The sequence below is a fragment of the Thalia democratica genome, chromosome 6 (genome assembly GCF_965202585.1).
Source record: "Thalia democratica chromosome 6, ktThaDemo2.hap1.1, whole genome shotgun sequence".
Classification (NCBI taxonomy): Eukaryota; Metazoa; Chordata; class Thaliacea; order Salpida; family Salpidae; genus Thalia; species Thalia democratica.
This window is the reverse complement of record NC_139170.1, coordinates 33837812-33981990: the sequence shown is the minus strand read 5'-3', so window position 1 is coordinate 33981990 and position 144179 is coordinate 33837812. Positions and strand designations below refer to the sequence as shown.

Here is a 144179-nt window from a genome sequence, read left to right as displayed (position 1 = left end):
TTGTAAGTTTTTATTTTAGTTAAATAAATAGTTAATACAAATCTAAATAGTTAGAAAGTTAAATAGTTGAATCAAACTCTTAATTATAAAACTTTAAAGAAAAAATATCTAGATTTTGGCTTGAATAGCATGTTACCAGAAACTTACTTGCAATGTTTGCTTAAAAACAGTTATCATATGTTATATGAATATAGTTGATGATATGTTATCAGATAATATCAAAATTGTTTAATATATATCTAAAGTTTAGATTAAACACTATAAGCAAAAAAAAGTCTTATTTAGGATAAAATGTTTAAATTCATAGAAAATACATACTTTTTTTTCAATGTCAAGTTTATTATTTTTGACACAATTACTTATGTGTTACTTCATTTATTTAGAGTAGTTTTGCTGATTAACAGATTCTTGGGCACAAATTAAAGTTCTAAACAAAAAAAACAAAAGCGATGATATAAAAACAAAACTAAGAACCAATCATAGGCAATATAAACTATAAATATAATTAACAATTGAAAATTAAGTTCTGATACAAAAAACAATAGAACTTACTAAAAAAGATCAAGTTAAAAAAACTATCATTCCTCTCAAAATTTTTGAAATGTCATTTTATAATAAGGAAAAATATAATAATTGAATGAGAACTTGAACTATCTTTCTTAAAAAAATAGTACATGTATTATTTATTACAAAATCTGTATCTTTAATTTATAAAGACTATGTATATCATTGAAAAAAGCTACATAAGAAAATGAAGTATAAACCTGTAACTTTTTGAAACTTTTTATATAACTTCTCATCATGTTTGCTCATCAAATTGTATCTTCACTATAAAACATGATAAATTTTTGTAGATTAACAACTGCAGGTTTTTCGGTTGCAAATGACTGACGGGTTTCAGTAAGAATAAAGTCTTTTGGTCTCAGTCTACCAAAAGCTTTTGCTCTGATGATCGAAGTGGTTTTGATAACACTTTAACATCAAAGTTTTATATATAAATCTAAAACAATATTTTGTTCTATCCAAGCTTCAATATGAAAGCTTAAGTTTGCATAAAAAGTATACAAAACTTGCACACATATAAAAATTTTATTTCTACAGATTAAAAAGATATATAAGTTGTACATATAAAGTATCTACTTATTTAAAGAATTATAAAAAAGCATACATAAAACTGTATATGAAACATATAAAAAAGTATAAACAAAAAAAAACTGAAAATAAATTATAAAATTTTTTAAAAGATATTACTTCAGTATTAAAATATTCTGTAAAACTTTGCTTGCAAACTTGATACTAGTAAATTCAAAAAATGACTCAAACTATCTTGACATTCTATGTTAAATAGCAATAACCTTTCACTACTACTTCACAAATAAAAAATTTCAAAATGTTGATCATAAAAAATATCAACAAAAGTAAGAAAATCCATCTAACATAAAAAAATTACCCAAAGAAAAACTTATTCTGTATAAAAAAAAGTGAGACAAGTATATCAATTTCTAAAGATTATAAAAATAAGCTAAAAGAATACTAATTAGTCGCTAAAAAATAGATTTTGAATATGAAAAAATTTTGCAATAACCCAATCTAATATAGTTACATAAAGTCTAAACTTAATATTCAGTACTGAAATACTCTTTTTATATGAAAATGATAAAGATAAAACAGTGACCTCAGATTTTGAAATAGTCTCACATTTTAAAAGAAGTTTTCAAAAAGTATTTAAAAAAGATAAAAACCACAAAAGTTTTAAAGTAGCTCAAAAAAAATTGTAGTAAAATGGAAAACTTTTTTATAACTTATGAAGACATTGAAAATTCAATTGACCTCCTAAAAAATAAAATCATTAGAACCGTAGAAAATATCCTGCCATGTTTTATTAAGTATGCAACTCAATCAATAATTTTTCCACTTTCATTAACTTTCAATTGCTTTATAGAATTGGCTGAAGTACCAAAATAATGGAAAATGTCTTTTGTCATTCCAGGTGGTATTGTGTGAGAGGATGGAACATTAACGCGTAAAATTAAATATATTTAATTTAAGTACTTTAAATATTAGTAAATGTAACAATTTTCCATTAAAAACAATAGAAATAAAAATATATACATTTTGTATCATCTAAATTAGAAAAGATTTATTATTTTTTTGTATTTACTAATCATATAAAACTAATAATAACATTAATTATTTTTATTTCCCTACGCCTTCCCCAAACAGACTATTAATTTACTTTTATTATATTTGTACAATCATTTTCTTATTTGGTTATACTTTCTTATGGATGTGCACTTGTTATTTCTTTTTTGTATGTACTAAATTATCGCCTATTATATTTAGCAAATAAGTTTAAACTTACTAAGGAGTTGTTTATAATTTCAATTTTTTTAACTTTTTTTGTAGTGGAATATAAATTTAAGGGCATAGGGGGGTAAACACCTTTTCCCCAATTTGATCTTATTTTATATAGATTTTACTAAGCTACAAGATGCTTTTTACAGATTAAAAAAATTAAAATAAATTTTGAGATATAGCGGGTCAAAGTCGGAGGCAACAATAGGTTCCTTATGGGAGCCGCAAACTAAAACGGCAAATAACTTTTTACTTGTGGATTAATTGACAAGCTTAAGCAATTTAAGTAGTGAATAAAACCAATAAAAAATATATTAGATAACTTAAACTATTTTAGTAGAAATAAGTATAAAACCTAAAAAAAATATTTTATAGGCTCAAAGGCAAACAAAATGAAAAATAAACAACGAAGACAATCAAATAGGCAACTAGAGGAAAATGGTTAGTAATTTATTATTTTTTAGCTCAAAAGTATTCTACCATTTAAGAACTTATTTAGACTATTTTAAATTAAAAAGATACCACCAACAAAACCAACTTTTGAAACATTATACCCAGATTTTTTTAGAGAAAATTTTGAGAATGTTAATATATATTTATCATAATTTAATCGGAACTAGTCTAAAAAGTTATTTTTATAATTTACAAAAGTTTTATGATGAATTTATACATACTACTGAACTTTCAATCAAAAAATGTGTTACTTTAATAAAAAAAAACAAAATTATATCCTTTAAAAAAAAAGTTGTTACAGAAAAACTAAAACTCTATAAACAATGTATCTCAAATAAGCAGATGATAAAAAAAAAATATATATCAGATGAGTGTCATAAAGCTGTGAAATTGTTCTGTATAGAACATGATTTTTTTTTGCCATATGCATTAAATTTTTACTGTTTTGTAAAATCAAAGCTAAAGTAAGCACCTTCTTTCACTTTATTACTCCATGAAAACAATTTTCCAGTAGAATCTGAATTTGGTAACTTCTTTTTTTTGATAAATTTTTCCAAAAAGTATTTGATTATAAAAACAAAAACTTTAAACTTGTTAATAAAAGCTGTCTAGAAATTCAAATTTAATTATGAACAATGATGAAGTAATTAAATCTATCATTTGAAAGACAAATTAATTGGAACACCTAAAAACATTCCTTCATATTTTATAAAATGTACTATTTATTCTCAATTTTTTTTCCAATTTCACAAAATTCTAATTATTCTCTAGCTTTATCTTTTATACCTAACAAATTGAAAATCTCATAAGTTGTACCTGTACACAACAAAGTTAGAAAATACAACCCTTCAAATAGTAGACCAATTTCTTTGACAGGTAGCTTTTGCAGAATCTTTGAACATAAAGTACTTTTTAAAATCATTGATTTTCAAATAATCATATTTCACCTGAACAATTTAGTTTTCTTTCTAACCAAAATCCTGTTTTCTATTATCGGGTTGTTTACACTGATAGTTGGTGTCTTTTTTGAACAATAAGTCTGCCAAAGTAATTTATATAGATATCCAAAAAAATTTTGACTCTGTCTCTCATTTTAAAATAATTAAAACTTGGTTCAGGGTTTCCCTTTTTTTCATAAGGCCCCCTTTGAAAAAATTAAAAACACATTGTCCCCTTCATTAGATTTCTCAATGACTACTCTAAGACCTAACTTTTTCCTCTCATCAATTCCAGAATTAATTCTAGTATAAGTTTAAAATGTTAGCCTTATGGCCCCTTTACTAGTCACGCCCCTTTGCAGCTTGTAGCCCTCTAACTTTCTGAGTTAACTCTCTAGGAGGCCATATGACTCACTTAAAGAAAACCTAGTCTAGTTAGTTGGTTCAAAGAGTTTCTTCATGACAGAGCTTAAAAAAATTAATTAAATTTCAGGTTCTTTACCTATCTTTTGTGGAGCGCTTCAAGGAGGGGTTATTGGTCTAATCTGACTAATTAATTATACAAATGATTTAGCTTTAGAAGTTTATGTTAGCAAAAATATTAACCTCTTAGCAGATGAAACAAACAAATTTTAGCAATTCTAACATAGCTTTACAAAGTTCTTTAAATAAAATTTACCATTGGCTAAAAGAAAAAATAAATTTCCTAGTATATTTTATATTCTAAATATTCAAAAAAACACTCTGATCTCTACTTTTGATTTTAAAACTAATAATATGAACTCGTCATCAACTATTTTTTAAACCTTGGAATTTTTATTCCAGAAAATTTAAAACAAAACCGCCATAACAATTACCTTTGTTGATTTATATCAACTCTATCATTTCAACTTTTAAATATCATGAATCTATGGATATGGACATCCCTAAAAGGTTGTATCTCATATACTTTTGTTTTAAGCTGGAATAAAACACAACAATCTGGTCTCCATACTTAAAAAATATATTGTTCATATAGATAAATATAGAAACATTAATATGTGGATAATGTACCATATAAGCATCCAACGCGTTCATTATTTCTAGGCTGAGATCTTTATACAGATTAGGAAATACTTGGAGATCTTTTTAGAGGCAACCTCAACAAAGTATAAAAACAGTAGTGTTACCTTGTGAGTAAAGCAAGAAAGTATCTCAAGTTCAGTCACTATAAATTTTGAATCAAGCAGTAGTTTGACAACTCACACATGCTGCTTGCTTAGATGTGTTTCATTTATGAGCATGCGAATAAACAGAAGGTTTTGAAAAATAGATGCAGCAGAATACTCAAGTTTGGTGAATCGGTGTTTGTGATAAATTGCAAGGTAATTAAGGGCATAGGGGGGATAAAAACATTTTTCCCAATTTGATCTTATTTATATAGCTTTTATTAAGCTACAAGATGCTTTTTACAGATTAAAAAAATCCAAAGTAATTTTTTAAATGTAGTTGGACATAGTTGGAGGTAGCAATAGGATCTTTATGGGAGGCGCAAACTAAAACGGCATATAACTGGAAATCACTAAAAACATATCATCTCGTGCTATTTTTGAGATAACTACCTCAAATTTTCAGGAAATGCTTTTTATAATATTTATAAAATTATGTCAAAATTTAAAAAAATCCAAAATTAATTACTTTATAATAAAAAAAATAAAATAAATACTGTTTTTTTTTTGTTTTTTTAATATAATTTTTTTATTTTTAAATTTTATTAAAATTATGTCCTTTAGAATTTTTTAAATATATTAAGGAACATTTCATGAAAATTTGAGGTAGTTATCTCAAAATACGTAGAAGAAAATAGATTTTAGTAAAATAGTCTATTTTTGCTATTTTAGTTTGCGCCTTCCCATAAGGATCCTATTGCTGCCTCTGACTTTGACCATTTTAGTTTGCGCCTTCCCATAAGGATCCTATTGCTGCCTCTGACTTTGACCGGCTATATCTCAGAAATAATTTTGGATTTTTATAATCTGTAAAAAGCATCTTGTAGCTTAGTAAAAACTATGTAAAATAAGATAAAATTTTGAAAAAAAGTGTTAGAGAAAATACTAAAATAAATTTACAGTAAGCTCTCGCTTATTTTCGCACATTGTGTCCACCAAAAAAGTGCATAAAGATACAAGAGATTGTAAAGATACAAGAGGTACCAAATATACTTACTATAATGGCTGTTTTTTGATACTGCTTTTAGTTGAAAGCAGACTGGGGTTTTTCCAAGTTTTAACAATTTGTTTACTTTATTTATGAATATGTAAACAAAAGACAAAACTATACAGATATTAAAAAAAAAGGATTTAAATTTATTTAAAATAATTTTACTAATTAAATTAATTAATTTTAATAATAAGTAGATTTTATCTTTATTTATATATGACTTGTTTGATACTTAACGTTTATATTCTATTCTACTTAGCAATTTCAATTTATAATTAAGCATTTGCTTACAATTAAGAAATGGTGTGGTGTCTTTATTAAAATTTGTTTCTATAGCCTTTTACAAAATTATGCATTTGGTGCTGTAATGGATTTCTTCTTTTTAACAAAAATCTATAAAATATAAGAAAAATGTTTAATTAAAGTTGTTTATAATACTACAACTTTTTTTAAATTTTCCTTTGCCCACATAAGAATAAACTTGTCTTGCATTGTATCAAAGATACATTAATAGATTTTTTGAGTAGAATTTCATGCCATAAGATCTTGAGGAATTGAATTTTTTTTTTATATAAAGGTATAAAAGGAGGAGTGTTAAGACACTTAAGCTATAAAAGTCAAAGCAACAGAGTTTAGTAGGTTCCTTATGGAAAGCACAAACTAAAAATTCAAAAATACTTATTTCACTTAAAAATATAAAATAAACCTAATTTGTGCAATATTAAAAAAATTAAAATTAAATTTTTAATTTTTTAGAATTCTAAAATGTGTAACTAAACAAGAGTGCGTAACGTCACAAGGCGTAAAAATGCAAGAGGTTACTGTATATTAAAAAAAAAACTTTACACACAAAATTTGCATATTTTGTGTGATTATTACGCCATTATACATCAAAAGCAGTTGTAATGTCTTTAAATGTATGTTTATAAGTATAAGCTTTCATTTAAGATATAAATTGTAAGTCTAGGACATGTACAAGTGACTTTATTACTGTTTAAGTCAAAAATCATGAAAACTTATGATTTTTGAGGTTGAAAGCTAAATTTTTTTATTAATGAAGTCAAATTACATCCAATTCATATGTCAATATAAGTCTAGCAAACAACATCCAAGTACTCCCTACCCCTAATTTTGACAAAAACTATTTAAAACTAGTATTTTGGAATTTTTTGCATTGTAGAAGGAAAAAAACTGGTTTGACTTAAACTTACTAACTTCTGAAATACTTGAAGCAGAGAAAAACAAAACCAATTTTGAAATGTAGAAATCAAATTCTATCTGGTTAGAAAATGGTTAGCAGTTTTTCAAAAAATAAATGATTTAAAAATAGGTATTAAATTTAAGGCCATAGGGGGGAGGGGAGGGGTAAAACACTTTTTTTTATAAAAATTAACTTTGGCTTTTAAATGAAAGCTTTAAGTACAAACTATAAGCTAGTTTTCAAAGAATTTAAAAATATAATTTAACTTTTGAGATATTTTATATTTTGTAAATTGTTTCCAATACAAACGTATGGACCGCAAAATTTTTGAGGCCAATTTTTGTTGGAAGTTTTAAAATTCATTAAAAATCTATCTTCTACTTCATTTTTCAAGTAATCTTCGTCAAATTTTCAGGAAATGATCCTTATATTAAAAGAAAAAATGTCACTTATGATTTTTTACAATTAAAAAAATAAATATTTTAGTACAAAAATTAACAAAAAATTTTTTTTTTCAAAACTTTTTTTCAAGTCCAAAGTAATGTTTTTTCGTTATTGTATAAAGATTAGAATGTGAAAGTTTGAAGAAGGTGGCTTGATAAATGTAGAAGGAGATAGATTTTAAATAATATAGTCTTTTTTTGAGGTTTTAGTTTTCCCTTCCCATAGGAAACCTATTATGCAGCATGACTTTGACTGGTCATATCTCAAAAAAAATTCTATTTTTTTAAAACGATAAAAAGCATCTTGGAGCTTAGAAAAAACTCTATAAAATAAGATCAACTTGTAAAAAACATGGCTCACCCCCCTATGGCCTTAATGTCACTTAAGACATTAAAACTATACTATATAGATCAGGGTTTCCTATCATTATTTATAAACTTCCTTTTTCAGAATATTGGAAAATGATAGTCTTTGTTTATTACAAACACAAAAATATCTAGTGTAAGTTTTGAATTTATTGAAAAATGCATCTAAGTAACCTTTATAACCCCTTTACTCTTGAGATTCACTCCTTTGGCCACTTTGCGGCTTATTTCCTCTTGACTTGCTAAGATGGCGTTTACCACTAAAAATAAAAAATATCTTTTTCTTCATTTTTTAACCAGTAACTGAAATACCAATAACAAAAATTAAAAACACTTAATGCAGGGATTTTTTTTAAGTAAAAATGTTATTAAAATAAACTACCAATTTTTTTGTGTTGTTAATCCAAAATTTTCATATTTTAAAATCTCAACATTCAAAGTCTTTTTAACTATAAAAGAAATATTTACGGAAAGTTTGAGGAGAATCTTGCTCAAAAAGAGAAGGAGAAGATAAGTTTTTAGTAATTTTTTAAGGATACAAGAAAATTGACCTTGAAAATTTAGTGATTCATATATCAGTATCAGAAACTTTTTACAAAAACTACAATATCTGAAAAGACAATATATGTTTTAATAGTCAAAAACTAGCTTTTAATTTGTACTTTCACTGGCTTTCATATAAAACACTGGCTTTCATATAAAAGCCAATGTTATTTTTTGTAAAAAAAATAATGTTGGACCACCCTTTGCCCTTAAACTTGCTAAACAAAATAGATCAAGCTAAAAGAAAATCATAAAAAACATCATCAGAAATTCCTTAAACTAAGAAAAATACTTTTTAAAACTAAAGTTATCAAACTTAAATTAAAAGACATTTAACAAGTTTTTTTTCTTCTTTCTAATGTGCAAAATAGTTTTTAAAGATTTTTAAAACTGAGAAATATAGGATTCAGTTGTATTAAGGACATAGGGGGGGGGGGGGGGGGGGGGTAAACACCCTTTTTTGGTTTTTGTCTTATTTTATATAGTTTTTACTAAGCTACAAGATGGTTTTTAAGATTTTTAAAATTCAAAATAATTTTTGAGATATAGCCGGTCAAAGTCGGAGGCAACAATAGGAACCTTATGGGAGGCGCAAACTAAAACGGCAAAAATAGACTATTTCACTAAAAATCTATCTTCTCCTGAGTTTTTTGAGATAACTACCTCAAATTTTCAGGAAATGTTCCTTGATATATTTAGAAAATTCTGTCGGAAGGAATTTTAAAAAAATTAAAAAATAAAAATTTTATATAAAAAATAAACAAAAAAAACAATTATTTTTTAGTTTTTTTGTTATAAAATATTTATTTTTTAATTTTTTTTAATTCTGTTTCGACAGAATTTTCTGAATATTGCAAGGAACATTTCCTGAAAATTTGAGGTAGTTATCTCAAAAAACGTAGGAGAAGATATATTTTTAGTGATTTCTAGTTATTTGCCGTTTTAGTTTGCGCCTTCCATAAGGTTCCTATTGTTTCCTCTAAGTTTGACCGGCTATATCTCAAAAAATATTTTGAATTTTTAAAATCTGTAAAAATCATCTTGTAGCTTAGTAAAAACTATATAAAATAAGATAAAAAACCAAAAAAGGGTGTTTACCCCCCCTATGCCCTTAAATATTTAAACATTTCATAGGGGTATGGAGTACAGCACATTTTTCTGGTCATATTGTAAAATTCATAAGAGTACATTTTATTTGGAAGTGTTTTTGCTTCATTACGAAGAATCTAAAAAAATTATAAAAAACCCAAAAAACTAAGTATGCCACGCAAAAAAAATAAAATTCAAAGCCAAAAATCACTTACTTTTTGATTTTTTGACTTAAACAGTTATAAAATCACTTATACATGTCCTAGATTTATAATTCATGTCTTAAATGAAAGTTTATACTTACTGACATATATTTAAAGACATATTAACTCCTTTTGAATTATTATGACGTCATAATCACCCTAAATTTGCAAAATTTGTCTGTAAAATGTAGGTGTAGGGATTACAGCCAATTTTTTTGGTCATGTTGTAAAACTCAAAAAAGTACATATGATTTGGATGTGTTTTTGCTTAGTTATAAAGAATCTAATTAAGAAATATTTTAATTTTGTAAGAAAAAAGTCACTGCCAAAAAACTGATTTCAACCCTAAAAATCACATACTTTTTGATTTTTTGACTTAAACAGTAATAAAAGTACTTATACATCTCCTATACTTATAATTTATATCTTAAATGAAAGCTTATAATTAAAGGCATAAATTAAAGACATTTTAACTGCTTTTGTTGTATTATGATGGCATTGATACACTAAAAATGCAAACTTATTTGTAAAATTGTTTTTTTTTTTTATACAAAAAGCAATTTATTCTGTTGTTTTACTTTTTTTTTTTTTGGTTTAGAATATAAAATGTGTTGAGTCAGCTAGGCAGAAATATATTACTGATGTAATGTCATTTCAATTGCATGTTGATACATATACAAAATACATTTAAAATCACTTTCCGCTATTAGAAATTATGATTATTAAGAGCACTTGTCTAAAAGTAAAAGATCTAGACTTATATATCTAAAAACACATGTAAAGTTATTAAAATTAATTTTGTTATTTAAATAAAAGACTTGTTATTTAATTAAACAATAAATGTTTATCTGTAATTTTTTTTTAGCTTATAGTATGTTGTTGTTTTCAAATTACTATTAGTTAAAGTTTATAAAGTATTGTACATCTAAATAAAGTATAACTTGATTTGTTAGTTTGTTTAAATGTTTTAATTCTCTAATTTCTAAGCTTTTTATTAAATCATTTTTAGTTTTAAACTCATTGCAGTTAAATGTTATAGTATGTACTTATATAAAATGTAATTTTTGGGGTTGAAATCAGTTTTTTGAGCAGTGACTTTATTTTTTGCAAAATTTAAATATTTCTTTATTAGATTCTTTTTAACTAAGCAAAAACCCATCCAAATCATATGTACTTATTTAAATTTTACAATATGACCAAAAAAATGTGCTGTACACCCTACCCTACAATTTACAGACAAATTTTGTACATTTAGGATGATTATGACATCATAATACATCAAAGTTAGTTAATATGTCTTTAAAAACATGTCAATAAGTATAAGCTTTCATTTAAGACATAAATTATAAATCTAAGACATGTATAAGTAATTTTATTACTGTTTAAGTGAAAATATCAAAAGTATGTGATTTTTGTGGGTGAAATTAGTTTTAAGGGCAGCACACTTTTCTTTTTGAGTTTTTTTTAATTTTTTCTGATTCTTTTTAATGAATCAAAATACATCTGAATCAAATGTATTCATAATTCAAGCAAACATCACCCTAGTACTCCCTACCCCTACATTTCACAAGTGATAGTAGATATTAAACAGTTTGAAATAAATAATGAAAAAAAATAAACTAAAAAGCAATACTAAAAATAAATTAGAACTTTTTGAAGTAATTTTAGAAAAAAATTTGATAATTGATAGCTTTAATTAAAAAATCAGGTTTGGCAATAAAATAATTGTTGTTAAAAAGTTATGCATGTTAACGTAATACTTCATTTTAAACATTTTAAACATAAGTTGTAAAAAAAATTGATTTGATTTTTTCTAAAAAACAATATTAGAAACAACAATCCTTTTTTTTAGGTTTACTTTATTAAATTTCTTGATAATACTTCATAAGTAAGAACACAAAAGTATTCTTAAATAACTTATATCTACTTTAATATAAACCTTACAAATAGTTTTTAATTTTCATCATAAGTCTTGAATCAAGATAATAAGACTCTTGATTGAAATAAAGTTTTTGCTTTATTTATTATGCTAGAATATACTACAGAATATATGTACTCCAGTAGGATTGAAATATTTTATTTAATTGAGTTAAATTCTTCTACCGGGGATTTTTTATTACATAAAACAGTACTTTTTACAAAGTCTGCTTTTAGTAGTGGAATAATTTTAACAAAGTAACTAAGTTGTAATCCAATTATTTTAATAGATTAATTTCAATGAATGAAAAAAACACTTCTACTACAACGTTTTTGAGTAAAAAAACAACTTTTGTGTGCATTTTTTATTTGTATAGTATTAAAGTAAACTAACCGGTAAAAAAGTACGTTATAAATTACCAAAAGTTTGCTAACTCTCTTAACTCGAACAGTAAAACTCTGTTGGGCAATAAAAAGTGTTTTAGATTTTTTATATGTATATACACTAGTACTGTACAATTAAGCAAAACATTTATATTGACAATTAGTTTCAAATAGTTCTCAGTTAAGGACTAAACCTTAACGGATCCAGGGATCCGATTTTCTAAATTTTAATTTAAGAAAAAGACCCGCATCTAAAAGAATAAATATTTTGCTAATTATCTTAACCTTCTTTTAAATAGATCAGTTTTTAGAATTATTCCTTTTTAAATTTAAAAAGTTTTGTATTTGTTGTTAAAAAAAAATATCCATATAATTTTTTTATTACGATTAGTGATCTGTCGCACTTACAAACTACCATCCATCTGTTTCGCGAATCCGATCAAATTTTAACCGAATAATAATTTGAATAAAAATCTTGATCTTGATTTGAATAAAAAGTATAAAGTAGATCACCGTTTGCAAAATCTACGTTTTCAAAGTTTATTTTGTTATGATTTTATTAGGTTTATTGTACTCCATTATAAAAACATAAATAGAAATTGTATACTGCCACATACATATTTCATTATAATAGCTTACGTACGTGAAACAAATTTGTTAGGTTTTTAGTTGTGTTAATTTTTATGAATGAAGTTATTATACTACAAGCTAAATTTGAAAATTACATAAAAGCATTTATAGACTTGTTTTATAAATTGTACACTGTACAGTTCTAATTAATGTAAAAGTATGTACATTTGACTAAAACAATTTTAGTTAAAATCAAAAAAAATATAGGTGAAAAATATATTTGTTGGGATATATTGGATGACTTTAAATACTTTATCCCGGAAAAACTTGGTACCAAAAGTGCTGCTTCAGAAATTTGCAAGAATACATCGTCAATAATAGCAACATTTAGTGCTGAACTCTCTACCTACTTATTTTCAAGTTTTTTTAATTCTCTGAAGTGCGATGAAACAGAATTCGTTTTTTTAAACGTAAAAAATTCTAAAAACCACGGCAAAGAAAATATTTGCTTATTTGAAATGCATGAAAACATCACAAAACCGTTGACAAGTTTTGAAGAAAAGTTCCATAAGTACCATGTAATGTGTAAAAGAAGAATGAGTCAAAACGGAAATACTAATTCAGACAGTAAAACAAGCAAATTATTTTACAAAATTGTACTGGGTTGTTTTGTGTGCTTCAGCATTCTTCTAGTTATTGTTTTTGGAGTGAAGCATATAAAAGTTAGTACAATATATGTTAACTAATATTAAATTGTACTTTCGTGATCAAGTATTCAATGTTATTGTAAGTAAATGGGAAAAACTTTATGAAAATAACAAAAATAAAAAATTTCCAAGATTTTTCTCTCATTTTTAATGATTTGTTTATGCACAATATTATTGAAAATATAATTTTTTTATTTACAGGATAAACTAGTGAGAGTTTTGAGTAATCAAAACAACTTAGAAGAAGATCAAACAGGTGTCGTCGAGAACATTATAGTTGGACACGATCAGGTATACATAACAGAAAGAATCCAACCTGAACTAAACCCAAGTCACCAACCTGAACCGAATCCAAGTCAGCAACCTGAACCGAATCCAAGTCAGCAACCTGAACCGAATCCAAGTCAGCAACTTGAACCGAATCCAAGTCACCAACCTGAACTGAATTCAAGTCAGCAACCTGAACCGAATCGAAGTCAGCAACTCGAACCGAATTCAAGTCACCAACCTGAACCGAATCCAAGTCAGCAACTTGAATCGAATCCAAGTCAGCAGCCTGAACTGAATTCAAGTCACCAACCTGAACCGAATCCAAGTCAGCAGCCTGAACCGAATCCAAGTCACCAACCTGAACCGAATCCAAGTCAGCAACCTGAACCGAATCCAAGTCACCAACCTGAACTGAATTCAAGTCACCAACCTGAACTGAATTTAAGTCAGCAACCGGAACCGAATCCAAGTCACCAACCTGAACTGAATTCAAGTCAGCAGCTTGAACCGAATCCAAGTCAGCAACCTGAACTGAATCCAAGTCACCAACCTGAACTGAATTCAAGTCAGCAGCTTGAACCGAATCCAAGTCAGCAACCTGAACTGAATCCAAGTCACCAACCTGAACTGAATTCAAGTCAGCAGCTTGAACCGAATCCAAGTCAGCAACCTGAACTGAATCCAAGTCACCAACCTGAACTGAATTCAAGTCAGCAACTTGAATCGAATCCAAGTCAGCAGCCTGAACTGAATTCAAGTCACCAACCTGAACCGAATCCAAGTCAGCAGCCTGAACCGAATCCAAGTCACCAACCTGAACCGAATCCAAGTCAGCAACCTGAACTGAATCCAAGTCACCAACCTGAACCGAATCCAAGCAACCAACTACAACCTGTTTTAAGAAACGACCATACTCTAGTCCGAAAAGACAACTGTGTTAAACGTTTGTTTGAAAACAGCCATGGCTTGGAAGATTTCGTCCTCCTCGATAAAATCGGAAGTGTAAGTTATTTTTATTTTATAGATAATTTTAAAATTAAAAAATTACTACTATTTTTTGTTAGTTTTCATTTAAGACAAAAATATGTGACACATATATTGTTTTTTATTTGTTTAAATTGTTTAATCACTTTATTCAGTTTTATAATGTTATAGTCAACCAGATTAAAGAATTAAATTTAATCAATAAAAACAGATATTCTTATTATTACATGTTTCGTTAAACAAAAAAACGTGCTGGGAAGTTTTGTGGAATAAAGATAAAAAATTAAAAATCAGAATTAGTACGTTTATACTGCAAGAATGTTATTTATTTTCATGGTTGTGTTTAAAAAATAATTCTAAGTTTTCTTCTTCTAAGAAAAATTTGCTCTTACTTAAGTACGTTGTTACATAAAAGTTTTAAAATTTCTTAACATTAAAAACCCAATATAACAGCACCTTAAAAGCTATTTACAGAACTAAATAGTACTTAAACCCATATGATGTATTGTACTTTATAATGGTTGTTTCAGTAGCAAAAAGTCATAGGTTCAGAATAAAATTACTTTGAAAAACGATAACTGACTGTAAAAGGTTTTATACAAATGCAAAATTTCTGGTATCTTAATTTATTACGAATAAAAAAAAACTTTAAGGTATGCTCATACAAAATTGTAAACCTTTTTATTTAATAACAAGATTTTTTTTAATTTTAGGGAACGTTTGGAGTAATCTTAAACTTACAGAATTTATTAGACGAAAAGTTCTGTGCTATGAAGATACTGATTCCCCGTAGAGGGTTAGTCAATGAATTATTCAAATTTTAAAGTATGAGAAACTTAAATCATTATTTATTAAAAATTGCAAAATACTTGTTAGTATCATTAACCACTGCATTTATTTCTCGTTTAATATGTAAAAAAGTATGAATTTATTCCTAATGTACTACACTACTTGCAAACAATAAATTGTTCTAAAATACTAAACCAAGAAACCTATATAGTTTTATTTAACTTAAAATGATTAGTTTTTAAGATAAGAAAACTTCTATATATTAATAAATAAGTCTTTTCCTTATGATCAAAATTCATGAATAGTTTTTGTTTCAACGTCAACATTTCGAAACTAAAGGGCTAGTTATTAAAATGATTATGAAAAGCTTTTGTATTGCAATAAAAGAAAAAAAACTTTCAATAATTTTATTCACACATAAACAAAATTGTAGTTTTTTTTATTGCAAAACTTAGAGTTGTTGAAAATATTTAATTTATAATTAGTTTTTTAAAGTTCTTAAAATCATTTTTGTCTAAACAATCAACATAAAGATTGAATGCGACTTAAATGTCAAATATAAAATGTTAATATAGTACTAAAACAAACTATACAACTTATGTCTTGTTTTTTTTTAACTCCCTTTATTTATTTTACTTTTAGTTATACATAAAGTTAAATTTAGTGATAAGTTAAATCTTATTTAGCGTTTCTACTTAAACTTTTTGCTAAGAAAGGGTCTTTTAGTTTCAATGTAATTGCTTATAATTTAAAATAACTAAAGATTTAAGCCACTTTGTATATAGTACAAAACGCAAGAGAAAATAAAAACAGTATATGTAAGTAAAACAACTAATTTTAAATATTAATATCTTACTGCATTTAAGTTATAGAATTTTTATTAGACAAAATTTACGTGTTGTATTAAGCCATATAAAAGATACTAGACTGTTGAGAATAAATTTTGCTTTTAGATTAGTACCAGTTTTTTAAATTTTGTTTTGGAATAATAAGCAAGTATGTGTAATTTAGTGTGTCGAAAAATGTTTTTTTTTACTACAGTAATAATTTAAATAGTTAGCAAAAGATTAAGTTACGTCTAAATTAATCTATTGGTAAGTATTATATGTTTTTTTTAGTTTGTGTACTTAATTTTATTTATCTAGAAGTTTTAACAAACCTTAAAATTGCTCCTACATAAAAGTGTAGAATAAGAACTGTAAATCAGTTTTTATAGAACATATAAGCATTAACTTATTTTAAAAATTCAAAATTTAAGAGTTTCTATTATTTTTAATCAATTGACTTCAAGTTTATGTTATTTCCTCAAAATTATGACGAATGAAAAAAAAAGAACATCATTTTAATTAAAATTGCTTTTCTCAAAATTTCAAATATTGCTACTTAACATAATATTATATATTGTTATTGCAAGAACAATAATATTTTTAAACAATTGAAGTTCGTTTTATTTAAAAGCTTAAGCTACATAAAAGTATGTTTTAAAAATGAAAAAAATTAATTAGTTTTCAAGATGTAGTCTTACAGACTACAATAATTTTTTTTTTCGGTATACCTTCTCGGAAATCAAAGAAAATTCTGAACACCTATCTCCTTCATCTCTTAATCATTTAACTTTAAGTTATAAGGAAATGTATCTTACTTTAAAAGTACTCATCAACTAACAAATTTTAATTTATTCTTTTACTTAATTTTTTTAAAGTTCCTATTAACTACTTTTTTTAAAGTTGAAATTATAATTTTGTTAAGTATTATAAACTGTACTAATGAAGTTTCAGAAAATTTGCTTAAAATCTGTAGGAGAAATGCTTTTAATACATTTTTCCTTACTTGACTTTTTTACTTGGTCTTTTTTTAAGAATCTATTGAGTTTTTCAACGTTGTAGCCATTTATTTAAAAAAATAATTTAAATTGAAAACAATAAAAAAAACACAAACCAACTACTAGCTTAGTTTTTTTTAAAGTATTATACACTTGTAAAAAGTTGGCTAACACCCCTATGGCATTAACGCACTGTCTGATGCAGAAAGGGGCCAAGTGGCTTCCTTGGGGGCCATGAGCAGCAAAGGGGCCACGAGCAGTATAGGGGCCAATAGGAAGCAATGAGGTCATAAATTAAAACTTAGCTATATATTCTAGATTTGATGATGAAGAGCAAAAAAAAAGGTCTTAGGTAGTTTTTGAGTAATCTTGTTGGAGTGGACATAGCTTTTTTAATTTCTTTAAAGGGGGCCTTTTGAAAAAAAATCTAAGAAAACCTGGTCTAATGTCTTTTTAATGTAAAAAAAAAATTCAGCATGGTATTATTTTTTATGTTTTAATGTCAAAAGACAGTTTTGGTATTTTTCTAAAAAGTCAGAAACTATAAGAACTATTCTATTGGAAGTTTAAAATTTTTCTTCAGACTAAACTAAACACAAAATTCTCCTCATATTAAATTTCACGGCAAAGTTTTCCCCACAAAGCGATTTATTTTATTTTTTTATCATTACAAAAGTAAACCCAAAGTTTTTAATTTGAACAGAAATTTTTTTTTTAACAAACAATATTTACATTTAACTCTCTAAAAAAATTCTATAGCATTGTAAACTGTACAGTTAACACTAACAATTTCATTACATAACTTATTAAATTTTATAAAATTTCCGACAAGTTATTATTTTTTAAACAGTTATTTGTTTGTAATTCGTATAATTTTTTTTTGAAAACGCATAACCAGTTCATGTCAAACTTGTAAAATTTTGAAATCTAGTTATATTAAATTTATAATCTTTTGTCGAAGATATTCAGTGCAAAATTTTTTACACATTTAGAATTTGATAGTAATGTTCCTCATTAAATTGATATCTAACCATAGAAATTTGTTTGACAATGTGTAAAGAAAATAATTAGCTTCTCACTCATATATTTATTTAAAAATGAAAACTCAGATTAAAGATATCGTTTTTTTAATTAAAAAAAAAGTAACGGTAAAGATAGTTAGATCTTTTTAACAACACAAATGCTAAAACTATTTAATTTGCTGCCTCTGCAGTTTATTTTTTTTAAATCCTTGCTCATCTAATCAACATTGGAAGTTAGTTGAGATATCTTCGATGCTTACTTCTTGTTTTTAAACAGCAAAAACACAACCAAACAAACTAGGGCAACAATGCATGTTCCTCCAACTACGATCAAATTTGAATTACTACTTATTGCATCACTAGTAATACCATCTGATCTTAAGTTCTTTTTAGGCTTGAAGCAAATGTACTTTTTTCGAGTGTTCTGTCTACAACCACGCTTAGGATAAATTTTCAGCTTGTCCGTATGGGCCGTGGTTAAAAAGGCTCCGGGACAGTTAGGTGGAGTAGTACTAATTTTTTTTTCATCGTACAAGTGTCCATGAAGCTTATAGCTGAACTCTACTCCATTGCTAAAGACACGAGATGAGTTGTCTTTAGCAATGTTTAGGCCAATGTACTTAGAGTTAAAGTCGAAACGATGATAATCACACGAATTTAAAGCATTGACAACTGCATCGAATTCGGACTTTTCTGTAAATGGGGCCAAAATGGCTCCTAACAGAGTACATTTCTCTTCTGCTGCACATTGTCCAGCAGCTTTGTCAGCAGGATGAATATAAGTCCCTTTTTCAGTTTCCACAATTAGCTTTTCCTTACTACAACTAATCATATTAAAAAATTCTATTAAAAAACACATTGAAAATAAAAGTTTTATAAAACTTGCACACGACATATCAGTTAGATACTTACAAAACAATAACGTTTAAGCGAGCTAAAAATAATTTCAATAAATATGCATTAATATACCAACGACCTTAGTTTTTTTTTTAAATGAAAAAATATATATGTATAAACACTTAAGTACATATAGTTTTTTATTGTTATAAGAATAATTTCTAAGAGATTAGATATTTGCTTATTAAAACATGTTCTTTTATGATAATTATTATTAAAACTTGGACTAGTCTAATTTAACTTAGTCAAAATCTATATTATAATTAAGTAAGTAACAAGTGCTCAAAAAAGTGTTCATTAACTAAAACTAATAACACTGGGAACGGGTCTAAACTGCACGATGCCAAATTTGCACGAAACCAAATTTGCACCAGGGCACAAAACTGCACGAGAGAAAAAAATTGCACAAAGACAATTTTGCTTGAGTTAAATTTTTGCACGAGAGTAGAAAAATACAAAAAAAAAATTAATTAAAAAAAAAGCTACTGACCGAGGGTAAGGGTAACAGTGATAGTAAAGATTAAAAATATTAAAAGAATAAAATTAAATAATAATGAAATTAAATAACTTACCGACCGAGGGTAAGGGCTAGGGGTAACAGTGAAAGTAAGAAAAAAAAATATATAAAAAAAAGATTTAAAAAAATAATTAAAAAAAAAATTAACCCGTGCAAAATTGTATCTCGGCAAGTTTGTCTGCTCGTGCAAAAGTATCTTTGTGCAATTTTATCCCCTCGTGCAATTTAGACAGCTACTCAATAACACTATCTCAAAAATTACTAATGTAAATTTTGGTTGTTTTTAAAGCGAGTTAATTCTCAAAACTTTAGTCTTTTAAATTTAAACAGTGCAGCCATTTAAAATTAAAAAAAAAATTTCTAATGTTTTTTTTTCACAGTCAAACAATTGAAGAAATGAAAACAGAACCACGGATACTTTCCCTTTTGAACCACAAAAATATTGTGGTTCATAAGGATTCCAAGACAATCACAAACAACGCTAACTTTCAGTAAGTTTGTTTCAATCTTATACACAACACTAAACAACTAGTTTATAAGTAATATGTGTAATTAGAAAAAATAAACCTGTGAATAATTCTTAAAGATTTATTTTAAAAGCTAACAGAGCACTTTAAATTTTTGTAGATACAAAGTTTAAGTTAAAATAGTGAAACAAGTAAATTAGATTTATTTGTTACTTTCGTTTAAAAATGTACGAAAGGCTTAACTTAATTTAAGAACTATTTAACAGAGATTTATTGGAAGAATTTAACTCTGGTGCATACAGTAGTGACCAAATTAAAATTCCGAGAAGTCTACCTGGCACTAATGATGAATGTAAGTAGTTTTTGTTACTATTGGCTTTTTAGACCAACTTACTTTGTTTTTAATTTTCTTACATTTAGTTTGACGTAAAAGAATCACATTAAATTAAAATTAATTTATAAGAGTTAATTGCAGTGAGCTGATATTTTTTAACAATATGTACTAAACTTATCAAAAACAAGAACAGGTTTAAAACATGAAACAGTTTACCAATCAATATGGTTTAACATTTTTAATATATTCACTCAACTGTAAAACTTTTACAGACACGAAATTAGTGGGGATTCAGATGAAGTTGTATCAATTTGATATGGTCAGGTATATTAAAATCAAGTGTCCATCAACCTCAACAAGATTGCTTCTTGCAATTCATGTTTGTGAAGATTTTTTTAAATATGTAAAATTAAATGTTTTAACCTTTCATTTGCTTAAAAAGTTATTGTTATTACAAAAATCTCTGTATATAAAGTTAATAAGAATAAAAAATTAAATATGTTTTTTTGATAAATTTTTGCAATAAAATGAATGAACATTAGATTTATTTTATTAAGGCATGTGTAAAAAAAAAAAGTACTGTAGTTTAAAATTTAAAGAAGATTGAAAGGTTTTTTTTAGTTTAGGGTTTCTCAAAGTGGACCATTACATAAATTTAGGGGGTTATAATCAGCAAAGAAGCAAAAGGGTGGTAAATTGATTAGTAAAGAGGCCACAGGGGGAACGTTAGGCCATTTTTGAAACTTATACTAGATATTCAAAACTTGATGGTTAACAGCAAAAACAAAAATATTATTTAAGGGTAGTTTTTCTAGAAGTCTTGTCATAGGCTATAGTTTTTTTTATTTCTTTAAAAAAGGTCTTATGAAAAAAGTTTGGGTAACCTTGCTTTAAATACTAAAAACCCATTAAAGTTAGTCACAAAAATTCTTATAAATCTATATCAATTTTACTAATACATCTGATATTAGTTTGAATTTAAAATTTGTACTTGGTTTTATATAAAATTAACACTCAAAATTTTTGGTAATGGGCCTGGTGAATAAAAAGACATTTGAGTCATCGAAATACACATCAACTGTTTACTTTATCTATTTTGTTTTTGAAATAATCTTTTAAATAACTTAGCTTCAAAATTAACAAGATAAGAACAAATTTAAAATTTATTACAATTGGTATGCCTGTTGTTGTATATTAGCAAAGAATTTTTTTAAACTACTTTTTAGTTTTAAGTTTAAAAGATTTTCTTCAATTTAGGAGTACCATGCAGTTTCAAAAACTATCTAAGAAGTGTTCAAGCATTTTACAACACAATTTTCTTGAGTAGCTTAAAATTTACTAGTTGGTTTAATTGTTAAGGGGTTACATCTTAAAAGAAAAAAACTTTCACTAAAACATATAACTAAAAGATAAAATCACTAAAATAGCTGTTAAAGCAAAAATGAACCAAACAAAGAATGAAAAAACATAGAGAAAATACTATAAAACATATATTACCATCTGATGTAGGAATCCTAGGTCCTTGTTGAAAATAACAAGAATTGAACCTAGTGGTCAACTCATATACAAAAAAAAATGTTCTTATGCGTTAATACTTTTTTACTATAACTAAAAAAACAAAATTATATGTTTTAGCATGTCAAGTTTAAAAGTATTTGTAAAGGTTTTAAATCAAGAACCCCACAAGTAGTTTTTTGACAGTCAAACATTCTTGAGATAGAAGCATAAAAAGTATTGAAAATCATCATGATCACAAAATATTAGCATGATAAATTTACTAGCTTGAGTAACTATTTTTTGCATATCTGATATTTTAAGTAATTTAAATCTTCTTGTCTAGAACGTTTTGATATTAAAATGTTACTCATTTTATTATATATACTTAAGAAAAACTCAAAAAACTAGTTTACATATGTTTTAAACTTATAATATTGTATGAATCGATGACCAAAATCTCAAATTATAATTAAAGATTTTACACCATTTTGTTTTTGATCATTTCCTTTTTTTTCGCTTGTATTCAAAAAAATTATAACATCTGTCTTTAAGAAAAAAAAAGAATTATATAAGTTATACTTTTAATTTAATACAAAAAGGCTTAAACTTTATCAAAAGTAGTTTAATTCAAACTGTTACCTATTAATAAGCATAATCGTTAAGATCAAAACTATATTAAAACAAATTTTGCACTTTAGATTTACTAAAAACTAAAAGTACGTTGAGTTCACAAATAAAGCGATCCTTCTTATTTTTTCAGATGTTCCGAGGTCTCTCCTACATCCATCAGGAATGGCTGATCATCCACAGAGATGTGAAGCCAAAGAACCTGTTGGTGGAGGAAGACCCGAAGACCGGAACCCCAAATCTCTGCTTGGCAGACTTTGGGCTTTCCGTGATTCAGGATGGTCCGAAGCAGAACGTTGACATCATCTTGGAACGAGCGAAGAAGATAATAGAGAGACAACCACATACTTCTCCCGAAGACCGGGCAAAGAAGGCGGATGAAATCGCCCACACCCTCATCAACAACTTACAGCAGAGGACAAGGAGAAGAATGGGCACCCTGGCCTACATGGCCCCAGAGATCGTGAGTTTTGATTTTTGACTAGTTTTAAAAACTTTTAACAAATGAATTCTTAGGATTATATTTAACTTATGCCTTTGCAAAAAATATCCTTAGATAGTTTAAATGGAAATTAAAACTGAACACTGTAATTAAAACCATCAAAAACCCTCTGCTATTTATGTTTAAACCACTGCATATTTTATCAGAAGAATGAAAACAGCAACTTTATATACAACGAGAAAGTGGACCTGTATTCTGCAGGTCTCACTCTCAAGTATATCTTCCTTGGAAAGGAGGATGAAACGGCTGATCAGCAAGTAGAAACAAAAATTGATGGAGAGGATGAACCACTTCCGTTCCCCAAAGACAAAGATGGATATCTGCTGGTGGTAAGTAACACTTAATTGAGTATTTGTACTGATAGACAAATCAACAGAATGACTTAAAAAGTTTTGTTGAAAAGCATTTAGAGAATGATAAAAATTTCGTAAACAATAGCAATTTTATATTTAGAAAGACCTTATCATTGAGCTCACCAGTGTACATCCGCACTTACGCCCACCAGCTGAAGCGTGTGAACTAAGAATCGAAGAAATAAAAAGACGGTTTGACAAGGTGGTCAGAATAAAAGCGTTGAAGAAGAATTTGATAAAAAAGAAAGTGTTAAGGAAAAACATAAGGAGAAGAAAAGTAAGAAGAAGAAGGCGAAATCTAAGGGGCGATCTAAGGAGGAGGAAGTTGCTGAAGAAGAAAGGTTGGAGTAAACTTTGATTATAAAAATTTATTATTATGACTATTTTGAATTTAAACTATTGGTAAAAATGAGTTAAAACTACTTAAAATATATTGAAAACTTTCTTCTGTATAAAAGACTTGTTTTGTTAATTGACAAAGTACAAAATGGAAAAATTTACTAATTACTTTTATTTACTTTTACTTTTTTTTACTTTTTTAATTTACTTTTTATTACATACTTTTTAGACTTCACAGTTATTCTAGACTTGCTAAGTAAATTGTTTCAAAGTTTTTAACTTTAATAAAGAAAGTTATAAAATATAGCGTTTATGACTTATTTCACTCACTGTGTACATACTACTTCACTTTTGTTATAACACTTTTTATTGCATTTTTTTAACATTGTTTTTTTGAACTTGTACTAATCTAAAATTAATAAAAAAGCTAACCATAAAGTCTTTTAGTTTATATTTTAGTTTAGATATTACTTTTAGTAAATAATTTAGTTTTTGTGTTTTACGATACAACAGCTTAGAAAAATAAATTACAATAAAGTTATATAATAGATACTTAGATTAAATTTCTTCCAGTTACTACTATATTAAGTACTGTTAAAAATATTGTAAAAATTTTAAAGTTTAGTAGTCTTTAGTAGTAGTAAAGTAGTCTTTATTTAAACAATTACATTTATCTTATGATATTTTTTTAAACAAGTATCAATAACAATTAATTAATCAATAGAACTTGAACTTTTAAACAACACTAAAACACTCTAACTAATATTCGATAAAAATGATTAGACTAAGTCAAAAGTTTTTATAAAAACATAAATAGTTCTGAAACTAAATGTGAAACTAAAATTGTAAAAAAATGTTGTGCCGACTCAAACAGCAGAGTAGGTTTCTCTTTAACTCACTTGTTGAACTAACTTGTACCTAACAGAAAAATGGCGCTTTATAAAAAATATTAAAAACTTTGCAACGTGTTTAAAGCTTATACACGTACAAAGCTTAAACAGTGATTTTTGTTACTTTACTTTTATCCAGTAAAGAATTAACAAATCATATGTAAATTTGTTTTTTACTAAATTTATTTACATAACTAGTTTTATTTAAGATTATAATGCATAATAAATTGCTGACACTATCTTTAAAGCCAGCCATTGTCTTTATTATTCCAGTCTAGCAAAAACAACTGCATACATACTTTTCAGTATAACATAAAGTTACTTGATTTAAATCTATTAATTAATCTACTACACAATCCTGCTAAAAACAGACTTATGGGATTATAAACTAAAACTTAGAAACAGTAAACATTAATTTGTGCAATAGGTTTCGTAACTTTGAACATTCTCATCATCTAAATAAAACCACGTGTTTGTTAAGAAAAGAAAAATGTGAACGCTGACAACTATGGTAAATACTGGTTTGGAAAAATACATTTTAGTCATCGAGCTAAATACAATTTGCTTATAAACTCTGTCTTAAGCTATTTAAACTTAAGTAGTGGTTTAACTTAAAAGTTATTAAAGATTTTTTAAAGAAAATGAGCAAGTGATAGATACAAGTAGAAAAAAAATTGTATATCATCTTTTAAATTATACTGCCAATAATAACCATTGTCTAATAGATTATTTGTGTAGCATTTTTAGTACAAATTGTATTGCAGTATTCAATTTTTATTATTATATATAATTTTACGAACAAAAATACTCTTAAAGTAACTTTGGTCAAAGGAACTGGATGTACTTAAAAACCTCTCAGTCATCAAGCGCACACCAACCTTAAATAAAAATTATATCTAGCTAAAGAAGAAAAAAAAATTAACGAGCAAAATCAAAATTCTGGAACCATAAATTCTGTGAAAAAGTAGACTGTTAAACTTAACAATTGTAAGCATTAAAAAAAACATCTATAAAAACAAAAAATATATAAATAATTGTAGAGTAAATTTTTAACTAAAAGTTGTATTTTAAAACTCACAATTTTAAAACGGAAAAAGTTCAATTTAGACACCAAAGTCTAGGACTATTTATAAAAGTATGTATTTTTACTGTTATACGAGTTTTAAAAAATGTGGTAAAACAATGCTTTAAATTAAAATTTAAAACAAGTAAAACTTTTTAATTTAAAAATTATTATCTAAGTATAATACAAATACAAAACCATATTCATATTAGTTTTACATATAGTTACTAACAAACAGGACACATGCCACTAAAAGACGATAAACTAAAAAGTTCAACAACATACCAACCTAAAAAGAAAAACATAAAAAACAGAGGCTAATGTAGTATATTAAACCTAGTTAAAATCGCTCAATTAAAATGTTAAAATGCTAAAAAGAATGGAAACTAATTCTAAGAGACAATAAACTAACTTGACTGACCAATAAAGTATAGAACTTTGAGCTGTACGACACGCATTTATAACAGTCGATTCAATCAAATGTTTGATTGGAGCCGTGGTGCCAATCAATTATATCTCAAAAGCAGTGACTTTTATCGAAAAATTCAAAGTAGTAAAATGAGATATTTCATAAAATTAATTGAACAACCGCTTTCAACTTATTTTTTTTAAACCGGTAGGTGTTTAAACAAGGGTTTAATGTTTTTAATAAAGAACTAACAATAAAAACAGAAATAAAATCAAAATAACTGAGAGTTTTAAGACGGAGACTTTTGCTCTAACTTGATTTTAAGTGGACTAACATTTTTATAAAAACAGTTATAAAAATTTAGTTTCAAAAATTAGTATCTTGACATTTACAAGCTTTGAGAAAATTAAAACAGTAAAATTTACTATTTTTTCAGAACTTAACAATTTTACTGTTTAAAAGTTTGAAACATAAGCACAAAATATTTTTTACTTTCGTTTAAAAACTATTAACTAATTTAAAGTTTGTACTAAACTATTTACATTTAACATCAAGGAAACAAGAGTAAGTTTTTTAAATTTAGTCTATTTTTTCGTAAAAGTACAAGGCTACCATTTGTATTATACCGTTTTAAAAAATCTAAAATAACTTAAGTGATATAAACGGTCAAAGGTAGAGAGTTTAACAGGTTTTTTTAAAGCAGGCGCTAACTAAAAAGGCACAATTAGACTATTTTACTATAAAACAATACTCCGTCTCAAGTTTCTAAACAATTTTTTGGTAACTTTTTTTGTCTTTTCTTAAATAACTTTTTCAATAAAACTGACAATTTTTTTTTTTTTAATTTTGGTATATTATTTCTGTCAAAATCCGCTTCCCACAAGTTATATACTATATTAAAAAGATCCTTTCCTGAAAGTTTAAAGTAAATTTCTTAAAATTTAAAGGAGGAAACGGTTAATTTTTTTTTTTAACCGAGAAATTTTGTTTTAAATATTTTTGTTTTATATGATTGTATTGCTTAGTTTTTCGGAACTGGTTATATCTAAGAAAATATTGGAAACTTTTGTTCTATAAAAAGTATCTTATAGTATATATTCTAAGTTTTTAAATCAGAGTCAATCTTAATTTTTGTTATAAAATGTTTGATCCGCCTAGGGCTTTGGTAATTAAGTTTTATGAAGCATACATAAATATGTACACTATTTATACATTGTTTTTTTTTTCATAAGAAAAAATACCAACTATTACTAAAAATGTATTTCACTTTTTAACATTTAAGGCATAGTATTTCAAAACTTAACCAAAGTTTATCTTTAAGTACAAAATCTGAATTTTAAAGTCGTTTTTCAACACTTTTCTTACTGAAAGTTTAAACAGTTTTGTACTTTTAGCAGATTTAGTATGTCTATTTTATGACTAATTATTAATCATGTAATATTGCTTATAAGTTTTAGCTTAACTTTTGTGCATTTTAACTTATGTTTAATACTATTATCTATTTAAGAAATTAGCTGTTGAACTATCCTATTAAACAATATAGAAAAACAGTTGTAATAAATAAAGGTGTTCTACTAAAAATAATAAAATGTTTGAATCACATAATAGCTAAATGCTTGTAAACTAAACAACAAATATACTTAAAAGGAAATTGGTTACAAAACCATAATATAAATTACCCATTCAACTTTTTAAATAGAAACCTTTTATAAACAAATAAATTAAGAAACGAGTTAAGGTGATTGAGAAGTTAGTTTTTTTTAAAGTACTTCAGGTTTTTCTAAGCAATACTGGAGATTTGTTTAGAAACACCTGGTTCAACTTTTTTGTTTTTTATCACTAAAAATACAACTAAACAAATTGATGCTATATGTAACAACCCTCCAAAAATAAGGAATTTTGAATTATTGTACACTACTGCACCAGTGATACCTTCTGATTTGGTCACTTTGTTTGGCTTAAAACAAATATACTTGGTAGGTATATCTAAACATTTCCAATCATCAGTAATTTGAAGCTTTTCTGGATACGCAAGGCTTAAAAATGCTCCAGGGCAGCTTTCATACCATAACTCATTTTCTTGATACAAGTCTCCATGAAGCCCATAATCGAACTCAATACCATTGGTAAACACTCGAGTTGAATTATCAGCGGTAATTTTTAGCCCAACAAACCTTAGATCCCAGTTATCATTTTGATAACTGCAAGACTTGATAGCATCCATTACCGCATCGAACTCAGATTTATCGGTGAAGGGTGCAAGGATTCCTCCAAGCTCTGTGCACTTCTTTTCCGCTGCACACCTCCCAGGAGCTTCGTCATCAGTAGGAAGAATATAAGTTCCTTCTTCAGTTTTAACAATGAGCTTCTCTTTAGTACATGTACTCATTTTCATTAGTTTTTCTGAAAAGAAAACGATAAAACAAGTTTAATGCCTAATAAGCACTTATCGTTCTAAAAAAAAACAATTGCAATGTTTACCGCAAAGTGGATTTTCAAATTGTAGATCTGTGATAAAATAAAAATGGTAAAAACTACAAATAAATTAAAACTTGTTTAAATTAAGTTTTTTGTTGATAAAATCAAAATTAAAAAAAAATATTTAAAAGGTATTAATGTTAAAAAACATCCTTTAAAAAATAAATAAATTATAATCTATAAACACAAACAATTGTACCTCTAACCTATACAAGCAGTTAACAGTTTTCAGTAACTTTTAGTCGTGTTAAAACGACGTGTATAAATATAGCTATGAATTTAAAAGTACATGATCATAGTCATACGAGCGTCATTCCATTTACGGTACAACTTTTACGGTTTTTACTAAAGTTCTTTAGCTTTGACGCTCATCCACATCCTTATCTTTACTTCCACAATAATGTTTTATACATCATCTTTTAGCTTAGAGTATCTAGTTTGTGAACTATTATTTTATTTTTATATTGGGTTGGTATAAATGGTGCTGTAGCCCATAGAAAAAGTGGTACATTATGGCTTTTTTTTCAGTTTTTTTGGAAAATCTAACGATAAACAAATAGTTTTGACTTGATATTTTTTTTATGCATATAAAATAATATTCTGCTCATTCTCTATGTACGATTTTTTATAAAACAAATTATTTTTTAAGAAAATAGGTGATTTATTGTTTTCATTATATTATGGTTTATCTCAATAAATATTCAACTAAAAGTAAAATGAATAAAAGATTCACACAGTACTAATTATTCTGCATTGTTACCATGCACAGTTTTTATTTTAACGAATTACTTTTTGAAATATTAAGCATTGAAATTTTCCTTTTTTTTAATAACTGTAAGCTACTTAGTCTTTGAAGTAGCCGCGAAGTTATTCGAGCAGAACGTTTTCTGAACTTTTTTAAATCTTAGCCAAAAAAAGTCTTAGCAAATTAAGATATTGATTTATAATTAACATAAATAAAAAATTGCAGTCCACATGTTTCTACAGAAACCTTTTTACTCAAACTACTATATTTTAAAAATTCATACAACATTACAACAACTCAACAAAAATATATAAGTTTATAAATATCAAAGTGGACCCACCCTATATCTCATCTTTTGTAAAAAAAGTAACCTTTACCCTTGTTAATCCATGAACTAGTGTTTTATTTTAAGTTGTCAACAGAGCTAACATGGTTGTTCTTGATGATTTTCCTAACTATTTCAGTTTCTATTGTACTGTGGTTGTAACTAATTGATTTATTGTAAAAAGTTATTTAGCTAATTCAAAAAAACTTTTTTCAACATCATACAGTTACAACGACACAATCAACTATATTTTATATATATTATTTATATTTTTTTTTATACAAAAAATATTTCTTACACCAAAAAAAATTTCCAAAATTAAATAAAATCGAAAATGTTCCTATGAATTCTGTTGAGTAATATGGGCACCCATTTGTGCCTATAACTATTTTTCTACAGGCTACAGGATCTTTCAATCGAACTTAAAACAAAAACAGATAATTGTTTTTAATTTTAACATTTTTAATTGATTGTTTTTAACATAAATACATTAAACTAAAATATGCTGTACAAACTTTTAGTTAAAAAACTATGTTGTCAACTAATCATATTTAGGTCACATGTAAGCAGTTTGAAAAACAATGGTCAAAACATAAAGTTTCTACATCTGCAAATCAAAAACAAAAAATATATGTTTTTTTATCTACAACAAACAAAAGTTGTGATATAATGAGATTAACAACAAGTAAAAAGAGCACAAATAATTGTTTTTTGAATGGTTAAATTTTGGTACTTAGTATCAACAAAAAAAATAATAACTATTTTTTTTTTAATCAGAATTGCTTTTTTTACAATAGTACTGACTTACTTTTGGTTATAAAATACTGTTGATTGTGTGTTTGTAACTGTATGACTGTTGAAAAAAGTTATTTTGAATTAGCTAAACAACTTTTCACAACAAATCAAATAGTTACAACCACAGTACAATGGAAACTTACATACTTCTTAAAATGGGTACTTTAAGTTGGTGCGTATCTTATACGGACACAAATTTCTTAAGGTGCGTACCTTATGTGGGTGCTTACCTTACACAGACACATACTTACTGAGCACATATTTAAATTATGGTTTAGATCACATACATACTTAATCACTTCCTACATGGGCTTAAATTAAAAGTTATAAAATGCTTTTATTTTAAAAGAGCCAGGTTTTTAGTTTCGCAAAATTTATTCATTAGAATGAAAAATCTTACTACTTGGTTAGGCTTTAGAAATAAATTGCATTTTATACATTTAAAAAGAGTTTTAAATAAATTTTAAAAGAAGAAAAACATCAGAAAATAATGCTAGCTGTCTCAACAATTGATGTTGTTTAACAAATTCTAAGCTTCATCATTTGTTCCTTCTTTACCCTCTTTAAATTTAACTAACCAACAAAAATTAAAAAAAAAACCTTTTGGTGGACGCATACCAGAGTACCAGACACTTACTTAATTAAAGTTGCCACAATAAAAACCACTAAATGTGGGAAAATCATGTGGCTAAAACAAAGTGTCTACTAGCGCTGAACAAAAAAAAAATAATTCAACAGTGTGAACACACAATTTCAACAGTGCTAAAGTGTCGCTTTGTGTTTAAGTGACACTTTGTGCTAATATGTCAATTCGTGCTAAAATGTCACATAAAAAGTCAGTCTGTGCTAATATGTCACTCCGTGCTAAAGTGTCACTCTTTGCTAAAGTTTCACTTTGTGTTTATGTGTCATTCCGTACTAAAGTTACGCCCGTTCTTTTCTGACCCGTTCCCACAGCACCATTCATACTGACATAATATAAAATAAATTATTTAAGATACTATTTGCTAATATGTTGATAAAAAATTGCATCAAATTATATATTAAATTAGTTTAATAATCTGTAGCGCCACCTAAGAAAATTAGTTTCAAACAAATCATTTGCGTTTGTTTTGTACTTCAAAGACTAAGTAGCTTACAGTTATTTAAAAAAGGAAAATTTCAATGCTTAATATTTCAAAAAGTAATTCGTTAAAATAAAAACTGTGCATGGTAACAATGCAGAATAATTAGTACTGTGTGAATCTTTTATTCATTTTACTTTTAGTTGAATATTTATTGAGATAAACCATAATATAATGAAAACAATAAATCACCTATTTTCTTAAAAAATAATTTGTTTTATAAAAAATCGTACTTAGAGAATGAGCAGAATATTATTTTATATGCATAAAAAAAATATCAAGTCAAAACTATTTGTTTATCGTTAGATTTTCCAAAAAAAACTGAAAAAAGGCCATAATGTACACTTTTTCTATGGGCTACAGCACCATTTATACCAACCCAATATAAAAATAAAATAATAGTTCACAAACTAGATACTCTAAGCTAAAAGATGATGTATAAAACATTATTGTGGAAGTAAAGATAAGGATGTGGATGAGCGTCAAAGCTAAAGAACTTTAGTAAAAACCGTAAAAGTTGTACCGTAAATGGAATGACGCTCGTCATAGTCATATCTATAGAGTTTTATTAACGTAATGATTTATAAAACTCTTGTTTGAGCATGATATTTTAGCTTAACCTTGTGAATGTATACATACTTTATTACTATTAGGAATTATCTACATACAGTCTATTTCTGCTTTATTCCAGCAATGACTAAGTTGTTTAGCTTCTTAACATTTTTAATAGTTTTAAGCATAAACTTTTCCAAAACTTAATATTTGATTAGAAAAACAACTTTTTCGGAAACAATAACTTTCAATTTTTATTTTCTATTAAGTTAACTTGCTTGTTTTGTAATAAAAAGCAATGTAAAATTTTTTAGATTAATAACTAAACTTAGAACAATATTTTAACAGTGTAACTATGGAGCAATTGAGGATGGAATCAATTATACTTTCCCTTTTAGACCACAAAAATATTGTGGTTTATAAGGATTCCAAGACAATCATAAACAACGATAAATTCCAGTGAGATTTTTTTTTAATGTAAAAAAACTAAATTAGAGACAATATTTTAGAAGTCTATATGAGTTAGTAAAACAAAAAGCTATACTAATTTTTTTGGACACATTTTTAAAACTTATCAGTGCTAAACTAGTTTTCAACTTAATTAAGAATTAAAGTTTAAGGGACTAAGCAATATAAGGTAAAATACTTTCATCTTAAATTAAAAAATAAATATAAAAGGCATTACTATCTAACTGTTGAAGTTCTACTATAATAATAACCTATATTTATTTTATAGAAATTTGATAGAAGATATAAACTCCAGTGTAGACCTTAGCGACCAAATTAAAATTCCAAAAAGTAAGCATACTACTGGTGGCAAAGGTAAGTAGTTTTTTTTATATTAGAATATTAAAACTTTTAATTTAGTCTAAAGGTTGTTACTGTGTTAAAAAAATCAGTTAACTAAAAAAGCAATTTTTTTATAGTTATAATAATTTGTTGCAGTGGTTTTGCATGTTTTTTAAGTACTAGTACATATCAAAACTAAAAGCAGGTTTAAAATTTGAAATATTTGATTTATCAATATGGTGTAGTTTTTATAGTTTAACATTCCAGCCTTAAATCTTAAATAGATGGAACACTAATAGCAATTATGATGAAGTTATATGGATTCAACCTAATAAACTACATTAGAGGAAGACGACCATCTACGTCGTACAGGCTACTTCTTGCAATTCAAGTTAGTGAACAGTTTTTTTACTTAAAAAATTTGAATGTTAAATATTTCAATTTCAATTATGATTATACTTTTAGTTATAAATTGTTAATAAAGTATTTATCAGAAATATTTCAAAAAGTGCTTAACTTCTCCTTATAAAGTTTTGCAATGTTGTTATTATAATTCTCATAATTCTTTTATTTATTTTATGAAAAATATTTCATTTTGAACTAAAATGCTAACAGTTCTTTATAATTAAAAAGTACTTTTAAATTATTTTACAAAGAATTATACATTTAGACTTTTTAAATTAAAAAAAAAAACTTTAAAGAAAAATATAAACTAAACTTGTAATTTTTTATATTAAAACAAATGAAATATTTTTTTACCATGTAAAATTTATTTTTCAATAAAAATAAGTTTTAAAACTATTTTTGTTACAACTTATTTCAACTGGTAATCTTTTAGTTTTTTTTACTAGCACAGTACAGTAGGACTTTTTAAATTTAAAGTATAACATATCCTTCAACTAAATTCAAATATACCACCCAAATTCAAAAGCTGTTTAAGAAATTTATCCATAATTTTTAAAGCAATGTGTTTTTGGGTTACACAAAAGTTTAAATTATTATAAAACATTCTAAGGGGCAATATCTTAAAAGTAACCTTTACTTAGAAATAAAAAGTATATGTTGATTAGGGTTTTCCAAAGAATTTAGGAAATTAAAGAAGTTTAGGAAGCCGTAAGCAGCAAAGGGGCCAAAGGAAAAGGGCATGAGCAGTAAAGGGGCCATAATGGTCTATGAAGTCATAATTTGAAACTAACACTAGATGTTCTAGAGTTTATAATGTATAGCAAAAAAAAAGTCTAGGGCGATTTTAATGATTTTTGAAACCTATATTAGATATTTACGAAGTTATGGAAGGTATTTAGAAAGTTTAAGGGGCCATAAGCTGCAAAACGGGGAGCCACAAGGCCATCATTTAAAATTTCCACTAGATATTCTAGAGTTGATGATGAACAGCAAAAACAGTTTTGAGAAACCCTGATGTAGATACATCTATAAAGGTTATGGTGATAAAAAATTTGATATTAATGTTAACTTAAAGACCAATTTCCTAAACACTAAAATAGCAATATTAAAATAAAAGTTTAAAAAAAAAAAGCTGGAGAAATACAAAATTTTAATTTAATATTCTATACTAATATTGTTATCTTAATATTAAGTTTGAAATAAATACTAATTTAAAGAATAATTTCCTAAATACTAAAATAGCAATACTGAACAAAATTTAAACATGACAAACACAAAACTTAAAAAAATAGTAAGTCGCCTGATGGTGTAGGGGTCACTTTCTAATTTCTTCCTTGCAAGATTAAAACTTTAAGGTAAACTCATGTTAAAAAAAAATAAAAATCTTATGTTTTAATATATTTTTTTGCTACACCTTAACTACCAAAACAAAATTTGACGGTTTAACATACTAAAATTATAAGTGTTTATTAAGGTTTTAAGACAACTCACAAGTAAACTTTTAAAAGTTAAGCATACTTGACATAGAAGCATAAAAACCTTTTTTAATATCAGGGATGACAAACTATCAGAAAGTATACTTTAAGGTCAATCTAAGTTGAAAAAAGATAAGCCAGAAAAAAAAATTCTTTTTTTTAACTCATACCCTTATCCATAATCTTTTCTAACCTTACTAAAACATTTTAAAAACCAGTCAAAAAATAATGTTTAATTGACTAAAACTAGGACTTTTTTGATGACTCAGCTTTATTTTCAGCTCAAACTGATCTTTAAGTATACTAGTCTAAAATATTGACATAATAAATTGTCTCACTTTGATATGTACTTTTGCACTCCTGCTAACTGTAAATAGTTTTTTTTCTAGTACATTAAAACAAGAATAAACACAACAAAGTTATGTTCTTAAACTTTTGAAAATCTGTACTTCAGGCTCACTAAAAACTAAAAGTGCAATTAGTTCACAAAGAAAACGATCCTTGTTATTTTTTCAGATGTTCCGAGGTCTCTCCTACATCCATCAGGAATGGCTGATCATCCACAGAGATGTGAAGCCGGAGAACCTGTTGGTGGAGGAAGACCCGAAGACCGGAAGCCCAAATCTCTGCCTTGCAGACTTTGGTTACTTAAGAGTTACCCCTAGCTCTCACCCTTGGTCAATAAATTTTTTTTAATTTATTTATTTTTATTTTTACTACCACTGTTACCCCTAACCCTTACCTCATTTCTTCAACTTTTATTAAAATTTGTCTGTTTTTTACCAGAAGTACAAAGGGACAAACTTTATTTATAATGAGAAAGTGGACCTGTACTCTGCAGGTCTCACCCTCAAATATCTCTTCCTTGGAGGAAAGAAGGATGAAACAGCTAATTAGCAAGGAGAAACAAAAACTGATGGAGAGGATGAACCACTTACGTTCCCCAAAGACAAAGATGGATATCTGCTGGTGGTAAGTTTACCTCACACTTACTTAAACTTTTGTAATGGTAGACAAATCAATAGACTTACTTTTAATACTTTTTCGAAAAGCGTTTAGAGAATGATAATAAATTCTGAACAATAGCTTTTTATTTCTAGAAAGATCTTATCATTGAGCTCACCAACGAACAACCGCACCTTCGCCCGTCAGCTGAAGCGTGTGAACGAAGAATCGAAGAAATAAAAAGGCGGTTTGACGAGGCGGTCAGAATCAAAGCGTTGAAGATGAAACTGATGAAGATGAAACTGTTGAGGAAAATAATAAGAAGAAGAAAAATAAGAAGAAGGAGGATACTGATGAGAGGCAGTCTAAGGAGGAAGAAGTTGGTGAGGAGGAAAGGTTGGAGTAAACTTTGATTATAAAAACTTTTTATTATGACTATCTTGAATTTAAACTATTGGTAAAATTGAGTTAGAAATACTTAAAATACATTAAAAAAAATTTTCTGTATAGTTGGCTTGTTTTATTATTTGATACAGTACAAAAAAATCTTTAATTACATACATTTTTGATTACACGGTTTTTTAGACTTGCTAGCTAAGTTTTTTGAAAGTTCTAAATTTTTATAAAAAAAGTTATGAAACTTGATTTGATTTACTTTTTTCACTTACTGTGTACATATAAATGCACTTTTGTTATAACAACTTTTATTGCAATTTTTTTTTTAACACTGTCCATTTAAACTTTTACTGCTGAAAAAATTATAAAAAAGCCAACCTTAAAGTCGTGTTTTTAGTTTTGAAAACATATTTCATTTAAGATATTACTTTTAGTAAATAATTTAGTATTTGTGTTTTACGATACAAAAGCTTAGAAAAATATAATACAATATAGTTACTTAAAAGGTATTAAAAAAAATCTGTTCCTCATGCTTAAATATTAGATACTGTCAAAAATACTGTCAAAAAATCAAATACTTTGCTTTAGTTGTTTTTATTTCAAAAATTACACTTATTTTTTTGAAATTATTTCGAATAATTATCTTTTAAAATAATAAATCAATAGAATTTGAGTTTTAAACAATAACAAAACACTGTAACTACTTTTTGATAAAAATGATTAACCTAAGTCAAAAGTTTTTTATAAAAACAAAAAAAGGTCTAAAGCTGGAAATGAAACTATCAAAGTAAAAAGTGTTTTGCCAATTTTAACAGTAGAGTAATTTTCTTTTTAACTCACTTGTTGAACTAACTTTTACCAAATTGAAAATGTCAATTAACAAATAATGTTTAAGTTTCTGCAACGTGTTTTTAGTTTATAAACGTATGAAGCTTATACAGTGATTTTTGTAATTTTACTGTGTTTCACTCGCTGTGTACATATAACAGTACTTTTGTTATAACACTTTTTATTGCATTTTTTTTAATAATGTCCATTTGAACTTGTACTACTGATATAATAAAAAAAAGCTAACCTTTAAGTCTTGTTTTTAGTTTTGAAAACATATTTCATTTCAGATATTACTTTTAGTAAATTATTTAGTTTTTGTGTTTTACAATACGAAAATTTAGAAAAATATAACACAATATAGTTACATAATAGATGTTTAAATTAAATCAGTTCAGATGCTTAAATATTAAATACTGTATAAAATACTGTCAAAAAATAAAATACTTTGCTGTGTATTTTTTAAATCAAAAATTATACTTATCTATTGAAATTATATCGAATCTTTATCATTAACAAATAATAAATCAATAGAGTTTGAATTTCAAACAATAACAAAACACTGTAACTACTTTTTGATAAAAATGATTAGACTAAGTTAAAAGTTTTTACATAGTTGTGAAACTAAATATAAAACCATGATAGTAAAAAATGTTGTGCCCGTTTAAACAACAGAGTAATTGTCTCTTTAACTTACTTGTTGAACTAACTCGTTCTAAATAGAAAATGGCGGTATATGAATAATGTTTAAAACTTTGCAACGTTTTTTAGCGTAGACACGTATAAAGCTTAAACAGTGATTTTTGTTATTCTACTGTTGATTCCAGTGAACAATAGTTTACTAATTTTATGTAAATTTGTTTTTTTACTGAGTTTATCACATAACTAGTTTTAATTAAGATTATAATACAAGGTACATTGCTGACACTATCTATAAAGCCAGCCATTGTCTTTATTAATGCATGCTAGCAAAAACAACTGTTTATATACTTTGAAGTATAACATAAAGTTACTTTATTTAATTCTATAAGTTAATCTATCATACAGTCCAGCTACAAACAAACTTGTGTGATTAGAAACTAAAACCCATTGTCTACTTTGCTTAGTAACGGTAAATATTAACTTGTGTAATTGTTTGTAAAGCTTTTAATATTCTCATTTTCTAAACAAAACCACCTATTTGTTAAAGAAAAAAGTTGTGAACCTTCACAAGTATGTTATAGACTGGTTTGGACAAAGACCGTTTGTCACTATCTACATACAATTTGCTTATAAACTCTGTCTTGAGCTATTTCATTTTTAAGTAGTAACTTAACTTAAGACTTAGTATAGTTTTTTTATTATAGAAACTGAACAAGTAATAAATAGAAGATTTAAAAACTGTAAGCACTCTTTCTTACTATACTACCAAAAATAACCATTGTCTAAGAGATTTTTTGTGTAGCATTTTTAGTATCAATTTTATTACAGTATTCAAGTGTTGTTGTTATATTTAATTAAACAAAGAAAAACATGCTCAAAGTATCTTTGGTCAAAGGACCTGGGTGCACTAAAATACCTCTCGTTTATTGAGCGCACATCTAATTATAATAAAAATTATAACTAGCTAAAAAAGAAAAAAAAAATTAAGTATAAAATCTATATTCTGAAACGAAAAATTGTATGAAAAACTAGTCTGTTAAACTTCACAATTTTAAACATAATTCTAAACCAAAAAGTATTCATAAAAAAAATAGTATAGTAGCAAGTTGTTTATAAAAAAATAATAATTTGATTTTAAAAAGTTCAAAAATATATTCTATTTAAAATCATTGCTCAAAAACTTAAAAAGTTTTAAGTATAAATTCCAGCATTTAGCAAACTTATCACCACAACAAAATTTTGATTAACTAATACTATTAGTTTTGCGGTTAAAGTGGCTTGTTCAAAACTTTTAAACATCATATTAGTATGATTAATGAGAAAAATTGATGAAAATAGTAAAACTGACCTATCGAGCTTGTATTTCAATAAAAATGTTCGCCCTTTTAAATAAACGTGGGTTATAAACTGCAACTAGTTAAACTGAACATCTCAATATATATGATACATTAAAGAAAGTTTTATAATTAACTTTTGTTAGTATTATAAATTTATTAGTTTTCGCCATAAGTATAATCATATACAAATTAATAAAACACTATGTTTTCAAACACATTTGTTTCACTTTTATTTTAGTTTGTTTATTTTATCAATATCTAAATCATTATGATTTGAAACTACGGTTTGAAATTCTAATTGTGGTAGCTTAATATTAAAGCATTAGCTTTATAAAATGTATATTTTGCTTTTTTGTCTACTTTTCGTGATAGATTATATATATAATTTATTAGGAAAATGCAATTTCAAGATTCCAGAACATATCTTTCATAAAAACAAAAAGAGATTGCCTTTAATCTTCAGCTGGTTTAATAATAAATTTCGAACGGTAGTTTCAAATCATAATCATTTTGATGTATGTTTTAAGATATTGTTAAAATTAACAAACTGAAGAGCTGTTTACTTGTGTTAATGTGAAAAATTACTTGTGTTAATACTAAGAGACTTGAAAATATTTTACAAACTTCAAATGTTTCAAATTTTAAAAGTACCGCGAAAAGTGCATCCCTACGAACTAAATCAAATGCATTGACGTCTAACAGTATTGATACAAAATAACACATTTAGTTAGAATATTTTTTCTTGCAGGCGTCGTACAGAGAAAATCATATAATTGATAAAATATGTAGACCTCAAGTCTTGTTGCGACTATGAATACAATCTTTCAGCTAGTTTTTGCAGTTTAGAAATAATTAGAGTAAACCTAACTTGAGCAAAAGTGTATCATTGACATAAAATTCTAAGATTAACATCAAGTTTGAGCAAAATATAATTGAACCTTGAGTGATTTTTTAACAGTTGCAGTATCTACTATAAGACAAAAAAATTTATTGTTTTTACTTGTATTTTTCTTGCATAACTAATGGTTTCAGTGTACATATCAGTAGTCGTAGTACAGGCGTTTTAATTAAGCTTCCAAGTATAAGATTCTATTTTTACTTATATGTCAGATCACTCTTTTCAGTTTACTCGTCGTTACTTTATTAGCGAGCAAAATAATATTTTACATTATTTTAGTTCGCATGTTTAACTAATTCTAAATGAAGTTTATGATGTAAAAACTTTTAAAAATAATGATTAAAAGAAAAAGTGTTGTATAGAAAGAGATATAAATCTTGAAAAATACTGAAAACCTCGAATTACTTATATTCGCAATAGATGTTTTGCAAATTAAACTAATCTATGTTATAGAAGAAAAAATAGGTCAACAACTTTAAGAGGAAAAAACTCTATTTTGCAGATCAGTATAAGAAGTTTGCTTCACAAGAAAAAAAAAAATAATTGTGATTGTTAGCAAAAACGTGTATTTTGTAACTCATAATTTTAAAACAGAAAAAAATCTAATTTGGATATTAAAGTCTAAAACTGTTTAAAAAAGTATGTATTTAAGAAGTTTATTAAGTATATTTTTACCGATATACAAATTTAAAAAAAACGTTATAAAATGATGCTTATAATTTTCTTTAGAAAGATCAAAAACATAAAAAAATAAAGATTTATTTTAGTTTTTAAAACTTAGAAAAATATTTACTTACTAAAATATAAATAGACTTTATAGTTCGTCTAATTCAAATAAATAAAAGTAAATAGTTTAAAAACTATAAAAGTGAGCTTTGCATAAGAGCTTGCAAAAATCTAAGATATTGTAACTTTTATTCCTAAGCTATTAAAACTGAAAGACTGTTTTTTAGCATAAAACAAAACCATTAGAGATGCTTCCAGTAAGTGTTATGTATTATTATGGTCAACGTCGTTTTTTGGTAATAAAAGCAAAAGTTTTCTTGCTTATATTTAAAATTTGTTTTTATGGCTTCGAATTAAAAAAGTAGTTATGAAATAAAAGAATTAGTAAACAAATAAGTTTGTTAGAGCAAAAATATTTATATGAATAGCGTTTCCTTCTCTAAATAATACAAAACCTATTTTTCATATATAATCAAAACTTACTGTTGATTTCAAAGTTTTGTTTAAACCAGTAAGTAATAATTCAAAACATTAAGAAATAGTTCGTCAAAAGAAAGCAGTTGTAACTAATGAAACAAGTAACAGTTGTTTGATGATAAGAATGTTAGAATTATCTTGTAAAATTTGACTGACAAAGTGGTATTAAATACTTTTTTTCGAGTAATATAGTTCTAAAACCCTCTAATATTTGTTTTTAACAGTTTATTCTCAAAAGGTTAAGACTCAATGATAGGCAAGTTTAGTGCCGAATGTTATTTAAAGTTAGAAATATTAAAAAATTGATAACTTTAAGTGTTAAAAGTATAGTTAAATGCAAGGTAGTGACAATATATTGTCAAATTAATTTTATATAAAAAGTTCTTTTGTGCAGTTCTCGATAAGTTTCGAAAAAAAAGTTAGAAAGAATAAACTGAAGTAACGAACAAAAAACGAAATTTTAAGCAGTCCAATCTGTAAAATTAACTTTTGTTTTAGCTAGAGGAAAAGAAAGGTTGTAATTGGAGGAATAATTGCAACCGATTTAGTAGATTCTTACCAGCTCAGAATGAAAGATTTATGTCCAGTATAATCAGGTTTGTTTTGAAATATGTCAATTATTTAATTTAGATATGCTAGAAATTCTTAAACTAAAGATAAAAGAAATATTATAAAGTTAAAACGTTTGTCTGTTAAAATTTCATAGAAACTAAATTGTAAAGATCAGTATCAACTTCCTGTTTTATAACCAAAAAGATAAATTTCGTTTTGATACCAGTTAAGGCTAATGAAACAGGTGGAAATTGTTCAATGATAAGAACGGTCAAACAAAAATGTCAAAGAAACTAAAATTAACGTTACCGTTGTAACAGTTGTTGGCTATTTTCTTAGATTATTATTTTTTAGGGTCCTGGACAATGACGTTAAACTGTATCCAAGTGGTGTACGACTCGATAACCGAAATGTTCTTTCGTACACTAGATCCTAGGACTAAATATTTTGAGCGTTTTCTTTTGTTAAATTAACAATACTTAAATAAAACGTTTAACGGAATTTAAGCATCAAAAGAAAACTTGTGCTTTTATTTAGAAGATTTTTTACTTCTTTAGTTTTATGTTGAAAGAGTAAGATAACAAAGTTTGTTAAAGAAAAGTTAAAAGCAAAATGGATAAATAAAACGAAAAAATAAAGAAACGATTTAGGGCAGCTTTTTGTATCAATTGCTCAGCCTAAAGATAATTAAGCAATCAACATTTACTGTTAATAAGTAGTGGTGGTGAGCAAACAAACATAAAAAAAAGGTGTTTCAATCAACCCGCCGTTATTTTTTTGTTAAGCTGTTAATAGAGAAGTAATTGTGGAATAAATTTATAAAGATCAGTGTCAACTCTCTTTATTTTAACCAAAAACCGTTTAAATTTGTTCTAATCGAATGCTATTTCAAACTTTGAAATAAATAAAAAATGCTTTAAGGGTAAAAGTGTGCAAAACTGATCAAAAGTTCAAAAACGAAAGATCAGAGTATATTTTTTATTCATTTTAAAGTCACTATAAAATAACTTCTAAGTATTTTATATACGCTAACTTTTTATATCTCAGTTAAACTTAGATTTAAACAATCTATTAAAGTAAATTAAAGTGATTACCACAGTTATACCAATTGTTGGCTTTTTTAAGACTTTGAATGCTTGAAAGTCTTTTGCTTATCAGAAGATAATCTTCGCTTTGATTTTAAGGTTTGAAGTATAGCTTGTACTCATCTGCTTCTTAATGTAAAGTGAAGGATAAAATAAATAAGAAATAATAATAAACTAAAAGTAAACAAGTAAAGTGAAAAGAGTAAAAATCTATGTTAACATAAAGATAAACACAAGAACATGTTTTTGCATCACCTATAAGTTGAACTTAATAATAACTTCATTGAGCGTTTGTATGCAAATTAAGTAAAACTTTGTAAAACTATTATGACGTACTAAATAAAGCGACTGGCAATTTGTATACTAATTTTACTTTTGTGAAACTTTATTTTACTAACTAAATAGACTTTGATATTTTATTTACTTTTAAGTTGTAAAGAAATAAGCAAGTTACATAAACAATTAGCAAAAGAACAAAAGAGATCACTTTATGTTTAAATAAGACTTCGTAAAGTTTAATATATAAAAAAGTTTTATATAAAAATACGAACTGTTAAAGAAAATATTTTACCGACAAAGTTATAATAAACTATTACTTCCAATGAATAAAGTTAATACGTTTTTTAATTACTTTTCTGCTTTTAAGATATTTTCACAATGAATTATCACAATGACAGTATATATTTTTTTTTTGAGACAGTAAAATGACTAATAAAAAAGCGATAAAGTAATTTAGATATAAAAACTAATTTGTGTGTTTATATAAATTTATTATCTTTTGAAAAAGAGGTTATGAAAGAAGCTTTAAATGTATGCTTTGAAGTACCGTGAACTTTGTCTATCTAAATTTTTTAACAATTTTTTTAGAAAAAGTTTATGCCAAAAATGTTCACAACAAAGCAAACATTTGAACTCGCAAATTTCTAAAATAAGTATTAGTATTTTATAATATGCGTTTTTTTTTAATTAATAAAATTTGAATCGTCATTATGGTTTTTTTTATAGTAAGGTTACTTTTTCGGCTTAAAATTCAAAATTACTAAATTTACTACAATTGACATTGCATCCCTAAATTCTTGTTGCAACACAACTTTTAAACGAATACTAATTTTCGAAATGAGCTTATCTTAAAATTATGATGTTATTCTAAGACAGTCTTTTACTATAATTTGTTTAAAATAAAACTTGTTTAAAGTAAAAAAGAAGTAGTTTATGGTTAAATGCAGTCAAAATAAACAACTAGTTGTATAAAGTTTCAATACTTAAACTTTTTGTGTTGAAGATTAGTAGTCTTTCATTACAAAAGGTTAGTTTTAAAATTTTCAAAAAAAGATGAAGTAAAAACTATATTAATCAAATTTTGCAGTATTTCAAATTCACGCAGCTTTTATTTAGATTTTATAAACATTAAAAAGTGTTAAAAATATTACTTTATTAATCGAACTTTGTAATAAGATAACTAAGACAAATTAAAGTTTCCAAACTTGGAGTACTTACATTAAGTTAGCATTCAAGTTCAGTTGTTTTTAAAGTTTAATGGGTAGAACTGTACTTTGTGATAAACAAAACTTAGAAGACTTTTGTTTTTAAATTTACTAGCGTATACACTTATTGTATGGTTATCGGTTATATTATATAAGACAAGCAAGAACTATTATATGTTAACTTATAACATCGGTTGAGTGTTCGTTTGTAAAATGCTACAAAAAAATTACTATATGTATTTTTAAAACTTTGTGAAAATGACTAATACCTTCAAGTTATGAAAAGAAAATTAGTATTTACAAGCTTTTCCTTTAAACAGATTTACTTATGATAATTTCTAGAAAGAAAGTATTTTGTAAATCAAAGTACTTTGAGTTTTTTGTTGTTGTTTAACATTTGACTTAATTCAAATTTTGTCAGCCTTATATATTTTGTTAATACTAAAACAAAAAGTTTACTTCAGTAGATTAAACTTTATCACCTTAGTTCTTTGAAAATAAGAAAAAAACGCTTAAGTTATACAAAAAAAAAAGTTTATCTTCAAAAATTAAAACATAAGTATAATTTTATTTGCATTTAAGTTTTCAAAGGTGCGGTATTATATAAATCTTCTTCAAATTAGTGCATTGTTTTTAGGTAGTAATTAATAATAACTAAAACTTCTATACAAGATATGTATTAAAGTTAGTGTAAATTAGGGTTGGACAACGTTTTTAGTTGACGAGCCGAATTTACAATAAATACCTAAATCATAAATATTTAAAATACTTTCTTTATATATTTGATTTTTAGAAAACAAATAAGGAGATCTCAACTACTAGTTTGCATGATAAAGTCTTAAAATATTTATTTTATTTTATTTTTAAACTATTTTGTGATGTAGAGCTTTTCAAACGGTCCATAGATAAAAAAGTATCGCAGTCTATAAACAGAGTTTTTTTATAACATATTTTTACAACAAAACTATCAATTAACTTACAAATAACAGATAATAGTAATCAAATCGTCACTTAAATTACAACACTTTCATCGGATTCATTATTTTTTTTTTGAATCTGAAACATTTTTCAGTTCATGAGTCGTCAACCTTTTGTAAATAAAATTTTCTTTTATATCACTGAGTTAAAAATACAAAGCTAGTTTTTGTTTACTATAAAAATCAAAGCATGAATAATTTATATTGAAATAAAGTTTTCATTTAAGTAGTGTTAAAATCTGCCATAAAACAACCCATTAAAAATGTAATCTGAAAAAGAAAAACACAAGTAGCATTTAAAAAATTTAAACTAATAATAAAAAGTAGGTTACCTTAAATAAAACCATTAACTATCGATTTTTTTCAAGTAAGTTAATGTAAAAATTTTTTAAGTAACCTCTCATTATCTAAAATATATCAAAACATTGTTATAATTTATATTTTAGTTTTCAAAAAGTTCCCTTCTAACCGTTATTATGATATTTCTTATTAAGTGTAAACCTTATATTTATTTTTTTTAATTAGTCAGAAAATACAGTCAAGTATAATATCATGTGTGAGTTTTATGATTCAAAAACATTTTCAGTAAACGTTTTATTTTCGGGGAAAGCACATGTTTCAATATCTTAGATATTAGTTTCCCTGATAAGCACTTATACATTTTATACAAAAAAATTAACACGTTACAAATAATGAAGTCAAATTCTAATACTTTATGATAATTGAAAATTGATACCAGCTGATAGAAATACTGATATTACATATTAAGGCGACTTTTTTTGGATGGGGATTTGACGGAGTTGCGTCACATTTAAAAAAAGAAAAAACATAAAAAAGTTTGTTTATTATTTTTTCAGTTATGTTCTCATAAAATAAAGGTCGCAATGTAATTGGTCGGCAATTTACTGATAACATTGTTTTACAAAATAAAAAAAAGAATTTATAAACTGATAGTAATTTAACTTAACTTGTAATATAATTGTTATTTATTAAGTATTAGTTTGTTATGTACATCGACCTTAGAGAATATTTCAAACATTTTCCTTAAAAGTTCTTTTTTTTTGACTTCTGCAAGTTATTTTCAAGCTAATAATTCATAGCTTTTGCTTGCATACCGCATTCGGTCCGCGGCTCGTACATTGCCCATGCCTAGTATAAAGCTTTATTTAAGATTACGACAAGTTTGCTCAAAACATCGGCGTATTTTTTTAGTAAAAATAAACTCAATGCAAAGGTTCGACAAGCACATAAACCTGGTTTACGCCTTTCAAATCTCCCTATAACAGTGTAAAGTTTAAGTATCAAACTACAAGCTACAGTTGTTATGAAAACTAATAATATCAACTATATTTAATGTTCAGTTAAATTGCATTAAAATGTAAAGCTACACATAAAAGGAAAAAAAAAATGTTTTGTATTTAAAATAAGCAGAGTAACATTAAATAATTTAACGTTTAAGCGAAAGATACTAATTATGAATAAAAGTCAATTCAAGCCGTCAAATATTTTAGTTATATTAGTCGTTAATTTAAAACAGACTACTCAGATAACTTGTACTAATAAAATACTTTAGGATAACTTTTAATATTTAATTAAGTTTTTTTTTTGAATGTTTATTTTTGTTATTATTTTAGTTTCTAAGCTACATCTGCTTGTAAATACTATTTTAAGCTATATCATTTCGATTAGTGCTATAACTAAAAAAAATTAAGATTAATTATGACTCTATGTATGTATATTGATTTAACTTTTTCCATATGGTTGAAAATTTAGTTAATTTTGAAGAATTTAGTACATCTAGTTAAACTCAGTGTTGCCATACACTTGGTCTACTCTGGATAACTCACAATAGTTAGAAATTAAATTAAAACACGAGCTAACTGAGGCCAGCTCAGGGCAGTTTAAACTTTTTTTAAACTCGGACTATTTATTTTCTTTTTGCAATATTTAAACAAAATAGGTTTTTTTCTTACTCTCAGGCCTTTTTTAAAATTTATATCTTTTTTCTTAAAGTTTTATTTTTAAATAAATCCTTCTGATAGTATTATAGTACTTCTAGGTTTTTTAGATCGTTTAGTAATAAATTCTGTCAGTTTTTTGCTCTTAAGTATTTTGTTTTGACTGTTTCATGGGCACGTGCTGATTCACTGTAGTTTGAAATAAGTCAGTATAGTTTTTGGTCATTCAGGCAGGGTTTTTGTTTGAAAGGTTGTTACCATGTTAAAAATAATATTTTTTGGGAATCAATAAAAGCAAGAAAACTAGTAGTTTAAAACCTTTATTTTTTACTCTTAGTACAATGGTTAAAAAGTTTTACAAATGCTTGTGACTAAGTCTGTATTGAAGAGATTAGTATACCATGTTGAGCATAGGTTTGCCATACACTGCGCAGGGTATTAAAAACAACACAAAACAGATCATCATTGATAAAAAAGTTGGCTAACTCAGCCAGACTTAAAAGTGTTTGAAAAAAGCAGGCTGACTCAGCCTTGTTTTGATTTTTTTTTCGCAAAATTCAGGCTAGTTTGAATAGTTTTCCAAAACTTCAAGCTAGTTTTTAAAGTTTAAGTCATAAAAAACTAATACTTCTATTGAGTCCTTTTGTTAAAATTTGGTCTTTTTTTTGGTAACAAAGCTTAGTTAATATTTATATTTTTCAAGATAAAATAAGTAATATATATTTACAAGATAAAATATGGGCATTTGTTGGCTTTTCAAATAACGCAAGCATTTATACGATAGAAAAATACGACTCAACTGAAAATAGTGGACAACCGTTGAGACCAAGCTTCAAACAAATCGACATGGTCTCAAAGCCGTAGTTCACAGTAGAAAGTTCTTTGTTATTGTTGGTTTGCGTCATAACAAAGAAATGCCTTCAGTTGAAGTTTACTAAAGTAAAACAAACCAGTTTAGCTTTTTGAATCAAATGTATCTAGCACGTTTATATTTTTGGATGCAGTGAATAAATAATAAGATTTGTGTCCTTAGGGATTTTTGAAAAAATATCATCGAACTGACTCCATAGAAGCTTATGACATAGAAAATTATGTTTGGTCAGAAGTTAAAATTGTACCTTTTCCTCTAACTCAATTCAAACGTACAAGTTATAAATAGTTCTTCAACACTTTCCCATCAAGCTCATTACAATTCGAATTTACAGTTAGAATAACAAAACTATAAGTAATAAATAACATCGTTTCACTTTATGTATGTAAAAACTTTTTTGAAATTTACAAAATTAGATTTTTTAATTTTATTTAATTTAACATTTCTTTAAAGAACATTTTTGAATTGATACGGTGATGGTTCTAATACTACATTGTAAACCTTTTTAAAGTTTTGAAATATATATTAATTGATATACTTAAAAAATACAACTAATTTTCTTCTAAATTTTGCAACAACTAGATTTAAGTTTTAATCAACCATAATATATTTGAAAAATTATAAATAAATAAATACTTTTTCATAAAAAGTTTGCTATTTTATCTTAAGTGAGACTTTGTTTTGAGATGCATTTATTGTTTTCTTTAAAAAATTAAACAAAACAGGAGTTCTGAGTTGTTTTAATGACAACTTTAAAGTCTAACTTTAATTAGCTGTTCCAGTATATAAAAATTGATTTGTTGTATAGCCTGATACAGGGGTCGGCAAACTGCGGCCCGCAGGCCAAATACGAGCCTCAAAGCCAAAATCTGCGGACTGCGTGGCTGTTTTCAGCTCAAAATATACCTTTTTTAAATAAATAATAAGAAAATTTATGTTGTAATTGCTTAAAATTAGGCTCTTAGTTTAACAACTACTCATTACCAGTACTCTAATACTGCTTATTTTATCGAATTTTAGGTTTACAGTAGTGCTTTTATGTTGCTTACTACAAATATTTTGATAAAACTGCGACCCGCAAAGAAGATTTTTATACAGAGCCACCCGCGAATGAGTTTTTCTAAGAAAATTTGCGACTTATAAAACGCTGCCAACCACTGGCCTAATAGATAAAAAAAATACCAATTAAACTGTTTTACTAACTTATATTTGATAAAAGTTTTATTAGCATAAATTTTTTAATACTTAAGTAATAAGTTACACATTTAATACTTAATGACTAATAGTTTGAAATTCATAAATACTAACGTAATAATTTCATTCAAATTTTTTAAAGGCTGATAAAGTTTTTCTTGGAGTAACTTGGTTTTTATTGTACCTGACTTTAAGTTAAGTATGAAACTTTAAATATAAAAATCAATACAACTATGATTAGAATTTATTTATTATTAGTATAACTTAAAGTTCAATATTTATAGAGTATTAAGTATATAACGGGAACGGGTCTAAATTGCACAAACATAAAATTGCACGAGGTTACTAAATTGCACGAAAGCACAAAATTGCACGAAGCCAATTTTACACAAATCCAAATTTGCACGAGGGCACAAAAATGCGCGAGGGAACATAATTCCACGAAGATAATTTTGCACCAAGGGTCAATTTTGTACAAGTTACATTTTTGCACGAGAGTAAAAAAATACAGAAAAAAAAAAAAAATAAACAAAAAAAAACTATAAAAAAAATTAATAAAAAAAAAAAAAGTTACTGACCAAGGGTAAGGATTAGGGGTAAAAGTGTTAGTAAAAAAAAAAATTAAAAAATACCATACAAAATTACAAAAAAATAATTAAAAAAAAAAAGCTACCGACTGAGGGTAAGGGTAAGGGGTAACAGTGATAGTAGAAAAAAAAAATTAAAAAAAATAAAAAAAAAAATTTTTTTTTAGATAAAATTAAAAAAAAAATTAAATAACTTACCGACCGAGGGTAGGGGTTAGGGGTTACAGTGATAGAAAAAAAAAAATTAACCCGTGCAAATTTGTCTCTGTGCAAAATTATCTACTCGTGCAAAAGAGTCTTCGTGCAAAAGTGACCCTTCGTGCAAAATTATCTTCGCGCAATTTTATCTTCGTGCAATTTAGACAGCTACCCGTATAAAACACATCATTAAAGTTTTTAAAAATGTTCGCTAGATTCTAAAACCTTTTAAAGTTGATTTTATTATATATTTTTTCTTTTCTTAACGTTTCATTCAAGAAAAATGTTTATTTTGCAAAAAACTTGTAAGTACATTTCACTATAATTCGATTTTGACACTTGCCGGAATCCAAACGTGTCGTGCTCACATAATTTAGAAAAAACAAATTAAATACTAACTACAATCTAATATATTAAAAAAAGAAGAAGTTTTATCAATAAATAAAACTTTTAAATAATTTTGCTAAACAAAAATTATACTGTAACATTTTGACTTTGATTAATTCGTTCTCTTAAGTCTATTCAAGATTTCTTTGTTTTAGCTGTATGCTGCGATCATCAGTAAGTTTTATTTTTACACCGATAATTATATGTTTAACATTAAAGGTTGCACTTATAAAATTCATCCTTTGGAAACCAACGTTAAATTACTAACTAACCTTATACTAAATCATTTCAACTGCTCATTCTGCGAAGTCTGCTCAAATTTGAAACCTGCGCACGCTTAGGTATCTGCACATAAATCTTCTCAGAAATTTTTTGTTTATTTTTTATTACAACATTTAGTTTTAGACAAAGACAATGTTGGAGGAAGGTGATAATTTTTTAATTTGCATACTAAAAATTTTTAATTTCAAAAATTCGCATGTTTTTACCACATGGTATATATTTATATTTTTGCTTTCATTTCCTTAAGTATTTTACAGAAATACAATCAAAATTTCATAAAACAGTTATGATTTTTTGAAAAACATTAGAATTTACACTTTACCGATTTTTATTCAAGTAGAACAGGTTAATTTAAAATTTTTGGTCGCTGTTGTACAAATATTGATAATTTTGTAAAAAAACTTCTGAGTTTCATCTAATCATTAAAGTTTTTAAATTAAGCAAAACTGGCTTCAAACCATTTCAAAAAGAGTTGTTCAGACGTGCGTTTTTGTTGTAATCATTAATGTTTACAACAGAAAAATAACTGAAACGCTTTCACAAATGAAGTGAGAAAAGTGTATCAAACTAGTTTATGACAACGTTGGTTTAATTTTATATTAAGTAGTTAAAAATTTAGTGGAAATACAGCAGTTGCGTAAAACCGTTGCGTTTTTAAACTTCAGCTTCAAACTTAAGTATCATTGTCTTAGATTTGTAATTTACTGCTTGTACAATAAAGTGCATCTTATGCCCGACCTTGGAGTTTTGCGGTATTTTTTTTTTCAGCGTGGCAAATTATGTAAATCAACAGCAAAAAAAAGCTTCATAACTTTTAGCAAAATCGAGCTGATTACATTTAACAGTTTCGTACTTACCGATTTTTTTTTATATGTTTAATAAAGGGGATTATTTTCAATATTTCATAAATTATTTTTTTTGTAAAACGTCAACCAAGTTTTAAGTTTCTTTTAACAGTTTTTTCATTGAAGTCATATTTTAAAAATATGTGACAATGAAAGAACAATAAAATAGGTACTATTCAGTATTTGCTGACAATTTAGTACTAAAAAAAACAAGAATACAGTTATATGAAATTAGCTCAAAAAGCTTTGTAAAAGACTTAATTATATATCAAAATCAGCTGGGTTAAAACACGAAAATCTAAATATTAAAAAAAAATTACTGAAACAATTGCAGTCATATGATGGTTTTCGATTACATATATATATAGATTAGGGTGAATCTAAAAGACCTACGATTTGGATTGGGAAGCAAGCCAGTGAAAAAAGTGACTGTGAGGATAATTATACTTCAAACTTAAAAAAAATCACTAGCAACTTATTTGGTCTCAATATTATTAATAGAAACATGTAATTGTTCAGTAACTTTAGCTTATTATATATGCTTGATAGTTCATCTATTTAAGACATAACTCGTAAAAAAAATAAGATTTTCTAAATAAAACTTAAAACTACATATCATATAAATGTAAATAAGCATTTAACTTTTTTTATTCAATTGTAAGAGTTTTGCTCTATTTCTCACGAAGTTAATAAAATTTAAATAACTTTTAGCTAAGCCAGTAAATTGGTACTGCTTCTAGTAGGCTTGTTTTAAAAGTTACTAGAGTTTATTTAATTAAAAAATATCTTAACAAAAGGTCTACTCTAGACTACAAAATATTCAACCCTAAAAAAAATTAATTTTTTTGTTTAATGAAGTAAAAAAAGACATAAAAATATAAGTGTTTTTTGAATAATAATTTCTAAATTGTAAAATCAAATTCTTAGTGCTTTTGTTTTTTTTCTTTAAATTTCTAATAAGAATGGTTATTAAAGATTATATTTATAGCAAATATCTTGTGTTTAAGATACCTTTGACTAAACTTTTAAGCGATAAATCTTTTCTTATTTATCTGTTTTTCAATAAACTAAAATTAAACTAGGTAAAAGAACTATAAAAGATTACGAAATTCGTAAGAAATTAAAACAAACTGAAAATAAAAATTAAAAAGTGACTAAACTGATAGTTAAAACTAGTTTAACTTTAAGAACTACTCTAAATAAAACTAAAAATAATATTCTAGACGACCAAAAAAACATATGAAGTATATTTATCATACCTAAAGTCAGTTGTTATGAAGCTTTAGTTAAACAATTACATGGCAGCACAACCTAGACTTATGTAGCGATTTAAAATTGCCCAAATTAGTCTCAAACACAATTTGTAAGCTTGGCAAACATAAAGCCAATGCATTCAGTTTGCAAATAGCTAACCAATTGAGCTTAGAATCCAAAGCTTTGTTGCAGTTTAATGATTCAAAAGAAGGTTTTCTGTCGAATATCAGGTTTGTTGTTTTTACTTTGGATTAAATGATTATTTGAAAAAAAGTTTATTTTGAAGCTGTTTTTGAAATACTAAAAAAGTTTTTCAAAAATAATTAGTTATATGAATTGTTTATTATTTTTTTTATGGTTAAAAATAATATTAGTCAAACCCTACCTATGATAATAATAAATGTTTCATTGGCAAAAAATTTAGTTACTTAAAGTAATTTAGTAAAAAAGATATATTTTTAATCCTAAATACTTATCTAACTTGTTATTTAATTATGTTTTAAATTATAATTATTAAATTATTATAATTAATTAATAGTTGATTAAAATTAAAAAAATAAATTACTACACTGAGGACTGTTAGAGTGCAGTACTAAATATGAACCTTATTTTTGACAAAGTTAAATATTTATATAAAAATAAAAGTAAGTAAACCCATACACACAATTAAAGACCTATTCATGATTGTTTCTTAATTTTAAGTTGATTCATTTAATGATTAGATTTACAGTAAAAAATATTATTGCTCAAAATTAATTTTTTCAAAGTAAATGCATGTATAGTAATAAAAGATTGAGTACATACTATTATACTACACTTTTATAAATTTACATATTAATTTTAATTTGATCCATTTTGTAGATTTGATATCACACCCAAAAAGTTAAATTATACAAAAGAATGATAGAAAAATATTTATTAAAAAAAAAAAAAATTATTGAATTTGTTTAACCCTCACCCATATATTTTTTAAACTGCAGTCCAACTGTCTCCAGATAGGAAGTTTAATTAAGGTTCTACTTAAGCTTATAAAATGGTTATACTTGTTTTTGATTTAATTTTACACAAAAAAAGTTATTAAGAAAAAAATCACTGTTTTAAGATAAGTTGACAAGTTATAAATTTATTTATCTCAAATTTTGTTAACAGTTTAAAACAATTTTTTTTTCACATTTAAGAAGTTGATTGATAATTTAACAGGTAATAAGGTTAAATCAATATTGAGATAAAAAGTATCTAGTTAATGTTTTTAAGACAGTAGAGTTTATTTAAAACTCACTGAAAAAAAATTTTGTTAAAAATAAAAGATCAAAGTAAAATAAAAACCTCAGATATAAAATATAAATACTTATTATGACTTATGTACATTTAAAAAATGTTAGCATATAATATATTCACTGTAGACATTATGTTGTTTTATTCAAAATAGATTCAAATAGCTCATGACTTTACCAATAAGCCAAGCAACATAAACTCAAGAAATTAACATATGTTAATTTTTTTTAAAACTAAATATGTAATACAAATATTGAATATACTCATATAGTGTAAAGAAATAACTTGAAACCATCTTTTTCTTCAAAATGTAGTATTTTGACTCTTATTTTAAAGTTTAAAATATACAATGTAAAATTATTAAACATTGAAATAAGTCAGTTTTTTCAAAGTTTCTAAATACAAACTTTTATTGGGGTGACTTCTTTGAGCCAACTTTATTGAAATTTAAAAATAAAATTACTCTCCAGACTATTTTTGCTGAAATACATATCATTTAAGATAATTTTTCTTACATGATTGTAAAAAATCATGGTGTGGCATGTAAAAAATAAATAAAACTTAAGCATTTTATTTGCAGAAAAAGTCATTAACATTTTATTAATTTTTTAATTCGTTATTTACTATAATAAAAAATAATATTACACAATTGTTGATTGATAAAGAGTAAGGTAAAAAAGTTTGAAAAAGATTACTAAAGAGTAAGGTAAAAAAGTTTGAAAAAGATTACTTGAAATTACTATTAATTGTGGAAGAAGTTTTTAAGTTAAGTAGTGTTTTTCATAACTTTTATAAGTAACTTTCATGAGGTCCTTATTGAAACCCCCAACTTTAACCCTTTAATACACTAGTAGCTGGTAAAAGAGTCTGCAACTTAATTAGATTGTAAATTTTTTGTATTATTCCTCTATGGCCTCAAAAGTTGTAACTTTTGTAATTTGTTATCACTGTTATTAAAAATAATTTGGCTTATTTTTAGAATTTTAAGTTAAAAATTTAATCTAATAAGTAGTGCTTTATAATATAGTTATTTAAATTGCTTTACATTCAACAAACATTATCAACAAACAATTAGAAAGTACTTATCATAATCAATTAAAATTCACCCAACTTTGTGTTGATTTTAGTTTCATATTGTTTGATTTATTACCTCTTTAAACATAGTATAAATATTAAGCATTTAAATTTTTATGGGTCAAAAATATTTTTTTTGAAGACTAACAAAAATAAAATTTGTTTGATAAATAACATAAATTACAAAATATATTGTTGTTAACCAGAAAAAGTTCCATAGAAATATAGTTATAAAAATAGGTAACAATAATTCTTGTTTTTTACAAAAAAACATTGATTGTTTATTTTTCAGTTGAAGAAAACTAAAGCTAACATAAATATTTAACAAGTATAAACTTTGAAAAACTAATATTTGTCTAATAAAATTTTAATAACATAAGTTTTTAGCTGATATGCTGAAACTTTTATTTTTACTTCTACTTATTGCATACCTTTTGGTAGGTTGATAGCTTTTGATTGTAGAACAATTTAAACATTCAAACAAGATGCCAGCATTGTCCCAAGTAAAAATAAAGTTTCTTGATGGAAAAACAAAAGATTACAATGTACATGTGAGTAAATATTTTCTTTGTACAATTTTTAATGATTGTCAATAGTTTTGCTACATATAAATTTTAAAAGGTCTGTTTAGTATTTATCAAAAAGTTGAATAAATAAATAGAAAAAAAAAATCTGGTTGCTTACAATTCATATATTTTTTTCTTTGTCAATTACCTTAAATTTAATTCATTTGCTTTTAATTATAAGCAATCAAAATGGATTGCTTTCTATGTTTAAAACACAAAAAAGGTCATAATAACTCTATCTATTTTATTGTTTATCTAATGTTTTGAAATATTTTTCTTACTAGGTTATATTTCAAGTTTAACCATGTGTTAATCAACTAAGCTGCTATAAACGAATATTTTGAAAAAATCATTTCTGTTCATGTCGCTAAATTAATAAATAAAAAACTTTGTTAGCTAAAGTTTTTGTATGCTAATAACTGAAATATTTCAAGTACTTTTCTGCACAATTTTCTTTTCAGTCATACAATTTATCTATTAAAACAAATGAGTATTTTAACAATGCAAGTTTATTTCTTAACTGTACTTTTTAAAAAGATCACGTTTTTTAAACATTTTATTGTGCAGTGGAAGTCATTGGCCAGCATGTTAATTCAAAATGTCAACAAAGACTTGGACCTGCAACAATCAGACTTCTTTGGACTTCAGTTCAGTGACAGAGAAGACAACTCAGTCTTTCTTGATCCCACTAAAAGAATTGATGAACAAATAAAATGTTGGTTTATTAAATACTTTTATAATCATGATATAAATTTTCAATGTTATTGACAATAACAAAAAAAAGTTTTTAAGATTGTACTTTTAAACTAAAAAACAAAAAGTTTAGGTTGTTTTCATTGTTGTTAACTAAATTAAAACAAGCTTTTATAAAAATTTATCATAATATAAGAATAAGATTAGTTCGAAGCCAAGTTATAAGAACTATTTTAAGTGTTTTAAAATGAAATCAAGCATTTTATAATACAGTAATAAATCAAAAACTTTATGTTCCACAAGTTTAAATGAACTCAAGTTTTTACAACTATTTTCAATAATCAAGTAATTAATTTTTACAGCAAAGTAGTAGCAAACTATATAAATATTTATATTGCACTATTCATAGTAAATTTATTGGATTAGTGTAAGTATACTTGTTTAAAAGGTATAAAATTATCTGAACAAGCTGCTTTTATTCAAAACTAACTTAACTTTGTCAAAACTTTTTTAACACTAAAATACACTATTCCTTTACAGCAAGCAAGTCAGTAGCAAGGGAGCTGTGTCACGTGGTGAGGTTCTACCCGCACAATGTTGACGATTTGGAGGAATACACAACGTACTTGTTAGCGTTGCAGATGAGATTGGACGTGCACAATGGTCAGTACCACAAGTGCATGGAAAAGAATGTGCTGGTGTACATGCTCGCCACCATACTGCAGTGTTAGTTGCTTATTTTATTTGTATAAATACTCCTCAATAAAATAATAGTTGTTTATTATTATTATTATTTTAGAATTTTATACGGTCTTGTTTGGTTTTAAAACTTCTTGATATTTATACTTCTAAAATAACTATGATTATTTCATCTATTAGTATGTTGTTCACTTTTTTTTTAAATTTTCATATATTTGCTGACTTTTTAATCGATAATTGAACTATTTCTTGTTTACCCTGAAACAACAAATCACTGATCCACATGTTAGCTACTTGTTGGTTGAATATTTGTAACAAGCTAAAATATCAAAAGTACAAATCAAGCTTGTTTTAAAGATTGTATTAAAAGTATCAATATAAAATAATCAAGTTAAATTTTTTTAAAATAAATTTATTAAATTTTTAATGCTTTTTCACAAACATAAACAAACTAGACCTTAAGTAAAAAAATTGAGACACGAACAAAAACTACCGCTTTTTTTGATTTGTTGTAAAAAGATGTTTCATCTCTGTTTTGAAATAGCTGCAATGCAAATTATTTTCAAGCATAATTGCATATGTAAAGCTAATTGGTAGATATATATAGAAACATTTTATTCGGTAAAAAGATAAAATAAATGTAGTAGTACTAATTACTTTTGTAGATGATTAAACCTATTTTAATACTTTAGATTGTAAATGTTTTGCTGACTCAAAAAATTGTCATTATTTTCTACTAAGAATAATTGTGTTCTGTATAATAAACTTTTAATAAATATTTCTCTTATTTCTTAGTTTTTTTCGTAACTCTTTTGTATTTTTCATTAGTCCTTTGCTACCTGCAGCAGTTTTTTATCAAAGTTGTATAATATTTCTTTACATGATTAAATTTTTGATTTTTATTATTTAAGGTTTATATGCATACAAATGAGAGTTATTGTTTGCTTACAACAATTTACTCAAGTAAAAATAAAGTATAAGTTAGTTCTTAAAATTTTTCCAACATGAAAAAAAAGAGTTATTTTCTGTTTTAATGCAACTACATGGTACACTACTTTTAAAAATATTTATTAATAACTGTAGTTCCAAAAAACAGTTGTACATTATGAAAAAAACATAAAAATTGCAGCAATCAAATCGTATATTGTAAAAACATGAATGAAGACAAAATCTAACTTAGCCTGCTTACATAGTTTGCATATTCTATCTTAATGCACATATGATTGAACATTTTAAATTCATAACGCCTAGAATATAAAAACTAAATTCAATTAATACTTAACACCTAATTAGACGTGAATAATTTATAAGGGAAGCAATTTTGATGCAAAGTGATTTGCAGTTAAAATTAATTAAGTCGGAACAAATATATGAAACACACCCTCTCAATTTGTGGTAAGTTATTACCAAAATATTTCAACTATTTTTCAGTGGGCTACGGTTTTATGTAATATAATTTGCCGCTATTTAATAAGCATATAAATATTGCTGTGATTTCGTAATGATTTCTGATTCATTGTTAAGATAGTTGTATATTGTTTTTTGAGTTTAATTGTTGATATTTTTTTTTCATTTCACATATATAATAAAAGTATATTAAAAGTAATTTTAAGTATAAAGTTATCTATAGTTTGCCTAAAAAGGTGCTCACTATGAGAAACATTGACATATACTATTGTAAAAGTTAAAAGCAAATAAAAAACAAAGATTTTTGTTCAAGTATAAAAAAGAATGTATGTTTTAGAAAGTACTTATTTTTTAACAGACAAAGTTTATTTAGTTCAAATTTTTAAATCTTTAAAACTAAAATACAAAAATAAGTTTTACTTATTTTTCAAATGTTTACTATTTTCGATTTTTTTTAATATAACTGATTAAGATGCATTGATTACGTGTGTAACAACCAAATTTATTTTAAAGTTACAAAAAAGTTGATTAGTAGTCAATTAACATACTTTGTTATGCAAGCTTAAGCTTTTTGCATTAAAGTTTCAATAAAAATATTTAATTGAATTAAGCTGCTTGTTTCTTTGACTACAACCAGTATTAAAACTTGGAATTAAAAAAATATTTTAATGTGGAACGCAATGTTAATACCAGCGTTATCTAACAAAGCCGCTTAATCCATTTAATACAAAGACATAAAGTTAAACAATGAAGTATTAATCAGTCGTACTAAACTCAAACAAAACAGTGAATGCAAATTTTGAAGACTGCAACCGGTTTTAATTTGATTAATTAAGAAGGAAATATATTAAAGTAGATGAAAAGTGAGGTCAAGAACTTTCACATAAGAAACAATTGGTGTTGCTTTGTAGTTTGTTCTTGGTTTTACCTTTATGTATTGGAAGTAGTTCAAATAAACTGCGTACACACATGAGTCAATATAAAATTCAAAGTAATATTATAATATATAGTTTTTTATTTTTAAAATAATTTTAAATTGTAAAAAGGGTAAGTGAAACAAGAAATAACTTAAGACAGACATTAAAATAAAACATAACAGCTATACAAGTATTTTTACACAAGTGTAAAAAATATAAATGAGGTAATGTATAAATATCAATTATATATCCGTTTCATAAATTGCACATCAAACGAAATTCAATTGATTTAAAGGAATGCTTAAGAAGTTTCATATTTGAAAATTTGCTTTATATCAACAACAAACATTATTTGACAGTTAAATTTACAATTATACCTGAGCTTTAATTGACACAATCATGTGTAATTATAACTTTATAACAGTTTCATAACATTTTGATGAGTTTGAAGTAAGTTGAAATAATTTATTAAGTAATCGAATATTTTCTCTTTATATGTCAATCATCTAAAAGCAATAAAATTCTGTTTTGAAATTAGCCTATTAAAGAACAAAAAAAATACAGAAAGAAATTGAAAACAAATTTTTTGTTTACGTGTTTAATAATTTTGTTTTAATATCAAAAAAGTATAATTACAATTAATTAATTGATTTAGAAATTAATTGATTTTGATATAATTAACTACATCCAAAGAAAATTCATTTATAGCTAATCAATATATGCATACAAAAATAAAGTTTTTGGTTCTTTTTGACTTGGTCATTAAGTCATTCATTATTATAATAGTATATAATACTAAAGAATAATATGCATTACGTGAGCTTTTACTATGAAATAAGTAAAACAAACTTTGGTAATCTTACATAATCATATTGAAACTTTACATACACAGCAAGTTGTATAGTGCCGTCAATTTTGATAAACATTTTGAAATGTTGCCCGCAGGCCACTTTTGTAAGTTGCACTTGACAATTCCAACTTTCTAACATGTCACAATAATAACGTTAAGTAGATCTTGCATGTATTTAGCATCGTTTTAACGTTTCACCTGTTTAAATTGCTGTATATATGTGACTGAAGATCTACGTTAATTTTTTATGAACCTTCGTGTATGTGCAGGTATTATCCTTGTCAATGTCATGATAAACTTTAAGCAGATATTGTAAGTTAAAAATACATCGTATTAATATTGTTAATGAACTAGAAGTTTAAGATTCTTAATAAAAAATGCTGTTAAATTTATTACGTTTTTTTTTTCATAACTTTTTATTATAAATCAAATCTTGTAAACACATATTCTGTTATTTCATGTAGTGTTTTTATCTATGTTCTTCTTATATAACAAGCATTTTTATGTATTTCATGTGTTACTTATGTCATAAAAGTATATCATGTTGTATAAGTACAGCTTACAAACAATTTTCTTGTGTATTCCATTTTCCTTTATGATTTTAAGGCTTGAACAAGTATACCCTGAGTTATATACTGATAATAATATTTTCAGCTTATAATTAAAAAATACTACGAGCTTATACACTTACATTTTTTGTTATAATAGATTACCTTAAATTTACTATCTAGCTAAGATTGAAAAGTAACTAGCTTATTTTGAGTATTTTTTATTAAATTATTTTTTGTATAAATTAAATAAAGGTTTTTATGTTAATATTCTTGCGGTTTTAATGTCAGCTAAGCTTTTTTACAATTATTGAAAGTTTTAAATATTTTTTTTTGTTATTACTTTTATCTTCAAATTTACCAACTAATTTCATGGTATTAATATGTTATTGTAAGTTTTTATGAATATTGTTTACAAAACAGTAACTAAAATGTGAGAAAACTTAATATCTTTTGAAATTTTTATTAAATAAATCAAATTTTGAATATTGTTTAAAACAGCTTAACTAATTTGTGGTTATAAAAACGTTATAAACCCTTTTAAACTTATCACTAACCAAATTAACTTCGAGAAAAACTTATTTCTTGGAAGTATGACTATTTTAAAATACCTTTTGTTCTGTTCTTATTAGCTAAAACCCAGTAAATTAGTTTAATGTTTTATTTAATTTTTTTATTTTTAAGTACTTGATAATTTTTTTTTTAAATTTTCACTATATATATCAGTTTTTTACAAAACCTAAGTATACTCTATGAACAATTTTATGTGAAAGAATCTTAAAGCAGAGTATATATACACTTTTAGATAATTTTGCAGACAAGTTTGTCACATAAACAACTGCTGAATAACTAAAGATCTTACAAATATTCAGATATGTGTTCTATATTTACATTTTGTTTATCTACAACTGTCTAACTTCTGTGCTGCAAAATTATATTTCTGTAGGGAATTAATTACTATATTTGTACTGATGTACATTGACAAATTAAACTGTCATTGATATGAAAATACTCCGTGTCTGCATCTTGTAACTTTTTCTTGTTCATTTAATGTTTCATTTTCGTTATGTCAGGTTATTTTTGCAACAAATAAAAATGCTTGTGTATTTTTTCGATGCAAACGAAGTATTCTCGTCTTGCGTTCGTCATTATCAAATTATATTCTGTTGCGGACAAAGTTATTATCCAATCCATATTTCTGCGAAATATCAAAAAGAGAAAAGTTTGGTCGTACCTATTTTATACTTATACTTTTTATTTGTCAATATACACATTTTATATGAGCTGTGATATAACCGACGTATGACATTATAAAATTATACTTTCGCAGCGTGAATTTAAATCTACGTCGAAAACTTTTGTCGCTTTTCTTATACTATATTATCGTTGGACGCTTCAAGAGTTTTAAACCCGAGTAAACCCGAATAAAGTTATTATGACGTCATAAGCCATTGTTGCAAATTTGGCACGTCGCGGCTGGGAATTGATTTGGAAACTTGGCTTTTTGGTTTATGGAAAAATACTTGCAGCTTATGAGGTGTTATTTAAAACTGTTAATGTAAAATTTAAACAAAGTATTTCCGAAGCTTTCAATAAAAAAGTGGTAATGAATTTTTGTTTTTGAAAGCTTGATTAGTTTAGTATCTATTTGGATTGAATATACCAATTTAAAATCTAACTCAACTCTATTTTTAGATACTTTGAAGCTGTTTCTTAAGACTTATAAAGTTAGATTTGAAAATAACACTATCTAAGACTAATAGTCTATAAAATTGATGCACATTAAAAATATATTAGTTGTAGTTCAAAAGTTTTTTAGGTTATCAAACTGTTTAAATTAATTGAAATTTATAAAAATGCTCTATTTTTAAAATTTTATCAAGAAGAGCTATCAAGTAAAATTGGCAGAAAAATGCAATTCACATGTGACTTCAGTTTGCAACGAATTTGAACTTAACATGCCTTCGAATTGCTTTGTTCTGCAAATTAAGTCTCCTCGTTTGCCTTAATAAACCACGCCAAGTTTCAATAAAGCTTTTTGATTTATGATTGTTAACCTGTAAAAAACTTGTCCTGATTTTGAATCTAGTTCTTTTTTAAATGTGTAATAGAATATACTTAAACCACATAATACTAAAACATTTACATGTATTCTTTTTGTAAGTATCAATTCCGTAGTATTTTAAACAATAGAAATATGAAAGCCTATCTATAAAGATAAGTACTCTTTTTTTTTAATTTAAAACAAGCTATAAACAAGTTTTATGAATCAAAGAACTTTTAGAAATTAGTAGATTTTCAGAATAAAAAGATGACTACTTAATTAGTTTAATTGATTAGGTAAGTTTATTATATGTTGTTCATTTAGAAACTTTTTTTTGTTAACTATAAATCTTAACATTAGCTTATAAAATTCTGAATTGAAGTAAGCAGTAAAATGCTAACCTGTTTTTGCATCTGAAATCTAAAGTTTAAGTGATTTCTAATGAGTTCTTCAACATATGTAGAGGTTTCAGTAGATCTACAAATGCCTTAAAAAAATGCTAAAGTGAAGATAACATTTAAATTCTTACAAAAAGCGACATTTATATGTAAGCAACATTCTTAGTAGACCATTATATTTGTATGTCATATGCTCATCTAAATTGAAGCAAAAGGTGTTGTTATGTTCTACCAAGATATTTCTAACTTTTCAAGTACTAAAAGTGCTGTTTAAATATGGACTTTGATATTATAAACTCTTTTTTTTAACCAGTCGTGCTTATTTAGTCTTACTTTTTTGTTTGGTTAGAAAGTTTACTACATTGTATTTTTTGTTTATATGTATGTATATATATAAAATATAAATTAAATTATTTTTACATATGACTACAATGTAAAATAAAAACGTAATCTTTATAATTACACTAACTGCTGTTATCTCTTATCCAGCTTTATTTTGACACGGTGAATTACCTAAGTGTTCTAAAATTGACAAGTACTTGATTCAGTTTAATACCTTACCTGAGTATGAAATACTAAAATAAAAAATTTTCACAGCTGTGTACGGGGACCACGAGTTACCAGAAGGCGCGAACGCAAACTACATATCGAACTTACAAATACTACCCACCAGCTTGAATGGGCAGGAAAAAAACGAAATACTTCAGCTCGTCAGACAGAAACACGTTGAACTCAGGTTTGATTGATCATTAAAAAGTTAAATTATAGATTTATTTAATCTAGCAGTATATTTATGTTTTGTTTTTTAACTATCAAAATATGCATTTGACCATAAAAGGAGTCTAAGTAGAATAGAAAGCGAACTTTAACCTGAAATTAATTTAACATGCAGTACAGTTTAAACTTCATGGTGATTTAATAATTATTTCTTATGACGCACTTCATCTAAAGTTTATTGGATTGGAAATAATTTATTTTTTATGGTGGTAAAAAAAAAACTGTCAAATAAAGATTTCCGAGCTAAGAAGTAAACACAAGTTTGTCAGAGTATGTCAAAATCATATACACAAAGTACTTGTCGTATAGTGTCTATTAATTAGGTTTTAAAAATGGTCTAATAATGTACTCAGTGCTTAAGAAATAAAGCAGGTACTATTACAATTATATATAATATACTTTGATTTCTGTAACAAAAAAAACAAAATTATATATTTCTGCTACTTCATATATGCTTATAAATTTATTATGTTTAACAAATACAGTTTTTACATAATTTAAATATTACTTAATTGTTGAATTGGATAGTAAAAAAAACAACTGTTTTTAATGAAAGTTTTCGAATCAATATAAGTAAATACAGTTTATAGTTCAGATAAAAAAGTAAAAATAACACATTTTGTTAATTTCAAAAACATCAAAAGAGTTTAGATAGCAATAGGCATATGAGCAATCAATAATAAAAATACGCTTATATAAGTTCCGCTTATAAATGAGTTTGTTTTGAAAGTTTTGATTTATTTTCTTATTTGAGTAATTACCTCTATATCTGATGTATCCTGTTATAGACATTTTAGTTTTATTTCGTAAAGTTATACCCGAGCAAACTATATTCATATTTAAATTTATAAAATAAGTATATCACAAAAACGTTTTTTTAATAGTTGCTGTTTAAAATTTTCTGAATTGAAAATTAAAAATAAGTTTAAACCCATATAAGTTCTAAAATAGTTATTTATTTTATTTTTTGATTTCCGCGGAAAACAACAAAAATATATAAAAAATAATTGATATATATTTTTTGTTCAAAAGTATAAACTAGAGTTTTTTTATGCAATGTTTATAGCTTTAGCAGTCTTTTCATTATCGAATTAGTAGAATATATGTTTTTTTTTTAAATTTACCCATGTATTTGTTGATAAGTTAGATGAAATTAAACTTGATACAGTTTTAAATCTAATCGCTAAATGAATATAAATTAAAATAAGTCAAGTTGCAAGTAGAAATATAGCAATTAAGTTACTGTTTTAATCAAAAGTCTATGAATACATTTATTAAACAAGTATTTAAAATAATTAATCCTTTTTCATCTTCAATAATTAAAAAATAAACTTATTTAAAAAAATCAATGAATATTTTATTTTAACTAAATTAGACAAAAAAAACCTTCAAAATATTCACATTTTCTCAATAAGCAACTAACTTCAAAATTTTAGTATTTGTAGATCTTAATAAACCTAAACAAAAAAAAATGTTGAAAGAAATACTTTTTGATAAGGCTATAATTATACATATGAAAAATAAATGATAAAATTATTGAAAAAGTTATTTTTTTCTGATAACTTTGTAACCATTTTTTATTTGGTATAATAACAGATGACAAAAAATAATAACGAAATTATTGTAAATTTTAATTGGGCTTGAACGTATAAATACCTATCAGTAACTGAAAAATGTTGTCACATCAAAATATAATTCGCACAACAACTAATATTTAAACAAACAGGAACATGTCGGGTGGGGAGGCGGACAGGAAGTTGTTGGAAGTGTCCAGCAAGCAGCAAATGTACGGTTTGAAGTTCCTGCCCACGCAAGACTCGAAAGGCAGCAACCTCAAGATAAGTCCCAATCACCAGGGCGTCGTAGTGTACAATGTTAGTTTTGCTTGTATATGTGTGGTATCAACCGTTTGCAATTTCAGTTTGATTTTTTGTTAGTTATGATACTATTATGTTTTTACAACAATAGTTAACACTTTAATTTTGATTAAATAGGTTTGTAGGCTTTTATAAAAAAATGTACTAATAGAATTCAAGCTTGTTTTCTTAGAATGATCTTGTTGTTCTTTTATTTAGCACTTAACGATTAATTTATATTTTACAATTAAACTAATATTTACTTAACACTAGTATCTGGTGTTATGCTATTGCGTACTTTTTGCTTTAAAGGTTGCAATCAAAGTTCTCGACTTAAAAAGGAGAATGATTCAATGATAAATTTTTAAAATTTTATTACAATACAATGTTTCACTCGTTTAAAAAAACGAGATCTTCAGTTGTTTAAAATTCTATTTGAATAAGATTTTAAACAACTGAAGATCTCGTTTTTTTAAACGAGTGAAACATTGTATTGTAATAAAATTTTAAAAATTTATCATTGAGGTGTTATGCTATAACTTATTAAGCTTTACTGCTTGAATTGAATTTAAAAGAAGATTACTAGTGATTTATTATATCAGTTTTCCTTCATTAGTTTGAGCTCACACAAGAGTGAGTTATTTATTGAGCATATATAAACTATTAAAACACTTATGATCATCAAAAAAAAAGTAAACTTTTGTTCATTCAAATGTCTGTTGTTTCTCAATAGTTATCTGTAGGGATTAAGCTCAAATAAATACAAAATACCACATTTTTGTACACTTATCAAATTTAATCTCCTTCATGCACAGTTTAAAACTTGATCGATTTTTGTTACTACATAAAGTTTTGTTGTACAATTTAAAGATTAGTTCCAGTATACTAGTAGTGTTTTATTAATAAATTAATGTTATAAATTGCTTCAAGCATTTTTAAATGTTTGTTGTTTTTGTAGCTTTAATGGTTTCTTATTTTATGATTAAAATATTAATGTAAAAAGTATTTATTTTAAAATCATTCCCATAACTTCAATTAAATCTTATTAGATTAATATACTTAAATAACTTTAAAATTTATTTTACGATCTCATGGGAAAAGATGTCAAAATTCCAAATTTTAACGATAAAACAACCATGAAACCGCATTTATTCTGAGGAATTTGTTTACTTCACTAACAAATATTTACTAACCTATGGGTTTGAGGATATGCATTTAAAACAAACTGATATAATATTTTAAGTTAATTATACTTACAATTTTAAATTTGTAACTCATAAAAAGTTTGTGTTATGCTTAAAGTTTGACATTATATTTAAGCAGTAAAAAACGAGTAAAGCAATTTAAAAATAAGTTTTTGAGCTAAAGTTCAACAAAATAAAAGAATAATTAATTTAAATTTGCACTATCAGTTGTACAAAAACGTTATAAAAAGTAACCGAGGTGTAAAACCGCTCCTCGAACAAAAAAGCTTTTGTTGGTTGTTTATTTTTGCCTTTCTAAATTTACAAGATTTTTAAGATAAACAAGTTTTTGTTGTTTTAAACAACAGTTGAGGCGTCATTGTTTATTCGTGGATAAGTTTTGATAAATATAGAAATAAAACATAAAAATATACTTAAAAGTTGTTTAAAGAGAAGTATCTAGGAACATGTTATAGTTTCATCAAAAAACCAAACAAAACAAAAAACAAGAACTTACAACACAAATAAATAGCTTTTATGGCTTGTAAATTATAACAAAATAATTTGATATATTTGTAGTTTAAAAATTTATGCGAAATAAAAAAGAATTGTTTGGTTTATGTAAGTTAAAAATTAAATTTAAGCTAGATTAAAATACTAAATTTATGTATAAAACTTTTATATTTCATACCACCTACTAAGCAAGTCAGTGTTGTGTTTGCACATCAAACAATGCTGAATAAATGTTTTATAATTTCAGCATGTTTGCGAATTGAGATTTCTTTTAAAATTTTGTTTGCACAACATATCATTTGTATGGTGGGAGCAAACAAGTGTAAACTGCAAGTTTTCAATTGAACTTTATATTTAGTCGGTACAAAAGCGTTGCACAGTGTTTAGTTTTTGTGTGCTTTTGTACGTTTTATAATCCTTTTAGAGCAAAATATAAAACAACAGGTATTGAGCTTCTTGTAGAGTAAAAATTAAATCCTTTTTATGTTTTTTTTGCTAAGCTTGAAATATTGTAATTTGTAATTTTGTAAAGTTTTGAAACATTAAAAGACTTTTCAGAATCACTGGTTAAAAAATAAATATTATAAAAAAGATAAAATAAACTTAAATTGATTAAAGTTTAGTTTTCTTAATTTGCTAGCAGCTTTCAAATATGTTGTAATAAAATATTTTTATGCGTTATGATCTGCACTACGTGTATAGTGAAAAACTAACTTAAATTCAAAAGAGTACTTCTATACGGAGAAGCTTATCAAGCATTAGTACAAAGCCTTCAAAATCAACAACGCCAAGTTTTCAATAAACATCAAACATTACACAGCCTTTTTTTAAAGATGTTTTCACACCCAAATCTCACGATCGTAATAAAAGATAACTTTCAAGTTTCAAGCCCAAAACTGCTTCGGCAAAAAAAAAAACTTTGAAAGGTTTATAGATTATAAATATAAAGGTTAAATGAAAAGAGGCCAGATTAAACAGATTCAGTTACGTTTTGAACCCGATACTTTAAGTGTGCTGATTGTAGAAGTTGGCAATATTAAACGTAGTACAAAAGTCATACACGTTTTGAGGCTTACCAGTTCTATTGAGCAAAGCTGAAAATTTTCTCAGGATTTGAGTGAAATTGTTAACGTGGTTACTGGTTACTTTTTCAGCAGTTTTGTGTAAAGTAGTTTGTTTATAAACACTCCCAAAAATAATCAAGGTCTTTTACATTCAAATGTGTTTTTAAATTGTTTTATATGTCAACTTGGTATATGGTTTTAATACGTGCTAAAATAAGTTTGATGACATTAATTTCAAATTTAAATAGTTTTACTTACTTGAAAAAAACATTGTTTTCAAGCTTAAAAATAAAAATAAAAAAGTTTCAGTTTTTGTTTATTTCCTATTTAAATTTTGAAAATTTAGTTATGAAAGTTTAAAACTGAGTAATTTTGCCTTTAATTTAAATTGAATATGTAAATTTAGAAACTGATTTGTGGTGTGTTTAATAGTTTTACTTGCATAAAAACAAAAAATACTTTGAGTATGAACTAAATTGAAAGGTTTTAAAGAGTGTTTTAATATTTTTTTCTATAAGACATTACCTTGAATAACATTGAAAAGGGCAACAGTCTCAATACATCTTGAATGTTTATCGTGTTGGTAAACCAAGAAAGAAAATTCTGGCAATTTTCCATCTCGAACTTTAGTGCAAAAATCTGTTATTTTGGCAGCTTAACAACTTTTTTTTTTTGCCAACTTTTTTTTTTCCTCAACAAAATTTTTCTAGCAGTTTACTGCTACTACATTTGAAAAACTAATCGGAATGTAAAAGTAAAATTATATTTTCATGATGAATATATTAGTCTAATAAGATTAATGTACTAAGTGAAAGAAACATGTTTTTGTGGTCATGAAGTTTAAATATCTTAGATGGGTTATTGCACAACAGTTCTCTTGAAAGTTTTTTAATTTTTATAAAAATATTACTTCTGAATGTTAAATATATATATATTAACAAATTTATAACTACATTTAAATTTTTTTGACTTAAACCAAAGTAAGCAGCTTTCGAAAGTTCGCACGGAAAACCTCAAGAAAGCTTTTATTTACTTTTTGGCAGGCTGGCAAATACATTTCTTTTTACTTTCGAACTAGCACAAAGTTTCTAACAAAAAGCCCGTTGTAGCGCATACAGAGTGACTCAGACAAAGGGAGGATTATGCGCAGAGTTACAGCATTAACTAAAAATTACGCCCATTATTACAAAGCTTGCAGCCAAAATTTTTAACGCGATTTGCTTCAACCATACAACATTGATTATTTTCTAAAAAAGTCGATGTTCTGCTAATTGTTTACACAAGTTGGTTAAATTGCCCGGTTTTCTGCTATTCTGAAGATAACAAATTTTGAATATTTTTTCTTGCCACTGCTGATTTTAAATAAAACCCAAAGTACATTAGTTATTTTGCAATAAAAAATTAAAAACCACAATTGTTTACTTAAACTATTAATCTTATTACTATATTTAGATAAAATATCGAAATTTTTGTTTTTTTCTGTACCGCCCTAATTGCTAGTTAAAAGCTCATTACTCAGTATTAATGGCCATTAATCTTATTTTCTACACTGCTGGGGTAATTTATTTTTAATTATTTGGTAATTACTGCAATTGATATAAGTTTCCTGTAATTGAACACTAATGATTGTTTAAACAGTATATCTAAAGTTTTCATATTTTTAACCATAACGTACGTTGTGCTTTGTAGATTATTTATAAAAAATATTTACTTAATCTATAATTAAAAAAAAAGTATTTATAAATAACTTTTTCAAACAAAATGTGTATCTGTAAATAATTTTTATATTTCATTTATTGATCTCAAAAAATATAACAATTATAATATTTTTTTTTAAACTTGTTTTAAATTACTTGTTATTAAATAAATTTTCGTAAAGATAATACTTACAGTTATAAGTTAAAACGATGTAGTTTTTAACAATTTTATTAAAAACGCAATAAAAACTTTTAGAATCAATAAATTTATTTATAATTAATAGTTAAAGAATATATTTATGCAGCTGATTTTATTAAAAAATGTATTTTTTGACAAAACTTTTATGAAAAGTTTTGAAAAAATTTCAAATAATGAACTATACTTTGATCTTTTCTTACAATAAAACAATAAAAATATGTTTTTTAAATGTAAATACTCTGTTTAAAATCAACACGTTATAATATTTATTAAAGTTCAATACGAAAAATTATTAAAACTTTCATGTATATATAATGTACATAATTTTAAACTAGGGAACCAAGTTTATACAAAATTTTTACCACTCAGTCGTGTTTATATTTATATTAGTTTTGAAATGTACTAATTGTTAACAATAGTATGAAAGCTAAAATTAAAACTTTTTTACTTTACTTTTAAACATTGAAACAGGAGTATTTTGTATGGAAAGAAGCAAGTTGTGCTTTTATTACAACAAGTACCATAACATTTTCATTTTGCTTTTAACTTAATTGTTGATATTAAAATATAAACGTTTGATATTTGACAAAATATTATAATATTTTAGTTGTCAAAGTTTCCATAAAACTTGAAATTAAAAGGTTTATACTTTGTTGTTAACATTTAAAAAGTATTTTTTAGTATCTCATGAAATAAAATAACAAAATAAAATGTTTATTTACATTTCGCACAGGGATACGAACGGCGTGATTTATATTCTTGGATGAAAATAAGAAAATTGGCGTTCAAAAAGAATAAATTGCTGCTAAAACTCCAGCACGACTCTAATGTTAGTGTCTGTCGTTAAATAAATACAATTTATTACCAAAACTGCCTTGGTGGCAAATATTCATTTGGAAGGATAATGTGTATATTTAATTTTCAAAGAGTATAATTTATTTGAACAAAGGGTTTTAGAGGTAACTGTTAGCTAGTGTGATTTTCTAAGTAGGTATAATTATTAGTATAGTGTGCGTAGTTTTCGTTCTTTGTACTTCTCGGATAAAACATGAGATTTACTTTTAAAATGATTTTGTATAAACTTAAAACAAATATGAAGAAGTTACAACGCCTAGTTTTGTCGTATATTTACATGACTAATGTGTAGCTAAAGTTTATTTATAAGTTAACTTTTACAATAAACGCAAGTGCAAATATCTGTTTTATTAACATCAATCGTTTCAATAAAATAGTGATATCAGTGAACTTTCAATTTTAACAATGGCTTGTAGTAAAATTTTTACCATCAATTGTATAACTTTTTGAACTTATTATAATTGTATACATATAATACGTTACATCATTTGGTGGCAATTTAGTTTAACTTCTTAAATCAGATACACTTCTAAGTGGTTTGTTTAGATCATTAAAAAACACAACTAACTTTGTTGTAAAATGTTTCTTGTATCACTTGAACTTTTTCCCACACTGCTTCAGAGAAATATAATTTCCAGACAGTTCATTGCGTTTTAGTCTGCGCTAAATTGTACACTATTTATCTTGTAGTCAAGTAATAGCAACATGCATAAAGTTAATAAACTTTATGAGAAAACTTGCAAAGCAAATGCAAATTTTGTTTATTTTAAACATGTTAACTAGCCGTTGTGAAAGCTGAACAAACCATTTACAGAGTTTGTTAAGAATTTTTTGTTTGTAAAGTCGGGTCATGTTTCTCTAACTCATTGAAACTTCTACTTCAAGAAAATATTTTCATTTTTAACCTGTCAATGTCAATTAAGTCTTTTAAAACAACAAAAAAAAATTTCTCAACAAACAAATCATTGACAGTTTTTTAAAAAGTTTTCGCCGAAAGTTGACAAAAGTTCCCGCTTCATTAGTTAATTGCCCATCGATGCGTGTAATGTACTTTCCCCTGTGTGTTTACCATGACAACGACTTCCCCCTTTTTCACTCTGGTTGTCATGACGAAAACTTCCCCTTTGTGGTGCCTTGTGGCAGCTAATTAGGCTGACATCAGTCTGCACTTAACTCTCATTTGTCAAAAATTTTGCCACTACTTTGCTTGTCTTTGGCGTCTGAGACGTCTTTAATGCATTAGTTGTAATGTTTTGTACATCCTCTTTTTAGATTTATAAGTCTGATTACTTTTACGTTATTATAAGCGTTATAATTAAATTTGAAATATTTAGTTTAACAGTAAAGTTACTTGTGCTTAAAGTATATAGAATCTCTGAGTTCGGTAAAACCATTCGTGTATTTATTTATACTAAGTCTAATAAAATTTAATAATATTAGATTTAACATTTAAAGTAAAAACTTACATCAAAGTTGAAATTTGTAGTGTTTGTCTCAATTAAAACAAATACAATCTTATTTACTAAATATTTTACAACCCACAAAGAACTGATTATGAGCCAATGGTCTTAAATACAAGTAAAAAATATGTTTACTAGAAGTAAAAAAACTTATAATTAATTTAACTTTAGTTTTTAATTTTTAGATGAAGCACATCACAGACTTGTTTGAGCTGATGCTATGTTATAAAGTTCAAGTATATTAAACTTAGTTTTATGATTCTGCAAAGAGTATATACAAAGTTTAATAACATCAAGCATAAAAATCAAGTATTTCTAAATGTTTTTATGTTGTTTAACGATGTGTTTGTGTTAAAAATATAACTTTACAAGCCGTTTAACTAATTTTATTTGTCCTCAAATATGAAAATATTTCTTTGATTTTGGTTTGAAGAGAACTTATGCAAGCGAATCTAACATACCTATTTTAAAACATGAAAAAACTGCCAGAGATTAAATATAATCGATTATCATCTGCACAGAAAAACGTGTTGTTTGTAATCATGCCAAGAGTGACTCATACAGGAGTCAAAATATCAATCATGTTTTGTTTGCTAAAAACCTTAAAGTAATAATTTACATTCAATGTTGAAAATAGTTTATTATTTTATTTATGTAAAATAAAGTTGTTTTCAGCATTAGGAGTTCATTACTTATCACAATTTTATTACATCACATTGAACGCAATGCTATGATATAATAAAAAAAAACAATACTTAAAAATATCTACATATACAACAACTACAATGTTCAACATATTTTGAACGACAAAAACTAAGCAAGTTTTAAATTTGAGTTATCTGTGAAAATATACTAATAAATCTAATAACTCATGAAGAAAAAAATTGTATAATGCTCAGAATTTATTAGAGTGACACTAGAAAAGTATTTTTGTGAGAAAACTGTATATATATATATATTATTACATGAAAGGTGAAATAAAACCAGTAAACAATAAAAGATAAAATTAATTGTATTGAAAGCAAGCAAATGTGTCAGAATTCGCAAGAATCTCTCACATCAGCAACAGGAGTCATCGTATGGGACAGCTGTTGTTACGTCATAATGCGACATATGCTCTTGCCTTCTGTCGTTGCCAAGCAGCGAATCACAGATCCGCCTTTTTGTAGTTGACCGACTGTAAACAGTTTGTGTGAATTACATTCAAGTTGTCTTTTGTCACAATGACTTATGTTATATGACGTCATTACGTCTATCTAGTAGTCCTGTGGGACTCATGTACAATCTGGGCTGTAACAGTTTTTTGAAATTTGTTCTTAAAAAACATGACCTGGTAACGACACTCATTTATCAAAATTAAACTTAAAATTTTTGTCTGATAAAATTAACGTTTTTTTAAAATCAAAAGGTTCATTTTGACATTATTTTTACCAAAAATTTCACAAGTCTATCATTGTTAACTATAAATAGAAACGGTCAAGTAAAATGTTTGCATTTGAAATCATCCCAACTTATTTTTTGCAAGTTTTTGTATGACATAATAATACAATTTTAATTGCACAAGGTGTTGATATTTATCTGATAAACATGTCTTTTTCGGATGTGCGGTTTTCATTAACCTGCTCTTTTAGCAAATGTCAACTTATTTATATGTCTAATTACTTTTTCACACTTTCAAATACTTTGTTTTGCGAAATTTTACTTTTCAAACAAGTCTTAATCCAATTTTGTTTTTAGAAAACGAGTTCACTTTACTTTTTCAACCAATTTTGAATTTAACTTGTAGTGCCAAGCTAAAACATTTTTGAGCTATTAAAATCAAATTATATTAATAACGCGTTTCCTAGTTTGTTTGAGTATTTATGGTGAAAATAATTTTAAAAACTATCAAAGTTGTTTTTATTCAAAACAAATTGCTTAAGGAAGTCTATGCTTTGATTAATAGTTGTTTAAATAATAGATATTCTATTGTTAAAATTTAAATATTTAATTAGTTTTGACTAAATGCACTTTAAAACATAAGTATTTGCCAAAACTCTTTCAAACAGTGTATAAAAAGTACAAGCAACTTAAATTGCATTGTTATCTGAATTTAATCACCTAATTAAAAATCTGCTTAATAAGCTGATTACCGAGCTAACAAAACGTTTGTAAACAAAAAGTTGTTTAACCAGCAAACTTGCTCTTTTACAACAAATGGGGTTGTAAACTTGTGTGCTTTTCAGTTTTACCGAGGCCGTTGACACGTAATAGTTGTATTGAAATTTTCATACATTAAGTTTCATGGTTGATATTTTTTTTGATGTGAACTCATTGTCATGGGCATTTTAAATGAATTAAGTTGTTGTGGGCCTTTTATGCTTCTTCACACGTTTTTTGATATAAGTTTCAGCGGTTTGACAGTTCAGCGCTAACTTGTTCGTGTTTTATATGGCACGGCAGAGATTTGTTTCGAATATTTTCATTGACCACAGTTTATATAGCTGTTAAAACGTTTTATTAGAAAAAATGCAAAGTTAATTGCCAAAGTTGCAAAACTTTGTAATTTAGTTTTGTGTTTGAAATTTACTTTTTAGAAGTCAGTCTTACTGTATTGGTAGTAGTCTTAATGTGCAATACACATATACTAGTTATAAAGATTTAAATATATATTTGCAGATAATCGAAAAAGGGAAAAAAAAGTTTAATACTTTTTAATAAAATGTGCATAAAACGTAATGTAAATAAGATAGTTTTCATGAATAAAATGTTGTTTAAAAATACAGAAGATAGCTGATATAAAGAGTTATCCTTTAAATTTTAGCAAATCTGCTGTAATACTATTTACAATAAACTTCAAACCCTTGTCCGTAAACGGCCTATCCCTATATACTAAACATTTGTAAGTATATTGTTTTATAACAAACATAAAAAACTATACAAATTATTTTAAATTTTACTTTATAAATTAATTTTTAAAATATTTACATTAAATAACAACCACATGTTTTGTAAGTTTTAAAGAGCTTTAAGTACTAGTTTAAGTACTTGTTTTATTACGTTTTTTTTTCTGCAACCATGTATAAAATATAAATCTGATTCCATGTTTTCATAAAAGTTATATTAATATTTCATTCTTAATAAGGTTGAAATAAATTTTTAATATGTATAGGGTACTAAACAAAATTTTTAACAAAGTTTTTTTTTACTAAAATAGTTTGACATATTAGTTTGTTCATATTTATAATATACTTAACAATATACTACATTTTAATTTGACTATAATCTAATACCATAAATTACGTATTTAAAAAAAAAGCTAATTAGCTAGGATTTATAGTTGACAATATAATATTCAGCATGAAAAAGTTTCACATCCTTCAAATAAATAAAATATAATGCACATTGTCGCTAGGTGGGGAAAAAAATAAAAGTTTTAAACGCCTTAATTTGTTTTCAGACATGCCCCTTGTGAACTATACCTTTGAAATTTCACATCGCACCGCTAACATAAAAAATATTTAGATCTACCGATGACCTAAACACTAACAAACAATTTTATAAAAAAAATACTTTCAATTAAATCTTTGAAATTTCACACTCTACGTTAAAGTTATTGAGATCTACAAATGATCTTAACATCTATCAACTAACAAACTTATATATTTTTTTCACAGCCATCAAAGAAGGGTAGTACAGTCGAGTTCACGATGTCTTCCAGGGATTGCTGTAAGAACATGTGGAAGATATGTGTGGAAAATTACGCCTTCTTCAAACTAGAAACACAACCCAAACCTAAACCGAAGCCACTAGTGTTCAAGAGGGGCTCCACTTTCAGATACAGGTTGGTGACAAATTAGTATTTATCATTTAAATGTTTCGAAAACTTCATATTCATGATACTTACACATTAGAGTTTAAATTTTACTTTAAGCCAAATATACCTGATTTAAGAAAAATTCCACTGTCAGATACAAGTTTTTGGTGAAACTTAATAAAGTTTAAAGAAAAACTGCTTTTTTTTGAATGCAAACGGATCCTTGTAGCAGCCAAAATTGTTTGATTTAGAACCAAAAGTATAAAGTTATGGATTAATAAAAAATATTACAGTTTTTACTGTAGGCTTTAAAAGTAGTTTTTGAAAATACTTTTTTTAAAGTATACAATGGTTAACTACACATGCTAATTAAAAATCTTAAAACTTTACAACGTAGTTAAAATATTTTTGAAATGTAACGCAAGACTTTTTAAGTACTAAAAAGCTTTAAAATATTCTTGTCTCGATATTTTTAAAAGCTGGTAACTTTATTACTCAAGATATTTCACAAGAAAGCAACAATAAACTGTATGGTAAACCTTAATGGCTACTATAATAAAAAGCAACAAACATGACAGTAAAACAAGACAGTATTGTAAATTTATTTGTAAGGTTTAAAACATTTTTAGGTTTATCAGAAGATATTTTTGTGTAGACATTTTTTTTTCTACCGGATAACGAAAAAGTTTACTAAAAATAAGCTTAAGAAAGGCTAATTACTAATTTGAACTTTTGACTATACTAAAGTTTACTTAATTTTTAAAACAAGTTTAGTGGTGTACAAAAGACAAAAACCTTGATTAAAGCACAAATAATCTAAAACGAACTTCTTCAAAATCAAAACAAGTTGGTTTGACCACACATAATATATTACAATTTTGCCAATAAATCTAAAAAGAACCAGTATAAAAATGTCATACAGTGGTTAAAAAGTTTAAACTTGACCATGGGAAAGCAAAATATTGACAAATTTCACTAAAATACAATTTCGCCCATAAATCTGTCAAGTTGCGGGTTTGATGTTGAACAGAACCAAGTTCGATTGTGCACCGCGGTTTTATATAGAAAGGAGAAATTTATATGGTGTTTTTGTGTGTTGTTGATGGTGTGATGTCACAGAGAGGTTTTCTTATTTAATTTATGATGTTATATATTATTTACCTCCTACATTGTGTAGAGCATAGTTGAGTTATGAAGTTCATACAGTTTAGCAGTGATAAGTTATCTACGGCACTTAATAATAAAACTAGTAATGAGTTATATTGCGGAATTATAACTTTTTATAACGTTACAACGAATAAAATATTGAGAATTTTACTAGTGTTACTTATGTTTTATTTACTGTTAATTTAACTCTGAAAAGTATGTATGAAGTAATGTGAAGGTTTCTCGGTTTTGATGATGATGTCATATGACCTTTCGTTCCTGAGCTTGTGAGTCATCATTTAAATTTTAAGTCACAATCTTTTATAAGTTTTCATAACTAACTTTGACTATTAGCAGTAAAAAGTATATGCGTCTTTAATTTAGTTTTAGTACTTTAACTTTTTTTTTTATGCTACTAAAAGAGGTCGTATCTTACATGATATATTTAAAAAAAGGTAAAAATTGCTCCCTTCAACTGCCATAATAATGTGTGATAGAGTTTAGGTAATTACTTTTGTGGTAAGCTTCATACTTTGGACCATGTAGTTTGAATAAAAAAAACAAATTTAATTTTTAATATTTTGATCTAGTTCTTTTAAAGCTAAATTAAGTGAATACTAGCCGAGATTTAAAACATGTTGAAAAATAATTTGTTTCAAATTTTTTTTGAATCGCGTGTTTAAAACAACGCAGCCGGCTTTTAAAATAAAACTTAAACTAATTAAAAAGCCGCTCAAATCCTAACATTAAGCAAACAGCGAGCTAATACAAAAAAGAAAGCACTTTTTTATCTGTTGAGCGCCAAAAAAGATCCACTCGAAAAACGTCGCCTCGCAAAAGTACAAAAGCTGGTGACAAAAGTTTGCACAATCGTTTCGTCACAATGTTCTGTGTGACGTCACGAGTGCAATTAAAAATGTCCAAATCGCTTTGGAGTGTCGCCATTAAAATGTCATTGTGCCGCCCAAAATGTTTTTGTGAAGTTTTTAAACCTCGTTGAAAATTATAACAACGTAAACTTTAATCAGAAGCACTTTGATAAAAACATATAGTGTAAACAGTTTATATAAAGCTTTTTTTTTTTATTTTTAGACAAAAATAACAAAGCTAGCTTTAAACACTTTTTTAGTTGATCATGGGTATAGTTTATAATAAAAAGCAAAGTTGGAAGAAACTGTTTAATCCTGCCTTTGATATTGTGCCTTTTGAAGTTTCAGCAATTTTTGAGTGCCATAAAACATATGACTCACTAAAAACATAAACAATTTATTTTCTCCTTTTCAAGTGCTGTGATGAAAATATTTTTATATTTTTAAAAACCTGCACCTAGTAATAAATATGAATGTTAAAATAATGCTGATTTTTGAACTTGGGGGGTATAGCAGTAGGTTGAAAAAAAAAAGTTTATATTTGTTGTTGCAGATTAGGAATTTTAAATTATTGATGATAGTTTTACCATCAATAAATTATATCATTATATCCGATTACGCAATAAAATCAATCATCTCATTTGAGATAAAGGTTTTTTGCTTTATTCATTCTGGGTTATTTTCATTTATAAAAGTACCGTAACGTTTTAGATTTTTATAACATGCTCAATTTAATGACAGTTTTTTGATTTATTGTAATTGGGTGCTGTTTAAATTTATTTTCAAAATGTTTTCTACATGGAAAAACTATACCTTTTTAAAATGATGAATAATACAAAACAGCTGATGAACTTTTAAACATGAATTATAGCCAGTTATATAAGTATGTACATTCATCTTAATTCAGTCAATAGTTATACAGTTTTTTGTGATAATCTATAAAGCTTTTGTCAAAAAATAGCTTTTTTTTTTATTATTAGATTAAATATTGATTTAAATCGTCAAAATCTATATTAGAGTTAAATAAGTAAACTTGTTTTAAAATCTAAAACTCATTAATAAATCATAGACGGCTACAGACTAAGGTTTTATTAAATCTGTGCGTAATAAAAATACGTAGATTGTAATGTTATTAAATGTCTTTACGTTGATTAAAAATTTGATATCTTTAGACTTTTACGTATATTGGTCTTCTATTAGAGAAATATTTTTAAACTTATCGTCTTCTTTTTATTTTAATAAATTTAAGTTTTATATCAAGTTTATTAATTTTTAATTGATTTAATGTCACGAATAAAGTACAATAAGTTACGTGAAAATTAATATAACTTTGTTTTTTGTTGTTATTTTTGTTCAAGTAGTAAGTTTAATTCCTTAATAAAAAATGACGTTGAAGAGCTAATGATATTTATAAGCTTTTCATTTAGTGCACTAAGTGTTTTAATTTCTTAATAAAGTTGTAGTTCATTGCTAGTATTTAGTAAAAGGTTTTACGAAACAAATAAACATGGTATCACTAAGCTAATACTAGTTATAATTAAAATTAATTATAACATAAATTTCGAAGTAAACAAACTAATTCATTTATAAAAGTACCTTTGTGGTTATCGTAAGTATTTTACGTAATTACCGTAAATTATTTTATAAATACATTTATAAGTATTTTATAAATGGATTACAAATTTTACACAGTTTAAATAGTCTGAAGGGTATATTCTGTCTAAAGTTAAAAGTTTAGCTTACGAACCTTGCATATGATGTATTTAAAAATAAAAAACACATTTATATCTTGAAACATCTTATACTTAAATTAGTCTTTGAACTCAAAACTTTCGATAAGAAACACAACTTTGTAGTTGCTGAGTTTTTAATAAGTTCAACTTCATTTGTAAAACATTATCTATTAAATGCATGTTTTATAAATTCTCTTTGTTTGTTTCTTTTGGTTACATGAGTAAGAATCGTTTGTAGTAAATAAATATGTTTGAAAAGTTGATCAAACTTTTATTTTTTTATAAAGTAATTAAAGTTTAGTTATAAGAGTTTATAAATTTTTAGTTTTACAACTATTCTATTTCTGAGCATTTAGCATATTATTTTGAGTTTTGTAATTTAGTCAACATTTGCTACTGCAAATTATTTATTTAACTTTTTAAAGTTTCTCCTTAAAACAAACTTTAAAGTATTGTTGATGTTAAATAGTTATTTTTAGATGTCAAACTACATTTTTTATCAAGAAAACTTAATCTACTTAAAATTAAGCGAAACAACAACTTATATCCATTGGTTTTCAAAAGATTTAAAATAACTAGTTTTGTTCGATTAGAAATAAAACTGCAAACTGATATTTTTAAGTTGTATACGTTATAAGTTTCAAAGTAATGTATCATTTATAAAATTAGTTATAAAACAATCTTAAACAAAAACTTGTCCAAATTTTGACAAGCTACTGAATAGTTGAAAAAGATTAAACACGTTTTCAAAGATACTCATAAGGCTAACTTTAACAGGCCACTTTAGTTTTCATGTAGTTAAAAGTCATGCATAGGAAACATGTCTAGTCTACAAATTAAATTTACAATTGCTTTACAAATCTATTGAAACTATATTAATTTTTATTTAGTAAGTATGAGTACTTGTTTAAATATTGTTTACAAGTTTTTCTTTACCTTTATCTTTTTTAAAAATAAGTATGAGTCAACCTATTTTTTAATAGTTTTGAACCCTAGACTTTTTATGAATTGATCTTGGATTAAATTAGGAATAATTTAAAATACAAATTAATTTTCTTAAATTATTGAAGTCTACAAAAAGACCTCAAAACATCTTAACAGCCATAACTTTTTATTTATAAATATTATGTATTAAAATTAAAATATGTCAATCACGGTTAATTCTGAAACTAACTTATTTTTATGACAATTTTTTCCCTTTCAAACCTCAGTAAAAAAATCTTTTATGACGTCACGAACCATTTCTCAAATATAAATGACGTTCAGTTGTTGAATACTTGTTTAGTATATACATAAAAAATATATAATTGCTGTTATCAAAAAATGTAAATGTTTTCTTTATATTCAAAAAACCTAGCTGACTGGTATAACTTAATATATATATGAAAAAAATCCATATAAAGCAATTTTATTTGTAACTAAGCAGTAATGGGAACAAATATTGTTGTAACACTAAGAGAAGCTGCAAAATTATAAATTTCAAGTTATTCAAATCATGTACAACTAGTATAAATTTGGTCATAAACATAGTATATAAAAAAAGAATTTTGATCAGGCTTTTAGTAATTACTAATATTTTCAAAATAATTAGTTTTCAAATCAGCACCAAAGATTGCCTTGTTGCAACTAAAGTAAACAGTTGATTAAACTTAATTACCAATAACAATTTGCAGCGGTCGAACGAACAAGCAACTCCACGAGATGAGGTTGACTTCAAATTTCAGGAGGAGCAAGTTTGAGAGGTTGAGCTTGAGAACTCCTTCCACCAAGTTCTCATCACCGGCAACAAGCCTCAGTGGTAAAAGCGATCAGGTTTGTGAACATAGTCAGTTGAAATAACTTTTTAAAGCAAAGTAAATGTACAACGCAAGTTGTTATTAATAGATATATATTATTTTAACACCAACTCTCACATTTATTGATTGCGACAAGCAGTCATATTTTGTTGTTTCTCAGTAGTAAAAGCGAACAGGTTTTGAAATTAAATTAATTGAAATACAGAATTTGAAACAATACAAGCAATTAACAAGCTATTTCAGCGAATTTATAATATTCAGCTTGATTGTTTTCGTTATTAAACCACTTTTTTATCGACATAATATGATAATAATAAGAGTTAATATTAGAAATAAACGATTTTTATTGGTTTTCCGCACATCTTAATCATAGCAAAAGTGTTGATTTAAATTGAAAAAGTTAAACTGTTTAGCAGTTTATAAACAAAATATATTTTCTAGCGAATAAATTTCAACTTTAAAACTAATTTAATAATTGAAAATAAAACGAACAGATAACATCAATAGACGAAGGCAGTTACACTCTACAAGAAAATAACTCAAATGCTAACAACACAGATCAGAGTCTCAGCAAAATTGTGGAACAAATTGAAGATAAATTTAATAAAAGTTTGTTTTTAATTCTACTACCTTGAAGTTACTTTATTAAATTATGTAAACTAAACAAAGTAAATTTACCACTAGTCTTTGATAAAACGGTTATACTCAATTAAAGTATCTTGGACCAGTATAAACTTTTTGAAAATTATAAAATATCTAAATCAACTAAATCTAAGATAAGTTTCTAAGCTACTTAGAGTTATACTTTGAACTCTATTGGAGCATGTTTAAAAAAATACAAGTATTATCCTTATAATTTATCCGCTGGTATGTTGTAACCAATTATACTAAATTATGAGCTAAGTATTATCTTATTAACTTCACAACATATAAAATTAATTTATTTTTCTATTTTATTAATATTAAATTATCTTCAGAAACGTTTACTGATGAGCAACCAGCGTCCAACATCAACAGGCAGTCGACAGATTGGAAGGTGGAAAGCGGAGACCTGCACAGCAACACCGCCGCCTCCCTGGCAACCACCCAAGCAGGTAGTTGCAACAATGACGTCATAAATAATCGAAACGACGTCATAATTGTCGAGGGCGTTGCGCCGCCCCTTCCGCCGAAAAACCCCGCGCCCCCGAAAGCGGCGACCGCCGGTTGCCACGGCAACAGACGCGCCGTCGCCAGGCACCACAGCAGCCAGGTGCAGCTGAGAAAGACGTCGTTCAGAAAAAGTACAGCCAGCTTCAGGGAAAGTTTCAGGAACTCGACGTTCAGGGATTCCCTCCACGCGCTCATGACGTCATCGAATTCCAGGGTTTCGTCCTTCACCACGTCACAATTGGAACTCGCCACCAAGCTGAGGTGCCCCGATGACGTCAGCGCCTCGCAGCTGATCCAGTGCGGTTTGTACTCGGTTCCCAAGCAACTGCCGCCCGTCGTGTCGTCCTACCGTGACGTCAGCAACTCGGTGTCGGAGCTGAGGGCGAGTTACGAAGACGAGGATATTGACGATTGTGACGTAGTAGATGAGAGTGACGCCACTATAGACGCGAGAATGTTGGAACCAATCGTCATGAACTTTGATGACGTCAGCGACGAGGAAGTTTCTCCCCGCGACAAAATCGACGTCGACGTCATAACGGGCATGGAGAGGGATATCGAGAAAGTTCTGACGCAGCAGGGAGTTGAGTACGATGACGTCATAATAAAGATAGCGCCGTCGATGGTGAAAAGGGCGCAATCTAGCGACGGGTTGAGCAGCGGCGATTCCGTTATCAATTTGTAGTGAGGAGAAAATATTTTATTTTGTTTGAGGAAGCAGTCTTGAGAAAGTTTGAGTTTTTAGTTAAGATAAGTTTGTTTTAGCTGCACTTCGTTAAAACATTATTCTACTTGTAATTTTGTTGAAGAGGAATGTTTTTTGTAACAATAACATAAAAATGCATGGCTTGGCAAACATTCCTAATTAAAGCAAGCTTTAATTAACTACTTACAATTTCTAAAATATGCTTAAGTTTTTTTAGAAGAACAAAACTTTGTATTTTTTTGCTCGGAACATATTCCTTAATTGCCCTTTAAAAATGAATTAAAACAATCAGTAAACTTTTTATTTTAAATGAATAAAAATTGACTTTTTTCTAAACTATTAAGATTATTAGTGCTTGTTTTATTCTTTTTTACAAATATTTCTTCGTTAAAAGCCAATTTGCAAAGCAATCCATTACTTACACAGTTTCCTTGATTATTCCTCTGTTACTGTATTTAGTTAACCTCTAAAAAATAGTCTTCCTTTTTTTCTGGCCAAAATTGTTTAAAACGGTACTGATTTTATAAGTCTTCTTTGTTACTGTAATTAGAATAGGTTTTTGAACAAAGTATGTTGATTTTACATTCGTCTTAGATTAATTTTACTCTTTTGTTATATTTAGTCAACCTGTTAATCAAAAAAAAAATCAAAAAATCAAACTAAGTTGTGGGTTAGTTACTTATGCTGAAATTTTAGCATTTAAAAAAACATGATACAGTTTAAATACTTAATTGGTTATTTGTATCAAAAATTTGATTCTAAAGGTTTTCAAAAATGAAATTGAAAATTATAACGAATAAGTTATTGAGTTAAAATAAGTTAAGTAATTGCGCCCGGCAAGTTTAGATGATTTATGACGTCTTTGTTGTATACTAATAACTGTTCTATGCCAGTTACCTTATTTTTATCATGTGTATCTGTTCTTAAAATGCAATGTTTATTGCTTTTGTATTAATTTAAAGCTCGTAGACTAAACTTTAAACAATGACTAAATATATATTCAATAATTCATTTACCTTTACATAAAGGTTCTGTATGCTTCCTTTCAAAATAATTTCAAAATATCAAATACGAAGCGCTATTATTTTTACCTCATTTAAATCAAATCAAAGTGCTACCTTACAAGTTACCTACTCATTTAAACTTACATATTTTTTCAAAACAATTGTTACTTAACTCAAAAAATTTTAACTTAAGCTTATTTTCACAATTTATTTTCTATTTTTTTAAATCTAAACTTTACGACTTTGTTTAAGATTGATTGTGATTTTTTTTTGCTGCAAAGCTTATACGTACACATACTTTTTAAATTATGTTTTAATTTGTTGTTTTAATTATTATCTGCGACTAATTAATGTTTAAAAAGCACTGTTTTAATTATTTATGTATTTTTTTTCTTGTGTTTTTTTCTTGTATGTGAGTATGTGTTTAGTGCTATTTTATTAAACGTTTAGAAGTTATTTTCATATGAACTTTGAACTATCTAGTCAATTTAACTCTCGTGAAACTGTAACATATTTGTGCTGTTTGGTTTAGTTGTTTCGCGGTACTTTTGTTAATAAATTTCAAAACTTAATAAAAAAAGTGTGCTTATTGTAATATATTATTGCATGCAAAGTAACAGACAAGCAGATTAAGTTTTGAAAAGTTTAGTAGAGTTTTATATTGAGATCAGTTACAAATTTAAGTTGGAAGTTTAAGCGTTGTGGTGCCATAAGACGTTGTTAAAGGTTAAAATTAAAATTTAACATGTTTGAAATAAGTTCTACTTTACAAATTGTACAGTTTAAGGTTTTAATATTAACTTAGTTTCTATTAGGCTTAATTACTTTTTTATCTGCAACAATCAACATTTTTTAGTTAGAATTTAGTACAGTAATTTTTTATTAATTTCAAACTAAGAGTTTTTGTTAAAAAACAAAAATTTTGTAGTCTAAATACAGCTTTTAATATAAAGCTTACTTTTTATATTAACTTTAAATATTATACCATTAAAACTAAATTAAAATATTTTGTTTTTTATTATTACTTACACAGATAAAATAACATTTTCTTTTAGTTTAGATAATAATTGTTTTACTAATACAACTGTACTTGTAATAATTCAATAAAAAATATTTTTTCTTTTACATAAAAAGATATATAAGCTCGTATCTATATTTTACTACGTATGTCACATGTACAAGTTTAAAAAAGGTTATTTATTACATTCACAAACAATAATTTTCCAAAAATATTATTTCCGCTGTACGGTGATATAGACTTGCGTTAGCTTCAGTTTTCGTTTTTAACTCTTACCAAAAGCTAGATATGTATTTTACTAATAAAAGTACTGAACATTATTAACTCAAATTTTACAGTTTAAGAAATAAAAACTTTTATTTTTTAAGTTTTACCCTACAATATTCATATAATTCTTTTTAAATATTAAGTATTATCCTGACTTTGTTTTTAAACTACAGTTAAACTTTTTAATCAGACTTTATACTTTAAAAACCATCTATAAAATAGCTGACTATTCACAATAGTTATCTAGATAACTTTGCTTGCAAAAAATCTTTACACTTAAGAAGTTTTTGGTTGAACATTTCGTATTGTCTTAAACTGTAGACTTCATTTTTACCACAAAATCCTTTTAATTTTTAAAGTTATAACATAAGTTTTCTAAAATGTATAAGAAGTTTAAGACTAATTTTATAGAATGTTCTTACACTAAAACTAAATGACTGATAAAATTGTATGAACAATTTTTGATGTTTTATTTATAGAGAGAGTTATTTAAAAGGAAAGAAGTTATAGTTTTTACGTAAAGATGTCAAACTTTTAAGGCAGATTAATTTTTTATTCTTTCTGCGTATCTTCATTTAGAATTCTCGTTTTTGAGAACTTGAAATAGTTTAAAAGAAGCGTTGATAACGTCGTAATGTAGACTTAAACGAAGTATTTGTTTAAAATAGACATATAGGCTAGTTAACAACAGACTAATAAATAAGTTTATAATAATTTGTTACCATTAACTAATCACTTGGTAAAATAGTTAATCTTCTTTACAATTCCCAACAAGGGTTCACAACATGTGAATTTAATTTGATAAAATACGTCTTTTATGTATTGAAACTCTAAAAAACTAATACAAAGCAATATATGTTGTCAAATAATAAATTTATTTTTTAATTGAAAAGTTGAAACATAATTATTCTTCAAATTTAGTTGCAAATTAAAATAAAAGCAGTTTTCGGTTGTTTTCATAGTTGTAGAAATAATAAACTTATTTCATAAAGTAGCTTTAAAGTTAAAAAAAGAATATTTTACAACTAAAATTTATTTTTGCCTATCAACTTATTATTGCAATTGTTTTTTTTTACTCTAATTTATTTAGCACAGTTTTATTAAACTATTTCTTCAAGTACAAAATTTTTAGGCTAGGTTACTAAAATATGTTTAATAAAAAAATATTGAAACACTTCAAACAGTATTATAATAAAAAATAATAATCACAAACGCTTTATGTTGTGTAAAAGTAAATAAAAAGTATAAGTAAAACATATTAAGTTGTTCTTTTTTTCTAGGAGTTAATTTAAAAAGTTTTTATTATAAAACTTCTTTTTAAGTTCTATTCTACTTTTTCAAAACAGCTCATCAATAAACTTTCTCGTATAGACATTTTAGTCAAATATGTGTAGAAGTTTTCTTACAACTTTTCATAACAACTCAATTTCCCCCTTATGTTAAAAATTATACTTTAAATTTTTTATAACTTTAAATAGCAAAATTGTAAAAAAACTAATATTTAAAAAAAAAATATACAGAATACATTTATTTTACTTACCCAAAAGTTGTAGTTTCTACATTCTAAACATCTAAACTATTTTTTTACCAAAAATAAAGGTATATTCATTGTAAAAATTGGTAAGTTATAAAAGTTAAACGATCCTTTGTCATAACATATTCAAATAGTTTTTCAAGGCTAGTAAATGACTTTTTCTTCCGCACAGTTTAAAGTATTTTAGAACTTAAAAAGCTAAGCTTATTAAAAAGCTTGGCAAGAGCAAAAACTAAATGTTGTAAAACTTGTATTATAACAACAAAAAGTTTTAACTAGTTATGAATTATCTCGAACAGACTAGATTTTAAGAATAGTATTAGTTTTAAAATAAATGAGGAATTGTTAAGTTAGAATATCATATCATTGAATAAAAGTATTTTACTTTTAACCATGAACTCAACTTAACATAATTACATCAACTTCGCTTAAAAACTTGTAATTTTACAACTTAAGAAATATTTAGTAAAGTCAAACAAATTATTTCAATTCAACTTATTAAATTAAAAACACGTAAAAACAAAAAAATAACCAAACAATATTTTCTTTAGATCAAACTCCAGAGAAGCGGTCTTACGTTCAAACTTCTGTGATTGTTACGTCACCAGAAGACGATGTTACGTCACAAACCAACAGAAGCTCGATTCCGTCACCGGCAACACTGCACTCTAGCGGTAAGGTTTTTGTTGTTTCCTTAAATGAGCCTAAAGTGGTTTCATATTTCGAGCAGTTTGGTAGACAATCTTTTTACCGGTTATGTGATAATTTTTAGGTTTTTTTTCTAAATTTAAAGTCCTTATTTTTGACTAATGTGTATTTAACTTTTAACTTTCACCATACTTATATTGTTTTAAGCCAAAAACAAAATCCTTAAAACTTAATTCTCAAAACTTTCAAACTGTTTTAGAATTTTAACGGTTGACTTTACTGTTTTATATTTTTAGTAAGTTTAACACAAACTTTGATTTTTTTCTCATGGCAGGCGGTATTACGCAATCGCAATCAGGTGGTTTTAATATGACGTCACTATCCAACGTTACGTCACCGCAACCAAATCATCAAGCGGTCAATTTCGACCAATTGAAATCGAGCACAGTAATTCAACAACCACACAGAATTGGTGATGTAAGAATTTTGTTTTTATTTTTATAAAATCGGTTCACAAATTTTAAAAGTTATTTAAAACCTAATTTCGCTGGAGAGCAACAACCCCGTTGTAAAAAAAACTGTTATAAGCTTATGAAAGTATAAATAAAAATACACAATATTTTATATTTATTTATAATGAAACATAAGTCTAAAAGTTAATTTTGAGACCATATGTAACTTATGAAGTTATTGAAAAATTGTACTCAAAATTCTCACCAAACTAGTAAACAATTTTAATGCTTATATTACGTTTAAATCTTGCATATATAACTACTAAACGATAATTTTACCTCTTTAAACTAATGAACGTTTAGTTACACTGCTACCTATCTTTTCCTTAAAGCTTATTTTTTTGTTACTTAGAACCTATTTATTACAAACAACTCATACAAAAATTTACAGAGAAGAAGTGCATCTAGTGCGTACTTTATACTAAAAGAGCTTCTAACAACTGAAAGAACCTACTGTAGGGATCTTAGTGTCATTTGCACTGTTAGTATTACTACAATATTTAATTAAAGTGTGGTGTTAAAACGAATCTAGTATACTTGGTTTGACTTTTATTGTTTATCAAGACATTTCTTATGTTATTCTACACTTTTTTAACTTTTTATATACAATTTAGATATTTTTATATTACTGATTAATAACAGGTCTAAACAAGCTAATGTAAGTAGTATTCTAGTAATGCAAATGTAGCCTTTAAGATATTAAAATATATAAACCTTAATCACGTATAAAAAATATTACTAAATAACTATTTGCATGAGATTATAAACATAAAAAAACAAACAAATTAATTTTATTCTCAGGATTTCAGGAAGGCGGTATCGGAGGTCAACTTCACCAGTGAGGAGGAACGTGACGAAATATTCACCTCTCCCACCTACCTCCTCCAATACCACGAGAACTTCCTCACCAAGCTGGAACAAGTGCTGTACTCGATAGACAACAAGTCACGTGACTTGCTCACTGATGATCAGTACACTTCAGTGGAGCAGCTCATCACCCACCACGTCACCGACATCAGAACTGTTGGTTGAACATTTGGTTTCTTCAACATTGTAGCTTTAGCCTAAATTTTGTACCTTTAGTGTTTTCAGTAGTTTTATGAAATTAACTTACAGTAGGTTTTTATCAGCTCTACAGTTTACAGTATTTATTTGTACTTCTAATACAGCTTAAAATTTATTAAAAATTTTCATAAACACACTAAAAAAAAGTTATGATGATCTCATGAGTTGTATTATTAATGCTTTTACCTAACTACATTATGTTTAAACAGTTACTGTAAATTTTGGCCAATTATCTAACATAACATCAAAAATTTTCATCAGAGTTGCAGATGCCACATAGTAAACTGCTTGAACTCGGTTGAAAAGTTGGAAGAAGTTTGCATGAGAGATCCGAAGATGGAATCCTGCTACAGAGATTTCGAACTAGACAAGTCATGCTACATTCCCCTGGGAAGCTTCTATTTGAAACCGATGGCAAGAATATTTCACTACAAAACCCTTCTGCAACGTTTGTTATTGTTTTAATTTAGTTTTATAATCTTTACTAAATATATTACAAAAAAAGGTTTATTAATAGCCTTTACTGAAAAAAAAAAATAAAATAAAACAGTTTTCAAAAAATAAATTCTAATTATGACGTCACAACAGTATTTTTATAGGAATTATTTTTACGTGAGTTGTAAAAAACCTTTTATTTAATAAATAAAATGTTTAAATAGTTAGACCTACTTTTTTTTCGATTTATTATGATGTACATACGTACTAACTATGACGTCACAACAACAGGTCTGACTCTGCACTACAGAGAAACGGGTATGGAGGGAAAACTCAGTCACGCTGAACGAGGCTTGGAGGAGTGCGTCAAGTTCTCCTCAATCGTCCACCCGAAAATGGAGGAATTGTTAAACGCGCACAAACTACATCAACTGAAGCGTGACCTCATCGGAGTAGATCGGTTGCTTAGTTACAAGCCAAACAGGGTTGGTTGACATTTAAAACTTTCTGATTTTAGTTTATACAATCAGTATACAAAGTCATTACAAACAACATAGTAATTTATATGGTAATTTTTATAAATTGGTTTGGATGAGAGCTTGTTATTTTGTAGTTAACATTTTTTAATCAGCAAGGTGTTGATTTTTTTTTTAGTTTTTTAACTGCCTTAACAACATTATTAATCGAACACTTGATATACAAACTAACTATTAACTTCATAGAAAATTTATAACAAAATTTTGTAATTATAGTTGTATAAAGATTGCCTTTTGTTATTTACAAAAGTCAGAAAACTACTACGTAAATATTTTCATAATAAATTTATAAAACTTAAATTTTTAAGATTTACTTTACAGAAATTTATAAGAGAAGGCGTGTTGTACAAACTATCAAGAAAGGGATTTCAGCAAAGGTTATTTTTCCTGTTCAGCGATTGTCTCACATACACTTCCACCGGTGTAACTACAACAAATCAGTTCAAAGTTAACAACTGTCTGCCCCTCAATAATTTACTTGTTAGTTGTTACATTGTTCATTATTATATTAAAAATTACATGCTGTTCAATTGTTTTCATACATTTTCATGTTATAGAAATTATATATTTTTTTAAATAAAAATAGTATTGTAAGTAAACATTTAAAACATAAAACCCTTTAAAACTATTTGTGCATAATTTACTAAACTTTTTGTTGTAGAAAAAAAAACAAGATTTTATAAAGTTGTTATACTAGAAAACGTGTTTTCAGACTAATAGTAAAATATTCAAAAAATAGTTAAACAAGTATTAATACAAAAAAATACAAACAGATAGAAGTGCACGAAGGAGAGAAAATGGTGGCCAACTGTTTCAGCGTGATCTGCCCTGATGACAAGATCATTGTGCTCGCCGCTGCCTCTAGCGACCAGATGATGAGGTGGCTCTCAGACCTGAGGAAGGCAGTCGGCGAGTACAAAAGTGACAGCAACCAGTTGGGTGTCCCTCTCAGTTAGTTTGGTTAAAATAATGCAATTTTTACTGATTTGAAAGATGTTAATGCCTAATATCCTCTTACACTAGTTTAACATCATCCTCATAGTGCCATATCAAAAAAAAAAAGATAAACAATTTTCCCTTAAACGTTTTTAAATTTAATAAAATTATTCAGACCACAACAACTTGAGGGACAGTCAGCTGTCGGTGTCGTCGGAAGCTTCAATTGTGACGTCACAACAGCAGCAGCGCGCCAACACGACCATGCACGTGTGTTGGCATAGGAACACGTCGGTGGCGGGCGGCGACCACATGGTGTCGCTGAGCAACCACATGAGCGGCTACCTGCTGAGGAAGTTCAAAAATTCGAACGGGTGGCAGAAGTTGTGGGTCGTCTTCACCCAGTTCTGCTTGTTCTTCTACAAATCCCATCACGTTTGTTTGCACTTAAAAACTTGAGAATATTTTATATGTATTGTATATATAAACATTTTCGTTTTATTTCATTAATATTCTACATTAATTTTGATTGGTCGTTTTTGATTAATCTTTTTATTACATAGTTTAACCTAACATTCTGCGAAATATAGCTTCTATAATCATAACAAGTTGTATATATTTTTGTTCTTTTTAATTATTTATTTTTGTCTGTCGTATTTACAATAGTTTTCACCTTGCTAGCTTATGTACACTTTATTTTATTTAAATAAACTAAAAAATTAATAATTAAATATTTGTTTTTACTCCGCAGTAAGGTTGATTGATTAATAAGACTATTTATTTTATTAACTATACTTTAATATTAATATAAAAAATTTGAAACTTAAATTACTTCCATGGCAACAGGACCAGTTTCCACTGGCGAGTCTTCCGTTGCTAGGCTACTCAGTGACGACACCGAGCGAAAATGACGACATCCACAAGGATTTCGTGTTCAAGTTGCAGTTTAAAACCCACGTCTACTTCTTTAGAGCGGAAAGTTTGTACAACTTTGATAGGTCAGTTTGGTTATGTTTTAATAACTTTTCAGTCATTTATATTATTTTATTTTAGTCATTATAAATATTTTCAGCTTAGGTGTTTACATGAACTTAGTTTTATAATACAATAACAATTAAAGTATTTGATAAAAATTTTGTTGTGATTAGTTGTTTTTAAGTGTACTTTGAATAATTGAAATTTTCAAATAAAAAACCGTTTCAAAAAAAAAAACTACAGAATTTGAAAAAAAAACTTTACTTTGAGCTTTTTCAAACTTTAAAAGTTTTAATTGTGATTAAAGGAATGTTTAAGTTCACTTACCTAAGTTTAAATTAGATGAAGTTATGAAATAATACAAATTTCAAATAATTCCTTAGGTGGATGGAAGTGATTTCTTCGACGACAAACTCCCAATGATTTCGTATTCTGCAGATAAAAAAACAAAAATTTCAAGTAGAACTTGTCTTGTTTTTATTTCATTCTTGTTTTAAAATGGTGCCTTTTTAGTATTCCGTCGTTATTTTTAACATTTTGTTGCTGATAATGTGCATTTTTGCAATTTGATTTTTTATAGAAGTTTCTGCTTGTTACGAAGCATGACAGTTAAAAATATTGAAGCTAAAAAACAAATTTACAAAAATTGATAGGAAATGTTCTGTTGTTTTATTAACACATTTTATCTACTTTTAAAAACAAAGTTTTTTTAATTTGTTAATTACGATTTAGTTTGAAATTTATGATTTTCATTTTTTGTTTAATGTTATGTGTTTATAAAGTTTTATGATAGTATTTTTTATTTAAAAAACCACTTATCATTTGTAATTTTTTTCTCAAGTTTCATATACAAAACTTACTTTCATATATTTTAATCTAAGTAAGCATATTTAAAATTTTAACATAATTTGAAAAGATCAAGTTAAAGCTTTCTACGGTACTGTTAATGCTGTATCTTTTATTAATAATGTTTAGTTTGAACTAAATACTTTTTTAACGTTTATTAGTTTGTGTTTTAAATAAATATTTACATTTCTCGATTATTAATTGTTTAATCTTTTTTGTCAAGCTAGTATTTTAGTTTTGTACTTGGTTTTATTTTAATAAACTCGACTGCTACAAATTAAAAAAAAATCAAAATTAAAAAATAATAATTAGAGTACAACTACTTGTGCACGTAAAAAACTTATAAGAAGTACAAAGTTTTGCTTCCCTTATAAAGTATGAAAAGGTCTACGAAGGTTACAAAAATTAGCGTGCATTAAAAATTGTATACAAATTTAGTATGTATTAAGTTTATCTATTTTTAAAAATAGTTATAGCTGCATTCAGGATATAACAGCTTGTCTAAAATATTTTATATAAAGTAGTAACGAATTTTAAACATTTGTAATATAAAATTTAGTGTACAAACAAAAGTCAAATACTTATGTGAATTTATTTAATTTTTATTTTAGAAACAATATAAGGATTGAAAAGTTAGTCCTTAAACTGCAAAAAAAATTATCCAAATTCAACCTATAATCAAAATATAGAACCTTTAAAACAAAATAAGTTTTATAGAAATTATAAGAAAAATCACAGTATTATGCTGATATTCTTTACACGTTTTTTTATATTTTTTTTCAACCTAAATTAACTTTAATGTTTTACTATTCTTCTAACTAAAAGCTCTATACAAACAATTTGTTAACTTTTAATACAAACGTTTATGATAAAAATTATAATTAATGCTAAACACAAGAATAAAAAGGAACAATTTAAAATAGTATTATAAAAACAAAGACATAAAATCATTTAGGAGTAGATAGAGTTTATATATGATTTTTTTCTTTTTAGATAGTTGAAAAAAACATGGTAAATTTGTTTTAGGAATAGAAGTTTTCATATGCACAAACTGTTTAACAAGTATTGCCACAATGCTGCGACCCGTCATAATTTTACATTTCAGGGTATTTCCCTTAAATGTCGCAGTTTTGTCAGTGATAAACTTATATTGTTTGAATTGTGCTTAAGAAAATTGATCTTTTGTACATTGTGGAATCAGGCAAGTTAAACAATATAACGTCATTGAACGTATTTTTTTTGTAAAATTTTACCAATTCTGCTTTTAGTTCTAATAGTATGCTTCACTATGCAGCTTAATGCAGTAGTATTTTAATATTTTATCACATTTGTTTCGAAAAATCTAGCGGAAAAGCTTTTAACAAATTTATTTGAGATACTTTTTTTTAATAACAACAACACTATTAATGTTAGTATTGTATTCATTAGAACAAAAAGGCTAAAATAAAGTGACTTTTTTATTGAAAATTTAAGATTTTGAACTAATTAATATTTGTTAATTTACTTATGCTTCTTCTTGTCTTCAGATCTCATACTAACGATTTTAAAGTCTCCCTCCGTAAGTACTCATTAAGATTTGCGGGTATTTGTATATTTAAAATTCGTGTTTAAATTGTTAATTACAAAATAAAATTAAAACAAAAACTGGTTAAGAGTGTATTTATGTTGTTATTAAACAAAAAGTCTATAAAAATATACAACGTAAGTATTTTTTTGCATTTGAATAACCTAACTTGTTTAATCTTTACAACTTATAAAAATTGTTATAATCAACTATTAAGTTAGTATTAGATAAAACGAACCTAGTATAAATTGGTGTAGTTGTATATATAGAAAAAAAGTATATTAATCTACAAAAAAGTTTTCAAAAGTTTCTATAAGGTTTTTTAATTTTAACAGTAAAGGTTTTGAGACAATACTTAATAAACTTTTATATTTTTTTAATGTCTAATTATTTATTTTGTCTTGTATAACAAAAAATATATACCCCAAAAGATAACTAGATTCGTAATAAAAAAACTTTTTTTTTTAACAATCCTACCGTTCTATAAAGATTGTAATTTAAAAAATTATGTTATCATGCAATTAACTTCAACTTAATTACAAATAGTTTTAGTGTTCTTGTTCAAAATTAAAGTTTAAACTCTTAAATGATAATGCAAATAGTTTTACTTTTGTCTTTTTTCTAAGTTTATATGTTCACAAACTATAAAAAAAACAAGTATGCCGACATGTGTTTTTCCAGTCCAAAAACTTTATTTTATATCATACAACCATTATCAGACTAAAAAAAGTATAGTACTATATATTTTTAAAAATAAAATTTAAACTTATTTTTAGCTTTTGCTTTTTAAATTTTTTATGCAACATGTTTTAAATACTATTTTATCAGTACAAATTTCAATTTTTAATTTTTTAGTAAAAATTATTTCTCTTTAAAAACGTTTAAAAGTAACACAACAGAATGATAAAAAAATTATAAATAAGTTTAGTGGTTTTGGTTTTAGTTAAACTTTGCAATGAGTACAAAATAATGTATTAAGTAATAAATTAACTTTTACGTAATAAGTAATGCTTGAACAAGTAGCTAAGTACAAATGTCAGAATTTATAAATTTAAATGATTGATAATTTCATTGAAGTACAACTTGATTAATTTTTATTTGCAAGGTATGATCACTACATGCATAATAATAAAACACAGCTTTGTATTGTTTTGAATGCAATATGGTAAAAAACAGCTAATGCTCAGTTTTATAATGATTTAACCGCGAACTTTCAATTCATTATTAACAAATTGCATTCATTTGACGGGAAAAGCGATTTGATGAAAAATATTATTGGCAGTTACTATATATTTAGTTTTGATGTCAATAAAACACGTTTTTGTTTACTTAAAAAAAAGTTTAGTGACATTGTTAACTAAACGATTTCAATGAGGCTTTACTGAGAAAAACATACAAAATTCTGAACGATGAATTATTTTTTTTAGAGGCTACATTAAAAAATACTCAATTAGCAAGAATGCAGTTGGCAGAATGTTAAAATAAAAACAATTTATTGTTCTCTATATAATAACGCTTTTTATATATAAATTAAAATAATTTTTATTATATTGTATATAAACAAACATACTTTTTGTTTTCATACATTTAATTATGCTACAACTTTGCAAAACAAAAAAAAAACATATAATTTTCTGAAGAGTTATAGCTTAAAATTGCACAAATTTTGTATACTTCAAACCTTAAGGTTTATCTACGTCCAACTAGAAACTAGTTGAACTAGCTTATTGATTTAAAAATGCACTTTTAGTTACACTGAAACTCTTTGCACAGACATTAAAAGTTGTTAGATTTTTATAAGTAAAAGTGTGATAAGTGTGTTATAGTTGTACAGAAACTCAGGAGAACACTAGTCGGTTCTATACCTAGTGTCGTCTACTAACTATATTATATTCACTTTTATTAAAGATAAATAACCTTCAACTAATTATTTTTTTCACTAGAAATTAGTAAAATAGTTGTTCGTTGTTGTTTAAAAACTGTAATATTATTGTTTAAAAACCCACTGTTTAAGTTTTAAACGTTCATAAGAATATAAACACGTTTCAAACACATAAATAAAGGTAACAAACTTGAATGAAAATTTCTAATACACTTTGTTTCACAACTGAGTTAGTTTAAAACAATCTGCTGTTTTACATTAATCTGATACAGCTTTTTGTAATGTTTAAAAGCTTAAGCTTACTTTTACCATTTAAAAGTTTTGTTATACTGCTCTGATAAATTACTATAGCCAGCTTAATTGGTAATGTAAGGAATTTACTATGTATACTGTAGTTTTATTTAAAGTAAGTTGTCTGATCAAACTTAGTAAAAAACTATTTTACATAAGATTAAAAGATTAGTTAGTTAATGGATCAACAATTGTAACAGTAAAAAATTTAAAGTTTATTGTTTAATTTTTTTACGTGTATAAAATGTTGCAATCTTGAATATGTAGTTAGTATAGCTTTATTTTGTATTCTGAAATGTACATGGTTGTTTAACAAGCTTTAGCTTTTGTTCTAATAAGACATGCTTTGATATGTATTTTAAGTAAAACTTAAGTTAAAACTTTTTTTTTAAATTATAAACTACTAGTATAAGATTCTTGTCATAGAAATATGTTTAAAAAACAGTCAGAAATATAATTAGAACAGTCGGTTTATTTTTTATTCACTAGTTCCTTAATTTGATAACTGATTTCACTAAGTTTGAAAGTATTACATCATATATACACTTGATTTAAAAAATAGTGCACTTAAAGTCATTTTTTCTATATTTGAAAGATTCATAAAGTTTTATAATAGAATGATACTTGTAATTTATTTTATATTAAAATAAATAGTTTAAAAAGTTGTTATCCTTAATAAGATAAACGTACGTATGTTTATAGAATATTTATTTAAAATTATCAAAACTCAATCGTCAGTTTTTTATTAAGTTTTAAAGTACAACAAAATGTTACAAAAACAAAACTAACAACAAAAAGAAACAATGTATAAAATGCAGTGAGTAAAGATAGTGAGTACAAAAGTTTTCTTAAGATATATTTTCAATTAATCAGTTATAAGTATTAAATATATTCAGAAAGTTATAGAAAAAAAAATTTAGTTAAAAAAGAACTATTTTAATATCATTTAAATTTTATACTATATATTCATTAAAGCAACTCTTTTTCTATGTTAAGCTAATTTAACAAAAACAATCATTTTCAATTGTTTCTATATCAATTAAAACTCACTAAATTGTTTAATTTTAAGTTATTTATTTTTTTAAATAAACACAGCATTTAAGAGTAAACAGCTAAGTTTTAAGTTTTTGAAGATTTTTTTCAAAGCTAAGTAAAATAACAATAGGCTTAAAAACTAGTACATTCAAAATTTTTTAAAACCATGAAATTTTTTAAAAGATAATAAATCCCAAAAAAAAAACAATAAAAAACCACCTAAACATATCAAACAAAAGTTACAAAACTAAACAAACGTCCCATATTTTTCCTTTGACAGAAATCTTGTACTTTTCTTTTCAGCTTGTATCAGAATCCTCCAACTCGTGGTGCAGCTCGTCTATACATTGAGCGGCTGTAGGTCGGCTTTCAGGGTTCAATCTGGTCAGTCGGTTGACGAGATCTTCCTGTAAAAAAATTGATAAATCAAATGACTCAGATTTACAAAAAAAAAGTACCTGTGTGTGACCGTAATAATTTTAACGTATAGAAAATGTTGTTTTTTTGTCAGCATAAAAGCTTTTTTTTTATTCTGCAAAGCAAACTGACCACTCTGCCGTATGCTTGTCGTTTCACTGGGAACGGTGGTTTTCCGTCATTCTCAGGTTGCCCTTCGCCATCCTCGGCACTCTGTTGCGCCACATCCGGGTCTGCAACGCTTCCAAGGAACATCCACCTCACAGTCAGTCCTGCGCTGTACAGGTCCGCCTTGTGGGAGTAACGGAAGTTGGTTATCTCACTCTGCGAAGATGAAATATTGAGCTAAATGCAGTTTAATTTTACAAGTTTTTCTTTGAGCTGTATAATCTAAAGATGTATACACTGTGAGATAATTAGGCACGAAAGTTGTGAAGAAAAGTAATGAAAAACTTAAAATTATTCGCAAACTCACGATTTCTGGGGCTCGGTACGCTTTAGTTCCAACCAATCTTCTTGTCCTCTGTTGTAGATCATCGACGTACTTCCAGCAATCCTCTACCGAGCTCAAATCGACCGAAACGCCTGGGTTGGGAAACTGTTGCGCAATCTTTCTCACCACATCGGATCTTTCCGCCGAGCTGCTGGGACCCCTCTGCACCACCGACAACCCGAAGTCGGCGATTGAGAGGTTGGGGACGCCGTTGTGGTCTTCTTCGACCAGCAGATTCCCTGGCTTGATATCTCGATGAATAACAAGCAATTGCGAATGTAGATAGTGAAGACCTTTAAACAGCTGAAATTGATGTTTGAAGTTTAACTTTTCGAATGCAAACGCGAAGCTTTGGGCTTAGTATATGGGGATAACAAGTAATAAAATAATTTTATGTTTTGTTTAGGGGACTTAAAACTTCGGTATAGTCTAGCTTTTAGGCAATCGCCACAAGTTACTTGCGCCTGGTGTTTTAAATTAAAAGAAACAGATGATTGTTCATTACTCAGAATTATTTTTTTCTACAGTTTTAACAAATCTGTTACAAGGTTGAAAGAAATTGAAAATAATTGATTGCTGAGTATTTTTAAACGTTTGTTTTTTTTTACGTAAAACGCCATGCTAAGGTATATTTTATTAAACAAATGGACTATCAATGGCACCTTTAACATTACAAGTTAAAAATTCAATAAAGGTTATACTGAAAATCTTAATTTAAAATTATATTCTATAAATAAGACCAAAAATTTATGTTGCAATATTTTACAAAACGTCCAAAGTTTTTAGATGTTTTTTTTATAGATTTTTAACAACATTCTTGTTTTTGTGTGCCTTAATTATTGTGTTTTCTATCAGTTTTTTTTTTCAGCAACCCTGATAGTTTTAGTCATTTTTATGCTTCTATGTCAAGTAACCTTGAATGTCAAATCTTTTTACAACCTTTCTAACATACAAGTTTTTTAAATGATATACTAAATTCCTGTACATTTTTATTAAATGAAAACAATTCTCTACCAACTTAGTTAAAATGGTCAGAGTATTAACTATGTAGTATGCAGATTATATGAATTTTATGGTTTTATTTATATATTCAGTTGATTTCAATATATGTATATAATTTGATTAAAGAATGAAAGGTTTCAGTATGTATAAATGTTTTTACTACTGACCTAGTTTGTCCTGTGCTTTCACAATTAAATCTGATTTTATACTTTTTTAAGTTCAATAATAACTTATTATTGACCTTTAAAACTTAAAGTTTTAATTTTTATAGTTTAAATAATACTCTCTATATATAAAAATAGAGAAAGCATTATTTAAACTATAAACCTTTTATAACTTAAAGTTATAGCTTTTTGAGTTTAAATAATACTCTCTCTATCTTTATATAAATTATTTAAACTATAAAAATTAAAACTTTAAGTTTTAAAGGTCAATAATAAGTTATTATTGAACTTAAAAAAGTATAAAATCAGATTTAATTGTGAAAGCACAGGACAAACTAGGTCAGTAGTAAAAACATTTATACATACTGAAACCTTTCATGCTTTTGAATTTAATTAAATTACTTGAAACCACTGTTTAGCTTTTTTTTTAAAGAAATATGTTAGTATGAATATACAGAATTAATTTTTCTAAACCAAATAAATTTTCAAAAAAAGTTAAGTTATTTAAAGTTTGTTATTCAAGAAAAAAAATCCTTGTTTGTACTTCATTGTTTAAAAAAAAGATATCAATAAAAAATAATAATAAACAGTGATACTATGCATCAACATATTCTATCTACTTAACGTACATTAAAAATATTGTTAAAAACAATTACAGTTCAAAAAACAAAATGAGTATTTGACAAATTTAACTCATTTATGTTTAGTTAATCATAAATAAGATAAGTAATGCTTTTCTAAGAACTTATCTGTAAAAATAAAAACAAAAAATGAAAAATTAATTTTATAATATGTTACTAACATGGTGTGCAAGGGATACCCTTAGAGATCCCCATGGATTTTCTTCATAAATATATGTTGACGCTGACCAGCTGTACACTTTCATCTTTATCACAAGAAATTCTTGAACTATAAATTGGTAAATATAAGAATTTTAAATTTTAGACACAATAACCAAAAATAATAAGGGTTGTCACGTGTCGGGCTAAGTCAGTTTTTTTGGGATCAAGTTTCAAAAGAGTCAGTATTTTAGAATAAAATAGCAGTAAATCAGTCTTTTTAGGTCAAAAGAGAAAAATTTCAGAAATTTTTTGTTCTAACCTACAATTTCCTTAATTTTCAAAGCCTTAAAGTGGTAAAAAAAATAACAAAAAATCTTTTAAAGTCAGACTAAAATTAAAAACCTTTCCTAGAAGCATGTTGAAGTTGAACTATTACTCTATTTGAACAAAATGTTTCATTTAATCTTTTAACAAAGGTGATTTGTTGCAAGGTTACTTCCATAGTGAAGCTTTGATATATTTAAATATTTTATGTAAGTTTTTATTAAATGTTTTATGTAAGATCACGGCTTATTTTTTGGTATACATTATGATATAGTTTTGTTTTAAGTTTTACGAAGTTGATTACAAATGCTTAAATTTTACTACCATTTTTCGTTTTGCAGAATTATTTATAATTTAGTTTGAGCATTTTTATTGAAAATTCTTTGCCAGTAGTTTACATACATTTGTGACACTTGGAGGTTATTTGCAAAGAGGTAAGCAGTGAGAAAAAGTATACTTAGTTCAGTGCAAATTTATTATAATTTAGTTTATATTACTATTTTTACATTCCAATGTCCTGAATAAGATGTTAAACTGTGTCCGAAGGATGTGCGACTAAAATACCGATTTTTTTTTGTGCACCAGGTCGAAAGAATAAACATTTTGAGCGCTTTTTATAGTTTAACAAACAATAACTTATTGCTGAAGTACACATTCTGAAGTAACACAGCAGCTGTCAAGTTTGTAGCTGATAATTAATGGTCAAAATCAGGATTTCTAAAGTAGGCCATGAGAAGCAAATAGGGGTAATATGCAGTTAAGTGGCCACAATGGGACTATGAGGTCATAACTTGTAACTTACACTAGATATTCTGGAGTTGTTGATGAAGAAAAAATTAAAATAAAATAAAAAAGTATTAGGTATTTTTAATGGTATTTTTGAAAGTAAAATTAGATTTTCTGGAGTTGTTGATGCAAAGAAAAAAAGGTTTCAGGTTTTTTAAGTAATCTTGTTGAAGGGGGCCATAGTTTTTTTTATTCATTTAAAGGGGACGATTTGAAAAAAAGTTTAGGAAACCCTGGTCGAAATAAAAAATAAACCTGATAGAAAGCTTTTGTTTTGGTTTAAAAATGTGTACTGAATAAGAAGTACGTACTAAAATGCGTACATATTAAAACAAGTGTACTCAAAATACGTACTTATCAAAGCATACGTATTCATAATGTGTACTTAATTAGAAATGTGTTCTTAAAATTCTTACCCAAGAGAAAGGTAAAAGTCAAGCTAAATAGGTCAAATTCTTGAAAAGTCAGGCTAAATTTACAAAACTTTGCGTGGTGACCCTGAATAATAAAGTTATGTAGTTAATACCACATCCTACAAGTAAAACTGGTTTAACTATGAGTAGCTACTTTAATTAATTTTGTTCTTTTCCTAACTTTATAAAATTACAAGCCCAGGATTTATTTTGTAAAAAAAAATAAGATAATTTCTACTAAAAGTTATAGATTTGTTAAGCTTCTAACTTTTTTTTTAATTGTGCTTATTTCAATAAATGTATTACTAATTAGTAAAAATATAAATGTCATAGTAATTTGTCTTTTAATATCAGTTCTTCACATAACCTTTTAAGTTAGGGTTTCCTAGGCTAATTTTCATAAACGTTCCGATCTTAAAATACTACTAAATTTTTGTCCCGACTTTATTCAAAATTGTGAATAAGACTTTTTTTTGCTAGTCAGTATAAACAACAGACGTATACTCACAATTTATACCCGCACACAATTCCCACCTAGTTTTTTTTTTTTTGATATTGTTTTGCTTTGTTTTTATTTAATTTTTTATTTCAATGTTACCCCTAACCCTTACCCTTGGTCTGTAAGTGGCACTCAGATTCAATCGGATGAGAATTGTGCGTGGACTGGAACTGAGCGTGACGCAATTCGAGAATGTCTAGTAAAAGTTTCAAACTTTTCGTAAAATCTACCTACGTACCCCCTTATAGCCCCTACTTGGGAGTTTGTGTAGAAGACCATAAAAAGGTCTAAGGCACATTAACGGAAACTTTAAAAATGCATTTGATATTCTAGAGTTTGTAATAAATAGGAGCAATATTATATTTTTTAAGCGATATTTAGGAAAAACAAGTTGATAAAACAATGAGTTAAAGGATTTTTCTTGTGGTATGTATTTAACCTTGAAAGTAAATATTGCAAGTCAAGTTGAATTAAGACTATTATAGTTTACTGAACGAAAAAATTTGACGCTCAAATTTGACCTAGTGCAAGAAAAACCTTTTGGCTATCGAGTCGCACACCATGGATACCTTTGAACGACTTGTCCAGAACAGAAAAAAATACCTTAAAAGCTTAGTTACACCTACTCATTTAGTTCACTCATAAAGATAATTACTTAATAAAAAACTGAAAAATATAAAATTAAATAATAAAATTAATAATAAAATTCTTAATAAAATAAAATATAAAACACATTTATAATAGTTAAGCCTATTTATTCCTTCTTTATATTTTAAAAAATTAAATAAACAAACCACAAAATAATTTAAATATATTTATCAACGAAGTGAAACTTATCATATTAACATGATAATTGTAGCTCTATACTTAATAGTTTATAATAACAGAGATTAAGTTTTATAGTTTAAAAGCTTGCGTGATTTATTTTCTAAAACTAAAATTGCTAAAAACAACTTATAGCCTTTTTATAAACAGACTAGACTGCACCATTGTTTAAAGAAACTCCTAAACAATCTGAGACTCTAGTACCTATCAGGCAGACATAGGGACAATTTACCATTTTATATGTTCAATCGAACGTGATTAGGTACATTACCACTGAAGCATTGTCTAGGGGCAAAGTAAAAAAAAACTTATTATATGGTCACTAATCATCTTAGCTTTGCTCAAGGTAGCTGAAATATAAGTACTAGCTGATTGACCCAAGGAGTATAATCCATTGTCTCACATTAAACTTATAAAACATTTAAGTCGTAAACTATTAAATTACGAAAATTCTTTTCGACTCTTTAACAAACGAATGCCTTGATGCTTAAGCACACATGATTAAACTGATACAACAAATAATCATGACTATGTCTGCCTGATAAATCTTAATTAAATAAAATCCAGGTCGCAAAATTTTTATTTTGTTGTTAATGGTCTTGCAGTTATGACAATTATATGATTATGAAAACTGTTGAGCTTTGCTGAAGATAGTCAACACTTAGCTTTTATCCAAAACAAAAGGAGTGAAATCTTCTTTTGATACAAAACTTTTCAGGTTGTATAATATAGTCTATTAAAAATATTTAAGTACATGCTAATACTACAGATTGGTTAGCTACAAGCCAATATATATTATAGAATAAACAAAAAATTGCCTTAAAATTAGAAAAGTTTCGACAATTTTGCAAAAATTCAAAACAATATCCTGACTTAAGGCAACAATTAAATAGATTATGAATGTGCAAGTATAAAGTTTATAATATTGCACTGAATAAATGTTTCTGATTACTAATTTAAACATAAAGTTTACATGATTTTTTGTTAAAGTTGTATAAAAATCTACATACCTTTCGGTTTACCATTTACAAGAGCAGTAAGGTAACTCATTGGGATTTTCGCTATTTCAGAAGTTTGTTTTTCATTGAATTCGCTAATAAAGTTCCTGGCGATAAAAGGTAAACTTAAGGTTTAGCTCCAAGATAAATTAAATATATAATCGGTATTTGGTTATGAAAATTAAAAAAAAAATCCATAAAAGAGTCAAACACCATTAAGAGTTATCAATAAAAAAAAAAAACAAATCTTTAATTAAACAATAACTATGAACTTAAAAAACCAAAATGGTAAAAGTGGTTAATAATTATTTGTTGTACAATAAGTTTTAAGAAAGCTTAAGGTTAAATCAAACAAATTACAAATAAATACAAACCTTGTTTCATCGTTGTTGCAAATCGTATGTGAATCTTTAAAGTTATAAACATGCTTATGGTTCAGGATAGAAGAAATCCTGGCCTCCATCCTAAGTTCTTCAATCGTTTCCCTGTTGAATATTAGATAGTGATTTATGCAACAAAACATCTATAATAAATAATTTTTACGTTATTTTGTACTGAATAGTTGAAAATTTAAGGTATTTTATTTTAATAAACAACTGTAGCTCTTAATATTTTATAGATAATAAATTTATTTGGAAAGCTTTTTCTGAATATTGATAACTTTATTAAGTACTTACTTAAACGTCTAAAAAACCAAGGAAATTGTTATCACGTATTAAATAAATTAAATAATTTTAATTTTTACCGGCAAAACAAAGGGGAACTACTGGATTAGTTAAATATATCAAACGCTTTTTAATAAGTAAATATTTGTAGACATACACCTGATTTGTTTTATAAATGTATTTTCTATTTTATACTTACAGAACTAATAATGACTAAATGTACTAAAGAGAAACTAGTTGTGGAAACTGAAAAAGGAACTTATATTCTTCCTTCTGACAAAGCTGCAGGACAGTGTGCTGCAGAGCAGAAATGTTTGGACATGGGGGGTATTTTGGCGCCAATTACGGATAAAAGCGATTTTGACGCCATAAAAGATGCAATTAGCTCTTGTGAGTTTCATAAATATGAACTTGAAGATAGGTACATCGGCTTGTCTATTTCTACAGACAACTCTTATCGTGTCTTCAGTAACGGGGTTGAATTTAACAAAGATTTGCATGGAGACTTGTATGAAGAAAATGACATTAGGCCTGGAAACTGTCCTGGTGCCTTTTTAATGCTCCTTTTTCCAGAAAAGCTACAAATTGGTAACATCTGGCGCTGTTACAAAGATAATTTTGAATTACGATACGTTTGTTTTAAGCCAAAAAAGAGCTCTAAGTCACAGGCTGTTAAAAGTAATGAAGTAAGTGTAAATTCAAGCTTGCTTATTTTTGGAGTCTTATGCTTTGTTGCATTTGCTTGTCTGGTTGTTTTATTGACTGTTAAAATCAAGAAGTTAACATCGAAGATTTCTCAACTAGCTTCCAGTGTTGCTTAAGTGAACCATAAGTAATTTTTGAGTAAAATGTAGACTGTATTTCTGATAAACTAATGCTATTAATTTTAAGTTATCTAGCATTTTTGTTTTATATAAAGTTAAAATATTTAACTTAACTTTGATAATTTGTTTTTCTTTTAATTTATGAATAAAGTTGAAGGTTAATGTTTGTTATGCTTATACTAATAAAATTCTTTAGTTATAAATTTTATATAATATTTAGTTTGTTGTGCAAAATAGGTAATGAAAGCAAGTGTTTAAGTTTCGACTTCTTTACATTTATATTACTAAATCATAGTTTGGAAACATATCAGAGAATTGTTTATAATTTAAATAAAGGTAAAAGTTCATTAATTGATACATTAAAGTTTGAAATCAAACATGGCTAGGCTTAAGGTTGTAAACGTTATAGATTAGAGGTGAGCAACGTACGGCCCGCGGGCCGGATACTGAGTGAAAATGACCGGCCTAAAAACGTGTTTGAATTTTCAATTGAATCTGACCCGCAGATGAAAATGACCGGCACGCGAGTAGAAAGTCCGGCCCAAAAAGGTCAATATCAAAAAATTTTTATAAAACTTTGTATTCTACTTTTACATAACAAAACTGTAAGAGTTTAAAATTTGATAACATTTTAAAAAATGGCTATTCTATTTAATGTTTATTGATAAAAACACCGTTTTATCTAGATATGTTGTGTTGTTCTGACTTAGTTGTAATATATATTTTTTTAGTTACCCAAAGAAAATAATTATTTGAGTCTAATATTTTACACATCTACCTTTGTCAATTAACATGTCAATTCTATTTATATACATTATATAAACATTTGACATGTCTTAATCTACACCTTAGTTGTCAGACTTGAGAAACTTTTTTGAGTTAGAAAGATTAAATAACATAATCAACTGTATCCATAAAACAAGATATCTGCCGGAACCAAAGCTTTTATTTTAACTAGAACCCTACTGGATCTGGATGGCGATTTAAAATTAGAATCAAGTCAGATCCGGATAGTATTTTCAAATCAGCAACCGGCCGTATCCGAACCTATAAAGGCATTATCAAGCTGGATCAGGATACTGGATCTGGTAAATCACTAATTTAAAATGCTACGGCCCACCAAAAACTGTTTTTTATTCAGATTCGACCCGCCGATTAAAAACATTCCCCCCCCCCCCCTATTATAGACAGGGTTGCCACATGGTCAGGAAAAGTCAGGAAAAATTAAAAAAATGACAAAAGTCAGGAAAAATTAGGAAGTTTGATGAAACTAAAAAAAAGTTAGATTTGTCAGTTTAAATTTACAAATTCCCTTATTTTCCAAAGCCTTCAAATGGTAAAAATTAATTAAAAATCCTTTAAAGTCAGAAAAAAATTCCAAAATTTTCCTAGAAATTTACAAAATTATTTAATTTCCAATGCCTTTAATTGGTATAAACTAGTAAAATATCCTTTATAAAACTGCAAAATTTTTCTATTAATATATTGAACAAGTACCCTACTTGAACAAGCAGATTTTGTAAGATTTTTAGTATTGATGACCTGAAGCAAGGACACTTCCATAGTGAAACTGTGATATATACACAAAAGTTTAAATGCAAGTGGTGTTCATGTACTCTGTCACTGTCAAATGTGGGAAGAAAAGCACTCACAGTACATATGAATGGAGCTGGACATAGAAATAGAAGGCCAGGAGTTCACTGAATCCAATAATATTTCTACAATGCTGGATCAAGCTCCAGTGGGTTAAGTGGTGAGAGCAGCGGCAGATTAGCGAGTTGTGAGAGCAGTGGTCTAAGCCCATCAATAGGTTTGGTAAGTAAATCACAAACCACAACCGCTGAAATTTTATGGGCATTGCACATTGTCAAGCACAATTACTCAGCCAGTTCGTGTAACAAACTGGCGGAGCTGACCAAAAAAATGTTTGCTGACAATGCAATAGCACAGTCATGTCAGATGGCCCAAACAAAATTATCATACATGATAAATTTTGGCCTTGGACCACATTTCGAAAACATTTTGCTAGAATAATAATTGACAAGCTGTGTTTATAAGGTAATAATATAAGTATTTTGCTGATAGAGCTGTTTATTGCAAATACATCAATCATACACAGATGGTTTAAGTAATGTATTGGAAGTTAGATGATTGAATTCAGTAAAATACAGTTGTTTTAACCTGTATTGAAATTAGATTGAAAGCTTTATATAGTTTCAAGTGTTAGATTATGAATTTTAGAACTAATTTAAATTAAGAGTTTGATTTAGAAAAGTCAGGAAAATTTTGGTAAAAAGTCAGGAAAAGCCAGGAAATTTTTCTCAGCTTGATCTGTGGCAACCATGTGTAGATCATGTTTGATAAATCTAAACATGTAAAACTAGTTAGGTGTCGGATCTCAAAATAGTGTCACTGTTTGTTTGTATATACAGTTAATAATGAAAGTTTATAAGTTTTTTATACAGGTTTAAAATTGATTCTTAAATGTGGTTATTTCTAATTAAAATTTACATATGCGAAAACTTTTACCGATTTTTAATGTCTACAAAGAATTTACTTTAAATTGATTTATGTCTTGGTCTTATGAACTCAAAAATAGATATATTAAAGATATTCTAAATTGATATTTATGTGAAACTTTTTTTTATTTTGATTTATGATTAATTTTAGATTTTCTTGCAAAATTGTTTTTTGTTGAATATTATGATACTAATATCAGTAGCTAATTTCTTATAAAATATACGTAGAAAAATGTGTAATATTTTTTGTCATTTAAAGATTTTTTTGAGCTATATTTTGAAATATTTTTAGTTAATTTAGAAAAGTCGATTTGAAAAACAACCAGAACATACTTATAATAAAAACAAAAAACTGTTTACAATCTTCAGCTAGAACAGTTTAAAATAAATAGCACTTTGCTAAACAATGATACAAAAGTTATACAAAAAAAAACTTGTCGACATATGAAAAAGCTCGCTCCTCTTAAAATACAATAAATTCTAAAGTATTTCATAGTTAATAACTGTAGTTTTGTGAATTTTTAGGTGGAAGATTAATTTTTCCACTGAACATTTGTACTGTACAATACTTAATAATTACGTCATACTGTTTTTTGTATAATTTTTGTATCAATTATTACTATTATAGGATAGTTTTTGAATGTATTTATATACTATTTGCAATTTATTATTAACGGATTACATATTTTGTTTTATATTGTATTTCACAAAGCTTTTCAAAACTATACTAGTTTCATTCTCAAGTGGTAAATGTTAAATTAAATTTAAAAATACTTTGGTTAGTAAACAGCTTAAAAAATAGCTTTGAAATATGACGTATGAATAAATTCAAATAAATACAAAATTTATAGATTTAGCAAGTAAAAATAAAGTAAATGTATGTTTATTAATAAATTTAAAGTAATTTGGCTTTTCCATTTAATGCTATTTGTGTATTTAAATTAAGTCGCTCTTCCTCAATTAATATTGATTCTAGGCTGTGGAGTTCGCTTTGTTTACATCGTTTCAAAACTTTAAAGTTTTTTATTATGTTATAATTTTTACAGGGTGTGTAATTAAAAATATGTTCAAATATTGCGCTGTTTTTATCTGTTCCGCAGTGGTGTGTAATTTTTCGGAAGATTTGCCGTAATGTTTCTCTCCAATGTAAGAGATGCTCTGATCTGCAGAGCAGGTGTACTGATAAATAACATTTGCTTCAAATACTTCCGAGCATTTACTTTTTTTGCTGAAGTAGTCAGAAACGTTTTTGCTGGTGTAGGCCGGTTTAATATTAATGTTGTATTTTTGAAATATGGATGCTATTCGTTTTTGGAATCTTATTGAAAAACAACCTACGGAACTGTTGTGAAGAGAAGTTTTCGGTTTCTGTTTTCTGTTCATCTTTTGTGTTAATATTTTAATTTTGTTTAAATGTTGAGTTGTCGATTTTGTGAGCTTCAAGAAATTTGTTTATTTTGGAATCTATAAGGTTTTTTGAATACTGATTCTTAAGCAATAAGTTTTTAATTTTTGTAAGTTGATCTTTAAAAGCGGTAAAACTTGAGCATATATTAAGCGCTTTGTTTAGATAAAAGTTTTTTAAACCAAGTTTCCAAGATTTTGGACAAATACTAGTGTATTGCATTATTAGACCTGTGTCTGTTGCTTTTCTGTACACATTTGTGTGTAGTTGGTTTGATACTAGTTTTACTTCAGTGTCGAGAAACGGTAGTTTTCCGTCAACGGATCTTTTTAAAGTAAATTCTAAGTTTTGGTGTAGAGTATTCATTTCATGATAAAATATGTTAATTCAGTTTTGTTTTGTGTGACTACGAATATATCATCTACATATCTTGTGTATAATAGAGGTTTTGTTTTTGAATTTGTTTATAATTAGTAACTCTCTTTTGATGTTACAAAAAAAAAACCTTATAGAGTCCAAAATCAACAAATTTCTTGAAGCTCACAAAATCGACAACTCAACATTTAAACAAAATGAAAATATTAACACAAAAAATGAAAAAAAAATCAGAAACCGAAAACTGCTCTTATTTCACAATAGTTTACGTAGGTAGTTGTTCAATAAGATTCCAAAAACGAATAGCATCCATATTTCAAAAATACAACATTAATATTAAACCGGCCTACACCAGCAAAAAAGTTTCTGTCTACTTCAGCGACAAACGTTAATGCTCGGAAGTATGAAGCAAATGTTATTTATAAGTACACCTGCTCTGCAGATCAGATCTTACATTGGAGAAACATCACGGCAAATCTTCCGACAAATTACAGACCACTGCGGAACAGATAAAAACAGCGCAATATTTGAACATCTTTTTAATTACACACCCTGTAAAAATTATGACATAATAAAAAACTTTAAAGTTTTGAAACGATGTAAACAAAGCGAACTCCACAGCCTAGAATCAATATTGATTGAGGAGCATTAAATGGAAAAACAAAATTATTAAAAATTTTTTTATAAACATACCTTTACTGTGTTTTTTATACTTTAAAGATGAAAATCAAAGTTCTCAACTTAGATATAAGGAGAATAATCAATTATAATTTTTATTAACAATACAATGTTTCACTCGCTTGAAACTAGTCAAATAAGATTATCAGTTGAATAAAATCTTATTTTTATTCAACCGATGATCTCGTTTGACTAGTTTCAAGCGAGTGAAACATTGTATTGTTAATAAAATTTAGAATTTATAACATACCTCTACTTTTAGTTTTACTTGCTAAATCTCTAAATTTCGTTTTTATTTGAATTTATTCATACGTCATAATTTAAAGTAAATTTTCAAGATATTTACTAACCAAAAATTTTTTTAAATTCCATTTAACATTTACCACTTAAATGAAACTAGTATAATTTCGAAAAGCTTTGTGAAATTAAACATATAAAAAAAGAGTAATCTGTTATTAATAAGTTGAAAATGATATATAAATTTTGTATCAATGTTTATCAAAGTGCTATTTGTTTCAAACCGTACTAGCTGAAGGTTGTAAACTTTTTTTTGCTTTTATAAAACGTATGTTCTAGTTTTTTTTCAAAATTGATATTTCTTAATAAATTATTTATAAGTCCTTCAAATAGGTTTTGTGGAAAGTGATCGAGTAAAATTAATCACATTGTTTTCTAAAGACATATTTATATACTTTTTAGGGTAAATAATACTTAGTCAGCAGTAACAAAAATTTTTTTTTTGTATAAAATAAAAGAAAGTTTTACCAACTATTACACAATTTATATATCTAGTCTAGTAAGTAGATATAATGTTTTAAATTTTATTTTATTTATTAAACAAGCTTGTCTAAAGGTGTAGTGCAAAATAGTAAAATTAGTAACAAAATGTTTGATAGAATTATTTATGGATTATAAAACTTTAAAGTAGATAAAAAATTATTTATGGTATAGTTTTTATAAAGACATGTAGGTTTCTTGATAATACGCTTCAGCTTCAATGCAATTTTTAATTGAAAATGTAAGGGTTAGTGAAGGGGTGGCAAACTGCAGCAAGTAAACTACTTAATATATACGGGATCATAGTTGTCAGAATTTGAGTATTGTGTAAGTCTAGCGGTTGTAAATTATGTCTATCTTAAATTTTAATCTCTAAGTGTCTTGTCTTAAACATTTAAAGTCAAAAAATAAATTTAACGAAGCTTTATTTAATATGTTCTGTGTTTGAAAAAATAGTTAAGATATAACACAAGAATGAACAAAACATAATTCGCTCGAGAAAGTATGCCTTAATTAAATTATGAAAACTGTTAAACCTTTTTCTATTAGTATATAGACAAAAGTAAGTCGTATAAAGTTTTTTATCAGAAGCATGAAAACTTTCCAATTTTTTTTGTTTTAGATTGTTGGAAAATAACCTTGAGTTTAAAGATAAAAAAAATTAATTATTCAATTAGCATAATAAAAAAAATTGTACAAAGAAGTAAGTTAAATTCAACGACAAATTGTCCAACTTAGTTTTTGAAAACAAAATCAAAATGAAAATTTTTCAAGGGCTACAACAATTTTCTGGTATAAACTAATCAGAGACCATAAACATAGTTTTATAATATTTCTATAAAGACAAAAATATCATTTTAAGCACATTAGATAATCTGCATTTTGAATAAGCTATAAATTTAAGTGGAAAAAATCTAAAAAAAAGTAAAAGTATATGTTATTAATCACTATTTATTTGTAAAAAACTATTTTTTAATATTTCTAATACTGAAATTTATGATAATATGGTTAATGTGTACTTATGAAAACTTAGTTATACTTTTTTGGAAATCAATTTACAAAAAGTATAGTTTTATACTGCCTAACCGATTTATAAGGACTTTAATTTAATAAAATAACATGTATGGAACACTGAAATTTATTAAACACTTGTATTGATTTATTGTAGATTTCAAAACGTACTTATTAGCGGTTTTACATAACTTGTCGTTTGGTGCAGTCTAGTTCTTGTTGAATAATGGCGACAATTACATATCAGCTTTGCCGAAGATCGCTAAAGTAAATACTAAACAACTTATCAAGCAAATGTAAACTTATATGTCACATTGAAACTGACAATATTTCAGACCAGCCTTTTTTAAGTGAATTATTATCACCCCTTTTTGGGGACTGTAGTACATGTGGAAGCAACTATCAGCAAATGGGCAAAATTAAAGGAAAAATATTAAAATATTGGGTATTAAATGGGCGATAACTAACTTACATTAGATGTTCTTGGCATTCTAATAAAGAGTAAAAACTTGTTTAGGTGTATTTTAAAGGAAATTCGAATTTTTGACTATGACACCCTTGGGTCGGAAATTTTAAATATCACACTTGTTTTTCTGGGATTGGTAAAGAAGAATAAAATAAAAAGAAGTTTGAAGTACAACTATAAGAGACTTAAAACTTATAACAGGTATTTTTGAGTTTGTAAAGAAGAGGGAAAATTATCTTTGCGTTTCAAAAAGGTGGCGATTGGGAAAAAAAATCGGAAAACTCTGCATTAGACGTTAACCTGTTAAAGGTTTAGTAGTGTCAATTTTTTCTTGTACCCGCAAACGAATGCTTCAGTGCGAAAGTACTTAATCACGTTTGATTTGAATAATACAACAGTTCATCGTGACTATGCCTGCTTAATAAAAGACCTACTGCAAACATAAAAAAATCGCATTTTGTTAGAAAGACTGTTGTTAATGGTTATGTTTTGCAGTATAGTACATATCTGCTTTGCTTTATATTACTAAAATAACTACCAGTTTAATATAGTAAATATTTAAAAAGCGATGAAAAGAAGTTAATTTCATTTGTTTCACTTCGTTTTTAGTATAAAAAGATTTTGTGTATTTACGTGCTTACTAAATCTCTAAAACTACCTTACTCACTATGGTATATTTAATAGAAAATAAGTACTTACGTTGGTAAATAGTTTGTATTAGATTGTTGAAGTGCGAAATTTTTGATAACTTAAAGAAGGTCTATAAATATTTATATAATTACTAATTAAATTATTTAAACTTACCTAGAAAAAATAAGTTCATTTAGTGTTATTTTTTATTAAAGACAACCTAACTTCTTCTAATAGGTTTAAGTTAGTTGTGTACCTCGACAAAATGGCTTAAAGTTTTAACGTTTTAAATATTTTAAATAAATGAAGTATTGTAAAAACAATCTTTTTTGAATAGATAAAAAACTATATAAAATAACTATATCGAATTAATTTTTTCAATACAACACATTATTTAATGTTTTAGGTTTTTATGCTATCGTAACAGCATAAGTAAAAATGGTACCTTACAATAAATAGTCTAATAATACACTAAGCCATTTTTTAAACTTGAAGTTAAAAATAATTTAATATACAAGTTTGATTATTTGATTCTGCAGTTTTGATTCACTATTTAGTTTAATTTTCGTTTAAGTTCTTACCTAAAATTTATATTACTACCAACATAGTACCTTTTGTTTTTGAATAAAATGAGACAAGTTTATCAAAAAATTATAATAAATTTGTTTTTTTGATAACTGAACTTTTGTGAACTTATTTTGTGCAGTTTTCACGGTGTCTATTCTAAAGTGAATATAACCTTTTCAAAACTTTTTTTAAAGCTTTTTTTAACTCTTAGGTTCAAATTCAACCACACTACCAAATATAACTTGGTGTTAAGTATTTTTAAATTAGCACTTAAAAAAGTTTCTAAACATACTGATCATTTAAGTGTAAAGTTTATCGTAAAGTCTATATAGTATAACTAATATATTTAATTACTATAAGAAAAATTCTAAATTTTAAACAAGTTTCATTAAAAATTATACGTTGCTGGCTTAGTACTTTCTTTAAGTTTTATAAAATAAAGTGTGAATAAGACTAAATACAATAAATGATAAATACAATCATGACTAACCCTTTCTGTGGAATGATGAACTTTAAAGCATAATTGAAACCGTCGTTCATGTCTTTAATTAGAACGATTCTTCCAAAACCTCCCTGAAAAAAAAGTATTTGTTATCTATAAAACAAGTATTTAGAGAATCAGGGGTTTCTTTTAAATAAAGAACATCTAATTTATCATATAGTGTTAGATATGTTTTTTTTATCATTTTTTAATTTATAAACAGTTCTTGTTCAGTTTTAAGAGTAACTTTCATCAGAACCTTAAGAAACTAATTAATGGCTTTAGTAAACTTAGTGATGAAAAACACTTTTGTACTAATTTAGTATTTGAAAAGATTAAGTTGTACCTCAGTCAAAAATAAACTATAAAAAAACTTTGAAATCCTATGAATTTTTTTAACTATGAAAGAAGTTTATAAATTAAAACAAATAAGAAGTTGTATTTGCCACCTTTTGATACTTCAAAAAAAAAAAACAAGCCACATTTACTTTTTTAGTTTAATTTATATCCACGTCTCTGAGGCATAGAGTACAAATTTGCATGTGAAAAACTATTTATATATTTTTTCTATTAGTCTTTAGGTTACAAAAAATCGTTGATACATGAGACAAACTGTATGTAGGCTAAGTTAAAGAGTAAGCAGAAATATAACAAAGTAGTTAAAAAGTAGCGATTTAACATAAACTCTAGTTAATGATGATAAACGGAAATTATAATATAGCTTAATAACCCTTATGAGAAATTACTTTTTGATAATAAAATCTAAATTAAACTCATTAAGTCTCGTTAAGTTATTGACAAGTTTTAAATATATCTTATACTTGTAAAAAATTACTCTATACAATTAATTGTTATCAAATTAATTATAATTAAAATAATTTAGTAGAAACTACGCCTTAATTTAAGATACAGCTAGTGACAATACACTCAAAATACTATATCTAAAATAAAAATTAGTTTTATAAGATATTATAATTTATGTTTCTGTTCTGTTTAAAAACATTTTTTTGTAACATTTAAAAATTTTTAGGGAAATACTTCGTAGAGAAAAAAAATAGTATTTAAATTCTAGGTAATGTTTTGATCAAAAGTAAAAAGTATCTAATTAAAGTTTTTTTACTTTTAAATATTACATAAAGATGTTTTCTTTTTCTGTAGTTAAACAATTGACAAAAAATTAATAAATACACTTTAAAGTGTTTTTTTTGAAGTTATTAAAGTTAACTAACTTTCCCAATAGTTTCTAGAAGGTTGAAGTGTTTTAGGTTATACTTAGGAGGTTGTTGTACTTGAGTCTGTTCTTCAATTTTTTTGGGGTGAACGTTCTCTTCACTTTGTTTGGAGTGAACGTTCTCTTCACTTTGTTTGGAGAGAACGTTCTCTTCACTTTGTTTGGAGTGAACGTTCTCTTCACTTTGTTTGGAGTGAACGTTCTCTTCACTTTGTTTGGAGTGAACGTTCTCTTCACTTTGTTTGGAGTGAACGTTCTCTTCACTTTGTTTGGAGTGAACGTTCTCTTCACTTTGTTTGGAGTGAACGTTCTCTTCACTTTGTTTGGGGTTAACTTTATCTTCAATTTGTTTGGGGTTAACTTTATCTTCAATTTGTTTGGGGTTAACTTTATCTTCAATTTGTTTGGGGTTAACTTTATCTTCAATTTGTTTGGGGTGAACGTCAGGTTGTTGGACCTCGATCGCGTCTATTGATGCGTTGTGTTTACTATAATTCACTCCAAACGAAACCTTGATATTTTCTTTCCGACTACAGAAAAACTTCCGTTTTTTTACCTGTATTTTAAAAAGTACAAAAAAATAATACAATTTATCTTCAAGCTCTTACCAAATTAGAAACGATCTTAAAACAGTTTTAAGACATTTTTTAGATACTAAATGGTTTCTTATAACAAATTGTATCATAAAAAAAATAAATTAACTGCCTAAAAAGCTTTTAAAGTTTAAGTTGTTGTGAAACATAAAATACACTAACCCAAAAATGCTTTCCATAAACTCCTACGATAATACTTAAAATACAGATGAGAAAATATGAAAAATATTTCCAGTTTTTGTTGTCTCCACTACTATACTTATGATTTTTGTCGTCACCTTTACTTTTGAAACTTTTTGTTGTAACTAAAGAATGGTTACAAATTACTTGATATTTAATTTTTGTATCTAATTTCATTGATGTCGTACTTCCTTTAGCCAAATTAAAAAGTTTCAGTTCTTCTATGTCCTTGTTTTTATTATCTTTCATATTCACTATATAGTTTACATTTTTAACACAGAGACGACCATTTAAACCCTTCTCAAAATAATTTAGAAGCAATGTTTTGTTATAAACTGCTACGGTTGATGATTTGTTTCCGCAAGTTTTGTAGGCAAGAGCTTTGGTGGATTTTTTGGAAAGAAAAAGTTTATAGTCATCTATCTTCGCTCCACAAAACAGCTCGTTGTCTATAAGATAAATAATGTTTGTACTCTAGGAAGTTTAAAACATAAATAAGTACTCTTTTTCTACCCCTTATGTTATCTAAGTATCAAATTTGCTTATAATTCTTAAAAAATAAGAGTTCTAAATATAACTTTCGTTTGGTAATTACAAACACCTGATAAAAATGATATACAGATAAATTGTACAATATATGCTAAGTGTAATTTTATGTATAGTTTTCCTTAAATTTTTTTTTTATAATATCCTGGACATGACATTAAACTGTATCCTGGTGTATGAATTGATAACCAAAAGGTTTTTTCGTACACTAGGTCCTTGGACCAAATTTATGAGCGCTTTTTTTGTTCATATTTTTTTTTATATGTTCTTACTAGATTTTTTTATAATTGTTGAAATAAGATTGCAAGTTTACATTAAGATTAAGGTTTAGTAAACTTTTTTACTTTATAAAGATTATTTTATTAGATACTTATTTTAGGTATAACTAAAAAAATATAAGTATACTGTTAACATATTTTTAGAGGTGTATGTTTTCCTGTAATTGTATGTAATTTTGAGAAAAAGCTGTTGATAGTTTAGTTGTTAGATATAGTTCAAAACGAATAAATTGAGTTAAGTTTTCTATTTAAACTTATCAAAACTGTTCCATTAAAAAAGTTTAACTCTAATACTTTTGTGTTACAATTAAAAATACAGTTTTTAAAATTTAAATTAATACTAAGATTATTAAAGTTATATCTTTCGTATAGTACTATTAATAAGCCAAACAATTTTTGTTATTAACGTTTTTTAGTATTATATAGTAGTAGACTGTGTGTTAGATTAGCAAAAATTTAAATTCTATTTTACCGTTAACTAAATAAAAGTGTTAACTATGTTTAAGTATAAATGTTATGTAATTTAACTTGATATATATGTTTGTAATAGTTGTTCAGTGTTTGTGAATTAATTGAAAATATTAAAACAAAAGCTTAAAAATACTCATAGATCATAACTCAAGAAAACAGTACCATTCTATTTTACTACCTAGCTACAGTTGCATCCTAAAAGACAATAACTTATACTACAACGTAAAATAGGAAACTATAAGTAGCGTAAGATCAAACTATTCAAAAAAAAAGCTGAAAATTCACAGCTAAAAAAAGAAAGATAACATAATGTAGTATCAAGTTTTAAACAATAAAAAGTGGACATAATATATGCATTTATTACTAATTTTTTTTTTATAAAACTTTTTAATAATCAATCTTAAATTTAACTGCACAGACCTAAGCCATAAGTCCAAACAGATGTTTGGAACTTTTTGTTAGTTTACTAGCTTTCAAACAAGAAGTTGAATTTTTGTTAACTTTTTATTAGTCTGTAACGTTTTAGTAGTACGGTGCTTAAAAATTCCGCGACCTTTTAGTTTTGAGCTAAATTTTAATTTTACATTTGACCAATACCACAAAAACACCAGAAAGAAAACAAGCGATGGTTTTAATACTAAAATTTTACCTTGAGACCACTCGATTTTCTAAAAATGCCCAACGCAAATTGTATAAGACCCAAAAAATACTTAGAGTTTTGAGCTGGGAACTTTTGAGATGTGGAAATTATCACAAGAAGGCATTATGCACAATTTTAGAAGATTTAAAGAAATTTTAATAGAGGAACTTCTTGATCTTATGACGTTTTTATTACTTTTATTAAGTCTTTTAAAATTTAAAGTTTTTTCTTTTTCAAAAATTCACGAAGTACCTTTATAAAACAAAGAATAAAATTTAGTTAAGGTAAGAAATATAGAACTTTTTGCATTAAGTTTCTAATACAAACGTAGGTACTGAAAATTTTTCATCGTCAATTTCCTTAAAAGTTTAAAAACTAACTAAATATTTATCGTTTCCATTACTTTTTGAGCTAGATATTTTTTAGAAATTTTTAGAAAATATGTTGTTTCTAGTTTAAAAGACTTTAAATGTGAAACTCAAAAAAAAAATAAAAAGGTAGTTTTTTATAAGAAAACTTTTGCTTCAAAAAAAAACTTGTACTAAAAAGATTTATACACTAGTAGCTGATTTACTGTGACAATTTGAAGAAGTTTGGTAAAATAAGGAATGAGAAAATATATTTTAATGTAATAAACTTTTTTTTTTGTTTTGGTTTGTTCCTTCTTTAAGAACTTATTGCTTATTGAGCTTAACAACTTTTATCACTTGTATCTAGAAAATTATTTTGAATTTTTTTGAGTGGTTAAAAATGTCTGGCAGATATGATAAAACTCTACAAAATGAAATAAACTTTTTGAAACCATAGTGGATTCCCGTATGTCATTTATAATGATAAATTAACATTAACGTTTAATTAGTTTTATGTTTCGTTATTTTAATAGTCAAGTCAGCCAACCATTACTTGTTTTTATTTGACTATTAACTCTGATAGCTTGAAACTAAACATGTGAAAACGTTTTATCTGCTTAGTCTTGTTTTAAACCAAAATTATTTACACAAGCAACAAAATAGCACAGATAACAAAACAATAAAAACAAAAATAAAATGTTTGTGTTTATATGTGAATTTAGTTGACTAAAAAAGAAGGTGACCAAAAACTTTTTGAAATTTAAAAGAATTAATCAGTTTTTATAACTTTTTTAAAAGTGAGTATAATATTTAGAAAGTCTATTGAATCAGACCCTTTAAGGTACAATGGACTGTTAGAAAAAAGTACTTGCAGTTTAGTTATAATTATGTTTATTAACTCAGTAAAAACTTAAAAAACAGTAATGAACTGCCTAAAAATTTTATAAATGAAATACATAAGGAACAAGGCTGCGGTGAGAGACTTAGTTGTCTGCAGATAATCAAAATTTAATTTTGTGTGGTAAAACTGTACTTTGAGTGAATTTACATAGTTTTATTCTTATTGAATAACTTTTTTATTGGTATTAAAGATAGTTTTGTATTTAAAAAAAATATTAACTAAAAAGTTTCAAAACTATTTTTTAGCCACTAATTTATTTACTAACCATGTTGCTGCTCGTTTGGTTGTCTATATTTTTTGTCAAATTCTGCTTTTGCTGCTGTAAAGTGAAATTTTTTAAGTGTATTTACAAAATAAGTTCAAAACTTTTAAATGTTCATTAAAATTCTTTAGAAAAGGTTTTTTACTTTTTTGTTTACAGAATAAGTAAACAAAGGCTCTTTTAGCAAACAAAAAGCTTATTTTATAGTATATTTAAACTCTAATGTGTTATTAGTTTTTTTAATATATTTTTGTATTAAAATTTTTAATGATTTTAATTCGACACTAAAGCTGTTGGTTTAAAAATACTTTCGTATATAGTTTTACGTTTTATTTATGTATACTTCTTGAGTTGTAAGTAAATAAAATAAAGTTATTTTTTTTTCTAAACCATTTAAAAAAGAAAGATAAGTTTGATAAGATTTGTAATTAGAAGTTATTAAGAAAAAAAAATTTAAATAAGTTTTTAAGTTATACCTTGAACTCTTTTTTCAATTACTTAGTTATCTTAAAAAATTGTTTGAAACACTTTTAAGTTTTAAAACGAGTTCAAATAAAAATTTATACCAGTTTAAAAGATTTGTATCTAATTTGTTACTAAACTTTTAATTGCTCTATGTAAAATCAATTAACGTTTAAAATTTTGATAAATATCTTTAACAATATTTTGGTTTTATACAAATGTAGTGCTATTTACAATACTAAAAGTAAAAATACATCTTTAATCTAATTCTTTCTGTATAGTAGTTTTGAGGATTTTAAGAAGTTAAAATTTTAACGAGCGTGAACTTGATATCATCTTCTATCATTAAAAAACAAAATATATTTCTTTTTTAGTAAAATAGACCGAATAATAATAAAAGTCATTGTTATCAAGGTGAAAAAGTTGAGGCAGCTCTATTAACAAAGAAAGTAACTAAATTAGGACTAAAAGTTTATTATAGAATAAAATATATCTGAGATTAAAACGAAATTACAAATCAAAAAAGTTGGTGCTTAATAAATAGATTCCAACTTTAAAAATAAATATACCTGAGTTATTATTTTGCTAGCAAAAACTTTTTAAAGCTGTTTCTTTTAACCTGATAAGTTTTGTTCTGGTTATACAGCTATTTGATATTTTTAAAAATTTAAAAAAATATTTTTTTTTTCAAGATCAAATCTAGTTTTAATCCTCTGTGTATCAATTCTATATTATCTTTAAAAAATATCTTTAACTGTAGCTGATTTTTGATTTTTAGAATATTGACTAATTTTAACTGAGTAAATCTTCTTGTTACCAAAGTTATAACTTTTTTATTGTTAAAAAAATTTGTAGAATCTAAAATTTTATTATTTATTCAAAGTTCATTTACCTCTTTAAATATGTGACTTCCGAGCTAAAAAAAATAAAAAGGCACGATTTAGCATTTTAGACAGTTTTTGTCCTTTAAACATATTTTTTTATATAAATTAGTCGTGTATATTTATATTTTATTCATAATAAAAAGAAATTACATGTTTAGCAAATAATGAGTCGTTTTAGATTTTTTTTTTTAATTAAGGAATTTATCATTAGTTTTCACGATAAATCTTTTAAGTTAGATTACAAGTAGTGTTTTAAAGCAGAATTATGACAAATTAAAAAGTAAGCTAAATATTAATGGAAAAGTAATAAATTTTGCTATAATAAGTTATGCCTAGATTTAACAGTAATCTGTTTTTTATACAATTAGACTGTTAATTTTTAGGAACAATTTTTATTTGAGTTGTATAATAAAATTTTTTACTTTATATTTATTCAACATAGTATATAACTATTATGTATAAATTACTTTTAAGATACTTTTAACTTATTTACATTCACAACTTATTTTGTAAACAATACAGAAAAAGTATTTTTTGATGTTATTACATCTTATATAAAACTAATTCTTAAAAACAATATTTAGTTATTAACTTTGTAGCATGCATTATTAATCTTATGTTTAAAAAAAATCTCAAACAATTTGTTTTAGCTAGTCTTTTTACTATAAAAGTTGTGTCAACTGTAAACTAAAACATACAAGTAGTTAAAAAAGAAAAATAGTGTGAAAAGATTTATTTAAATTTCATTGAGTATTTGATGTTAGGCTTTTTAATTTTCTTAAAAGTTTCAAGGAATACTAAACCTATTTTAGAACATCAAGTATGTTTATTTTAGTTATACAAAAGATAGATAAGAAATGTTTTTTTAAATAAAGTATTCATATAGTAATGATATCTTGTAATTAAAAGTAATAAAGCACTTTGTTAATTTAGCATAAACAAAAAAAAACACTATTAGTTAAGTTATAATTTTACTTTGAATTTTATAAAAAATATTACAACTATGTTCTTACATTACTACTTAAAAACCTAAAAAAATATTTTATACTGCTCCTTGTAGAAAAGTAATATTTGATGCCTAAAATATTTTAAATAGGCACTTTAATTGCTTTTGATGTACAGCAGACGCGTTTTTGAATTTTTAAAAATAATTAAATAATATGATAGGTATTTATTACATTTCGAATATTTTGTTAAAAATAATAATATAAGTTTAGCTATGAAACAAAACACGTTAATAAATTACAATTAGGAAGTGTCAATATTAACTATAGTACTCGCAACAAGTAATGACTTTTAAAGTGGTGTACATAATTTTTTAAAGAAAAAATTATTAATGTTTTCAATATAATGCACTTTTCAAACTTTTCTTGCGAGAACTGTTTGCTAAAGGTTATAATAAATAATTGTTATATGCGTCTGTTTTTTAAAATAACAAATATTAGAAATTTTAGAAAACTACTAAAAAATATAACAAATGTTTTAACGAATAATATATGAGTGTGATTATACTTTAATTATTTAAATGCTTCTGATATACTTTGCTTGAGTAAACAATTATTTCGTAGTATCTTAAAATAAAATATAAAAGTGAGTTGATATTTAAGAAATAACAATTTTTCTTGTTTTCAAAAAAAAAGTTGTAAAATAATACACCAGAATAAACGTCTCTATAGCAATAAAATGAGGTTTTAAAAGAGCTTCATGTTTTGATTTTATTTTTCACATAAAAAGTATTTTTTATTGTTCATACCGAAATACTTTACATTAAAAAAACAAAGTAGAATAGTTTTTAATTTATTTTATTATTATTTTGTAAATTGTGATCATTTGAAGCGTTTTCAAAATAACTTGACAGAAAAACTTTGTACATCACTTAGTTTTTAGTTAAAGTATTATATAATAAGTATTTAGAAAAAAAAACAATGCATTTCTACTACTTATAAGTTAGGTAATATTTGCTTTAAAAAAGCTTCAGTAGTTTTTTTATTTAAAAAAGTATAAGGTTATGTTGCTATTAGTACTTACCTAAAGTTATAATAAACTACTTTTTTGTCATAACTAGCAGATAAAAGACTAACCGAAACATAAGAAAAAGGTCGATATTAGGAAAATTTCGATGATACATATGTTTTTAAACAACATGTTTAAAATGTTTTCAGATGTTTAGAAACGTTTAAATTTTTAACAAATACTTATAAACTACTTATAAAAGTATTTTTCGATACATATGTCAAAATTATAAAATACAAAAAAACTTAACTTGAATATTAGTACCATAAAACAAAGTTGAACACAATTTTAGTGTGTTTCAGCTGTTATTTTTAAGCGTTTATTAAATGTTTTTTATATACAAAACAAAAAGTTATATTACTATTATTTTACAAAATCAAACAAAAAATATCTTGCTTAAAAAAACAAAGGCTTTTAGTAGTAATTAATGTATTTAAAATATAAGTAAATAATTTTTTTTTTAACTTAGCTAAAAAAAAAACACAGCAAGTAACTAAAAACATAAAATTCAATAGTTTTGAATGCTTCTGTTTTATTACAATCATGCCTGACCTATATATGATTTCAATAACAAGCATAACATAAACAGTGTAAATTTTTTCTGATAACTTTTCTTCTATCACATGAGTAATACATTTTATCTGGCTTTTCAAATTCCTACTAAGTTTAAGTTCAAAACTGACCCAGTTTTAAGCCGGCAACTGCTTGACACTATATTTCTTAATCTTAAACTTTTCTCATAAATTTTATTGAATAAAATCAATACTTTTTTTCTAATTTTTTATTAACCGTACGTATATGTTACTTTTTTTGTTTGAAAAAATCAGAAAAGCTCTTTTACTTTAATTAATTACACTTTAATTAATTTCACAAACATTATATATCATCGCATTTTAAACCGAATGTTAAGTATTAACATTACGGGCAGACTAATTCTATAAGTTTACTACGAAAATAACAATCTTAAATAAAGGTTATAAATAAATTCGACTTATTTTTCACTGTTTATTTGTTTAATTGTAAACACTACTTGTTTTTGTAAATAGTAATTAATAGAACGAAAGTTTATAACTATAATTTTTCAAAATTATAAATAAAAACACTTTCTTTAATCAAGTTAAAAACTTAATGATTAATATTTAAACAGATTTTTAAAGATTTTTATATAAAACTTCAATCAAGTAATTACTTCTTCCACAGAACGAAATATTTTCATATAGAATCGTTTTGTCGAAATAAAATCAATAAAATACATTTTCTGAATATTTTAAAACTTTATAAGTATTTGTTTTTACTTTATGTATACTCTTTGAAAAAATATTACACTAATATGGTAAAAGTATATTACTTCTGAAATTGCAATCGTCAAATAAATAAATTTAAATACATTAAACTAAACATAGTTTTTTTCAAACAATATTTATAATAACTTATTAAATCATATCAAGTATTTACTTAAAATAGTTGTATATGTTTCTATATTTTAAAAAATCTACGTTTTTTAACTAAAAAAAATTTAATCATCCATTAAATAGTAAATTCATGTACCAATTCAAACATAATCTTAATCTTTTGATATCTGAAACAAAGTTTAACCCTTTTTAAAGTATTTTAACATAACTATTTTTAAGATTTTGAATTTGCTTTTATTAGCGTTCGACGCATTCGGTTTTACTCCACTCTAGAAATAAAAGTCAAATAATATATAAAAAGTTCTTTCCTTATACAAGATATATTTATGTATAATAGACATAATCAATTATGAATAACAAAATGTCAAGCCTTAATCACACTAATGGCATTAAAGCTTTTAGTAGTTAAAATATTAATTTTGCTACAAAGAGATAAACCTGCAAAATCTTTAATGTTTTTACTATTTATAAAGTACTCTAGTAAGTAATGTCATGTAAAAGTTTTCAGTGTGTCACAGTTGTTTTTAGAGTATAGATTTTCTAAACTTAAATTCAACTATAGTATAAAAATAAAGCAACATGGAGTTTTAACATATACTTTATGTGAATGGCCATTGGCCATACTGTTATGATAAGTTTGAATTGAATAAGTTCGTAAATTTGTTTAGTGTGCCAATTATAGATTCGTAAACTTATGAATATATATTTTTAAAGTACTTTTCCTTTAACTTATATATTAAGTAACTCACAAACTCTAAGAAAGTTTTGCAAGTTTAAAAAAAGTTGTGCAAGTCAGAACTTTTTAAACAGTTATTGTTTCAATTTTTAGCAGTGTATAGAAACCACTTTAATTGTGCAATTTAATTTGTTCGCGTCACAGCTTAAAAACTATTCTCAATACTAGTTTTCAGAAAAAAGAAAAACAAAAGCAGGAACGGGTCTAAATAACCCAAAGATAAAATTGCACGAATGCGCAAAGCCAAATTTGCACAAGGGCACACAATTGCACTAGGGAACAAAATTGCACGAAGATGATTCTGCACCGAAGGTCAGTCTGCACAAAGTTAAAAAATATAGAATTAAAAGAAAAATAAAAAAGTACAGAAAAAAAAAAACTAAAAATAATTTAAAATAAAAAAAGGGAAAAAAGATACTGACCTAGGGTAAGTTTTAGAGGTAACAGTGATGGTAAAAAACATTTAAAAAAGATTAAAAAAAAACATATAAAAAAAATAAAAATCAATAAATAAAAATAACTTACCGACCGAGGGTAAGGGTTATGGTAACAGTGATTAAAAAAAATATTTAAACTTAAAAAAATAACCCGTGCAAAATTGTCTCCGTGCAAAATTGTCTGCTCGTGCAAAAGTGATTTCATCTTCGTGCAATTTTATCCACTCGTGCAAAAGTATCTTTGTGCAATTTTGTACGCTCGTGCAATTTAGACAGCTACCCAACAAAAGCATTATAGTTTTTTTTTTGCTAACTTTTTTCTACCACATAAGTAATGCAACAAGTTTATATATATATATATATATATTGGTTTAGTTATAATGTAAATAAATAAATTCTACTTTCTATTCTAGTGTTTTACGAAATTAAAAAAAAAGTACTTTTTTCAATGTCAGGTTGAATTAATTCAATTAAAATTACAAAAAAACTATATAAAAAATTTATATTTATTACATATTTTAATGAACTATTTAAACATGAAGAGATAAAGTCGTGTAACACATATCTAATTATAAAAAACTTATTCTTTTTAAGAGTTCTTAGACTAAAAACGATTGAATTGTTTTTAATTATGACTATGTAAATATTTTTAACGTTTTTAAGTTCACCTTTATAAGCGTTTAATTCAAACGTTTGTTTTTTCCTCAAAAGATTTAAAGAATAAAAAAACAATAACATACTGCTTTATTTATTTAAAATAATTTTATCTATGGACATAAATATAAATTACAAATACAAATATAATTTACACACGTGTAAAATTAAATTATATTAATTAGATCATGATTAATAATTTTTAGTTAAACAAAAGATATAAACTTTCCCAACTTGTATAAAAGTTACTACTTTATGAAAAGTTTTACCAACTTTTTTTTGATGATTCATGTATGCATTTGTTTAATAAAAGTAGCTTCATGTAAGGTAACTTAGCGTGTGACAGCTAAATTTAAAACATTAATAAGCAACATACAGACTTTAGTGATATTTTAAAAGAATTACCACAAAATACTGTTTGAAATGGAAAAAAAAGTATTGATAATAAGTTAATGTGACAATTGTTGTTCTATCAAATTTTTAATATTTATAAATGATAGAATAATCATTTAAGATTTAAATTCAGTTTTAATTTATATAAAGCTTTAGAAGCCATAAGTGTTTTAACTGATTTTGTTTGAAATTTTTTAGTAAAGATTTAAACTAACTAATTTTAATTGCGTCATGACTTTAAAACTAAAAGTTTAATACTTATTATAACATAAAACAAAGTTTAAACTACTTCTGATACTTTTGTTGTATCACTTAAGTAAACATCTTGTATACTTTTTGTGGTTTACTTTCAAATTCTTAATAAGTGAAAGTTCAAAACTTGCATAAAACTTTAAAAGCCGTATATCATAGAGAAAGAACTTTATTGATTTAAAAAAGTATTTGAACTAATCATAGTTAAAAAATATTTTTAAAAAGAAAGACCGTTTGAAATAGTAAAAAATACTAATTCTATTCACAGAAATCTTTTTATGAGGTATCCAAATTTGTTTTCTCAAATTTAGCATGTTTTACAAAATTTCTATTTGCTAAACTTGTTTTAAACGCGTTATCTATGTAAGCAAAAAATTTAAATTTTTTTTTTAATTTTTATGTTAAGCTTGTTTCTTTTTCATTTTTGCAAAATTGATACTTTTATTAGCTACCAAAGTTTCAAAGCATAAAAAAAAATTCGTGCGCTTAATACTAACTACCGTATTACAATCTCAATTTGTATAAATTTTAATAAAATGGATTGTAGTTAACCTTTGTACGAGAATTTGTAGGTTGAAATATAAACTTTGAACATTTTAAAGTGTTTAGTTTTGTTAAGGAATTTTATTTTTAAATATATGAAAGGAGCAAAGTATTATCTTATAGTTTTTGCAAGTTATTTTGGTTAATAGTAGTTATTCATGGTATGTAATAACTATAATTTAATCTACAGAAAACGAACAAAACTAAATTGTAACAAAAAAGTTGTATATTGCGATGAAATATATTTACTTCAAAAAAACATTTTTAATTTATTAATTATTTTAACTATTTTACACTTATTAGTTATAAATATTTAAAACTTCTAAAAAAGTATAAGCATTTTCTTTTACAAATAGCCAATTTAGTAAACTATTTGATGGTTTTTCAAAATGTTACGCAAAAAAATTGCGTAACATTTGTTCTTCAAATATAGCTGATTGAATATTATTAATATTTAGAAAACCATGTTTATAAAACCAACAATAGTAAAAAAAAACTTTGAAGTTTCCATGAAAAAAAATCCGTAACTGACTTTTAATAAAGATTTGAGAATTTCACTTAAAGAGAGAGAGAAAGCATTATTTTATAAAACAAAAAGGTTTTGTATTTACGTAAGAATGTCAAACATTTTTGCTGATCCTTTCACTTTCATTTTTGTAACAATTCATTTATACAAATTTTAGATTTAAGAAATCAAAAAGAAGTTTTAATTGCGTCTTAATGCGGATTTTTTTTACCAAAAGTTTAAATAAAATATACTTTTATATTAAACAAATTGTTAACTTTTAATAATAAATACAAAGTTTACTTAACTTTTGTTTTATACTATAAATTAATTTTAACAACAACTTTGATCAATTAGTAAGTGGATTTATTATTTAAAGCTTTAGTTTTAAACTGTGGATGTTTTACGCATCTGCTATAGGCAGATAGCTAGAAGATTACTGTTATTTAAGTTTTATGTTTCCAAATATTAAACAGAATAAAAAAATACATATCTATACAATATCGTTTTCTTAAACGATTGTGATTCATTTTTAACAGTTAATGTGAGGAGTAGTAAATCCTTGTTTAGTTTTTCAGTTGTTAATGATAAGTGTTTTAACTTTTATCTAAAAACTTATTTATTTTATTTATAAAAAAAAAACAATTTCTAAACAGTCTAAATTTCATAATGAAAATGAAAGTTTGAAAAATTTGTCTTCCTAACAAACTATTTGTACTAAAGCACTACTGCTTTTTGTACTAAAGCACGCAACAGGTTTATATAGATTTTATTTGCAGTGAAACAAATATATTTTTTATTTTCTGGTGTTTTGCAAAAAAATAAGTTACATAATTGACCTTGCTTATAGAATTTAGTACTTTTTAGTAATTAAATACACTACCAAAAATATAAATTAAACAACTAGTCAACACGTCAAACTAAGTTAATTTAAATACCAAAACCTAAACATAACTTTATTATAAGGTATATTACAAGATTTTATTTAAATATTAGTAAATGTTTAATATGAATTTATATAGAACTTCATTGTATTTAATTAACAAGCAAACCTCTGACGTAAAAAAATTAATTATTTAAAAATTTTTTAACTAAGTAATTATTAATTATTGAAGTTGTATAAATATAAAAACTCATATTTATTCACGAAGATCTTCTTTATTTTAAAAGAGTTTAAGCTACTTAAAAAACAAAAATTGTTTAATTTTTTTTATTGTACTTGAGTTTGCTTTTCTAATCGTTTAATGCAGCTGCTTTTAAGAAACTAAAGTCAATATTATTCAATTTATAAACGAGAAATTTTGTGTATGACAATTAAGACTAAGTTTAAATAAATATCTTTAATAGAATATTAAACAAGATGTATACTTTAAACTAAATATAGACATTAAAATTGTTGCTTAAAAGTTTAACTATACATACACTTTATAAAATATAAACCACACTATGAAATTTTTTACTTACAAGATTTTTAGTGTTTCTTTCATGTATATAATATTTGTAATAAGCACTGTCATATTAAGTTAATTAGAATTTTTGTACTTTTCAATACTGTTTGTTAAAGTATTTAAACTAATTTGAAATTAGTTACGATGTACAAAATTAAAACTACGTCTTTAGTCAAGTGTTTTCTGTTCAATAACTCTAAATATAAAAAATAGTTAAACTCAGAATGTTAAGGATGCAAATAATTTTACACAATAAGACATGTTTTAAGTTTTCTTAAAAAACTATTTAGTTTTTCGTTTTAATATAGTATAAAAATAACTATAGATAAAAAAAAACTGTATGTTCAACATGTAAAAAGTATTATAAACTTTTAAATAAATTTTATGACAGAACAGTACGGTAACGCAATTTGTTTTTAGAATTAAACTACAAGTCTTTATTTAAACTGTATTTATTTGCAAGCTTGTTCGTTGTTATCAAAGTATACTTAGTTGTATCTTGTAACTTTACTTATTTATTTTGATTACTTGTCACTTTCTGCTTTGACAAACTTTCAACATTGAATTTTTTACTAAGTTAATATATATTTTTGACATGTTAAGAAAATTTTAGTTTTGAAATATTTTGATAATGTTAATACATAAAAGCTTAATTATTAATTAGCTACTTGAAGCAGAAAGTTGTGTTAGTTGTAGAAAAATTTTGTACTAAGTAAACATTTTTGCAAAACTAATAAGTAGAGCAGCTAATTAATATTACGAAATAATTTGCGTTGCATTCAACAATCAATTTGTATACGTATTAAGAATTTTTGTTTCCAAAAAAGAAAGGTAAATAAATTGAAGCAACTTAACTTAGTTAAATGAATAATACTATTTAAGTGTTTTATAACCAAAGTAAAAAAAGGTAGCGCTATATTATACAATAAAATATTTAAATTTCAACTTATTTTAAAATAAAAATTATCAGAGGTTAAAAGAAAATTAAAAATTTGTAATTATAAAAAAGTAGTTTACTGAACCTTATAAAAAAGACTTCATTTTTTACGGTGATATCAAAGAAGTTTTAAAGCTGTTACTTTTAACTTGATAACTTTTATCCTGGTTGTAAAACTTTCTGATTTTTTTTTAAATATTGATTTTTTTAAAGTTAATATCTAGTTTTCATCTTCTGTATCAATTCTGTATTATGAAATAAACTTATATGTAGTTGCTTTTTTATTTTCAGAATGTTAATTCATTATTGATTTTAAAGTGTCGCTTGTACCTGATTGATAAGATAGTTTTACTTTTTAAATAAATTATCAATATAAAAGTGAAGTAATGTAAAATTCTAAACCTATTAAACTGAGATTTAATGCAATATTTTTAAAAAGGTAAAACTTTAAGTAACTTATGCTAAGATAAAATTTGTTCAAAATGAACTTTTATTTTTATTTTTTTTAATTTTTATTATTTTACTTAAACAAATTTATTTTATTAGTTCTTCATTATTGTTTGTTTAATACATAAAAGTAATATTTTTTACATGTTAAAAAAACAATGAGTTGTTCCTAAAATGTTTAACTTTTAGTAAATTTAATAGTATGTTTTACGATAAGGAATTTAAGTTTTTAAAGTAGATTTACGATTTTAAAATTAATATGTTAGGTTAATTTTTGTGTATAAAAGATAAACTTTACTAACATAAGGTTTAAGCATTAATCTATACGTAATCTTTTTTTTTATATTCAAACTTTGAAAAATTTCTAAAGTTATGATCGTTTTTTATAGGGTTATAAAGTAAAGACTTAAAATTTTAATTTAAGTTATAAGTATTTTAATCTAAGCACCTAAACAAGTTATTTTTGTATATAATTACAAAATTTACAAGTTTTTTCTGGACTATACAAGAATATCGTTAGTTTTTTTATATTATCATATTTAATATAATATTTTTAAAAAATCAATATCAGTTAAACAATTCAGTAGTGTACAATATTAAAATTAAATCAAGATCTGAAATATTTTTAATTAGTTTATCAGTTTACTATATAAATTTTAAACTAATTATACAAATAGCTGAAAAATTTGAAAAAAGGATAAAAGTATTTAGATTTCATACAGATTAAAATATAAAGCTTTTTAAGAAATTTCTTGAATTAGTACACATTTTATCTAATCCTAAGTATACTTTTGAAACTACACAAGGTTGTTTGAGGATAAAAAAAAGCTTGCTTATGACCTCAACAAATGATGATCTACATAAAACTGAAAAAAAAGTAACTCATTTAGAAACACTGGTAGACAAGTACATTAGTGTGAAATCTGTTTCATATTTTATTTACTATCTGTTTAGATTTTTGGTTTACCACCATGTTTGTCTTTGTTTTCAGTGTTGTGTGTTTTATACATGATTAATTTTTTGAGAACAACACGCATAACTAGTTTTGGCTGATATTAACCCTATTATTAATAAACAAATAACCACTAGGGTTTACACATAGTAAAACTAACAGTATTTATTTCATAGAAATCAAAGATTGTAATATATTTAAGTTGCTTTGAACTAGTACATGTCATACACTTTTTTAAATAGCTTTGGGTCACAACCCTTGGCATAGCTGCTTATATAAAATAATAACATTTTCAAAAGCTTTTATACTATGAGTTTAGAGTTTTGATTATATCAAAACATCTCCATTACTAATAAAAAATATACTGTTCTTGAAGATTTATGCTATTTAAAAAAAGTCTAAAAACTTGAGTAAAATTTCATAGAATTTTACTTAATCACAAATAAAATAATTTCTTATGTTTTAATAATTTCAATAATTAAGTAAATTGAAGTTAATAAATTCTAAGTTTACATTAAAACAAAAAAAAAAGTACAAATTTATTTACTAACCACTTAGCTCCAACTTCGCACTTCGTTCTCTTGATATTGCATCTGATTTTTGTGCTGTAAAGTTGTATGTTTTAATGTTTAACATTTTACATCATAATAATTTTTAAATTTATTTAAGATAGATTTGAAAATGAGCCTTTATTAATTTTTTTAATAAAGACATCTCAACTACTTAAGGTTAATGCATTATGGTTTAGTTTTAGATGAGTAATTTGAATACTTTCTATATTGTAGTTATGTAATAATTATATTGATCTCAGTATATGTTAACTTATCTGTTTAAACTTTTTAGCATAAGATAATAAACTTATTTATTAATTATGTAAGAATATCTTTTAAAATGCTCAAAGGGTTTTTAAATTGCTTAGAGTTTTATAGTTGCTATATATTAAGATGATTATCTATAAATAAAAGATTTTATCAATAGTTTTATGATAAAACATTTAGTTATTTTTGTTTTTGTTAAAAGTATAATGCTTCTTCTCAAACCAATTCTATGTGTATGGTGTTTCTTTTTAAAATTGTTTATAAAATAAAGTCAAAAATTTTATATGCTCTATAATTTATTTGAAAATTAAATGTATGAGTTTATTTTATTTAAAGTTAACGGAGGTCCTTATAGCATTAATCAAATAATAATTTTTTAAAGCAATACATTTAAAATTGTATGTACTGTCAGTATTCTTAATAGTTTGTGGACTAACGTTTGGTAAAGTTTCAGCTATTATTAAAGTTGATTCTGACCATATAATTATTGATTAGAACATATTTTCTCGTGTCGTTTCGTTTATTTTTCTAAGTTTTTGATGTTTTATACATATAAATAAAACTATTGTATTTAGAGTAGATATAAATTTAGTTATATAAAAAAATTAGTAAGAATGAAATTTAATTATTTTTAATACTTTAGAATTTTTGGTTTATTAAAAACTTAAAACTTTTATAAAAGTAGTTTTAAGAGTAGAAAAGTTTTAAAAATTCTTTAATATATACTTTAAAAAACTTAAAGGCTTTCTAAACTTGTACCTACATTTCTATTTCAGTTATGCAAAATTAATTAAGTTGTAAACCAATGTAAAGTATTATGTTAAGATAATTGTTCTTTTCAGTATTGTTTGTTAAAATAATCGAACAAATTTGAAATTAATTACGATGTACTAAGTTAAAAATAAGTATTTAGTCAAATGTTTTCTGTTAAATAATTTTATATCTGAAAAATAATTAAACTCAGAATTTCAAGGATGAAATTAATTTTAGACAATAAGACATGTTTTGAGTTTTATTAAAAAACTATGTAAGTATTGTTTTAAATTTATTATAAAAAATTATAGCTCAAAAAAAAAAGTATATTCAACATGTAAAAATTACTGTCAACTTCTTAATAAATTTTAAGACATGGCTGTAATGTAACACAATTTATTTTTAGTATCAAATTGAAACTATTTTTTCGAACTGTATTTATTTGCAAGCTTGTTCGTTATTATCAAAGTATATTTCGTTGTATCTTGTAACTTTACTTATTTATTTTGAGTAGCTGTCATTTTTTGCTATGACAAACTTTTTACATTGATTTTTTTACAAATTTAAGATATATTTTTGACATATTAAGAAAATTTTAGTTTTGAAATATTTTGATAATATTAATACATAAAAGCTTAGTTATTAATTAGCTACTTAAAGAATAAAGTTATGTTAGATGTAGAAATACTTTGTACAAAGTTAACATTTTTGCAAAACTAATAAGTAGAGCAGCTAATTAATACTACGAACTAATTTACATTGTATTTAAAATACAAACTGTATACGTGTTAAGAATTTTTGTTACCGAAAAAAAAATTAAATAGTTTGAAGCAACTTGACTTAATTTAATAAATGATACTAAATAAGTGTTTTATAACCTAAGTAAAAAAAGGTAGCGCTATACTCAAAAAGTATTTAAATTTTAACTTTTTTTTAGAATAAAAATTATCAGAGGTTAAAAGAAATCAAAAATTTGTAATTATCAAAAAGTAGTTTACTAAACCTTGAAAAATTGATTTCACTTTTTACAGTGATATAAAAGAAATTTTAAAGCTGTTACTTTTTACCTGAAAACAACTACTCTGTTGTAGAGCATTGTGTTTTTTTTAATATTGATTTTTTTTTCAAGTTGATATCTAGTTTTTATCCTCTATATCAGTTCTGAAAATTTTTTAATAAACTATCTTTATCTGTAATTGCTTTTTGATTTTCAGAATAATGTTTAAGTTTATTTAAATAAGTGTCGCTTGTACCTAATTGGTAACATAGTTTTACTTTGTAAACAAATTATCAATATAGAAGTGAAAAAATATAAACTTCTAAACTTATTAAGCTATTTATTAATGCTTTAATTCCAAAAATGTAAAACTTTAAATAAATAATTCTTATTTTGCATTAATTTGCTGCTAAGATAAAATTCGTTCAAAATGAACTTTTAGTTTATTTTAAATTTTTATTATTTTACTAAAATAAATTTTATTTAAGTAGTTCTTTATTATTGTTTGTTCAATACGTAAAAGCATTTTTTTTACATGTTGAAAAATTAATGAGTTGTTCTTAAAATGCTTAACTTTTAGTGACTTTATTAGTATGTTTTACGATAAAGATTTAAGTTTTTAAAGTAGATTTATGATTGTAAAATTACTATGCAGGTTAATTTTTATATGTAAAAGATAAACTTTACTGCCATATCATTTAAGCATTAAACTAAACGTAGTTTTTTTATATTCAAACTTAGAAAAGTTTCGAAAATTATGAACGATTTTTTATAGGGCTATAAAGCCTTTAAAATTTCCCTAATATTCTGTTAAACATTAACTTAATGTGATATATAAGTAAGTTTTAAATCTTTTAACTTAACTATTTAAATTAGTTATTTTCATATTTAGTTACAAAATTTACCAGTTTTTTTTCTGAATTAAAGAAAAATAGCTTAAGTTTTATTATATTATCATATTTTTTGTAACTCTTTTTTAAATTTAATATCGACTAAATAATTCAGTAGTGTACATTATAAAAATTAAATTAAAACTAGATTTGAAATATTTTTAATTAGTGTATCTGTTTACTGTATAAATTGTAAACTATGTAAATATACAAATAGTTTAAAGATTTGAAAACAGGATAAAAGTATTTAGATTTCATAAAGTTTAAAACATAAAGCTTTTTTAACTTTCAAAACTTTTCTGAAACTAGTACACATTTTATCTAATCCTAAGTGTACTTTTTTAGGTATACAAGGTCGTTTATACTGTGTTTTAACAATTACGCTAGACCTAACAGCTAAATTTTAGTTTAAGGATTGGAAAAGATTGCTTTTAACCTCTATAAATGATGATCTACAAAAAACTAAAAAAAATAAAAGTAACTTTTTTAGAAACACTAGTAGAAAAGTACATTAGTGTGAATTCTGTTTTATATTTTTAATTTTTATTGACTATTTGTTTACAATTTTGGTATACCACTATGTTTGTCTTTGTTTTCAGTGTTGTGTACTTTATACATGATTAATTTTTTGAGCAAAACACGCATAACTAGATTTGGCTAATATTAAGCCGATGATTATTAAATAAATAACCACTAGGGTTTACACATAGTAAAACTAATAGTATTTATTTTATAAAAATCAAAGATAGTAATATATTTAAGTTGTTTTGAACTAGCACATGTCATACTTTTTTGTTAAATAGCTTTGGGGTCACAACCCTTGGCTTAGCTGCTTATATAGAATAATACTATTTCTAAAAGCTTCTATAAAATATATTAAAAGTTTTAATTATATTTAAAACACCTGATTATTTACAAAAATTTACTTACTTTGAAGTTTTATGCTATGTAGAAAACATTTATACAAAAACAGGAACTTTAAATTTTTTATAATGTTTTACTTAATCATAAAGTAATCGTTCCATATATTTTAATAAACTTAATACTTTAATAAAATTTCAATATGTTTACATTAAAACAATAAAAATTACTATTTGGGTAAAATTTATTTACTAACCACTTAGCTCCAACTTCGTACTTCGTTGTCTTGGTAATACTTCTGATTTTTGTGCTGTAAAGTTAAATGTTTTTAGTTTTAACATTTTCCATCATAATAGTTTTCAAGTTTATCTAAGATAGATTTGTGTATGAAATTTTATATTTATTTTTAATAAATACATTTCAATTGCTTAAGGTGAATGCATTATGCTTTAGTTTTGGATGAATAATTTGAATACTCCTATGTTATAGTTTTGTAATAACAGTATTGATCTCAATATATGTTCACAAACTTTTTTTAACATAAGTTTAAACTTTTTAACACAAGTTAATAAACTTGTTTATTAATTATGTAAAATTTGTTTTAAAATGCTCAAAGGGTTTTAAAATTGTGTATAGTTTTATATTTGCTTTATTTTAAGATGAATATCTCTAAATATAAGATTTTATCAATAGTTTTATAATAAAACATTTAGTTAGTTTTAATTTTTTTTTTTTTTCATCTCATATTTATGTGTATGGTGTTTCTTTTTTAAACAGCTTATAAAATAAAGTCAAAAGTTTTATATGCTCTATAATTTATTTTAAAATTAAATATAAAAGTTTGTTTATTTAAAAGTTAACGGAAGCTCTTATAGCATAAATCAAATAATAGCTTTTTTATAGCAATGTAATTAAAACTGTATGTAGTATCAGTATTCTAAATAGATTTGTGTACTAACGTTTGGTAAAGTTTAAGTCTTTTTTTAATTTTTATCTGACCATATAACTATTGATTAAAATATATATTCCCATATTATTTCGAATATTTTTCTGATTTTGTTCATGTTTAATGAATTTAAATAAAACTGTTTTATTCAAAAAAGATACAATTTTTTATATTAACGAAATTTGAAATAGGAAAAAATTTAAATTATTTAATTAAAATCAAAAATTTTAAAGTTTTTGTAAAGATTTAAAACGTTTATAAAAGCAGTTTTGAGAATATTAAAGCTCTAAAGCGTCTTTGAAATATACTTTAAACAACTTGAAAGCTTTTAAAATTTGTACCTACATTTCTATTTCCTATATGCAAAATTATTTAAGCTTGAACCGGTGGAAAGTAACATTTTAAGATTTATGTTCTTTTCATTATTGTTTATTAAAATAACTAAACAAATCTGAAAATAATTGAAAATAATTACGATCTACTAAGTTAAAAACTTGTTTTAGTCAAATTTTTTTTGTTCAATAATTTTAAATCTGAAAAAATAATTAAACTCAAAATGTTAACGGTGCAATTACTTTTAGACAGTAAGACATGTTTTAAGTTTTCTTAAAAAACTATATAAGTCTTTTTTAATATATTATAAAAACTATGGCTCAAAAAAAAAAACTATTCATTTAACATTTAAAAAATATTATCAACTTCTAAATAAATTTTAAGACAGGATTGTAAGGTAACGCTATTTATTTTTAGTATCAAACTAAAAGTCTTTCTTCAAACTGTATTTATTTGCAAGCTTGTCTGTTGTTATCAAAGTATATTTAGTTGTATCTTGTAACTTTACTTATTTATTTTGATTACCTGTCACTTTTTGCTTTAACAAACTTTCAATATTGAATTTTTTACAAAGTTAAGATATATTTTTGACATATTAAGAAAACATTAGCTTTGAAATGTTTGAAAAATTTGTACAAAGTAAACATTTTTGCAAAACTAATAAGTAGAGCAGCTAATTAATATTACGAAATAATTTGCGTTGTATTTAAAATTCGAACTGTATACGTTTTGAGAATTTTTGTTACCGAAAAAAAAGGTAAATGGTTTGAACATTGGTTTTTATTCTGTTTTGTCATAAAATTTAATATGAAATAAACTTGTTTTAAAGTGTTTTCCAAATTAAAATCATATATAATTTTCGGTTAGTTAAATAGTTTTTACTACACACTTAATTCAATTTGATCTATTGATAAACACTTGAAAAAAATATTTTTTTAAAGAAATATAAAGTACTTTTTGACAGTATGGAAGTACTTAGCAACTTGATTAAATTTAATAAATGACACAATTTAAGTGTTTTATTATTAGAGTAAAAAAAGGTAGCTCTAAAATTTAAAGTTATTTTTAGAATAAAAAATTATCAGAGGTTAAAAAAAAATTTTAAATTGGTAACTATTAAAGTAGTTTTCTAAACTCGAAAAAAATAGATTTCACTCATTAAAGTGATATCAAAAATTTATAAAGCTGTTACTTTTAACCTGATAACTTTTGTCCTAGTTAAAGCTATCTGAAAATTCTTTTTCAAAAAATATTGATTTTTCTACGTTCAAATCTAGTTTAAATCCTCTGAGTATCAATTCTATATTAACTTCAAAAAACTATTTTGTTCTGTAGTTGCTTTTTGATTTTCAGAATATCGATTAGTTTTAGTTAGTAATTGTTGCTTGTACCTAATTTGTAACTTGTCTTTTGATAACATAGTTTTACTTTTTAAATAAATTATCGATATAAAAGTAAAGTTTTATAAAATTCTAGAATTATTAATGCTTGTTCAAATATATAAAACTTTAGGTAACTTATTTTAATTTTGCGAAAATTTGCTGCTAAGATAAAATTTGTTCAAAATGAACTTTTGGTTTATTTAAAATTTTTATTATTTATACAATATTTAACTTTTAGTGAATTCAAGTATGTTTCACGATAAGAAGATAAAGTTTTTAAAGTAGATTGACGATTGTAAAACTACTACGTTAGGTTAATTTTTAAGTATAAAAGATAAACTTTAATGACATAAGGTTTAAGAATTAATCAATTCAAGTTCTTTTTTTTTATTCAAACTTTAAAAAAATTCTAAAGTTTTGAACGATTTTTTAATAAGTTTCAAAAGTAAGGCTTTTAATTTTAACTAATTAAACTAATTATTTTTATACACAATTAAAAACTTTACAAGTTGTTTTCTGGAATATCCAAGAATAACTTAAGTTTTATTATATTGTCATCTTTTACATAAGTCCTTTTTAAATTCAATATCGACTTAATAATTCAGTAGTGTACATTAGAAAAATTAATCTAAAACTATACATGAATATTTTTAAATAGTTTATTTGTTTACTATATCAGTTGTTAATTTAAACATAAAAGTAGTTAAAAGTATTGAAAAAATGAAAAAAATATTTAGTTTTCATTAAGTTAAAAATAAAGCTTTTTTAAGTTTTACACATTTTCTCGAAATAGTTCACCTCTTATTTAATCTTAAATGTGCTTTTTTTAAACATAAAAATAAAGTTTAGAAATTTTTAGTAGATAAGACATTTGTATTGTAAACCAATAACAATTTATTTTTCAATATAAGTATATAAATTGTTTGAGTAAAAACGTAAAAAAAGTACCAGTATTAATAGTTTTTTATTTTAAGCTTTTAAAAGATACTTTAACTGTTTTTATCGACAAATTTTTGAACATAATTTTTTAATCGCGGAAAAATGCTTTTTAATGCTTAAAGTATTTTAGTTAGGCGTTTTAATTGCTTTTGATGTACAGCAATCGCGTAATGAAATTTGTAAAAAATAAAGAAATAGGCAGTAGGATTTTATTACGTTCTAAATGTTTTTACTGAAAATTACAAAGGAAATTATTTGTCTTATTTAAAACAGTTACAAAAGATTAAACTAGTTTCCTTAGTTGTATTGTTAAATTAGGCTACATGATATTAAACAGAAAAGTTGTATTATGTCAATTTTTTGTTGCTTAATAGTATATACTACTAAAAACGGTGCAAAATACAGATTATTGAATATGTGTTAAAAGTATGATTACTTCAAGCTAATGCACTGTTTAGAAAATCTTTAACAAATATATTGGTAAAACATACCTTGTCTAGTAAATACACAAAGTAAAAAAATGCTTGATTTTTGTAAAATGTATACCGTTGTAACAAAAAAAACAAGTTTAATTGCTTAAAATATAAACTAAAGTTTTAGAATTAAAAGCTTTTAACTCTTAATTGAAGCGTTGCGTTATTTTTAGCTGAAGTAACAGTGAAAGTATTGACTTTTACAGTGATGAACATTAATAAAAAAAGGTTTACTTGTGTTGTTGTTTTGATAAACTTTTTAAACTTTTAAAAGATTTTTTTTATGACAAATTTTTTAAGTTTTTTACAGAGAGCTGTTATAAAAATTTGTAATAAATAACCGCTTTATAAATTAACTTTCAAAAAAATATGATATAACTATTAAATTAAACAATATAGATTAGTTTAACAGCATGTCGGAAACTTAATATTTAAAGCTTTGTATGAGCTCTATTTTCAAAAACCACTTTATTTGTGGTATCTTAATATAAGATAATCAGTTCTAACCCTTTATATTTAAATAAAAAACGTATATGCTTCTAGCATTTTGTTATAAGCTTAAAATATCGTAAAAACTTAAAAATGTTCCGAAATATTTTATTAATAATAAAAGTTTTATTAATAACATAGTTCTTGATGAAATATATAAAACTAAAATTTAGATAAGAATAAGAACAACTGCATTTTTAATTTAAAGCGTAAACAGAGTTTATAAACTTTTAATGATATGATAACTTACTTATAAAAGCTTCGGTAATGTTTTTTTTTTAAATAAAACAAATATATAAACATATATTGCAATTAGTAATTATTTAGAATTCTAATAAGTTATTTTATGTCATAACTAGCTTTTATTTTTACAAAAAAAAAAAAACTAACCAAAACTAAAGAAAAAAGCTGTTGTCAACAATATAATTGGCGTTCTTTTGATCATTTTTAAGTAATTTTTATTTTTTAAAATCTATCAATGTATACATAATTAATAAATACTAATATAAAACTTGTAAAAGTGCAGTACGATATAAATTATACCCAAATTTAAATAAATAAAAGCTTAGTTTTAAATTTATTAATAAAAACAAAAATCAACTTGAGTTGTATTAGTTGTTTTTAGGGATTTATAAATATAATTTTCTATAAACAAAAAAATTTATAACATTTGTTTTACAAACCTAAATCAAAAACATAAAATCTTGCTAATAAAACAAAGGCTTTTACAATGAACTTAAGGTTTTAAATATATAAGTAAATAACTTTTGTTAACTTTAATTAAAAAAACACACTAACAAACTACAAAACAAAACAACAGTTTTAACTATTTTTGTTTTATTACAATCATGTGTGACCTATATATGATTTCAATAACAAGCATAACATAAACAGTGTAAATTTTTTCTGCTAACTTTTCTTCTATCACATGAGTAATACATTTTATCTGACTTTTCAAATTCCTACTAAGTTTAAGTTCAAAACTGACCTACTTTTAAGCCGGCAACTGCTTGACACTATATTTCTTAATCTTAAACTTTTCTCATAAATTTTATTGAATAAAATCAATACTCTACTTTGAATCTTTTATTAACAGTACCAATTGTTACTGAAAAAATCAGAAAAGCTAATTTAAAAACCTAAAAAAAAAGTTTACTAACAACAAACTTTTTATAAGCTAACCATGTTTTTAACTTAAAAAAAATAAACATATTTTAAAGAACTTGTTAAAAAAGTTGTTGTAGACATGCTTTGCATGTAAATAGAAATAAACATTTTTTCGTAAATTTTAACGTTGTACTTATTTTTTGTTCAAAAAAAAGATTTTACGAGCAAGCTTAAGTTTCAAAACATTTAGATATTTTGTTTTCTCTTGAGCTTTGTGCTAACCATTTAATATCATCTTATGACTTTAAATGTTAACACTTAGAGACATTTTCAAAGTGTTTGTTGTAATTAACCTTTGTAGAAGAAGCTGTATGTTAACATATACACTTTTTTTAAATATTAGTATATATAGTTTTGTGTACAAATATTATCAAAACAGCATAAAAAAGCTCTTATGTTTTTTTGTAAGTTATTTCCCTTGATAATTTCACATTCTTATAATACGGAAGGTAAATGGAGTAGAGCAAATCTAAAACAAAATAAGTTTATGTAAACTATGCAAAAAATATATGGTGTTTTTTAATAGAAAACATTTTTTAAACAAGGCTCAATTTGAAAGCGTTTTTCAAAATGTTACAAAGTTTATTTGTATAGTGATTTGCCGCTATTTAAGGTCTGCCAAAATTTAAGCTGTTAAAAAAAAAAACCTTGTATTTAAATTGTTTACTTATATATTTTAGTGTAGACTATATACTAGTTTGTTTGTAAAACTTAGTAAAAATAAAACCAAGAAATCGTTTGAAGATCTGTTACTGAGTTTAAATGCAAGATTTGAGTATTTTACCAAAAAAGAGAGAAAGCATTGTTGAGAAAAAAGTTTCTAAATTCACGTAAATATATGAAAAATTTCTATTCGTATCTTTTTTCTTATTTTATTTATCATTTTCTAAATTTCTTTAACTTTTGATAATTAAAAAGAA

General features: G+C 25.4%; 1 protein-coding gene across 1 annotated transcript; it reads left to right on the top strand.

Moving 5' to 3' along the window:
• Nucleotides 1-52903: 52903 nt before the first annotated feature.
• LOC145837785 (FERM, ARHGEF and pleckstrin domain-containing protein 1-like) lies at nt 52904-93911 on the top strand. The gene is made up of 22 exons (XM_082945229.1): nt 52904-52991; nt 55552-55661; nt 56244-56391; nt 56910-57095; nt 63830-63968; nt 65736-65883; nt 71256-71351; nt 76494-76660; nt 82055-82193; nt 82672-82786; nt 83155-83271; nt 88410-88532; nt 88841-88983; nt 89410-89499; nt 89820-90041; nt 90345-90531; nt 90810-91003; nt 91376-91534; nt 91828-92005; nt 92166-92425; nt 92837-92988; nt 93349-93911. The coding sequence occupies exons 2-22, from the start codon at nt 55596-55598 to the stop codon at nt 93386-93388; spliced, it is 3069 nt and encodes a 1022-aa protein (XP_082801355.1). The 5' UTR covers nt 52904-52991; nt 55552-55595; the 3' UTR covers nt 93389-93911.
• Nucleotides 93912-144179: the final 50268 nt, after the last annotated feature.

What these genes read in the sequence shown, in the direction of transcription:
- LOC145837785 (XM_082945229.1), top strand. Translation starts at nt 55,596, where the DNA reads ATGCCAGCATTGTCCCAAGTAAAAATAAAGTTTCTTGATGGAAAAACA. An exon ending in GGCAACACTGCACTCTAGCG is followed by an intron (nt 88,533 to 88,840) that starts GTAAGGTTTTTG and finishes TTCTCATGGCAG; the next exon opens with GCGGTATTACGCAATCGCAA. An exon ending in ATCTTAGTGTCATTTGCACT is followed by an intron (nt 89,500 to 89,819) that starts GTTAGTATTACT and finishes TTTTATTCTCAG; the next exon opens with GATTTCAGGAAGGCGGTATC.